Here is a 144,179-nt window from a genome sequence, read left to right on the forward strand (position 1 = left end):
GAAGGTTTGTGAAAACAAGCTTACTTTTTAATTTCCAGTTGAAACATGAGTTGCCATTACCTTTGAACATTTAAAGATGAAGCTATTCTGAGAGAGCTCATTGAAAATTCTAAAGAAAATGTGTGGTAACATAAAACAGACACTGTTGGGGTGCCTGGGTGGTGTAGTCAGTTAAACATCCAACTCTTGGTTTTTTATTTTTTAGCCATCCTGACAGGTGTGAGATGATATCTCATTATGGTTTTGATTTGCATTTTCCTGATTATTAGTGATTTTGAGTATCTTTTTGTGTGTCTGTAAGTTATCTGTAGGTCTTCTTTGGAGAAATGTCTGTTCATATCTTCTGCCCATTCCTTAATTGGGTTATTTGGGTTTTGGTGCTAATCTGTATAAGCTCTTTATGTACTTTGGATACTAACCCTTTATCTGACATGTCATTTACAAATATCTTCTCCCATTCAGTATTTTTTTTTTAGTTGATTGTTTCCTTCACTATGCAGAGGCTTTTTATTTTGATGTAGTCCCAATAGTTTATTTTTTATTATTTCCCTTGCCTCAGGAGACTTATCTAGAAAAATGTTGCTGTGGCTGATGTCAGAGAAATTACTGCCTGTACTCTCTTCTAGGATTTTTTTTTGGGAAGATTTTATTAATCTATTTTATTTGAGAGAGAGAGAGAATGGGGGAGGGGGCAGAAGGGAAGAGAGAGGATCTCAAGCAGATTCCACACTGAGTGCAGAGCCTGATGCAGGGCTTGCTCCCACAACCCTGAGATCATGACCCGAGCCAAAACCAAGAGTCGGACACTTAATCGACTGAGCCACCCAGAAGCCCCTCTTCTAGGATTTTTAGGGCTTCAGGTCTCATATTTAAGTAATCCATTTTGACTTTATTTTTGTGTATGGTGTAAAAATATGGTCCACTTTTTGACATATAGCTATCCAGTTTTCCCAGCACTATTTGTTGAAGAGACTTTTTCCCATTGCATAATCTTGCTCCCTTGCTGTAGATTAATAGACCATATACATGTGGGTTTATTTCTAGTCTCTCTATTCTGTTCTGTTGATCTGCATGTCTATTTACTATAGTTTTGCAGTATATCTTGAAATCTGGAATTGTGATATCTCCAGTTTTGTTTTTCTTTTTTAAGATTGCTTAGGCTATTCAGGGTTTTTTTATGGCTCCATACACATTTTAGGATTATTTGTTTCAGTTCTGTAAAAAATGCTGTTGGCATTTTGATAAGGGTTTCACTAAATCTGTAGTTGCTTTGAGTAGTGTGGACATTTTAACAATATTATTCTCCCAATCCATGAGCATGGAATAGCTTTCTATTTGTGTCATCTTCAGTTTCTTTCATCAGTATTTTATAGGTCAGAGTACAGATCTTTCACCTCCTTGGTTAAGTTTATTCCTAGGTATTTTATTATCTTTTTTAAGATTTTATTTATTCAGTTGAGAGAGAGAGAGAAAGGGCACAAGCAGGAGAGGCAGAGGCAGAGGCAGAGGGAAATGCAGACTCCCTGCTAAGCTGGGAGCCTGACATGGGGCTCCATCCCAGGACCCTGGGGATCATGACTAGAGCTGAAGGCATATGCTTAACCACCCGAGTCACTAGGCATCCCATATTTTATTATTTTTTAGGACATTGTAAATGAAACTGTTTTCTTAATTCCTCTTCCTCCTGCTTCATTATTAGTGTATAGAAATGCAACAGACTTCTGCATATTGATTTTATATCCTGCAACCTTACTGAATTCATTTATCAATTCTAGTAGTTTTTGGTGGAGTCTTTCAGGTTTTCTATGTATAGTATAATATCAACTGCAAACAGTGAAAGTTTTACTTCCTCCTTACCAGTTTGGATGCCTTTTATTTCTTCTTTTTAATCTGATTGCCATAGCTAGGATTTCCAGTATTATGTCAAATAGAAGTGGTGAGAGTGGACATCCTTGCATTTTTCCTGACCTTAGGGAAAAGATCTGTTTTCACCATTGAGTATGATGTTAGCTGTGGTTTTTTCATATGTGGCCTTTGTTATGTTGAGGTATATTCCATCTAAACCTACTTTTTTGGGGGTGTTTTATCAAGAGTGGATGTAGTACTTTGTCAAATATTTTTTTTGCATCTATTGAAATGATCATTTGGTTGTTATCTTTTCCTTGTTGGTGTGATGTACTGTGTTGATTGATTTGGAAATGTTGAATACTTTTGGATTCCAGGAATGAATCCCACTTGTTTGTCGTGAATGATTTTCTTAGTGTATTATTGGATTCAGTTTGTTCAAGATTTTTGCATTTATGTTCATTAGAGATATCGGCTCATAGTTTTCCTTTTTTGTAGTGTCTTTATCCGGTTTTGGTATCAGGGTAATGCTGGTCTCATAGAATGAATTTAGAAAATTTTCTTCTATTTTTTTCGATGGTTTGAGAAGAACAGGTAGTAACTCTTCTTTAAATGTTTGGTAGAATTCACTTATGAAGTCATCTGGTCCTGGACCTTTTTTGTTGGGAGTTTTTAAATTACTGAGTCAAATTCATTGCTGGTATTTAGTCTGTTTAAAATTTCCATTTCTTCCTGATTCAGTTTTGGGAAGTTATGTGTTTCTAGGAATTTATCTATTTCTTCTAGAATGTCCATTTTGTTTGCATATAATTTTTCATAACATTCTCTTTTCATGGTTTATATTCCTGTGGTATCAGTTGTTATTTCTCCTCTTTTATTTCTGATTTTGAGTCCTCTCTCTCTTTCTCTCTCAACCTCTATCTCTTTCTCTTTTTAATGTATTTGGCTAAAGATTTATAAATTTTGTTGATCCTGTCAATGAACCAGTTCCTGGTTTCATTGATCTGTTCTATAGTTTTTATAGTTTCTATTTCATTAATTTCTGCTCTATTCTTTATTATCTCCTTCCTTCTACTGGCTTTGAGTTTTGTTTGTTCTTATTCTGCTCCTTTAGGTATAAATTTAAGTTGTTTGAGATTTTTCTTGCTTCTTGAGGTAGGCCTGTATTGCTATAAACTTTGTTCTTAGGACAGCTTTTGCTGCATCCCAAAGATTTTGGACTGTTGTATTTTCATTTATCTCCATATAATTTTTAATTTCCTCTTTGATTTCTTGGTTGACCCATTCACTGTTTAGTCGCATGTTATTTAACTCTATACATTTGCGTTTTTTCCAGATTTTTTTCTTTTGATTGATTTCTAGTCTCATAGCATTGTGGTCAGGAAAGATACATGGTATAACCTCGGTCTTTTTTAACTTGTTGAGACTTGTTCTGTGGCCTAACCTGTGATCTATTCTGTAGAATGTTCCATGTGCATTTGGGAAGAGTGTGTATTCTGCTGTTTTAGGATGGAATGTTCTGACTATATCTGTTAGATCCATCTGGCCCAATGTGTAATTCAAAACCATTGTTTCCTTGTTGATTTTGTTTGATCTACCTATTGTAGTAACTTGAGTGTTAACATTCCCTACTATTACTGTATTCCTACTAGTGACTTCTTTATGTTGGTTTTAAAATTTATGTATTTGAGTGTTCCTGTGTTGGATGCATAAGTATTTATAATTGTTATATCTTCTTGCTGGATTGTTCCTTTTATGATTATGTAGTGTTCTTCTTTGTCTCTTGTTACAGCCTTTGTTTTAAAGTCTACTTTGTCTCATACAAGTATTGCTACCCCAGCTTTCTTTTCACTTTCATTTGTATGATAAATGCTTTTCCATCCCTTCACTTTCAATCTGCCTGTGTTTTTAGGTCTGAAGTGAGTCTCTGTAGGCAGCATATAGATGAGTCTTGCTTTTTTATTCATTCTGTCTCCCTATATATTTTGAATGGAGTATTTAGCCAATTTCATTCAAAGTAATTATTGATATGTATGTATTTGTCGTCATTTTGTTACTTGTCTTATGGTTGCTTTTCTAGTTATTCTTTGTTTCTATCTTCTCTTGTTTTCTTATCTCACAGTTTGCTGGCTTTCTGTAGTGATATACTTGGACTCTTTTCTCTTTATTTTTTGCATACCTATTACCAGTTTTTTTTTTTAAAGATTTTTATTTATTTATTTGACAGAGATCACAAGTAGGCAGAGAGGCAGGCAGAGAGAGAGAGGAGGAAGCAGGCTCCCTGCTTGAGCAGAGAGCCCGATGTGGGGCTCGATCCCAGGACTCTGAGATCATGACCTGAGCTGAAGGCAGAGGCTTTAACCCACTGAGCCACCCAGGCGCCCCTACCTATTACCAGTTTTTGATATGTGGCTACCATTGCTTATATATAACATCTGAAGATATAGCAGTCTATATTAAGTTGATGATTGCTTAAGTTTGAACCCATTCTAAAGGCACTAAATTTTTAGTCCTCTCCCCTTCCATGTTTTAGGTATATGGTATCATAATTTACATCCTTTTATTTTGTGAATCTCTTGACATATTTTTATAGTTATACTTAATTTTACTACTTTTGTGCTTCCTAGTTTTCTTACTCCTGTTTATGGTCTATCCTTTCCACTCAGAGTCCCCTTTAACATTTCTTGTAAGGATGGTTTAGTGGTGAAGAATTCCTTTAACTTTTGTCTGTTTGGGAAATGATTTCATTTTATATTTGAATGATTGCCTTGCTGGACAGAGTATTCTTGGTTTCAGGTTCTTCTCTTTTTCAACACTGTGAAACACTCTGTCCTGCAGTTTGGGGATCCATTCTTCTGCTTCCTCTAGTCTACTCTTGATTCCCTCTAGTGTATTTTTTTTCCTTCTAGTGGTTTTTTTTTTTTTTTAATGTCAGTTTTTGAGTTCTTCATCTGTGACTGGTTTTTATGTTTTCTATCTCTTTGCTAAGGATATCACCTTGTCCTCCATTCATTTCTCCAAGATGGTGTGTATCTTTATGATCATTACTTTACATTCTCTACCAGTCATATTACATATCTCTGCTTTGTTTAGCTCTCTTGCTGTGATTTTTGTCTTGTTCTTTCATTTGGGATTTATTCTCTGTGTCCTCATGTTGTATAACTCTGTCTGTTTTTTATGTATTAGGAACATCAGCTACATCTCCTGCTTTTGAAAGTAGTGGTCTTATGAAGAAGAGGCCCTGTAGTACCTTGAAGAGCAACATCCTCTGGTCAGCAGAAATTGGCATTTTAGAGGTATCTACTATGTGTGTTGTGTGTGCTCTACTGTTGTGGCTGAGCCATATTTGCCTTTAGTTGTCATCTGCAATGGCTTTCATTGCCTGCTGAGGGCACAGTTTGGTCCCTGTAGTGTTAGTGGTCCAGACAGGGGCCGCCTGAGTCTTGAGTTGAGTCAGTCCCTGCATTTACCAGAGCTGTGGTAGCACCAAATTGCAGAGTACTCTCTGTGTTGTCCCCGAGAAGCTTTTGTTGGAGGTTGGAGCTGCAATCAGACCAGATGTCTGCCCCCTGCCCACTGGTAGGGCCACAGTTGAGTTAGTGTGTGTGGTTTTCTTCTCATCTTCCTGTGACAGAGTCACTTTGGGGTGGCTGGCCCATCATGGCTGTTTGTGCACCGCCCTGTTTGTGCTGCTGCTTTGGATGGACACCTGCCTTGTGTATGAAAGGGGTGGGTCTGTAGGAGAACTTGGGGGTGGGGTTTGCTGGTCCAATGCAGGAGGGGACCTGCAGTAGTTCAGGAAAACTGCTGAGGCCAGACTGGAGGGGGCAGGCCTGCATAAGAGTATGGGTGCAGTGATGCCATTAGCAAGCTAGGTGGAGTGTGTTTGGGCTGCGCTATTTCCCCCAGGTATCAGTGTATCTAGGGTGGGGAGCAGGGGAGGGAAATGGTGCCCACCAGCTCTTTTGTTGTTGGTGAAGTCTCCCAAAGACCCCTGCCCCTCTAGTACAGGCTCTGAGATTAGTAAACATATCTTCCTCCCATATATCCCAGGCATTTTTCAAACTGTAGATTCTATGCTGTATTTCCATGGGGCTGTTTTGTGTGTGTGTGTGTGTGTGTGTGTTAAGATTATTTATTTATTTGACACAGAGACACAGCAAGGGAGGGAACATAAGCAGGGGGAGTGAGAGGGAGAAGCAGGGTTCCTGCTGAGCGGGGAGCCTGATTCCAGGGAGTGGGGTTGGGGAGGAGGGGAGTGGTCCCAGGACCCTGGGATCCTGACTTGAGCTGAAGGCTGAGGCTTAACGATTGAGCAACCCAGGCGCCCCTATTGTGTTGTCTTTTTAAGGGCAGGGAATCAATTTTCAATCACCCTCTCAGTTCTCTCATGTGTTAAAGTTCCGGGTGTTAAGCCCCACTGATCTGCAAGAACTTGCAAAGCGAGGTCCCTCGGGTTTTTAAAGCCAAATATTATGGGAATTCATCTTTCCAGTGCAGGTCCCCCATGGCTGGGGTGGGGTCTTCTCCTCACCCCTCTCCATACCTATAGCATCCCTCCCTCCCTCCTTTGGACAGTCCTGTGAGTCTGCATGGCTCCTGATTGTGCCTCTGCCCTTCCTATCCTATTTGACGTGGTCTCTTCTCTCCATTTAGCTTGGAGAGTCTGTTCTGCCAGTCTTCAGGTCATTTTCTGGGTTATTTATAGTGATATGGGTATTATCTACCTGTATTCATGGGATGAGGTGAGCTATCTTCCACGGAAGTCACTTAAATTTTTCTGTACCAAAGTATTACTCTTCTTTTGATATTTTACAACTATTTAAGAATGTAAAAACCGTAGTCCATGGCCTGTACAAAAACGGGCCATGAGGCAGATTTGCTCATAAGCCATAGCTTGTCAACTCTTTAAGTTAAATCAGGATGGTCTAATTTCCTTTGCTGAAGATTGGCCTTAGCATGGACAGGTAGTTGCATCTTGACCAATGCAACTTGAGGACTGGTTTGCTGCAAGCTTTCCTTGATTTAAAAAAGAGACACATGAGGGGGTGCCTGGGTGGCTCGGTGGGTTAAAGCCTCTGCCTTCGGCTTGGGTCATGGTCCCAGGGTCCTGGGATCGAGCCCCACATCGGGCTCTCTGCTCAGCAGGGAGCCTGCTTCCTCCTCTCTCTCTCTCTGTCTGCCTCTCTGCCTACTTGTGATCTCTATTTGTAAAATAAATAAATAAAATCTTAAAAAAAAAAAAGAGACACATGAGAAAGAACAGTCCTTTTATTGCCTGTAGATACTGCTGATGATGAATATGTCTATAGCTGCTCTAAGCATACTGTGACCATGAGGCTTCTTGCCTTTTTACTGAGAATAGCAGAGTAGAAAGAAAGAATCTGAATCTTCCTAATATTAATGAGCTGTGGCATTAACCTGGAAAATACTTGAATCTTCATAAAATGACTCAAGTGTTGAATTAGCTTGACTATAGACTTCTTGTTGTAAGAAACAATAAAGGTCCTTAACATATAAGCCACTTTTAGTTGTTTTCTGTTACTTGAAGCCAAAAATATTGATACTAAAGGATCCAGAAGAATACTACTTAAGCCACTAAATAGAACTATAAATGCTGCAATGGAAGGATATCCAAGTCAAATTCTTTTTTTTTTTTTTAAAGATTTTATTTTATTTATTTGACAGACAGAGATTACAAGTAGGCAGAGAGGCAGGCAGAGAGAGAGGAGGAAGCAGGCTCCCCGCTGAGCAGAGAGACCGATGTGGGGCTCGATCCCAGGACTCTGAGATCATGACCTGAGCCGAAGGCAGAGGCTTTAACCCACTGAGCCACCCAGGTGCCCCTCTTAAGTCAAATTCTTAAGTGGAAAAAAATCAAGTATGGAACAGTTTGTACAGTTAGAATGTCATCTTAAGGATATATAGGTATATACATTAAAATTTGGGGGAAGACTAATTATGATTAACTCTGGAAAGTGTTATTGGAATGAATGGGGAGGAAAATGACTTAATCTCAATTCTAGGTGTTAACTTATTATTTTAATGTTTTAAAGTATGTGCAATTATTACTTTTCAAATTGAAAAGCTGATTTAAAAATAGAAAATTGTTGATGTTTAGATAAGCAAGTACTGTGAATAAGATTCTGCAGGATTCTGGAGATGCTGCAACTCAAAGCTGATGCCTAAAATGTGGTAAGGCTCTAGATTCAGATAAATGGTTTGACTTCTATTTTATTCTCTTAATGTGGTATCTTTATCTATGCCACCTTCTATCTGAGTGAAGCTTAGTAAAGTATAATCTAGAAGAACAGAGAATAACAGATACTGCAACTATAATAGTTTAGCTCCTCTTACCTTTCTGAGAGACAGAATATTTAATGCATTGCCTTTCGCCATTATGACTGTGTCTTGTCTCAATTACATGTGTTAATGATTTAAAAGTGGGAAAAAGGGTAATTAGTAATGGAAGTCCTTCCTTAAGTTTCACTTGTGAGACTTAACTGTCTGGGAATGATTTGGGTAAGGAAAATAAAAGAGAATATTAAGAATACTGAGAAGAAGATAAAATAAAAAGAAGACCTACAGCATGAGGGATTTAGGATAGCAATCAGGAAGAAATTTCTAATAGTAAAAACAATTACAAACAGAACAGAACAGAGGTTAATTACACACACTGGGGACTTTTCATTATGACAGCTTATTGTATTTTATTATAAAGATTTTTATTTCTTCATTTGTCGAGAGAGAGTGTGTGCACACAAGCAGGGGGAGCAGCAGGCTCCCTGCAAGGAGCCTGGGATCATGACCCTGGGATCATGACCTGAGCCAAAGGCAGATGCTTAACTGACTGAGCCACCCAGGCATCCCCACTGTGACAGTTTAAAGATTTTATTTATTTATTTGACAGACAGAGATCACAAGTAGGCAGAGAGGCAGGCAGAGAGAGAAGGGGGAAGCAGGCTCCCCGTGGAGCAGAGAGCCTGATGCGGGGCTCGATCCCAGGACTCTGGGATCATGACCTGAGCCGAAGGCAGAGGCTTTAACCCACTGAGCCACCCAGGCGCCCCCCCACTGTGACAGTTTAAAAGGAAATAATCATCTGTGTAGGATGGTATTATCGTTAGAATCATAAAGATGAAAGAGAGTGTAGAGAGCTCCTATTCCAAGTCCCTTCATTTTACAGATGACAAAACTGAGGCTGAGAAATTAAAGTGACAAAGATCATTCAGTTAATTAGCTGTAAAGCCAGAATCAGTGTTCGGTTTCTTATAATAGACTCTATACCACATTTACTGAGAATGATTTTGTCTGAAGGCAGTAAACTAGATGACTTCTCAAAGTCCTTTATAGCTTAAAGACATTACTCAAGAACTAAAGCTGATTTATCACAACCAGGGTTTTGTTTTTTTTTTTTTTTTTTCCCAACCTGAGGTTCTTGCTCAGGGAATCTTGAACCTTTTGATATTTATGCAAAATTATGTGTATGTATGCTTGGAAACCTATAGTTTCCAGTGCCTTCTTATGATAGAAGAATTTAACAGCAAGTATCCCAAAAGTTGAATCTGAGCTTAATCTCAGAGAATGAAAGTAGGTAAAATCATGCCATTAGAGAGGTAACTAGTTAGAACCCAACCTCAGCAATGAGGGGTGGAGGAGTCAGGGGGACTCTCCAGGTTCAGTGATAGAGGAATATTCTCTAAAGCATCTGATTATGTCCACATTATCAAAAGTTACCTGGGTATGGAGGGAAACTCATGTGTTGGGGATTTTTGAAAGTCTAGGTGGCCAGCTAAAAGTGCCCAACAAACTTTTTCTCCTTAATACCTGCCCCCCCACCCCCTCAAAGAAAGGTCTAGAAAATTCACCAGTTCAGCAACCAAAAAATGAAAGGGGCATACTCTAAAGTTAAAAAAAGAAAAATCAAAAAGCTTGCAGACACACAAACACAACATTCTGAAACAAGTACCAAATTATGAGGTTAGCACGAATATTTCCAAATTTGTAGAGAAATAAACCTAATACATCTCCTTACATTTTTCATTTTCTCACTGTACATTACAGAAATAGATGAAAGAAAGCCTGGTGATATGGGGAAAGTGAACTAGGGGTCTGACTCAAAAAAGGGTTATTCACTAAAATGAGGTGACTATTTGATGTCTGAGGATATTTTTTTAAAAGGGAGTAAGATATAATCCTCAGCTAGGACAAACACACTCAGCAAAGAGAGTATGGCACAGGTTTTCTAATGCAAGTTTTATCTTTCAGAGCTTATCTCTCCTTCCTACCATTTCCTTGCGGCACAGAGAAGTAAACAGAAGTTGAAATACTCTACTAAAAGAAATCGAGTGGAAGCCAAACTGGACTCAGAGATGAAGGAAAGAAGTAAAAACATCATCCACACCATATTACAGCAAATAGAATGTCTGTCAGACTATTCAACCCTGAGCAAGATGAAAAGAAATGACATGGCTACCACGTACACGTTATACCCAGAGACTATATGTAACGTTTCTCAAGTCACAGAATTAAGATGGTAGAATTGGGATTCAAATCCAGGTAGTCTGACTAGCCTGGAAGATCTGGATAGAAGATGTTTGATTTACCTGTTTCCTAAATGAGATAAAGCTGTTGAGCCAACTGTAGTTAGATTTCTAACTGTTTGATTCTTAGGTGTAAATAAGATGAGAGAAAAGCCTCTGGTACCTTTTCTCATGGCCTTAGGAGACAAGAATCATTCAGGATCTCTCTCACCAGTGATGGGCCAGAAGCCTGGGGAAGAGGTCAGGGACAGCAATGCTGGGGAACGTTATGGGTGTGGCCTAGTCAGAGTCTAGATCTACAATAGCTACCATACTTGCATACTGTCCTAATGAAGTCCTGCTATAAAAGTTTACGTCTTTTAATATTCTCTTAAACAGGAGCCTCGGCAGAAGTCCAGAACAGTGAGTCAAGGCCCCATTAGCCCAACGGTTGCCCTTTCCATTACTAAGTTAAATATGTTTGAAACATGAGTATCCTGTTCTAGAATCTGGGTGACAAAAGAATGGATGTCATAGTTGGGGCCATTTCCTTCATGCATGACAACAACCAAAGCCTTATTCTTTTTTTAAGACAAGGCGTGAAGAACACCCTATCTGTTCCTGGCATGGGTTTGATCTGTACTCCTGTAGTCTAACAGCCATTCTGAAAAACATAAATGACACTAACCATATGGCAGCATACATGGGGCAAGCAGAGGATGGGCAGAGATGTGGAAAAGATGTGGAAGACCGAAAACACGTTTTGACTTTTCCATATTTCCCGATTCAAACAGAGGGCTATGGCACAAAGCTTCTCTCAACTGTTTTCATTGCCTAATGGTAGTAACAAAAAAAGATGTATTTTTAATAGTAATTAGCTTCATTTCCTCAAAGTTGTGACTAATTTTAAGTACTATTTAGTCAATGACAAAAAGTTTTCTGCAATTGTTGAACTGTCATAGAAAAGTTAATAGTGTATTTGACATTGGATCAAAGAGGTAATTTTATGGCAACAGAAGTGTATCTTTCTATCCAGTCATATAACATAACCAACTAGCATATAGCAACCTAACAGCTTATTAGTTGTTGTCTACATATTTGATTTCAGGGCCTGCTGACGCATCATTAGTTGTTTGCAAACTACCTAATATGTAGATGTCCCACAGAATCCCATGTAGCCATCATATTAATTCAGTCTAAAGGGTCAACTTACCTGTAAAATGGAGATATTTACAGTATTTACTTCTTAGGCTTCATATAAGGATTAAGTGGGATCACGTACATGAAGGGCTTAGAACTACTGGTACGTAGAATGTGTATCATCAGTCAGGGCCCTTCCAGGAAATAGAATTCCCTCTACATGACTCAAAGAAAGAAGTGTTAGTGAAAGTACTACATACAGTGATGTGGGTAGGGTGAAGGGAATAAGGAAGGCTGGTCGACACCCACAGACTAGCAATACTCCTCAGGTTGAGGGGATATGGGAAAGAGCCAGCTGCCAGCTGGAACTGTAGAAGGACCACCAGGTAGGCACTACAGTCTAAGAGGGATGAGACTGCTGACAGAGATGGTTTGTTAAAGCGGGTCAGTTGGGGGGGAAGAGGTGGGCAGAAAGACTCCAACCTATATCTTATGCCAGTGCCTCCCATCAGCCAAACCCAAACAGCAGCCAACTTGGCCAGAGAGCACAGGACACGCAGTCCTTGGTGATCAGTTTGCTAGAGCATAAGGCAAAAAAGAGCAAATAATGGACTGGGGGGTGGGTAGTAGGAAGAAGAGGTAATGCTAATTAACAAGCACACCCCAGTTCATTTTCTATTTTAAACCAAAACATACTATCTGAATCCTAACAAAGTTGGTATAAATGCATATTTTCCCTACTATGAGAAATAAATTATGTGGAATTTTATCATATAAAGGCTCATATATGCTTCCTTTTTTTCTTCATGTATTATCCAATCATGTAACATAATTATGGAATAACTACTTTGAGAAAGCAATATGCTAAGTATTATGCATAGGATTGGTATTCTTGTCTTCATGTAGATTGTCATTTGCAAATCACTCATGTAAGTTAATATCATGTAAATAACATAGTAATATAGTAAAAATGCCCAATATAAATTTTCATTTATGTAAAAGGGAGCAGTACTTCTAAAAAAAAATGGAGGTTTTACATTTTAAATGTTTCTAGATTTGAGCAACTGTTTTTGGATCATATACCCACTTGAAAATCTGATGAAAGCTATAGAGATTCTCTCTCCAGTAAAAAAAAGTGCATATGCATATAAGGGCTTTCACTGATCACTGTTTTAGTCTCAAGTTTGTTCACTTGAGCCTTTCTTAGGCAGGTGCTTATGTGATCTTTTTGGGCTCAGAGGTGCCCAGGAACACTGCAGAGGGTAGAGGGCCAAAAGACAAAGAGTAAAATAAAACTTAGTGGCATTGCCTGGCATGGCCATACCTTGTATTCCCAAAGAGTAGTAAAATGATGGAGCCCTGGTGCTTATCAAGAAAAATTTGCTTCCATGTACAGAATGGGTGTTGCAAAGGGCTCTGATCCACGAGGATCTTGCACACTCAACATGCCTTCAAAGGGGACTCTTTTCTTCTATGAGTGCACTCACTTCCCCCAACTCCCCATTTCCTGGAGGCAGGATATTTTCTTAGACAAGTTCAGATCCAGCATGCCATACTCTTGTTACCTGGACAATCTTTTCTCCTTGTTCCCCCTTCAGTATGTACACTGTCATTTCAAATCCACATTACTTTTCAACACAAAGTTTCATTATCCTTCACACTGATGGTCCTTGAAGGCTGACCCCAAGTTACTAGTACTGATTCCATTCTCTTTAGGAATGTGACCAGCTCAGTTTTAAAACATTCCTTGGAAAGGAATAATTTGCATGCCACACTTCCTTGTCCCCCACCAAAAGTAACAACAAGGGCATCTAGGTGGGTTCGAAGGTTAAGAGTCTGACTCTTGATCTAAGCTCAGGTCTTTACCTCAGGGTCAAGAGTTCAAGCCCCATATTTGGCTCCATGCTTGATGTGAGGCCTACTTAAAAAACAAAAACAAATAAACAAACAAAAAACCCAAATTCAGTTATACATTCCTTTTAAGGGAGTAGAACTTAGGAAAAAATCAAACAGTTCTTTTAAATCAAGATAGATGTTTCCATCCTGCTGTATTCTTGTAAACATGTAACTCTGTAAATGATTTCAGGGGTTTCAGGCTTTACATACATATTATCTACTGCGTATAATATATATATATAATAAAAATAAACAATATTTTACACAATTTTAGATCATGGTGCAGTTTAGGTGTGTGGTTCTGGATCAGGGTCTCTCATGAGCTTACAGCAGAGATGTCAGCTGGTGTTGCAATCATTGAAGGTCTGACAAGGGCTAGAAGATCTGTTATTAAGGTGGCTCATTCACAAGTCTGCCAAGTCAATGCTGGCTGTTGGCAGGAGGCTTCACTTGCTTGCCATGTGGACCTCTCCGTAGGGGCTGCATGAGTGTCTTCATGACGTGGCAGCTAGCTCCCCCAGGATAAAATCCAAGAGAAAATAAGACAGAATCCACAATGCCTTTTATGATCCAGCTTCCAAAGTCACACAATTTTTCTGTAATATCTTACTGGTTATGCTTATCAGCCCTATTCAGTGTGGATGGCACTACCCTAAAGTGTGAATACCAGGAGATGAGAACAGTTGGCTTAGCAGTTGACTATCACACGTCAAATTCCACATGTTTCCTTTAATTCTCCAGCTTAATTTTATTTATATCAGTGATTCCTACAGAAGATGAGTGCAAAAATAGTTTTCATTTCATTTAAAATAGAATTATAGAATATTGCTATATGTGCTTGCTTTTCTGTGTTAAAATAGCAATACTCTGCCTCATCCCAGTTTTAAGTATGTAGTATCTTATCTAATTCTAGAGTCCACAATTCTAATGAGATACAGACATTTATGAAATGGCTTATAGGAAAATCTTACACTCAATGGATCTCATTAGAATTCAAAGGACTGTAACTATGGAACTGCATTTATCTAAGTAAAATAATCTGGTATCTTAAAAATCATCTCTTTGTTGTGGTTACTAATTCTAGCATTTCACAGAATAAGTGTTTAATAAAGTATTCATTCACTGAGGATAATTACAACAGAAAACGTGTGGGGTAGAACTAAGAACAGTAGAGGGGGAAGAGTTAGGAGGCTTCTAGACATGATTCTGCTACTTTCTAGTTTTATCACTTCAAGTAGGTTTCTTAAATTCCCCAATTATCATTTCCCTATTTGTGAAATTAATGTTAGAGTTTGACTAGAATTGGATGACCTGTAATGATGTCTTTAGTTCTAGCAGTCTCTGACGTTCCATGAAGCTACATCTATATAATAATTCCCCATTCCTCTCTATCTGTGTGCTTCCAAATCCATTTCATAATGCTTCTCAACAAGGTCTACTTTCTCTTCGTATTTTATTCTTTCAGCAATTATTCTGCATACCTTCATAATTCTATGCTATTCTTCTGCCAACTTATTCACTGACATGTCTAATTTCTTGGCTGTCCTTCACAGTACCCTGAATATACTGTCTCAAATCTGCATGTAGATGAGAACTCTGCAATTACCAAGATGGACCGTGATTATATCTATAGGGTTCATTTCGCTACATACTGAACCTCACCCAAGCCTCACCTTCAACATACTTTCCCAAGAATAGCTGCTCTTACTCCTAATTTATTTCTTTCTTAATTTAATAACTATTGTTTTCAGTCATACAGCAGTACTCTCTGGGATGGCTAAACATTTCCATTTTGTGAAAACTCATATACCCCAATGTTCCTAATATAGGGGCACCCATGAAACATTCTTTGCTGTCATCTATACTTGCCTCTATGTCACTTCCCCACAATTCAGTATTTTCTTTATCCCACCTCCCAATTGTTTTTTTTTTTCTTTACTCTCATCTTCTATTTCCAGTAAATGCATGATATAGGGTAAGGAGGAACAAGATGAAAATTGATTATTGAGGTGAAAATTACTTCCGTCCATGATAAAATGCATCTAAAAGCAGTCTGGAGCTCCAAAGGTAGAACCCTCATTCTGTCTAGTTCTGCATGCTGGGTGAAAGAGTCAAACCATAATTCTCCCTCTGGGCTAGGACCAAAAGAATTAAAATCAGCTCAGACTGAAATGAGAAAAAGCAGCAGTGTCAGAGGACAGAGACAGATATGCCAGCTGCAAAGTTAACAGAGAACCTTGCTCTTCCCATGGCCATGCAGCAACTGTAAAAAGCTGTATCCACCTCTCTGAGGGATACTGCTCTCTTATAAATGACGCCAAGGCTATTTATTAGCTATGCAGCTATGTAATAGCTATTCTTTAGCTAATATCTGGCTCTTTAATAGCTAATATCTAGCTATTACTAGCTATTTAACTATTTTTATTTATTACTGGGTGCACCCAATTAGTGAACAGTCCTCTCCTCATGAGAGCATCCAATCCCCAATTAATCCCCGCTTTTCCTAGTTCCACCTCACAAACAGCGTCCAATCCGGAACTGGTATTCCTTCTCCCTAGACCGTCCTGACTCCCTTTGGCGGGAACCTAAACCTTACAAAAGACACTTCATCCTCCCGTTTCCCGTGGTCTCCATGCTTCCTCTGGGGTGCCCTTCCTCCTGATTTACACATAAATCTGACCTTATCAGATGGCAGGCTTCTTCCCAGTGGTCTTGGCTGCTTTTGCTTTAACAGGAAACAGGTTAGGATCACGATCTTTAACAGTCATGTTTCGTGATGTCTGCTAAATCTTCCTCTGAGCAGTTTAGATTTATAGTTTTTAATAGCTAAAACCAGAGATACATGTTTTCTATACTTTTTCCACCAGCACGTTCCTATGAAGGAATCCCCCCACCCCGGCCCATTATAAAACCCCAATATCCATTTAAAAATGGCTTTAGTCATTTTATCGGGGTCGAATTTCAGCGAATTCAGTTTAAATGACAGGTTCTGCATTTCTGAGTTACATTAAAATGTAGCAGACAGGGGTGTGTGGGCTTTGCGGGTGTACATTTTTTACGTAATTACTGTTAATTCAAGACCAACGAAGGCAGGTTGGGTCATTTAAAAAAGGCTTCTCTAGGAGGAAGCCCCAAGCTGCACCCGTTTTTCCCGGCACCTCCGGGAGGCATAAATTGCGGGATGACCTTTTTGAGTGTGGAGGAAGGGAGCGCGTCTATCGTCTTCAAGAGCGACGAACGTCTTGCTTCAAGTCTAACACCCCGAAGTCTTGTACCTGGAGCCGGGTAAAGATTCCGCCCCGGGTCTCTGGGAAGGAGTCCCGAGGGTCTCAGAGCCGGTCCAGGTGCTCGTGGGCGTGCGCCGCCTCGGGAACACTGGGCCTCCAGTCCTCTGCGGCGCGGCGCCTCAGTTCCATCTTGCTCCCACGGGGCCGCCAGGTTTCCCACTTACTGAGTCGCCCCTTGGCCACCTCCCTCGAGCGGACAGTGGCGCACATCTGCCTCGTGCCCGGTGCCCGCCCCCGAGGCCGCGCTGCCCACGCCTAGAGCCTTCCGCCCGTCTGGCCCGGCGCAGTGCACCAGAGCGCGCTCGGGAGCGGGGGCCGGCCCGGTTCGCGCGCAGGCGCGCACGCGCGCAAGGACCCCCCCCGCCCTCAGAGGCGGGGGTGGGGGCCAAGGGGGGCGGCACGGGGGGAGGAGAAGGAGGCGGAGGCGGCGGCCGCATCGCCTCCGGCGGGGCTGGAGCTCGCCCTCGCGCGTGCCCTCCGCCGCGCCCGAGCCCCGCGAGGGTGAAACGCTTTCTCCCGGCATGCAGCGGGAGGAGGGATTTAATACCAAGATGGCGGACGGCCCGGATGAGTACGATACCGAAGCCGGCTGCGTGCCCCTTCTCCATCCAGAGGTGAGGAACCGTACCGAGCGCATTCTTCGCCCTTCGGGCCCCGACCTTTCCGCCCCCCCGGACTTGCGGAGGGCTGGGGCCTAACCGTGTGGGGGTAGTGGAACGTGCCGAAGTTGGGGAGGGCGGGGAGGCAAATCCAGGCCCGAGCGCCGCTGCGAGCGGATAACGGGGTGGAGATAGCGGGGCGGGCCTGGTCGGGGCGGGCTTTGGGACGCAGTCCCTGGCTGTGCCTGGAGGACAGAGGTGGAGATGTTGTTGGTTCTGCTCCGTCGCCACGCTGCTCGTGAGTGCACCGGCGACGGGGGCCTGGTGCTCGATTGGATCCGCAACTTACGCCCCTAGTCGGGCTCCAGGCTTCTCGGGGGCGAGGAGGGAGCGCGTCTGGTTTTATTTCTTCTCTTTGGCTTGGTTAGGGTGAGTGACAGTATCTGTTCCTCCCATGTAGCTCATCACTGTGGGGGAGAACACAGTTTTTGGGTAAAAGTGGTGTCCTTCCAGGTTATGCCATAGGCAGCACCTCGGGCACCTTGTGTCGGGTGTCCTTATTTGAGCGTTTGTCCTTAAGCGATTAAAGAGAGAGGTCAGAACTTTTGGGAGTAGACCCACGCTTACACTAGCTTGTCAAAGTACCGTTTGTGTTTGTTTTGTTTGTTTTTTGGAGCCAGGGGAGGACAGTGCAACACGTTTCCCATCACAACATGAGTATCTTCCCATGTAAGTAAACAGTGCCCTGCTCCAGGATCAGTCACATTCTGTACTTGTTTACCTCTTAGTTTATAGCTGAGCTAGTGCTTGTTCAGTACTGGAGGTAATTTGTGATGCATTCCAGTTTCTAATGATCCACGGTTAGGTGCGGATCAGGCAGCGGCAAAGCTTCCTGAAAAACTCCTGTAGTTTTTTTGAGGTTAAGGGAAGAAGACAATCTTTGTGTTGTAGTGGGGGGGGGAACAAACATGGAAGTATCTACCTGGTTACTTTGCAGTAGAATGATTCTACTTATTTCTGAAATTTGGGTTAAAGCGTTGTTTTTATTGTTTAGTAAAATGTAAATAAGGACACACACTTAAACATGCTATGTATTAATAATCAACCACTCTCTTATTCATCACTTTGATTTACCAGAAACAGATGGAACGTTTCCTTAGGAATATGCTTGAGCCACTCTCAATAGTAAAAGCTCCTCTGGATTTCTGAGAAACAGAGCTGTACAGTAAAACTAAATATTTTTGTGACCAAGGTAGTACCATATTTAGAACTGTCATTGGACACATCCTTCTTTTAGTTCACACTTAGGCCTTAAAAAATATGCCAGGAAACAAAGTTTTCAGATGATTAAAAAATGTTTCTAGGGAATATTTCTATTCATCTATTTGTGTGACAGTTTCAAATACTTAAATGTTGATTTTATATATTTTAACATACTGTTCGTTTAATAAACGTTTGCTTTGTGAACTAGTACATTGTTTGGTACTTTAGGAATAATTTTAACTAACAAATCCAGAGAGATACTGCTTGCAGTAATGAAATGGCCTGTAGGCTTGAAATTTAGAGACCAGTCTTCAGGTTGCCATTTAAAAGAATATTATTAGAAAATCAGCTTATCATTGAAAAAGGAAGTTGATAAAGGTGATATCTGCCATTCTTTTTCACCTAGCAAACACAATGTCTGATTAGTTTAGATGTTTTGAATCTTAAGCTTAGAATTATAAGAGCTAAGGTCTTCTGCATTTTTTCTGTGGTTAATGTTGCATGCAGACCTAGTATAGATATGGTAAAGTTCTGCTTCCTTGCATTATGTTCTTAGGCAAGCTACTTCTCTACTTTTGGCTTCATCATTTATAATAATGGTATGAAATGATAATTGATAGGTTATTGTGAGGATTGTGATGATGTATTCTTTTTTTGTTGTTATAATAAGCAGTGTTTTCAGTCTCCCTTGGAAAGAAACCCATTCTCTGCCTTGGTGAGCAAATAAAATAATAATACTTTTAACTCTTTTTAGGAGAGAACATAGACTTTTGGTCAGACAGACTTAGGTTCCAATTCGGTAATTTGTTGTAATTAGCTAAGGGACCTGAGACAAGTACTTAATCTTTTAAAGCCCAAATTTGTTTATCAGAAATGGAGATGTGGCCTAGTTCAGTTAGCTGTAAGGGATTAGGTGAGACTATGTTAAGGATTAAGAACTGGCCCATTATAGATGCTCAGTTAATGTTATTTCTTTTTCCTCTACCAGAAGAAGGAGGGAGATACCCACATGTATTTTGGTTTTGGTAAATGATTTAGAGATTTGTGTGGGTTTTATTTTATGGAATGGAATCTTGTAGGAGCAAGTTTTATTTTATTTATCTTCATACTTAACACTGGGTCACAAAAATAGTTTCTCGGGGCACCTGGGTGGCTCAGTGGGTTAAGCCGCTGCCTTCGGCTCAGGTCATGATCCCAGGTCCTGGGTTCGAGCCCCACATCGGGCTTTCTGCTCAGCGGGGAGCCTGCTTCCTCCTCTCTCTCTGCCTGCCTCTCTGCCTACTTGTGATTTCTCTCTGTCAAATAAATAAATAAAATCTTAAAAAAAAAAAAAATAGTTTCTCACTTAATATTTTTTGAACAGATGAATTATTTGTAAGAAATTAGCCACTCCTTAAATCTTCTGTTAGTATGCAAACTGGTCACTGTTAAACCCTTTCTCGGGGGATTATGTAAGTAGATGAACAGTGAAACCTTCTTTTTAGAGGTATTTACAGTGAGAGACCCTTACTTTTTAATTAATTAAATGACCCATCCATTAAGTCAGTGTTTTAAACATTTCTTTATTTTGTTTAGGTTAGGTACTTTGCTGGACTCTTGAGACTTTGGGATTTTTGTGCTAAATACAACAAGAGGTAATAAAGGATAGTGGTTAAGAGCCACTGGTGACAAACAGAATCTAGGTTTTGCCACTTGTTGTTATCATGGTCGATTTACATTTGTGAAATTGGGTTAATACCTCTTAGAGTGTTTACTGGGAGATTAAGTAAAAAAATAATGTTTATAAATGTTTATATAATGTTTATAAAGCACTCATCCCAGACCAAGGCACATAGGCTGCCAAGCAAATCTGACTTTCTGAAAGCCCTCGCGTGTAGTGAATACTGGTGCTATTGTTTTCTGATGAAGTGGGTGATTATTCATTTTATCATAGTGGAAAAATTAGAGGCTCTTTGGAAAAAGATGAGTTGATTATCATGGGATTAGGGTGTTGATTCTAGCTCTGTGACTTTAGGCTATTGGACATTTAAGTAGTTTTAGTTTCTTTGCTTTTGATATAGGCTAGAGACACCTGAGTGGCTCAGTCATTAACGTCTGACTCTTATCTCTGCTCAGGTCCTGATCTCAGATAAAAAGATAAAGAGGCTCGACTAGATCTTGCTTAAGATTTCTTTAAACTCTAGTGTTGTGATTGTTGTGATTTTTCAGAATCCGTAGGTTTGAGTATCTATCTGCTACATGCATAGCACTGTGCTAGGTTATATGGGTGAAAATAAAATAGCTAGGATAGCTTCTGCTCTCCAGAAGTTAATGATGTAGTTGGGAATACATAGACATGTGAAATACTTAATAGAAGCCAAATAAGTGCTGAATTGGTTAGTGTAGCCTATAAGCGGTATCAGATTTCTGTCACCTCAGATGGTTAGAAGAATGACTTCGGCAAGGAGATAGAGACCATATGTTGGTGTACAATCCAGCTAACTTGCTATCACCAATCTTCCGTTTCATCTACTAGTATAGTCTCAGTAAGCTTTCCTAGCTCTTTCATAGAATGAGGCTGCAGTACCTCCTTTTGCCAGAGTATTATTATAGGGGCTCTCTGTTTCAGCAAGATCTGACACAAAGCTTTGAACTGGATTGCCTAGATTATCTAGGGTTTTCATCTCTTGTTTGCTTCCTTTTTTTTTCTCAATTTCAAAACTTCTGTTACTGCCTTTTCTCTAGTTTCTCTCTTTTTTAAAATGGCAACTTTTTTTTGCTTCACATTAATTTTGTTTATATTCATGTCTCATTTTTTTCTTTGTTTAAAACGGTAAGCCAATGTATTACTACTTCTCTTACCATCAGATTTTATAAAATCTCTTTTTTGAAGTTTTTCTTTAGTTAAAATGATTTTGCCTTTTCCCATTACTATTTTTTGTCCTATCATGTAGTTAGGGATATACATATGTACACAAAATAAATCATTTGCTTTTGCTTTCAGAAAGTAGATAGAAAATTCTTTTGAAAATTTTTTTCTTCTTCTGATAAGATTACTGGCATACTCTTTCCCTTTAAAGCATATCTTTCTGAAAGTCTTTAGAATCTGATGCCTTTTTTTTATTCAGGAAGAATGCTATAGGTCATGTAGTTGTAATTTAGGTTTAAAAATACTGTACCTTAAGCATAGTAACCACTGAATCAATAGATATAAAATGAAAGTGCAACTAATTAGTGACCTCATAGATTGTGGCAAAGCCAAAGTTGAAAACTATTGACCTGTAAACCAAAAAATTATATTTGGCTGTGAGAAATGCCATTTTACAGTTTTGACTTCTTTGTTTTATTTTGCCTATTATTTTGATTTAGTTTGAGAGAATCACCCCAAAAGTATTTATTAAGAATGGACTGTGGAGTAGATAGATGTAAGAAGATATAGATTAAAAGTGTGGCTGCTTGAGTTTAAATCCTAGTATTGCCACTTATGAGCTGTGTGACCCTGGGCAAGTTACTGAACTGTGTCCTAATTTTCTGGACTAAAATTGGAGTATAATAGCACCTACATCATGAAGTTGTTGTCAAGATTGAGATAATATATATAAAGTTGAGTCTGGCGCTTAATAACACAATACATGTTAATATTAGTGTTGTGGCAAGAAGTAAGTAACTCTCAAGCAGTAGTAGTATACACATACTGGATATGGACAACTAAATAGCTAAGATATTTAAAACTGGGGATTGAGGAGAGGTTGGGCAGATGACTTTATTATAAGCTTTTTAACAGACTATTTAATTTTCTTAAAAACGTGTGCTTTGATATGAGGAGAGTTTATGGAACATCTAAGTATGATCTTGATGCTTTGATAGGCCACAAAGTAATGGGGAATATAAAATAAGGCATTGCAAAATAAAAGATTAACTGTAGGCCTTCAGATCCCTCACAATACACAAAAGTGATCTTGTTAAAATTTTATTAAAAATTAAAAACTCGGGCGCCTGAGTGGCTCAGTGGGTTAAGCCTCTGCCTTCGGCTCGGGTCATGATCTCAGGGTCCTGGGATTGAGCCCCACGTCGGGCTCTCTGCTCAGCAGGGAGCCTGTTTCCTCCTTTCTCTCTCTCTGCCTGCCTCTCTGCCTACTTGTGATCTCTGTCAAATAAATAAATAAAATATTAAAAAAAAAATTAAAAACTCATGGCAAACCTCTTTTCCTTTAGAGAGTATCCTAAGGTTATGTTAGGGTAGTTAGGATTAGTTAGTTAAGGCAGCTTGATGCAATGTGCTCTTTAACAGAACCTCTTAAAAAGCATTTCAGTATCAGGGTTATGTGAAATGCTCTTTCATAGGGTCATCTAACTCTAGGATTATTATTTTTTTTTTTAAAGGATTTTTATTTTATTTATTTGACAGAGATCACAAGCAGGCAGAGAGGCAGGCAGAGAGAGAGGGGGAAGCAGGCTCCCCACCGAGTAGAGAGCCCGATGAGGGGCTCAATCCTAGGACCCTGGGATCATGACCTGAGCCAAAGGCAGAGGCTTTAACCCACTGAGCCACCCAGGCGCCCCTAAACTCTAGTATTATTTTATAAATTAGGTTCTAGTACAGGTAGGTAATTTAAAAATAAAATACCAAATACTCTAAACTTTGGAGTTTGAAAAATTGATTCAAGGTGATACTGTATTTATAAAATATGCAAATAAGGTTCTCATCCAGTATAATAATTTTCCAGTGGTAGAATAATATATTCTATTAAAATTGGAGCACTGGGTGTGGTGCATAAACAATGAATTCTGGAACACTGAAAAGAAATTAAAAAAATAAAATAAAATAGAAAAGAATACCCTTAAAATAGAACTACACAGGCAGCTAATTTGAAACTGTAATGAAACTTTAGCTTTCTGTAAAGGAGATGTTGCAAAGAACTTAATTTCCTGAGTTATAAAGGGATATTATTTTTTGCTTTTGTTTTAATCATTGGTGAAAATTTGTCATATGATTATTGCATTTTCTAGGATTAATAAACGCTAAATATGATAGAATCTTTGATAAGTCACAATATTATAATGTCTTAAGCTTGTCTTTCTGATTATCAGTGATGATTATTGAGGAGATGCAGATGAGGAGGCTAAAGGTATCTGAAGCGTAGGGTTTTTGGGGTTTTTTTTGGACATATATATTAAATTGCTTATATTTTAAAACAGTTATTTAATACAGGAAAAATCAAGTCAAAAAAAGTAACTGCTGATTGAGATGTTACCGTACTATATACCCTTGTCAAATTTTCTTTAAAGATTGTATTTGGTTGAGAGTGCGTTCATGAAGGGGGCAGGAGGAGAGGCAAAAAGGAAGACGGAAAAGCAGACTCCCTGCTGAGCAGGGAGCCCAGTGCAGGAGGCTCCATCCCAGGACCCTGAGATCATGACCTGAGCTGAAGGCAGATGCTTAACTGACTAAGCCACCCAGGTACCCCTCCCCTTGTCAGTTTTTTAAAAAATAAATTTCTGTATTACCAACATTTGTTAACTTATGAAGGATTTAATGAGGGATGAGCAAAACTACCCCTATTTTCACGAAAAAAAAAAAAAAAAAAAAACCACTTCCATAAGCTGAAGAGAGAGGTTGCTTTAGTGTTAGAATCCTTGAGTTGCAAACTCTTTTGAAATGTACTTGGGCAAAAAAGGGAAGTTACTGATTTACATAACCCTAACTTAGGATAGCAGGGATGCATTTGGATTCAAGGATACCTGGAACTTGGCCAAGAATGTCACCAAGACTCTGTTTTCTATCTGTTCTCATCTCTGGATTTTAGCTCTATTTTCTCCTAATGTAGAGCAGCTTCTTTCTTCTCTATAGTGGCAACATGGATGCTGAATTTTTAAAATTTTATTTATTTTATTTTTTTTTATTTCGAGCCATATCTCAAATTTTAACTAACCATTAGAGAAGGACTTCCTATCTTCCCTTATACCACAGTGGAAAGTGGCAGTAAGTTTTCCTGATTCTTATGACCATGAAATAGGGCCTGTAATTTGCTCAGATCTCTTGGTTGGATTTGAGGGGAAAACAGTTTCCTTAAAGAAGGAATGCTAGCAGGCAAAATAATTTCTGTCCTCTATCTTCTTAATTGAAAGAAGAGTTTATTTGCTTTGTTTCCAGTCATCTAGTTTTTTACATGCTTTAAGAGATGCTATAATTACATTGAACTTATTCTTTTTTTTTTTTTCAAATTTTATTTTTTATAAACATATATTTTTATCCCCAGGGGTACAGATCTGTGAATCGCCAGGTTTACATACTTCACAGCACTCACCATAGCACATACCCTCCCCAATGTCCATAATCCCACCCCCCCTCCCAACCCCCTCCCCCATCAATCCTCAGTTTGTTTTGTGAGATTAAGAGTCACTTATGGTTTGTCTCCCTCCCAATTCCATCTTGTTTCATTTACTCTTCTCCTACCCCCTTAACCCCCCATGTTGCATCTCCTCTCCCTCATATCAGGGAGATCATATGATAGTTGTCTTTCTCCGATTGACTTATTTCGCTAAGCATGATACCCTCTAGTTCCATCCATGTCGTCGCAAATGGCAAGATTTCATTTCTTTTGATGGCTGCATAGTATTCCATTGTGTATATATACCACATCTTCTTTATCCATTCGTCTGTAGATGGACATCTAGGTTCTTTCCATAGTTTGGCTATTGGAGACATTGCTGCTATAAATATTCGGGTGCACATGCCCCTTCGGATCACTACGTTTGTATCTTTAGGGTAAATACCCAGCAGTGCAATTGCTGGGTCATAGGGTAGTTTTATTTTCAACATTTTGAGGAACCTCCATGCTGTTTTCCAGAGTGGTTGCACCAGCTTGCATTCCCACCAACAGTGTAGGAGGGTTCCCCTTTCTCCGCATCCTCGCCAGCATCTGTCATTTCCCGACTTGTTAATTTTAGCCATTCTGACTGGTGTGAGGTGATATCTCATGGTCGTTTTGATTTGTATTTCCCTGATGCCGAGTGGTATGGAGCACTTTTTCATGTGTCTGTTGGCCATCTGGATGTCTTCTTTGCAGAAATGTCTGTTTATGTCCTCTGCCCATTTCTTGATTGGATTATTTGCATTGAACTTAGTCTTAATGCCAGATGTTCTAGTTGAGTTACTGAATAGCATTCTGTATGAACAATCTAGACCAGCAGTTGAGAAACTTTCTGTAAAGGCCAGGTAGTAAATATTTTCAAGTTCGTGGGCCATATAATCTCTGTAGCAATTACTTAGCCTTGTGGTAGTTGTATGAGAGCAGCCAAAGACAATATGGAAATGATTGGGTGTGCCATGTTTCTATAAAACTTGATATATAAAATCAGGGATGATTTTGTGAGCCAGATTTGACCTGTGGGATGTATTTGTCAGCCCCTTATTGGGACAATATGTAGAAACTCCAAGAAATTTATATTCAAATGTATGTTTCAGTACATTGAATCCCGCTAGTCGCTGATATTCAGTAACTTTATCAGATGTGGATTTGTGTGGGAGGTGGGTTGTATTTGTGTGTATTAGAATCTTATGGAGAACTTTGTTACAATACACCTATTTCCATGCAAACCTCTTAAAGGTTCTAATTTATATGTGGATTTTTGGTATGTATATTTTGAAAAAGTCCCAGAGGTGATTCTTATAAATTCTCTCATATTTTGTTCTCCATTCATTGATAAAAACTTGATATGTGGGAAAAGTTTTACTACAGGAGGAGGAAAGAAGCTGATTTGACATTTAATGTAGGAGACATTGTACTGTGTGCTTTTCATGTTATCTCTTTGGTTTGATAATAGTAGTAATTGCTAACATTTGTCAAATTATAACTCTAAGCTAGCCACTATCCTGAACTTTTTTGCATATATATTCATTCGTTTACTTCTCACTTTTTTAATACCTATTTTACAAATGAGGAAATGGAGGCATAGAGAGAGTAAGTTCCTTGTTGGTAAGTGCCAGAACTGAATTTGAATCCATGTTTAAACTACTTAAATTCAGTTGCTCCTTTTTTCTAGAGCAGGACAATGTGAAAGTGATAATACAGTCATAGGAGTTGAATGAATATTATTTGCCAGGTGCTGGTTAGCTATGATTGCAAATACCCTCATTTACTTTTTAAAAAATTCTTGAAGTTTTTTTAGTAGGCTCTATTTTTTAGACCAGTTTTGAGTTCACAGCAAAACTAAGCAGAAAGTATAAAGATTTCCTATGTACTTGCTGCCCCAACACCTGCACCACCCTCCCCTGCATTGTTATGAGCCTATATTGAATATCATTATCACCCAGAGTTCATGAGTTATGTTAGGGTTCACCTTGGTATATATTCTTTGAGTTTTGACAAATGTATAATGACATATATCCATTGCTACAGTAGTATATAGAATAGTTTCACTGACCTAAAAATCCTCTGTGCTCAATCTATATTCATCCTTCCTTCCTTTTTAACTCCGGCAACTACTGATCTTTTTACTGTTTCTGTAGTTTTTGCCTTTACCTTAATGTCATGTAATTGGAATCATATACTATATAGCCTTTTCAGATTGGCTTCTTTACTTAGTAGTATGCATTAAAGTTTCCTCCATGTTTTTTTTTAATGACTCAACAGCTCATCTTTTTAATGCTGAATAATGTTTCATTGTATGGGTGTACCATAGTTTAGTTATTCATTTATCCACTGAAAGACATTTTGGTTATTTCAGTGTTCTGCTCATTTTCTTTTTACAGGTCTGCATAGCAGGTATTATTGAACTGTTCATAGGTTAGGAAGCAGAATCAAAGGGGTGAAGCAATTTATTCAGGTTCACATCATTAGTAGTTGGCAGTTTATATTAGAACTTAAACTAACTCTCTGACTCCAAACCCATAATCCTCATATATATCCTGCCATATAATTTAATAGGTCAAAACATAAATTATTTTTGGCTAAACTGAAAAATTCTGTCAGAATTACTGTTCGCTTTTGTTAACGGTTTTGGAGGGGGGGCTCAATTTTGGCAGTTGCTCTTAAGTCTACTTCTCTGAGTAATCATTTGATTTGAAATCCTAAAACTGGATTTTCTTAACACTCTTCTTTTTTGCTTATTCCATTTATTGTTTTTTTCTTCCTCTGCTTATTCTGAATGCATAAGGTAAAATATGTCTTCATTAATAAAATTCCTTGAAAGGAAATGAAATAACCCTAGGTGTGATCAAGGGGAAGGGGTGTGAGGGGCTGGAGATAAGTATTCTTAGTATTAAATCTGTGAAATAGCTGATGAGAGGACAAGTGTTGCTGGCTTGAGGCTAGACACCTGGAGGTGCCTTTTTAAACCTTTTAAAGAGTCCCACTGTTGCTTGTGTTATCATCCTTTGTTGTATGTAAGTATTCACTACTCTCCATTTGTGATTCTGCAACTGTGATCATGAATAGCCTGTATACAATAGAATTTTGTGTTCTGATTGAACATCCATTATGAATATCCAAGATCTTTCAGCTATTTATATAAAAGTTAATTGAGTTGATTTTGTAAGTTTCCATTATTTAAACTTGTTTTTTCCTTATTTGTCTTTTTTTCCCCCTGTGGATAATTGAATATAACCAAATCCAAGAAAATCCACCCTTGGGGGAAAAAACTTAGACAGACTAGAATCTGGAACCATATAACATAGCAGAACAAATAAAAATTTTCTGAACTCTTATCCTAACATTTGATTTGTTCTATATTGTTGAATAGTATATATTAGTTTTTAAGGTACCAGAAATGTAAATTCCAGTATGGATTTTTTGGCTTTCAAAAAAGGTGACAAGGGGGTATAGCTCAGTGGTAGAGCATTTGACTGCAAAAAAGGTGACACGTCAAATATTTTAAGGAGTACAGAAGGCATATAGTAGAAGGTAAAAGTATATAACCGATGCATTTTTTTCTGAATACAGTTTGGATGTGGTGCCATTGTAGCATATAATTATCTTCCTCATTCTTTGTAGTGTCTAGACCTGTCTTGTTTAATGCGGTAGCCACTGCTAGTAACATGTGGCAATTTAAATATAAATTAGTTAAAATGAATATAATAGAAAATTCAGCTTTTCAGTCACACTAGTCAAGTTTCAAGTGTTTATTAGCTACGTGTGCCTAGTGACTACTGTTTTGAGACAGCATAGAAATGTGGAATATATCTGTGATTGCAGAAAGTTCTGTTGGACAACACTGATCTGGACGATTTTTTAAAAAATGTGTATGCCTTTTAAAAATATTTTCTACTGCATAACTCTTTTTGTTAAGACTTACTTGTGATAAGTTGTACAAATTTAACATTTTGAAGTTTATAATTTTTCTTTAAGTTAAACTTCTTGAGATAGTTTAGATTCACATGCAGTTGTAAGAAAAAGTACAAAGAGATCTTGTGTACCCTTTACCCAGGTTCCCCCAGTGGTAACACTTTGCAAAATTATAGTGTAATATCACAACCAGGAAATTGATATTGAATCAGTAAAGATATGGGCCATTTCATTATCACAAAGATCCTTCATATTGCCCTTCTATACCATGCTAATCTGTTATCCATTTCTATAATTTTGTAATTTTAAGAATGTTATTTAAATGGAATCATAGTGGTATGTAACCTTAGGGGATTGACTCTTTTCAGTCAGCATAATTCTCTGGAGATTCATCTGGTTGTGGCAGCCAGTCATTAGTTTTTTTCCTTTTTATTACTGGGTAATATATGGATTTACTACAGTTTGCTTAGCCATTTACCTGTTGAAGGATATCTGGATTGTTTCCAGGTTTTGGTTATTACAAATGAAGGTACTTTAGCCATTTGTGTGCATATTTTTCTGTCAAGTAAAGACAGGTTTTCATGGGGCACCTGGGTGGTGCAGTCAGTTAAGTGTCTGACTCTGGATTTCAGCTCAGGTCGTGATCTCAGGGTCTTGAGATTGAGTCCCAAGTTGGCTTCTGTCCTGGGCATGGAGCCTGCTTAAGATTCTCTCTCTCTACCCTTCTTCCCTGTGCACATGCTTTCTCTCTATATAAAATAATAAATAAATCTTTAAAAAAAAGTTTTATTTCTCTGAGATAAATGCCCACTAGCACAATTACTGGGTTATATGGTAGTTGTATGTCAGTGTTTTCAAGAAACTGTCAAGCTGTTTTCTGGAGTGGCTGTACATTTTACATTTCAGTCAGCAGTGTATGAGTAATCTGATCTCTGCATTTTCATTAGCATTTGGTACTGATACTTTATGATTTTAGTCCATTTGAATAGTAGATGATGAAAAGTCATTGTATTAATTTGAATTTCCTTAATGGCTAATGATTCTATGTTTTCGTGTATTTATTTGCCATCTTTATATCCTCTTGGGTGAAATGTCTCTTTGTATTAGTTTGCTAGAGCATAGAAATACCACACACAAGGTGGCTTAAATAATGGAAATTTATTTTTTCATTGTTCTGAAGGGTGGAGGTCCAAGATCAAAGTATTAGCAGGTTTGGTTTCTTTTGAGGTCCCACTCTTTGGCTTATAGATCGTTGCCCTATTGCTGTGTCCTCACATGTTCTTTTTTCCTGTGCTTACTCTTGGTATCTGTGTCCAGATACCCTTTTCCTTTAATTACACCAGTCAGATTGGTTTGGGGCCCACTCTCATGACATCATTTAAACTTAATTCCCAACTCTCCCTTTAAAGGGCTTAGCTCCAAGTACAGTAGCAATCTGAGGTACTGGCATCCTGACTTCAACAAATGGATTTGGGGGGGACACAGCCCGTAACACACAGCCTGTAACGATGCCTTTGCCACTTTTTTTTTCAATTGAGTCTTTATTTTACTGTTCAGTTCTTTTTTTTTTTTTTAAGATTTTATTTATTTGACAGAGAGCACAAGCATGGGGAGAAGCAGGCTCCCTACTGAGCAGGGAGCCCAATGTGGGGCTCAGTCCCAGGACTCTGGGATCACGACCTGAGCCTAAGGCAGATGCTTAATGACTGAGCCACCCAGGTGCTCCTACTGTTGAGTTTTTAATGTATCCTAAACACTAGTTCATTGTCTTGGCCTGCAGATATTTTCTCCCGGCCTATCAACTTGTTTTTTGGCCTCAATAGGGTCTTTCTCATGGCATAAGTTTAAATAAGTTTAAATGAGGTCCAGATTACACGTTTTTATTTTTCTGGGCTGTTTTTTCCTTTTAATTCTAAGATTGTCTTTCACTAGCCATAGATCTCAAAGATTGTCTTTTTCTTTTTTACAGTTAGAGTTCCATAGGTAACACTGAAGTTCAGGATCAGTTAGTTATTTTTTGCATTAAGTGTGAGAATTAGGTTGAGGTTTTTTGTGTTTGGGGCTTTTTGTGGTCTATAAATGTCTAGCTGCTTCAATACCTTTTGTTGAAGAGCTTATCTTTCCTTCATTGAATTGCTTTTACATCGTTGTCAGAGATCACTTGAGCATATTTGTGTGTGCCTATTTCTGGGTTCTGTGTTGTGCTTCATTGATCTATGTGTCCCTCAGCCAATACTATACCATCTTGATTACTATAGCTATATAATAGGTATTGAAATTGAGTAACTGCTTTCTTTATTCATTTTTTTTTCAAAATTATTTTAGCTACTTTATTTGCCTTCCCATAAATATTTTAAAATAATCTCGTCTATATCTACAAAAAATCTTGCTGGGATTTTGATAGGAATCACTTTCAAAGGAAGTTGCATTAAACTTACATATCAGGGGCGCCTGGGTGGCTCAGTGGGTTAAGCGGCTGCCTTCGGCTCAGGTCATGATCCCAGGTCCTGGGTTCAAGCCCCACATCAGGCTTTCTGCTCAGCAGGGAGCCTGCTTCCTCCTTTCTCTCTGCCTGCCTCTCTGCCTACTTGTGATTTCTCTCTGTCAAATAAATAAATAAAAAAATCTTAAAAAAAAAAACTTACATATCAGTATGGGGAGAAATGACATCTTTACCATATTAAGCTTTCCAATCTATGAATATGATATGTCTGTCTATTTGTTTAGATCTTCTTTGATTTCTTTCACCAATGTTTTATGGTTTTCAGCACAAAAGTACTGTATTTTTGGTTACACTAATTTTTATTCTCTCAGGCTGACTCATGGCATCTCTCCAGTGGTTCTCACACTCCTACATCATTTGTTTTTAGCTTTATCAGATTATACCTACTAATGATCATTTCTCCCATCCTAAAAAAAAAAATCCCAAAATCAAATCATATTTTCTTTGAGGCCACTTACATTCTGTTTTCTGCCCTATTTCTTTGCTTTTCTTTATGGCAAAATGCCCCAGAAGAGTTGCATATATTTGCTGTTCCTGGTTCCTTTTCTTCCCATCTATCCCATAAGGTGGCATATGCCCCACCTTATGAAGGTAAAGCAGCATTTATAGATTGTCAAGTCCAGTGATCAGCATGTGGTCCTTATCCATCAGCATTGATCTAGTTGATTTCTCCTGGATAACTTTTCTTTGCTTCAGGGAAATGGCAGATTAAAACAAGGTGTAATTTGGTACCCATAATATTTCCTCAAAATTAAGTCTGGTAAATCTAACTGTAGTGAAAGGAAAACACACACATTGCTAGTGAGAGTTTAAATTGGTACTACCACCTTAGAAAGCAATTTAATGATAGGAAAGTTGAAGATACTAAAATTTCTTTATCCAGAAGTTCTATTACTAGGTACTTACTCTAGAGAAACTTTTACAGGTGAGACCTGTTTAAGATTGTTCATTGTAGTATGGTTTATAGTAGCAAAAAGTCTCAGTAGGAAAAACGGAGTACCATCTATCAGTTGCATTGAACTACATGTATCAGCACAGAAAAATCTCAGAAACATAATGTTGACTGAAAAGTACTAGATATAAAAGAATAAATAATTTTTGATATATTTGTGTATAATAAAATATTAAGTGGGGCTTTTTGTATCATCTAAGCATTTTTCCTGGAGCTCAAAGTTGAGCACAGTAGCTGAGAAAGGATCCCTACAGGATAAACAGAGATGCTGAACTTGCTGGGAGGTGGCCATCATTTGTCCTGGAGCTCTGTTACCTCCAGCTTATACAGAGTAGAGACTTAAATGAGAGGAAGGGCTCTTTGAAGGGTTATTAATCCAAAAGGGAGTGCTATAGTGTTTATATGGTCCTCTATGGGGGCTGCAGACAATTTCTCTGAAAGACTGGGGGGCTTTTCAGGAGCTAAAATGTGTCTATGGCTGGATGCCTGCTGGGATGCTGTCTTAGTGGAGTGTTAGGGAATTCATGGAAAAATGTGATTTGGGTATTGAAGGCCCGGAGACTGAGAGCTGCTGCTGCTTTCCTGGGGAAGCATAAAGGTAAGGAACATATAAAATAGTCTTGTAGTGGAAGAGCCAGAAGAGAGGGCTTCCTCTGTGTGTGTGTAGTGATCTTAAGAGTGTTTCCTTTGGACCAGGCAGACACTCCAGAGGCTAGTTAGGCTGTAGCCGTTATGAAAGAAACTTGCCAAAAGATAGTTTCCTGCTTGGCAAAAGGTTGTGGTAACCTGTTACAACTGTAGTGGGAAACTAATACTCGATCATATGATACTGTAATTATTTGTTTGCAGAGCATTGGGAACACAGAAAACTGGATTGTTAACTCTGCCTGAGGGAAACAAGGAAGGTGATGGTGACATTTGAGTTGTGAATTGAAGGATTTATAGAAGTTTGCCAGATCTGAGATGAGGTGTGCCTTCTAAGTGGAATAGCTAACATGAGCAGAAGAACCCTGACATACATAATACACAAGACTTCTTGGGATGGCTGTTAGACATAAACATTTAGGATGCTTAGAAGGAAATGGTGGATATTAAAGCTGGAAAAAAATAAGTGGGACCAGTTCATGCAATTTTGCATGCTTACTGAAATGTTGCTGCTTTACCCTGTTTACATGATTACAAGGATTTTAAGCAGGGGAGTGATTGGAACAGCAAGGCAGATAGATCATTTGAGATGATATTGTAGAGAAAAAACAAAGAAGTGATGGATTTGTTTTGAGAAAAGAAGTAGTATAAGACTTGGTAGCTAATTAATTGCAACTGAAATTTTGAGGGCTTGAAAGAGATTTAGTGTGGACATTTTGCTGGTTGGAAATGCCTTTTAGTAAATTATACAGGAAGGTGGAAGAATATATTATGGAGGTGGTGAGGAAAAAGGAATCATTAGATGTTTTAAAATTATATATCTAATCTGTAATTTCCTTGCTCCCTGATTATCTATTGCCTACTGAACTGGATGCCTAATAAGTGCCTTTGTTTATTCTCAATTGAAGATAGGATTTGTGCATTTCTTCTTTTAGGATTTTCAGTGTTTCTTTGACATCCTAGTTGCAATTTGGTAATTAAATTTAAAACTTACTGTACATGTGCACTTTTAAAAAAAGACAAAACTTAGACTGCTTAAAAGGTACTTCCTAAGATTTGCCACAGATGGGACATTTTGTGTCTGCCCTAGCTTTCTGGGGCCAAGTTGGAAATGTGGCCAGAACCTGAGCTTGGCTGCTGGTTAAGAGTTGGCTGTGTGTGTGTGTGAAGGGCAGGAAGCAGAGAAGTGGAGAGAGACTTCCATAAGATTTTCAGGCCAACTAAGAGACATAGTGAAAAAACAGTAGTCAGAATCCTATAGTTGCAGGATAAAATTGAGAGTTAATCTCAAATGAAATATGAAATTGGACATATTTTATAGTGAAGGTTGTGGTGGTCTACTGGGTATTTATATTCAAGTACAATGTTATTCATTCTTTGGAATGAAATTTAAATACTATTTTACTTTATATATGATGTTATATATATTATATATATATATTATTTTAACTTTACATATAATGGAGAAACAATGAAAGCATTGCCTTTTTTTTTTTAAATTTTTTATAAACATATATTTTTATCCCCAGGGGTACAGGTCTGTGAATCGCCAGGTTTACACACTTCACAGCATTCACCATAGCACATACCCTCCCCGAAGGCATTGCCTTTTTAAAATGGAAAAAAAAAGTTAAGGAAATAAGGATTTACTGTCTTCATTTTTTCCCCCAATATTGCATTTGACGTTTTTGCCAATGCCATATGCTGCAGAAGTGAGAGACCACATTTACTTGCATAAGTAAATGTTTGGAGTATTTGTTTGTATTCTTAGACTACTCAAAGAAATAATCAAAAAACAAATTAATATTTTTAACCGGATACAGTATAAATTTGAACATTAGCAGAATACCTGTGTAGTAATTATTACATTAAAGGTCTTGAGATGTGGAGGTTATCCTGGATATTGAGCACCAAAATAGAATGAAAATGCTTTATGTAGTATGGCCTTTGCATACTCTTTACCAAAATGATTCTCAGAGTTGTATTAGTCAGATTAAACTAGGTTTAACTGCAGTAGCCACTCTAAAGTCTTAGTGTCTTAACATATTAGTATGCAGTACACATGCATTGTGGGTTGGATAGTGGCTGCTTTGGGACTTGGACTGATTATCTACTCTCTCGAATATTGCTATTTTCCAAGGGAGAGGGAAAGAGAATGAGGAATTGCATACTGGCTCTTCAAACCTATTCTCAGAAAGCAACATGTCTCTTTTATTCATATTCTATTAGTTTAAAAAAGTCACTTGGACTCACTTACTTACAAGGGGCCATGGTGTACAATCCTATGTGCTATGTGCTTGGGAAGAGAACTGGAAATATTTAAGGGGTAGCACTAATGATTGCAGTAGCATTTAAATGTAAATTCAAGACCAAAAAACCCAAGAAAAAGATAGTATGTGATTATAAAAAGTATAATTTTTGAAATATATTGAGAGGATAAGTAACAGCTCAAGAAATAGTGCTTTAGATCAGTATGAAAAAGGTTTAATATCTAATCTTCTCAATATGTGGAAAATCTGATTCAAATCTATTAAACAAATTTCAGGCCTCAAATAGAATAAAATGGCCAAAAGATAAGAACAGGCAATTCTTGAAAGATGACATAGAATAGGAAAATTTATGTATTTGAGAGAGTGAAAGAGTAGGTGCATGAGTTGGGGAGGGGGTGGCCTGGTGGGGGTGCCTGGAGAAAGTGGGGGGGGGGGACAGAGGCAGAAGGACAGGCAGACTCCCTTCTGAGCAGGAAGCCTTACATGGGGCTCAAGCCTAAGGCAGATGCTTAACCGACTGAGCCACCTAAGCACCCAATATTAAATAATACATCAAGTATTATTTACTTTATTTAAATTAGGTAAGAATTCAATAAAAATAAGAGTATTGCTAGTGAATTTATGAAGAAATGGTTAATCATAAGATGCTGGTGGGATGGTAAGTATAATCCTTTTGTAAAACAATTTACATATTGTATCAAGAACCATAACAATATTCATCCTCTTTAAGAATTCCTTTTAGGAAGTTTACTCCAGTTAAAAAGAAGAAATATTAAATGAGTTAAAGGTAGTATTTTTTTAGTAGTGGGGAAAATCCATCCATTTTTCTGTAATTTCCTTTAAGGACACTAAATACTGTGCCAGGCTCTGTTTGTGCTAGGTACTGGGAGTACACAAATGATTTAAGGTAGTCTTCTTAACTCGTCATAGTTTATGTTCAGTGGTGAGGAGAATGTTAGGTGAAGACAAAGAATGGAATGCCTAAGAAATAACATCTGAGTTTAGTTAGGAAATACAAGAATAACCTAAATTTTCAGTAATTTGGAAATGTTTCAGTATATCAATTTAATTAAATATTTTGCAGTGGTTCAAAGCATTGCTTATAAAAACTACCTATAATGGCATGAAGAATTATAAAATGGAAGAATATAAAATATGAGTATTATGCTTACAGACTACGTGAAGATATGTGAATGAATAAAGATTGTTATAGCAGTGTTGAAAGAAATTTTAAAAATTAGGTTAAATTAGAAAACAATACTTCTTCTAAAAACATGTAACTAGACTAATAGCGAAAAAAAAAATCAGACAAATCCCCAAACTGCAAATCCTAGTAGAGGGTCATTCTGCAAAATACCTGACTACCTCTCCTCAAAACTCTCAAGGTCATTAAAAACAAGGGGATGTCTGAGAAGTTGTTACAGCCAAGAGAAATTTAGGGAGCCATGACAACTTAAATGTAATGTAATGTCATAGATGGGATCCTGGAACAGAGAAGGGATATTATGGGATGCCTGGGTGGCTCAGTCAGTTAAGTGTCTGCCTTCAGCTCAGGTCATGATCTCAGGATCCTGGGATCGAGTCCCACATTGGGCTCCTTGCTCAGCTGGGAGTCTGCTTCTCCCTCAGCCTGCTGTTCCACCTGCTTGTACACTTTCTCCCTTTCTCTCTAGCAAATAAATAAATAAATAAAATCTTAAAAAAATAAAGGGGCACCTGGGTGGCTCAGTGGGTTAAGTCTCTGCCTTTGGCTCAGGTCATGATCCCAGGGTCCTGGGATCGAGTCCCACATTGGGCTCTCTGCTCAGCAGGGGGCCTGCTTTCCTCTCTCTCTCTCTCTCTCTACCTGCCTCTCTGCCTACTTGTGATCTCTCTGTCAAATAAATAAAATCTTAAAAAAAAAAAGAAAAGAAAAAGGATACTATATAAAAACTAAGAGATCAGAGTATAGACTTCAGTTAATAATAATGTATCAATATTAGTCCATTAATTGCAACAAATATGTGGTACTAATGTTGGATGTTAATGCCAGAGGAAGCTGGGTATGCACAATATGAGAACTCTGCATTGTTTTTGTAAATCTTACACTACCCTAAATAAAAATCCTAAAAATAAGGATAGGAGAGGGAGAAAAATATACATATAGGCATTTGTACATCAACTGCCTGTGGAAAGAAAGAAATATATGCCAAATTTATGTTTATTGTTACAAATATTTGTATATGTGTGGATTAATCCTAGAAGGAAATGAAGTGGAAACCAGTTTTTAAAGACGCTGGAAGGTGATGATGAACATTTTCTTAAGTGAAAATTTGTTGGAAGCAAGCAAAATTAATTTGATAGTTTGGATTGAGGCAGTGGTGGTATTACTACAGTATGAGAACCTGTGAGTCAAGTTGGACTCTATTAGAATCTACAATCATGTAGTGTTAGGCAGGGATCCGGAATGTAGCCAGATATGTAATATATGGGACCTGTTGCTTACTGAAAAAAAAAAAAAAAGATTCAAAATCTTTCTGTTTGATTATCAAATCATTTGTCTAATCTTCCTTTAACGTGAGAGCGCCAAAGAAAAGGAAAGCATTCTGGCTTGAATGTAGTGCCATCTGCTGGCAGTGTTAACTAAGTACACTTTTAAAATCATTCCGTAATTTTGTAATGGCTACTGCTTTTCTTTATTTATTGTTCCCTTGGTATTTGTTTTATGCTTATGCTGTTTTTTTTTTTTTTGTTATATGTAATTGATATTCATTAAAAAAATCCTTATGGTATACATAGAATGTAGTGCATCACTATCCCGGGTTTTTTTTTTTTTTTTAAAGATTGCATTTTTTTTAAAGATTTTATTTATTCATTTGACAGACAGAGATCACAAGTAGACAGAGAAGCAGGCAGAGAGAGATGAGGAAGCAGGCTCCCTGCTGAGCAGAGAGCCTGATGTGGGGCTCGATCCCAGGACCCTGGGATCATGACCTGAGCCAAAGGCCTTAACCCACTGAGCCACCCAGGTGCCCCACTATCCCGGGTTTTAAGAAGTTCCCATATTTGGCTTGACAGTTTTAGCTGGGAACTAAAAATAAGTCAAGTATGCATAGATCTTTTTTTTTTTTTAAAGATTTTATTTATTTATTTGACAGAGAGAAATCACAAGCAGGCAGAGAGGCAGGCAGAGAGAGAGGAGGAAGCAGGCTCCCCGCTGAGCAGAAAGCCCAATGCGGGGCTCGAACCCAGGACCTGGGATCATGACTTGAGCCGAAGGCAGCGGCTTAACCCACTGAGCCACCCAGGCGCCCCTGCATAGATCTTTTTTCCTTTCCTTTCTAATTCTTGTCAGTAACCCTTTATGGTGTTTTAATTTTATCTTATACATTTAGTGGAATTAAATTTGAGTGACTCTAAATTATATAAGTACATTTAGCTTCTTGATTCAGAGTCTGCCTTATAAGAGTGATACCTGACAGCAGACATTTACCCAGTGCAAATCATAAGCATATAGTTAATCCCTGCTGGCTTACTAATCCACTGTGTATGTGTTAGGTAACACGTGCCTTGTAGGTAACATGTTTGTACCCAAGAATGTTGTTAAATTGATCTATCTTTTTGGTGAGAGGGTTTGGGAATGCATTTATTTAATTAACTTCAAATTATGGTGTCTTTTTCATCCCTTTTGTGCGTGTGCTCTCTCCCTCTCTCTGGCAATTATATTTTGCCCCCTTTGAATTATCTTTATATCCTTTGCCCATTTTGTCGAATGTGATGTTATTCATGCTTTTCTCAGAGGTTTGTTTTGCTTACCTTAAGACTATTATTGCCGGTATTCTTATATTAAAGTCTTTGATCTGGCTGGAAGTTACCTGATTATGAGGAGTGAGGTGGGAATGGGTAGGCTGGAGTCTGGTCCTGCCAGGGGATAGTCACATCTCCAGGAAGCCTGGGAAATTGACCTGCAATTTACCTTGTTCTAAAGTAATCATTGAAGAAAATCCCAGAGACTTTTGAACAAGTTACTTAGACTTGGTATATGGCCAGTTTCCAGAACAGTCAGGAGAGTCCACGAGGGGCATACACTCCCCAAGAACAGGAAGAGGCACCCTTCCCTCATGGGGAGAACCCTATCCTTCTCTCATATAGGCATCTGTATGTTCTTACGGGAATGTGGCTGACCTGGGAAGCCTCCATTCATGCTGCTCTGAATTTTGTTTTGTGTGGCCCTGTTATTTTCAAACACATTTCAGTATCATCTGGCATTAAGGAAGCTGTATCTTTGGCTATATTTGTTAGCGTCTTTCCTTCAAGCATATCAGCCTTTATGTTGGACATTGTTAATTTTTTTTTTAATCCCAAATGGCTAACCAGTTGTCTATTTATACCATTTATTGAATAATACATCTTTCCTTCCTGATTCTAATTCTTATTCTTCAAGCCGTATTCCATTGCCCTGTTTTTGCATGTGTTTCCTTCCTAATATATTGTAGTCAGTGGTGGGGCAAATCTCTTACCTTTTTTTCTGACTATTCCTGAATTTACTCTTCTTGCACATTTATTCTTTCAGAAATACTCTACCATTGAATCAACTCTTAGAAAACCTTTTCTGCTAGAGCACTTATAAAACATCCGCATTAATAAACATAATAAGCACTGGGCCATAGAGGATTCTTTGGACAATGCTGCTTCCTTCTTTTTTTAAAATAAAAATAAATGTGAACTAAAGATTTAAATAGATCTAACATTCTAAAAAAAAGTTAACTAGATTGCACATGGACACTTGGTAACTAGTTGATTGGTTGTATTCCACTGGGGCGTGTGAAAAAACATGTATTATGGCATCTATCATCTTGATATACCTGTCAGCATTTGCCTGTACCTGATGTATAAGTTCTGTCTTGTTAATTTCTCTTTGCAGCAGTGTGCAGCTGCTCAGCTTAACCCATCTCTTCTCATTTGTGTCTACTACTTTAGCATTACATTTTGTAGATGCATTCTTCTTCTTTTAATTCTCTTCAACAACCACCTGCACTGTAAAAACCTGTGGCTGTTGGGGTGCCTTTGTGGCTCAGTCCATTGAGTATCTGACTCTTGATCTCAGCTAAGGTCTTGATCTCAGGGTGGTAATCGAGTGCTGTGTTGGGCTCCATGCTGGGTGTGGAGCCTACTTTAAAAACAAAACAAGGGGTGCCTGGGTGGCTCAGTCATTTAAGCACCTGTGTTTAGCTCAGGTTCTGATCTCTGAGATTGAGTCCTGCGTGAGTCTTGCATTGGGCTTCCTGCTCAGTGGGGAGCCTGCTTCTCCCTCTCCTTTTGCCTGCCATTTCCCTTGCTTGTTTGTGCGCTGTCAAATGAATAAATAAAATCTTTTTTAAAAAATCATGTTTCTTTTACCAAAAACTAAAAGTGAAAACCTTATAGATGGTTAAAACAGAGATTGAATTTTAAAATGTAACTGTAAGAAAATGATTTCTAGGGGCACCTGGGTGGCTCAGCAGGTTAAAGCCTCTGCCTTTGGCTCAGGTCATGATCCCAGGGTCCTGGGATCGAGCCCCGCATCGGGCTCTCTGCTCAGCAGGGAACCTGCTTCCCCCTCTCTCTCTGCCTGCCTCTCTGCCTACTTGTGATCTCTGTCTGTCAAATAAATAAATAAAATCTTAAAAAAAAAAAAAAAGAAAATGATTTCTAGAACAATGCCATTGAGACAGAATGGTTTGTGGAGAAACTGAGAGTACAATTTAACCATTTTGTACAATGAGTGAGGTTTCTGGGGATAAAAATGGAATTAAAGTTACATGGAAACAGGATAGTAAGCCTTAAAAAGAGATTTATTTTTTATTTTATGAATATTTGTTTTTTTGTCTGTAAAAGCAAAATGTCCTTAGTAAATAAGAATAGCGGTTTGCCCTAACAGATTTTCAAATTGAAATAGGTTTTTAAAGTTACTACTTTTTAGATCTTATGTTGTCTTTGTTTAGGTTTTATTTATTGGAAGGCTCTTGCTTCTAGTATGTGACTTAGGTTTCTCACCTGTTTTGTCCTTCCACTCTGGACTGTAAAGTCCTTGAAGGCAAGTGACTGTATTTGGTGTATGTTTGCAGTGCTGCTCTGAGCCACAGTGGAGCCTGTTGCAAAAGGAAAAGTCAGCAATACTGATACTGTCTATATTTAAAAGGTTGATGTTTGGTTTTTTTTTTTTTTTTTTTTTGCATTGGCTTTTTACTTTTTATTCTTTAAAAGATTTTATTTATTTGAAAGAGCGAGTGCATGAACAAAGGGGAGGGGCAGAGGAAGAGGGAGAAGCAAACTCCCTGCCCAGCAGGAAACCATGAGGCGGGGCTGGATCCCAGTAACCCAGGATCACAATCAGAGCCCAAGGCAATAGCTTAACCACGTGAGCCACCCAGGTATCCCTTGGCTTTGATTTTTAAAACAGAATCCATTAAAATACATTTTTCAAAAATTCCAGTATAGTGAACATACAGTGTTGTATTAGTTTCAGGTGTACAATATAGTGATTCAGCAATTCCATATATTACTCAGTGCTCTTCATGGTAAGTGTAACTCTTTAATCCTCTTGTCTATTTCACCTGTTCCCCCTCTGCCCTCTGTTAAGTTTTTCTCTATAGTTAAGAGTCTGTTTTTTGGTTTGTCTCTTTTTCTTTGTTTGTTTTGTTTCTTAAATTGTACATATGAGTGAAATCATACATATTTATCTTTCTCTGACTGACTTATTTCACTTAGCATTATACCCTCTATCTGTCCATGTTGCTGCTGATGGCAAGATTTCTTTCTTTTTTATGGCTGATATACCACATCTTTTTTATCCATTTATCTGTTGATAGACACTTGGGCAGTTTTTATCTTGATTACTGAATTTTTTGGCAATCTCTTATAAACTTTGTATTGGCTTTACCGTGTCCTGGCTTGAGGCTGCAGTACATCATATAATGCTTTATGTATAGCAGGCCAAGCACACTTAGTTTTCTGTTGTCATAGAAAAGAAAAATAATTGTATTTTAGTGCTGTGTTATATTGAGGGAGCTGACTATGCATAATAAATTTTGTATTTTAAATAGAAAATTACATACAGCATGTAAGCTTTGATTGGATGTAATATTCTGTAAAACTGTTTAAAATTAAGCATGTTAACCTTATTAGAACTGTTTAAGCAGATTTACATTTTATCAGAGCCACCCTGTTGTTCCTTACTCACCTAATGGTAGATGCTTAACTAGCCTTCAGCATAAAGGGGTATAAGAGATAATATCTGAAAATAATAGAAGGCGAATCTCCACTGTTTTTTTTTTTTTTCTTTACCACCTTAGAGTTTATTTGGCATGTGATGAAGGTTTTAAAGTAGAGTGTTAGGTGTTAGAGTTTAGAGTGCTGTTGAATCACTGTGTTGTATACCTGAAACTGTAATGTAATATTGCCTGTCAACCATGTTCAAATAAATTTAAAAATTAAAAAATAGAGTGTTAAAGGTAGGGGTTATGCTGTAATAAAAAAATGCTCTGAGAGAATGAGAGTTGATTTGATGAAGTAAGAGTTCTATGGAGCTCAAGATAAATTTCAGTTTCAAATTTGTCACTAATTTCTAGTCTCACAGATTTTCTATTTTGAGAGTGTGCACAAGGGGTAGATCTATTGAACATGCTTTTTCTCTGAAGAGTATGGACTTCAGAACAAGGTAAAACTTAATTTCAATAATGATCATTCTTCAGACAGTGCAAAAGTGGTAGTAAAATATTGAAATGTTCCCTGTACCTCTCTTCTGAACTTTTGCCTTTGTGTGATTTACTCTTTTACAGGAAATCAAACCCCAAGGCCATTATAACCATGGATATGGTGAACCTCTTGGACGGAAAACTCATATTGATGATTACAGCACATGGGACATAGTCAAGGCTACACAGTAAGTTTTTGTTGTAGTTGTTTTCTTTGACATCTGTATTTCAAGTGAAATATGAGCACATGCATTCATTTCTCTTTATTGATAATTCTCTATCTAGTGAGACATTGTGAGACATTGTTCTCATACTTGAGCTCTCTGTACAGATTTAACAAAGCTGATTAAAGTCTTTGTCTAGTCAGTCCAATGTCTGGGATTCCTCAGGGACTTTTTTGATTAATTGCTCTCCCCTACCATGGTTATACTTTTTTGTTCCTTTGCATGTCTTGTAATTTTTTTGATGAAACTGGACTATTCAAATTCTGTGAGGTGATAGTTTTTTCTTTCTTTCTTTCTTTTTTTTTTAAGATTTTATTTATTTGAGAGAGAGTGAGAGGGGGAGAGAGCGAGCACCGAGGGAGAATGAGAGGGGGAAGCAGACTCTCCACTGAGCAGGGAGCCCAATGCAGGGCTTGATCCGAGGACTCTGAGATCATAACCTGAGCCAAAGGCAGACGCTTAACTGACTGAGCCACCCAGATGCCCCTGAGGTGATAGTTTTTATGTCAGATTCTCCTAGGGTTTATTGTTGTTTGTACCATTTCTAAACTAATTCTGTAAAGTCTGTATTTTTCTCATGTGTGGCCACTGAAGCCTGTGCTCATTTAGTGGTCAGTAAATGATTGGACAGAAACTTCTTAAATCCCTAGAACCAGTTAAGTCTGATCTTTGTTGAGGAGCTCTGTGTGTGTGTATGTGTGTGTGGACACTCAGCACTCTGCCAGGCAGCTTACTAGAGCCTTAGCGTTCACTTTTTGATTGCCCAGAACCTCAAGGTCAATTAGATGTGAGAACTTAGGGCCTTCCTCGATCTTTGTTGAACATGTGCACACAACCTTAATACTTACGTATGCCCTTCTAGATTCCCAGGGACATGTCTGAGCTTTTCAAAGCCCCTATAGGTATCTTATTCCTCAGCTTGTGCTTTTAAGCTTTTTGATTTGTGTATTGTTGGACCCAACTGTCATCCATCCTCTAAAGCAGCTGTGATACTAAAACATTTGACAAACAGCCCCCAGGATGAAGCTTTTAAAAGAGTTTAACTAAGGTTCAATAATTGAGCCTTTCTGGTGGACTCTCCCCTATATGGGAAGCACCAGGCAGGTCAAATAATGACTTCTCTTTTGGAATGAGGCTTTGAGAGAACTCCATCCCTGTTCTACTCACTCTGGTTACTAGTTGTTAGTGTAACCGAACCATTGTGAGTTCATTCCTTGGTGAGTCACAGATATACCAGGTGGAGTTGTCGCACAGGTAACATTATTTGCAACAAGTGAGGAGATCAAAGGGAATAACTTGCAAAGCTGTGTTTCCCTGAGCAAGTGTGGTTGGGTTCCTTTTATTTAGGGTTATGATGGATATTTTTAAAAAGGATTCTTTTCATTGGATGTAGAGGTGGGCATAAAGTTGCACACTTGTCTTAAGAAAAAGGAAACATGCCTTTTTGTTGTATGTTATGTAAATGAGGCTTGTGTTCCTCCTTGGACAGAGATTATAATATTATAATGAATAAAGGTAATTATCAGTTATTCTAGAGGTTACTCCATAGTCCATCTGTACAGGTGCAATTCAGGGGTTAGAATCGAACTGGGCTAGGTGGTCTGGACAGCTGGAGGTCTTGTCAGGGCAGTTGCTGTCACTGCCCTGAGTTTCCATATGCCTGAGTTGAGATAGCTGGAAAGAGAGCTTAAGGAAGAATGTGGGACCAGGGTCAGTGAGTTCAAGCTAGGTGGACAGTAAAGGGTCGGGTGTTAAGCTCTAGCTGATGACACTAGTACCAGGAATACATTTTTTTTCAAGGCTGCTGGGGAGCAGAAAGGCTGGTACTATGATCTGGTAAAGTACCACAAAGTTCTTTGTTCTTACTGAAATTCAGCTGTTTTTTTGACTGAATGCTCCTTGGATTGCTGGCAGCCTTTTCTTAATTCCAAAAGTTCTGAAAAAGTTGATTTTGACACTTTCTGCCAGTTTTTTCATTACTTTTGTGGAAAGACAAACTTTTGCAGGTCCTTACTTCACTGGTGGCACTCTTCCTTTCTTGAATGTTATGTATAGTCAGAAATCAGAGCACATTGTCACCTGTATTAGGAAACAGATTACACTGCATTGCATTCATCTTTCCTTTTGAGACTGCTCCTTTTGATACCTCCTTTCTCTCGTTTGTGATTAATCTTCTCACCCAAATGCATCCTTTCCATCAACAAATAGACTCCAGTATCTTTTGTCTTAAGAAAAAAATAACCACCTTTCTTTATATTTCTCATACTCTTCTATTTCTTGAAAAGTATCTATGCTGTCTGTAATTTCTACATTTAAAAACACCTTTTTAAATGAAACATTTCAATTCTACAGTAAAATATAGAGAAGAATATAACTGTCAAATTAAGCAGATGCTTCTAACATTTTGCTGTATTTGCTACAGGTTGCTCAGTGTGGTCTCTTCCTTCTCCCCAAGGAAACCTCTCTTGAAACTGCTGTGAATCATTCTCATGAACATTCCTATACATTTATTTCTACAAACATCTACAAACAAAATATGCCATTGTAATATGTGCCTAAAATTTATATAAATTCTGCTCTGCATATCAGTTTTCAGCTTTTTTTTTAAAAAAATAAAACTATATAGCTTCGTGATTTATCAGTGTTGATAAATAAGGACCTAGTTTATTGTTCACTGCTTTGTATTATTCTGTCATGCCTTATTGAGGGACACTTAAAATTGTGTCTACAGTACTTTTTCATTACAAACATTGCATCAACGAGTATCCTTTTTCCTGTTTTCCTGTGTACATAAGCAAGAGTTCTTCTAAGGTAGACAACTCAGGTGGAATTTCTGGCTTCTTCAGTATGTTCTTTCAACTTTACCAACTGTTGCCAAATTGATTTCCAAAATGGCTGTACAGGAAGTGAGATCTTCTTTGACTACTTATTGTTTAACTCCTAGTTTTGTCACACTAATAATTGTTTTCAGTTTAATGGTTGTGAAATGGTTTTCTGTTTTTATTGGCCTTTCTCTGATTACAAATGGTGTTGAATATATTTCCTATGTTTATTGGTCATTTGGGTTTCTTCCTGAAAAAACATGTCTTCTTTCCTGAAAAATAAAAAGTCTTTTTGTAATTGATTGTTAAAGTTCTTTATGTATTTTGATGGAGTCCACAAGGAAATTAATGGGATCTGTATCCCTTTAGTGTTCTCCAGAATCCTATCTTGCTGCTCTCCTAGCCCTTTCTCATCCCCACCCCCCATCATGTAGCTCACCATCTAGTACTCCTCTCCAGTGTGTCAAAACTTGTATTTCTTTTCTGCAGTAACTTGTGGAACTTTTCCTCTGGAAACCTGGACTTCTATAACGGTTCTCTCATTTTTGAGCGGTTCTCTGAGAAGTGTTGTTCTGGGTTCCCAGACCACTGTCAAGAAGAGCTGGAGTCAGTTCATGGGCCCCTGCAGGGTCCATGGCTGGGCTGAAGTTTGTATTGAAGTCTGTATGCCTGTTACCCTATAATATGGGTGGGTGAGATTTCTCAGCTCCCATAGACTGCAGTACTGGATCCCAAAACTCCCACAGAGGCTCTTTTGTCCATTACTAGATGCCAAATTACTGTTGTTAGAAGGCGGACAAAACGATGGATGTCTTATTCAACCCTGATGGCTGATGTCACTCTGGTTCATTTCTAAATGCTCTTTTTTGTCTCATCTTGTATAGTACCACATTGTTTTATTTTTATTTATTTATTTTTTGAAAGGTTTGTTTTATTTATTTGACAGAGGGAGACACAGTGACAGAGGGAACATAAACAGGAGGGAGTGGGAGAGGGAGAAGTAGGTTTCCCGCTGAGCAGGGAGCCAGATGCAGGGTTGGATCCCAGGACCCTGACAACTGAGCCACCCACGCATCCCAGGACCACATTGTTTTAATCATTTCTTAATCTTCATGGTTGTCTTAGTGATTTTTGGCCTTTTACTCTCACAAATGAATTTTAGGTTCTACTTGAGAAGTTCGTGAGATATTTATTTGTGGTTTTAATTAGAATTTCATTGAATTTGTAGATCAGTCAGGCGGAAATTGGTATATATATTTCTTGAGGTCTTTAATGTCTTTTATAAATCTTACTTATAGTGAGAGTAGTATAATTAAATATGCTTTTCATTATTATTTTAGCTGGTTTAACAAATCATAATGATATAGAAATCTGATCCTAACTTTTTTTTTTACTTGGTTACTTTATTTTAATGATTTTTTTTTTTTGGCTGGAAAAAAGATAGCCTCACAAAGATACATAATTACCTAATGGAAGAATTACAGAATATGATGCATTTACTAAATCACAGTAATTACTTTTCCAGTATTACTCACTAGACAAATATTTTACTGAACTTTACCTTGTAAATATCCATTTTTTAATGCCAATTCTTGAAAACTCTTCAGGTTTTGGCATTTTTATAATAAATGGGTTTGCAGGTGTTAACAAGATTGTTTCACAATATTTTAGTGCAGTCACGTGAGGTCTTTATAGGTGATATATTTAGAGCTTTCAGAAACTGTATTATATAATGATGCAGACATTTCTGAACATACAGCTTTAAAAAATATTTTTTTAAAAGATTTTATTTATTTATTTATTTATTGAGAGAGAGAGACAGAGAGAGCATGAGAGGGGAGAAGGTCAGGGGGAGAAGCAGAATTCTCATGGAGCTGGGAGTCTGACGTGGGACTCGATCCCAGGACTCCGGGATCATCACCTGAGCTGAAGGCAGTTGCTTAACCAACTGAGCCACCTAGGTGCCCCCAAAATATTCTCTTTATAGCAAGTCTTTTTCTGAAGTAAAAGTAGTTACTTTCTCACTGTGTTTAAAATACCGCTTTGCCTTGAAGGGGAACAGACTGTACCCATTTTATGACTATATGGTCAAGGAGCACCTGGGTGGCTCAGTCGTTAAGCGCCTGTCTTCGGCTCAGGTCATGATCCAAGGGTCCTGGGACTGAGGCCTACATCAGGCTCCCTGCTCAGCGGGAAGCCTGCTTCTCCCTCTCCCACTCCCCCTGCTTGTGATCCCTCTCTTGCTAGGTCTCTGTCAAATAATAAAATCTTAAAAAAAACAAAGACTATATGGTCGATAGTATACTGTTTCGATAATAAAGAGCTTAAAAACTTGATGTTGCCACACAGTGATCTAAAGCTGAAAGGGAAGAAGGCACTCCATAAATGCCTTTCTTCTTTATCAAATAAAACTCTCCCAGTACCCTGTCTCTTCTGCCTCATTGGCTTGAACTCACAACACTCTTTACCTACCCACCCCACTTCCCATTCCCATACATCCTTTTTCATTTGCCCTTGGAAATATAAATAGAGAATCCTGAGACTTGGGAACACCCTTTTTTCTTTTTGTTTTTAAAATCATAAGCTCTTTGTTACTGTTTTTTTTGTGATTTAATATTTTTTAACATAATAGTATTTTTTTATTTTTTATTTTTTAAGATTTTATTTATTTATTTGACAGAGAGATAGAGAGAGAGGACATATAGGCAGAGAGAGAGAGGGAGAAGCAGGCTCTCTGCTGAGCAGGGAGTCTGATGTGGGGCTGGATCCCAGGACTCTGGGATCATGACCTGAGCTGAAGGCAGCCACTTAACTGACTGAGCCACCCAGGCGCCCCAGTTGTATTTATTTTTATAGGCAGCCTTAAGAGTTTTTTGGAATAAGTGGTGATATTAGTAAAAATAAGCAATTGCTAGATATATTATTTCTGGTATTCTTTTCCCTTCCAACTGATGAGATACAGCATTCTTATATGTAAAATTTTATATGTAAAATTTTTACTAACTGGATTAGTAAAAGCTGTTGGAATTTTTTTAAAGATTTTATTTATTTACTTCAGATAGAGTAAGTAAAAGGCATGTGTGGAAAGGCAAGGGAGAGGGAGAAGCAGGCTCCCCACTGAGCAGCGAACCCGATGTGGGACTTGTTTCCAGGACCCCGGGATCATGACCTAAGCAGAAGGCAGATGCTTAACTGACTGAGCCACCCAGGTACCTTGGAATATTGATATTTTTAAAGTAATATCTTACCTTGAGAAGTCCATTCTAATATCTAGGTATCAGGACGCCTGGGTGTCTCAGTCAGTTAAGCACTGCCTTTGGCTCAGGTAATGATCCTGGAGTCCTGGGATTGAGTCCAGCTTTGGGCTCCTTGCTCAGCAGGGAGCCTGCTGCTCCCTCTGCCTGCTGCTCTGGCTGCTTGTGCTCTCTCTCTCCAACAAATAAATAAAAATCTTAAAAAAAAAAAAAAAGAAATTCCAGGTATCAAAATGGAGCATTATTTTCTTCTGGAAATGTTACTTTCAGCTTAAATTTTTTGTCAAATAGTAGTAACAGTCTCATATTTTCTTTTTTCCCCAGATATGGAATATATGAACGCTGCCGAGAGTTGGTGGAAGCAGGTTATGATGTACGGCAACCAGACAAAGAAAATGTTACCCTCCTCCATTGGGCCGCCATCAATAACAGAATAGATTTAGTCAAGTATGTGTATTCTGTATTTTAAAATATTATTTATTATAAAATTATTAGAAATAATGATAAAAATTAATAATTTCTAAAATTCATTGCTTTAAAAATAGAGATTCTGTGTACCTTTTTTCCCCTGAAGATTGTTTTTTACATTGAATGCTTATTTGTACAAGGTACTGTGCTGAGTGCTTTTTCATGTATCTTTCCTTTAATTTTAATTCTTGAGATAACCGTGTGTGAACACTAACATTAATTGTTCTCCTGATGTGGAAACTGAAGCATAAATAGATTATATAACCAATGACATGCAGCTAATAAAATTTGGAATCAGGATTTCAGCAGTGTAATTTGCAGCTCAGATTCTAAATGGGAATCTGTGGGGCACCTGGGTGGCTCAGTGGGTTGGGCCGCTGCCTTCGGCTCAGGTCATGATCCCAGGTCCTGGGTTCGAGCCCCACATCGGGCTTTCTGCTCAGCGGGAAGCCTGCTTCCTCCTCTCTCTCTGCCTGCCTCTCTGCTTACTTGTGATTTCTCTCTGTCAGATAAATAAATAAAATCTTTAAAAAAAAAAATAAAAAAATAAATGGGAATCTGTGGGGAAAAGCTACAAAAGAAAACAGGGGTTACAAAGATAATAGGTCATAATCTGTTTTAATTATTCATGCCAGCATAAGTGATGAATACATACTAAGTGTAAATGATTTTTGTTACTTACTGCTAATCTGCTTGCTTATTAATAATAATATTATTAATATTGCGTATTAATAATAAGAGGTAGTTAGAAAGCAAAAGTTAGGGTGATAGGAACTGTTAGTAAATCTAGTTAGTAGTCTCTGACAATTTGGACATAAGTTCTTCAGATGAAGATATGAATCTGAAATAAACTAGTTGCAGATGTGCACTTAGGTACAGCATGCAGGGTCTAGAGACAACTGGGATATTAAGGCCAGTGAAAAGAATTTGCCCTTTTGAATACTAAAGGAAGGTTAAGCAAGTATTGAACTCTGAATCACTTTCTTCCAGAGAGCATAGTCCATTTTATTTGTTCCTTTTTTATTCTTGTATGTGTAACCTTCCCTCTGCCTTTGATAAGGGTTTCCTGATGTCTAATTCTGTTTTTATTTTTCAGAAAATGTTTTTATTTAATCTTCACTTGTGAAAGAAATTTTCACATGGTATAGAAATCTTGGTTGGCAGTTTTTGTTTTATTTTTGTGTTTTACTAATTGAAAATAACATTCCTCTGTTTTCTGGCTTCTGTTACTATTGAGAAATTAGTCTAAATATTGTGCTTTTGAAGGCTTTTTTTTTCCCCTGTCTGCTTTTAAGATTTTTCTCTTTGTTTCTGGTTTTCTGCAGTTTCTGTTGATGTAAGTAGATGTGGATTTCTTTTTATTTATCCTGAATGAGATTGCAGGGAATTCTTGATTCTTTGGATTGATGTTTTCATCAGTTCTGGAAAAATATCAACTATTATTTCTTCAGCTATTGCTTCTACCCCATTCTTTTTTTGCTCTCCTTCTGGAACTCCAGTTAAATGTCTGTTTGACCTTTTCATTACATACTCTTGTCTCTTCTCTTCTATATATACTATCCTTCATTGTGCTTCATTCTGGAAACTTCTGACTTACCTTCTAGTTCGTTTATTCTCTATGTATTATCTGCCATTAAATCTATTGAGTGTGTTCCTAATTTTATTTTCCAGTTCTAGAATTTTTTACCATTTACCTTTTTCAAACCTGTATTACTTAAATCATCTGATCATCTGTGGCTGAAATTTTTAATCTTGTCTTATATACTTGGAATATAGTAAATATAGTTATTTTATAATTGTATCTGAGAAGATAGTCTGTATCTGTTAATGTTGTTCCTTCCTGTGCCTGATTATCTTTAAATATTTACTGGACATTGTGTTTGAAAATTAATTGTCGAATAATTTGAGACCTAAGATGAGATTTCCTTTTGTTTCTGCGAGATCCACCTTTAATTTAATTTCAAGGCTTTAGATTTTCTGGATTCTTCAGGTGGCTGAAGACCAAGCTAGAGCCACGTTTACTTCTGGTTCATAATTACTGCTACAGTGTAACCTTTTGGGGTCCCAACCTTTGTTTGTTGCTTTTGCCTGTTTAACTTGCTTCTTGGCCAACTCTTTCATATCAGCAAATTATTTCTAGGGCAGATGGTACCCAAGCAGTTTTCTGACTTCTCCACATTTTAACCCTCTCCTGAATCTTGGCCTGGTTAATGCTCTTAATCTTCTTAGGTTTTACTTTTTAGAAAGTGTTTCTTAGATTTCATTGAATGTTTTTAATTTTCTTTAATGGGATGGTTGATTCAAATGATCTAACCTTTTAAACCTCTGTTTGTTTTTCAGTTAGTATTATTTTAATAAAAAAAATAGTATATAAACATTTTGAAAACTCAAATAGTACTTAAAAGCTTACAGTGGAAAATGGCAGTCTCCCCCACGTCCTGTAGCCCAGAAATAACCTTTTTTATTTTTTATTATTTTTTTAAAGATTTTATTTATTTATTTGACAGAGAGAGATCACAAGCAGGCAGAGAGGCAGGCAGAGAGAGAGGAGGAAGCAGGCTCCCTGCCGAGCAGAGAGCTGGATGTGGGGCTCGATCCCAGGATCCTGAGATCATGACCTGAGCTGAAAGCAGCGGCCCAACCCACTGAGCCATCCAGGCGCCCCACCTTTTTTTTTTTTTTTTTTTTTTTTTAGCGCTTGAGCTGTTTCTTTCAGTATTTACTCTTTATTTTATATATTTATGTTGCTACATTACTAGAAAAAATGACAGCAAGCATTTTTTCTGCTTTTGTTATATATATATATATATATATATACACACATATACCTTCAAGATTTCTCATTATCAGTACAAATAAGTACAAATAAGAGCTGCATCATTCTTTTTAAACAGTTATATAATGTTCAATTATATGAGTTTAATTTATTTAATGGTTTTCTTGTTGATGGAATTTAGATTGATTTTGGTGTTTTTACCATTAACAAACAGTGCTGTAGTTGATATCTAGGTCACATATCATTTTGCTGTGTTCATATATATCTGTAAAATTTATAGGAATAAGAAAGTTAGAAAGATGAGTTTTGAATTTTAATAAATATTACCAACTTTTATGCTGTTATTTCTTGATTTATCACTTATTATATTTTGACTTTCTGTTTTGGGATATCTAGATGTCCAGGATCTCCTCACCAGTAATAATTCTCCTATCTGCTACTATAGTTTTAGTTAAATCACCTTGCAAAGTTTAAGTTGTTGTATGTAAATTCTCAGTGTTAAGCCTGGAAGTGTTCTTTGATTATCCGTTCTTTCCTTTTGGAATTTTGATTTCTGCCTGAAGTAACAGTTACTTCATTTTTAAAACTTTCTTTATGTTATAACTAATTCTTCCCATATTCTTAGAAGTATAAAATCCTCTGTATACAAACAGTATCAGCTAATTTATCTGTTCCATTTCTGGATGTCGGAGGTAGAGGAAATCATTCCTGGAATTCTCCACTTTTCTGCTCCAACCCAGATTATTTGCTCTTCAGAGCTACTATGCAACCATTATTGTGAGACTTTCCTTTGCCATTACTCTGGGAAATCCCTTTGCTCCATTGTTGGTCTCAGTTTTCTGGATTTGAGGTTTTTGTCTCTGTTGTGTTGCTACCTGGTTTTAGTAGAGTACAATTTCTGATAGCTTTCTGAGAGAGAGAGAGCACTTAGGAGGTAGATGTTTGGAAGTTACTCTCTTTTCTGCCCTCGCACCTTATTGGTTGTTTGGCTGAGCATGGATTTACAGATTAAAAGTAGTTTTCTCAGAAGACAACTATCATATGATCTCCCTGATATGAGGGAGAAGAGATGCAACATGGGGGGTTAAGCGGGTAGGAGAAGAGTAAATGAAACAAGATGGAATTGGGAGGGAGACAAACCATAAGTGACTCTTAATCTCACAAAACAAACTGAGGGTTGATGGGGGGAGGGGGGGTTGGGAGGGGGGTGGGATTATGGACACTGGGGAGGGTGTGTGCTATGGTGAGTGCTGTGAAGTGTGTAAACCTGGTGATTCACAGACCTGTACTCCTGGGGATAAAAATATATGTTTATAAAAAATAAAATTAATAAAAAAAGAAGTAGTTTTCTCAGAAATTTGAAGCATTACCTTATTATTTTCTTTCTTTCTTTCTTTCTTTTTTTTTTTCTTTTTTAAAGATTTTATTTATTTATTTGGCAGACAGAGATCACAGGCAGAGAGGCAGGTAGAGAGAAAGGGGGAAGCAGGCTTCCTGCGGAGCAGAGAGCCTGATGCGGGGCTCAATCCCAGGAACCTGGGATCATGACCTGAGCCAAAGGCGGAGGCTTTAACCCACTGAGCCACCCAGGTGCCCCTATTTTCTTAATTCATGTATTACTATTGAGATTCTGTTGGTTAAAAAATTGACATTTGTCTTGTGGTTAAAAATAAACAAGAAAGTCTGAAGTGAGAAATACAAAAATACTTGATGCTGCCTGCCTTAACAAATGTCCCAAGCCACTTGTGGATTAATGAGGTTATAGAATAAAGTCAGTAATTGTAGAGTGGGTTAATAATTGGTGTCTGAGCATATTATATCTTTAGGTAGGTAAACTTAATTTTTCACAATGCATGATCTAGCAAGTTACTTTCCTAAAACAAACATGGTGAGTAAAGGCAATTTTTAATAACAACTGGTATTCATAGCCTCAAGATTACTTTTTACTGCTGAGTCTGGAATTATACCCCCACCTAAAAGTTATAGCATATCCATAACACAGCAAATAGTATGAACATCATATTTGCATAGGGCCCTCATACTCCTAGGTCCTATGAGAGTGGCTTGAGGTCATCCAGATGGATACAGCACACACAGTGGGTTTGTATTGATTCTTGGGGAATTCAGTGCTTTTATAATAAGAGCAGACTTGCTCTTTGGTCCAGAAGGAGACATTGCTTCATCTCTCAAGGTTGCTTGATACAAACACAACTCAAAAGAAATGACCTGTGTAAAAAATGGTCAGGGCCTTGCATTCTACTCATACACCTAGCAAGACATGGGAACGAGAGAGATCCAATGAAAAGTGTCTCTTCTAATAGTTATGTTCCATCTCTTTGTGAGAAGGAGTTGTTATCTGTCTGCCACCTGACCTGAACAAGGAGAGGAGCTGGGGGTTGTAGATGTTTAGAGTGTGAGCTTTCAATGAATTACTGTAATTTTAGTGTAGTGTCTCATACGGTTCTCTGATTTAATTCCATGAGTTTCAGATTTCTCTGGTAAAGGTGCACTGAATACACTTTTCAGCAAATGCCAAATGGTTGAGTGTTAAAATCAGTGTGAGCCTGAGGCCAGACATCATCATATAATGAAGCTTAGGGACATAAGAATGAATCTGAACTTGAAGAGTTTGAGTTATTATTATAATAATATTAAAATTTTGAGTAGTTACATTTTAAAATTGAATATTACAATGCATAAAGAAATACTGTCAAGCACCGTCAGCTTCTTGGTTGTTACAGTGCACTAAAATGCCTATTTGTGATGCTAAATATTGACCTTTCATTGAGAATATAAGTTACAAAACAACAGGTTTTTCAGCAATTTTTATAAACTTTCAATCAGTGTTTCTGTTTATACTCTAGTTTTTTCATTGCATTCTACAGAGGTAACAATTACCTTGAATCCCTTAGTCTTTCTGGGGTTTTATAACATATATTGGTTTTCTTCTCATTGGTACCCCCCTCTGGTAACATTTGAGTTTTAACTGTTAACTTTACATCTTTCAAATACTTGTTGATAACTCTTGTTCATTGATGATCTGGTCTCAAAACCTAGGGATCGTTAGTTAGTACCTACAGCAACATTCCTTGCTAACCTTGTAGTATGCCGGGAGACTTGAGTTTAAAAATAAGAATTACATGATCATTTCAGAGTTGTGTAGTTTTGAACTAGGGTCTACAGCTATAAAGAGTAACATATTATAAAAAGTTAGTAATTCTCTTCCAGTAGTTTACAATGAAAAGGTGATAGAAGTTCTTTAGTTTGCAGGGAAAAAAAATCTCCTATCTGTGTGTTTGTGTTGGGTGGGGGTTGTATTTTAGAATCAGTCTGGAAATCATTCATTATCGTAGCCCTTGCAAAGATTTGAAATATGAGTAAAAATAACTCAGGAACAAATATATTTACTATAGTGAAGGTAATAAAATTGCCTTAAAAAATTCCCAGCTCGGGGTGCCTGGGTGGCCCAGTAGGTTAAAGCCTCTGCCTTCAGCTCAGGTCATGGTCTCAGGGTCCTGGGATCAAGCCCCGCATCAGGCTCTCTGCTCAACAGGGAGCCTGCTTCCTCCTCTCTCTCTGCCTCCCTCTCTGCCTAGTTGTGATCTCTACCTGTCAAATAAATAAATAAAAATCTTAAAAAAAAAAAAATCCCAGCTCTTATCAAAACTATTCTTTGGCTGAGCTGTACCTCTCTTTGGGCTCAAAAAACCATTTTCAACTATTATATGATGCCTACCAAGTTCCTTAAGAAAGAATTTAGGAATAGTTAAATGTTTGTGTTCAGACTAATGTCTCTGATATTTTGGGCTGGAAATATTTTAGTCTGGAAATACTTTGTTACATTACTTTAAACTATTTTACATGATAGAGTGGAGTTTGGCCCTTCATTACATAATGCTTTAAAAACGCCAATGTAATAAATACATAAAGCAATAAATCTCTGAATCAAGCATGTAAGTATGAGTATATTAAATGTTTAAAATTGTACATTAAAAGTGAATGCATTATGATCTAAAGCAGTAATCACTTAGAACAGTTTAAGAATCTCAGTAATATTCACCATCAAGCATTTGACATCAAAGTCTTGAAATCATTTATATTCAAGATTCATTCATTGATCAATCCAAAGTAAACATTGTGATAACCAGCTAGGTCCTGTTTATTTCAGAGGAAATCAATATGTTATAACATTAATATATTAAGCAATGAGGTGGTTCTTTTTAAAGCAAGACAGCTTTAAAGGTATAACAAGGCATTGTAAATAACTTCTGAGTTATACTTAAAATTTATAAAATTATTGTACATATATTGCTTGATTCAATCTATAGTAATTTTGTGAGGAAAATAAAGCTCATAAAGCTGAGCTTCTCCCTGTGGTAGACTCAACTTTCTCTCTGCTGCTGCTCTCTGATCCAAGTCTTGGTGGTTCTCTGCCTGCCTTCTTTTTTATATGATTGTTACTTGGCAATGCTATTCTTTTTTGTAACTTTAAAAAAAATTACTTTCCTTCTAGAAGAGTGATGTGTTTGATATAAAATTCTACAAAATATATTTTTTAAATGTCACAAAAGATTGTCATCAAAGACATAAACTAGCATGAGGTCTACAATGGAAAACATTTTTTTCTTTATTTTTTATTTAATTTCTTAAAATTGAAAATGAAAGTTGTCTAAATTATTTAAAATTTTGTCTTATAGATACTATATTTCGAAAGGTGCTATTGTGGATCAACTTGGAGGAGACCTAAATTCCACTCCGTTGCACTGGGCCACAAGGTTTAAATTTGCTTCTGGATTTTTTTTTCTTTGGTTCCCTTATTAGTCTATAACTAAACAACTGTTCTTTTTTTAATGATATGCTAAAATGAATGAGAGAATTAACAGTTAATATCAGCAGTGTACTAATATATTGCTGTACAGTGTTACCTGCATTGGCAGCAAAGTTTATTGTCCCGAAGTGTCTTTAGGAATTCACCATGCTCATATTAATCCTGTTAGTTTATGATTGAGTTAAACTTTAGATTTGTAAATGTAAATCTTAAGCAGCCTCTATATATTTACAGTTAAAGAAGTTCCCCAGTTCACGGGACAACTAAGATTATATTTGAATAGGATTAATAGAATATAGTAACTATTTATTACATATTTAAAGAAGTTATAAGTATCTGCATAAAATTTAAAAGACTCTTTTTTGGTTGAGACTTAAGAACTGTAAAATACTAAGCATGTCTTGACATACACATATCTTAAGAAACTTTGAAAAAATTGTGTAATCTTTTCCACCATTGCCCTATTTAAGAAAGATCTTTCCAGGAGATCCTGTTTGAAATAATCTTATATATTTAAGTGTTTATTCTTTTATGTTTTAGACAAGGCCATCTATCTATGGTTGTGCAACTAATGAAATATGGTGCAGATCCTTCATTAATTGATGGAGAAGGATGTAGCTGTATTCATCTGGCTGCTCAGTTTGGACATACCTCAATTGTTGCTTATCTCATAGCAAAAGGACAGGTAAAAAAAATCACAATGGTGTGGATTTTAATCCGATGTTCTTCATGGTTTAAACGCCTAATATCATTGGTGTTACAAGTGTAACAGTCTGGTGATATTTAAATAGTTCTTTCTGGTGGATGAAGAGAATAAGTAATGTAGTTAGTTTGATATTGAGGTAATAAATATAGTTAAGTTAAAAATAAGAAAGATAATCAAGAAGCAGATAATGATCCATTAAGATCATTTGTTTCTGAGATTGATGAGAGTTGAATCCCAGAAAGTAAGAAAATTTAGGTATCTATTTTTTCCCTTACTTACTTACATCTTTTGAATATATACTCTGGATTCATTTATACTTTTTTGAACATTTTACTGGTTATTTTCTCTGTTATGTTACTTCGAGTGGGGGATAAATTCTTTAGGATCAGTTTCTATGTTTCTGCTCATAATATAATGCTACTTCTTACATGTCAGGAAACTTCTCATGATTTAAGTGGTTCTTCCTGATTTTTTGTGAATATGTACCGACTGTAGTCACATTAAACAGGTACCAGTCTATATATACCATGTTTTTGTAATAAATGTATTTTGTCGAAATTAATGTCATTCAGTTATTCTTTCATGTGTTTTCTCTGGTTATACTTAAACATTAGCTTTGTAGCTAAGGATCTCATCGTAAGAGTAAGACAAATGATTTTAATTCGTTGCTATTAACATTTATTTTAAATTTTATGCAGATTTAGAATTTGAATAGTATTGATTTTATGAATACTTAAAGTATTTATTGTTGGCAGTCACTCACAATGATAGTTGTGTATTGTGCATTATAGTGTAAGCGGCATAGGCTGGCTAATTGCTGGAAGAGGAGGTTATTATCTAATATGGTGTTTACAGACTACCCCCAAAATCTAATGGCTTTAGAACAATACCAGCCGTTTATTACCTTGGGTTGACTGGGCTTGGCTGGGTGGTTCTTTACTTTGTGATAATGGCTGGGGGGTACGGGCATTTGGGGTCTTGACTGGAATGGAGGATGGCTCACTGACATACTTTATGCCTTAATATGAATGGCTAAGGGGCTGGGTTCAGTTGGAGTGCTGAGATAGCAAGTCCTCTCTTTTTCTCCAGGTAGTCTCAGAGTTCCTTCTCCATGGTACTCCTGGACATAGTCTTTCTAACAGGAAACTAGACTCCTTACGTGCTGGGAGCTCCCCAAAGAACGAAAGCAGAAGCTGTCTGCCTTTTTTAAGTCTTACGTCTTGAACGGGCACGGCAACATTTCTGTTCCATTCTGTCAGTTAAAGCAAGTAACAGGCCAGTCACGTTCATTGTGGGAACATACGGGTATACTAGCAAGTAAGGTTTGTTGAGGGCCATGTTTGGATACCAGCTGCCACAGGAGATTACATTTGTTCTCCCACATTTCTTCTAGACTGGGGTTTGGAACAGTAGATGGTGCTGTAATACATGATTACAGCATGTATTTTCATTAGTGGCCTTTTATTTTGCGGGTATAAATTTACAATAACACGTTCACTTTTTCTTTTGGTTTTTGTCTTTTTGTTAGCTTTTTGATTCTGAGGTTTGGATGTTTCAGTAACCTTTTTAACTCTGGTAGAGGATGTTGGCTATAAAATTCTTATGGGACAGGGATTTCTATCTGTCACAGCACCTTTTCTATAATAAATGCATGATAATAAAAGTCTGGCAGTTTGTTTTCTTTTTCATGAGTAAGTTTGTTTTTGTTTTTGTTTGCTACAGAAATAACATGCTTATTGTAAAGTACTCAAACATAAGAGAATATGACTTAGAAAATGAAACTCCACCTCTTCTCTTACTGCTCCCCCCACTGAGATCACTCTAACAGTTTAGTATATATTTTTCCAGAATTTTTTCCATGTGTACACTAATTATAAAAGCAAACTCTAGTGTTCATCACATCATACTTTGATGGGAGTCCAAAGCCCTTCCCTAGAGCAGGACTACAGAACCACTTGTGGTCTAGTCTGAGATACCGCTCAGGCCTATCTTTTGTCATCTCCCCTGTACTCTGCTTTGACACATCAGTCTTCCTGTTGTTCCTTGAACAGCTCTAATATGCTGTTGTCTTTGGGCCTTTGTGCTTGATCTTATCTTCTGCTTGGTAAATCCTTTCCTTAGAAGGTTACACAGTTCTCTTTCTGTCTTATTTCAATCAGATATTTGCTCAAATTTTATTAGTTCTGATTAGTTCCCAATTATAAGTAGTAATAAAATTAGTATATTTTTATTTTTTCTTTCTCTTCCCTTCCACTGACTTTAGTTGTATATAATACTGTTTTTTTTAGTGTTAACTTTGTTCTGATAGCTATAACCACATTTCTATTACTTGATTTTTCAGCTTTAAATAATATCCTTTGACTCATAGCTATTACAGATTAGGTACTTACACTTTCTTTTCAACCTTTTTCCATTTTCTCCATTTTTTGTTATTTGTATCAGTTTTATATTCTTAGGGCATATAACATTTCCATTTAGTTTGTCATTCTGTTCTTCACATTTGTTTCATTTTAGTTATACTGTTAAAATATATTTAGTGCTCACTACCAATTCTTTTGGATGATTTTCAGGAGAAAAGGGAAAATGCTAAGTTATGGAGCCCTGTTGATCATGGAATCCCCATAAGCTTTTGATCTGGGCTTGTTAATTCTTCCTAATAGAGAATACCCATACGTCCAGGCTGAACTTGGAAAAGAAGTACCAAGTTTTAAACCCCGACCCAAAGAAAGAAAAGGTTGAATTTCATTTTTCTTTAAGTACTCTAGAGATATGGAATTATTTTACATTTTTAATTTTACTTACTGATATTTTTTAATGCTATCACTTTTTAAGAAGGATATGAAAAGACAACTAAGAAGGAGGAAGAAACTAAAACAAGAACTTAACGTGTTTGTTTTAATTGGACATCACATTTAGTTGCACTCTCTTGAAATTAGGACCCTAAAGGAAATAAAATAAGTTACAGTACTTGACTCATATAAAAAACGAGGAAGCTTGTCATTTTTCAGAAGATTTTCTTAAAGATTTTTATTTAATGTGTATATTGGAAATAGGTTACATAAGATGCTCCCAACCACAGTTAATGTAAATCTGTAAATGTATTTATAAGGGATAAGGTGTAACTTTTGATTATAGTATTCTTGAGGGACTAAGACTAATGATATCCAAGGATGTGTGTTCTAGTTTGTCTAATGTACTGGTTCTCAGCATTTTTTCTGCTTCAGTACCCTTGGTTAATGTTCACATTTGAGACATATTCCCATCAATAATTGTGGCTCACAGACAACTGCAGTTTAGAGGTATAGAGTGTTGTGCAGCATACTCACTATAACTCTGTCCTCTCTGCACTGGCTGGTGTATTAGATAACACAATTTGGATTAGAACTGCTGCCTTTATATAATCCAGGAATGGGCAATGGGGAAGGGAAGAAGAGGAAACTTACTGTCTATTGAATGTCTCTTATGTTCTAGGCTATAGACTAGGTGCTTTACACACATTATTCCATTTAATCATCACAGGGGTCTTATGAAGCCATTATTTATATTTGCATTTTTAGATGAGGAAGCTGAAGCACAGAGAATTAATTTTGCTACTCTTATAGCAATTAAGTGGTCCACCTAAGAATTCAAAACCATGTCTGCCTTATTCTAAACCCTATGTCCTTCCCAAACAAATAGGTAGATAAACATGTCTTTTCACTTAGCAAATGGTTTTTGATCATTTACTCTGCTGGGCACTGAGAATACAAAGATGAATTTAATATAAGTTAATATAATTTTAATTGTCAGAGAACCTGTTCTAGTTAATGAGACAGATGTCTCAGGCATATAGGATAATATATAGTCCAGGTTGGAGTTAGGAGAGAGAATTTTAGGGAAGTGAAACTGATAGAATCCCTGATGCATCAGGATGTCTTGAAAGGAGACTTAGATAACTAGGGAAGAATTTTGGTTGAATAGATGGTAGTTTTAATTGTAATTTGTTAAAAAACGAAGCAAAAGTGGGGTGGGGAGGAAGTACCATATGAAAGCAAAAAGTTGGATAGGAGAAGAAAAATAATCATAGTTTACTACACGATTTTGCTGGGAATAGTATTCATATACATTTATAATAACATAAGTACCAAACATTTTTAGAACCAAAAATATAATAGATCTCTTGAAAGAATAGAGAGGTGCATATTTGTGATGGGTCAGGAAGAGTAAAGAGCGGAATTCTCATTTCGCATACTGAAGTCTCAGAAGATAATGCCTAAAACTGAAAAATCAAAAAGTAGCAATTCAAGCATCTTATTTAAGATGTGAAGGGCTAAAAGAGGTGAAAATAGTGGGGAGTAAGGCAGAGAATTGCTTTATTACCACAAATTTTTCAGAATTATTTGACTCTAAAAATGTACGTGCATAACAATAAAAGGCAAACAGAATTTGAGTTTATTGAAAAGATAAGTCTTTTTATTTTTTGTTTTGAAATGCCTAGAAATAAACAGGGTTTCATTATTCCCTCTTATCATGAATTAGACTTAAATCACTTAACTTATACTCTGTGGATGAAAGGTGAAGAGTAGGTCAAGATCTTTAAATGTAAAACATTGAAAGGGTGATTAAACCATCTGAAAAAGGAAGTCTGTAAATATATGTTAATTAAATACATATTTATAGTCAATTAAATATATGCCCATTAATTAAAATATTTAGTGACAATAGTTTTATTTGAAAAAAAGTTAAAATTTTCATTAATCAGCCTTGATTAAGGAGTGTTATTGGCTTCTCCTGTGGTATGTAAGTTAGATTTTTCTGAGTAAATTTGGTAGGAACTTAGAAATTTTTACCATCTGACTTTTTTCTTTTTATTCTATCAGGATGTAGATATGATGGATCAGAATGGAATGACACCTTTAATGTGGGCAGCTTATAGAACACATAGGTATGTAATCATTATAAAATATTTATTCGTATCATTTTCAGCATATTAAAATGTAAAATGATGAGAAAAAGTAGTTAATGTTCTATTTGTTAATATTTAAAATTCTTGCTATGAAATATAATAAATTACCTTTTTGATGTTTGAGTCTCTGTGCTTACCTTGATCTTGGTAATTGTAGTATTCTTAATTTATTCCACTTTTAGCAGTTTTTAAGAATGAAAGATGTTACCTTATCTTTAAAATTATTTTTTTCATGTTATTTGTATACTGGCAGGTTTAATATTATTAATTAGTTGAATTGCCTGAAAACATTTTTGTAGCAATCCAGATTTAAATTTAAACATTTACTTGTTTAATTATATAAATATTAATGACCTTACTCCCTAATCAAAATTAGAAAATGTCAGGACCAAGTATGCCCTCTAATGGTGTTGCACATACTTAATACTTCATATTAGAATGTTCTCTCAATACCTATTATAAGGTTGAGTATAGGTTAGATTAGAAGTGTTCCAAGATGGAATGCAAATACAACCACGATCAGTTTAGTATCTGTAATGATTTCTATAATTGAAATTAGGGTTGTTGTTGTTGTTTTTTTTTTTTTTTTCCTTTTCAGTGTGGATCCAACTAGATTGCTTTTAACATTCAATGTTTCAGTTAACCTTGGTGACAAGTATCACAAAAACACTGCTTTGCATTGGGCAGTACTAGCAGGGAATACCACAGTCATTAGTCTTCTTCTGGAAGCTGGGGCTAATGTTGATGCCCAGAACATCAAGGTAAAAATATCCTGTATTGATTATGCTATGTGAGATGTTATTAAGATCTTAATTTCTCAGTAAAAAATAGATTTTTTCACAGACTGTCAAAGATGGAAGAAACCTCTTATTTAAGGTTAACCCTATGCTTCCATGCAAGAATTTCTTTGGAAAGACTGGTTTATTTACTTTTGTTTTTAGTATTGAAGTAATTTTCAGATTTTGATGGCCTTTTTCATTAGTGAATTCTTACTGACTTCTGAAAATTTAATTTTATAATCCATATCTTCATAGCTAAAGGGAATTGTTTTCTGGTTTCTTTAAGATCAGTATGGAGAATCACAAGTTTGTAGGTAAACCACATTATGCAATTCTTTGAGTTGTTTTCATCTTATTTTAAAGGTCAAGACCTTTAAATTTGATAGACACTTTTATGATGTTTAAAGGAGAGTCCCCACATACCCCATATTTTGGACTAATCCAGGAAAAGTATACAAAATTATCTAAGAACAAAACACAATTATCATTTATACTCTGAACATTTAGAAATTTGTAGACATTTTATGAGTACTTGGAAAAAAATTCTTTTCGGTAGTTTTAAATTTTGGTTAACCATTCTCATGTTTAAAGCTTCAGGATCCACCACGTCTTTCAGCAACTCTTTCTGTGAAATGACTTTAAAATTTCAAACATCATCTTTCAGTAATGTAAATTCATAAATAACTTTGTACCCTTTGACAAATGTTCTTTAATTTTGGCTTATAAACCATAGTATTTTCTGAGTCATGTTTCTTAAATTTCTAAGGGATATGTGCTAATTAAATTTGAAAGAGATTTGAGCCACGTAATAATCTGAAATGGCAATCAAAAAGTAGGTTATCTCCTGCTGGATCAGGGCATCTACTTATGTTCCAGTGAATAATTTTTCTGTATTTGATTACTCTAGTTTGAACTACTAAAATAATACAGCTTAGACTTAGCTATATGGAATCTAATGTACTTAAAATTTTAACTAATTTTTAAAAATGAGTTTAATTGAAAATATTTAGTTAAAAGTAAATACTAAATATCTTGTTGGAAACTATAAAAAATTGAGAAAGCCATGTATTTTCTTTCTTTTTAAAATTTCGAGTCCTTTTGTTTCCACCCAAAGTGATCAGAGTGGCCTAATATCTACCAGTAAAATACGAAAAGAGGAAAGTCTATTTCCATAGTACCTGACACATGAGGGGCACTCTAAATATTTGTTGACAGATTGAATGAAGATTTTTGTAGTCATGAATTTTATCTCTAAGCTAGTATTCATAACTCTGCTAGTAAACCTTTCTGCCACTTCTGAAATTATAGAGAAAAAATTTTACTTTCCAAATGTTTTTAAGCAGGAAGCTCAAAAAAGTTCATAACATTGTGTTTAGTAAATTAGGCCAATCGCAAGGGCTGAAGGATCAGAAAAATGAGTTTGATTAAGGCTAACCAATATCCCCATAAGAAAAAATTACCTTATGTTTTATATCTGAATTGCTTTAGAGCATTATTTTCCTTCTCTTCAGTACCGGACAGCCATTCTCAAAATGATCATGCCCCAGGAATGTATTTCAAAATATTTAGTATTAATATCATTGAAAAGATAGAACTATGGCAGTTTTACTATGGCAAATGTTGAGTCTCCATAGACTCTGCCAAGAGCCACAGCAATATACTGAAATTACAAGAATACTAAAAATTGTGACAATATGACTCTACAGTTCTGAAATTTGAAGCTAGTAGTATGTATTTTTAGATCACTTAAAAATACCTTTTCTATCCGTATAGAATTTAGGTAACTTCACTTGGATCATGATCTTTAAGTATTTGAAGTGTGGTTTATAAATTTAATGTCTTTTTAAAAAAATTTTATTTATTTGGTAGATCACAAGTAGGCAAAAAGGCAGGCAGAGAGGGGTGGGGGGGAAGCAGGCTCCTTGCTGAGCAGAGAGCCTGATGTGGGGCTCAATCCCAGGTCCCTGAGATCATGACCTGAAGGCAGAGGCTTAACCCACTGAGCCACCAGGTGCCCTGTAAATTTAATGTCTTTCAAATGAATAATGAACCCTTGCACTTCACATTAACTTTTGCATAAACTTTTATTAGACTTAGCAGAAGAAATCTGGAAGAATTTCAACAGAAAGGTAATGGTAAGAGAGAGATTTGAGATGATTTATATTGTTTGAGCCTTATATTTTTAATGTTTTGCAGGTTCAGGTACATGAATTATTTGATACCAAGATAGGATAAGCTCCTATATAGCTTTCTTTTTATTTATTTATTTGAGAAAGAGGGAGAGCACTTATGAGCAGGGGGAGGGACGGGGGAGAGGGAGAAGCAGACTCCCTGCTGAGCAGGGAGCCTAATGTGGGACACAGGTTCAGGTACATAAATTATTTGATACCAAGATAGGATAAGCTCCTATATAGCTTTCTATTTATTTATTTATTTGTTTGTTTGTTTATTTAAGAAAGAAGGAGAGCACTTATGAGCGGGGGGAGGGACGGGGGAGAGGGAGAAGCAGACTCCCTGCTGAGCAGGGAGCCTAATGTGGGACTCAATCCCAGGACCCTGGGATATGACCTGAGACGAAGGCAGATGCTTAACTGACTGAGCCTCCCAGGTGCTCCTCGAATGTAACTTTCTTAGTTAGTATGGTTCACATGAATACTTCCAGAGTTACAGTGTCATATTATTAATGTGCATGTGGAACTTTTCTTTTCTGAGAGAGAGCATGAGCAAGCATGGTTGGGGGGGGAGGTGAGCAGAGGAAGGGGGAGAGAGAGAGACTCTCAAGTGGACTCCTTATTGAGCGTGGAGCTGTACTTGGGTTTCGATCCCATGAACCTGAGATCATGACCTGAACCAAAACCAAGAGGCAGACACTTAACCAACTGAGCCATCCAAGCGCCCCCCAAAAGAAGTTATTTTAAATGTGATTCCCTTATAGCTTCTGGAGTGAAATCATCATCATTGTCATCATCATTTTATTTTTTTAATTGAGGTATAGTTGGCATACAACATTATGCTAGTTTTAGGTATACAACATAATGATTTGAACATGTGGGATGACCACCACAGCAGATCCAGTCAGCATTGTTACCCTTACATAGTCACAAAATGTCCTTTTCCTAGTGATAGGAACCCTTAAGATTTACTCTCTTAGGAACTTTCCAATATATAATAGAGTAGTAACTATAGTCACTGTGCTATAAATACATTCCAGGACTTGACTTATTTTAAAACTAGAAGTTTGTGTGTTTCAATTGCCTTCGCCCACCCCTGAACCCCGCTTCTGGCAACCATGAGTCCGTTCTGTGTATTAGTGAGCTTAGTTTTGTTTTGTTTGTTTTGTTTTTTAGATTCCACATAAAAGTGAGATCATATGGTATTTATCTTCCTCTAACTTGTTTGGAATGACATTATTTTTAAAGGAAATAAAGTCTAACGAGTTGCTTCAGTTGCTCAGGGAACATTTAATACTTTCAGAGTAAAAATAATCTTTCTATCCACACTATTGGAAAAGTAGATTTTTGTTTTAAAATGTACTTTTTGTGGAAGTTAACAGATGAAATAAGTATCAGCTGTTTTTTCTGGTGGACTCTGGCATTCCTGTTATGCTGCAGTCTAGTCACCACCTTTAGTGGTGGTGAGTCAAGGTGTATAAAATAGCTGAAGTCCGTATTCTTTCAGAATTTACATCGTATTAAGGAGCAATTAATTGTAATTGTAATTGAAACACATGTGCATGCATACACGCAAATGTGCAGTGATGAGGGCTGTGAGTGACTTGTGAATACCTCTGAGGAGATGACATTTGCTTTGAGATTTGTCTGATGAAGAAGGGATCAGTTATACAAAGATAAGTGGGAAAAAAGTTTCTATGTAGAGGAGCCTATAAATGCAAGTCCCAAGGCCAAGAGTAAGCTTGCTGTTAGAGGTACAGAAAATGACAGCCTGGGCTGAGTGCAGGGAGCAGAGGAGTGAAGACATTCAGGTAGGTGCCAGATCACGCAAGGCCATGATAAGGAACTTTAATTATGTTCTCAGTCATGAAAAGGAGTTGGAAGGATTTGTGAAGGATGGCTTTATAATCTTTGTGTTTTAAGTATTTTTAAAAGACTACTTTGGTTGCTGATGGAGAATGCATTAAAGAATTAAGAAAATGGAGGGGATGACTGAAGATCAGTTCAGCCATTTTAATAAATCAGGCAGCTGATGTTAGTTTGGCCTGCAATTTTAATAGATTTGTGGATTTGGAAATGATAGTTTAGAGTAGATTAGATATGAAGACGAAAGGCAATCTTGATGACTAAATAAATGTCTTGTGATAAATATTGAGATTGTGAAGACTGAAGGAAGACTTTCTTGGGGCAAGGGTGATAGGAATTGGCTCTATTTTAGTCATATGTAATATGAAGTGCTGTGCCTTTTAGCTATGTGGAATGGCAGGCTAATTAAATAAGCAAATTGCTGTGAATTTCAAAAGGGAAAAATTCATTAATTAAAAACAACCTAGATTCTTTGTCCAGGAATTTGACAAATAAAACTGATGTATACCTGTATATTTTTCCATTTTTCATTTTAAGTGTTAAGAGAGAGAGTCTAATTGATAATCATGAATTATAACCAAAAAGCTGTAGTCTGCAAATCTGGATATGGCTGTAATAGGAATAAAAGTTGAATTCTTTAAAGAATATGAAAAATTATACTTTGTATTATAGTGATACAACTATAGTTATAATTAAACAACTATAGTTAGTTGATCCTATTTCTTCTAAAGTAGCTATTTGCTAAATAAGACTGATTTAAGTTTCTTAGAAATCTGTCTTTATATTAGATATTTACCCTTGTAAATTAGTTATTTGATTAAGGAATTCCATTCTTCTAATATTTAAATAAATGTTTTTTTTTTTTTTTTCCAAAATAAGGTTACTTTAAAATGCTACTTTGATTCTTAGAAGGCACAGGAATGACCGTATACTTTAGATTAGAAATTCTTAATTTGGGACCTACTAGAGAATTTTGGTTAGAGGGTGGGCCCATAAATTGTTACAAAAAATTACTTTTATCAGTACTTTTTGGGGAGAAGGCCAATGGCTTTCATCAACTGTGACTCAGAAGAATTTAAGAACCATGGCCCCAGATAACAGTTACGTGGAATAAATCCAAATTTTGTGAAGGGATAACAGTAAGGGAAGGAAAAGTGACTTGGGATACTAAGAATATATATATTTTTTAATGAACTATGCAGTAACTCCTCTTTATAGTAGCATCTCATTTGTTAATTTTTAAAAAATAATGTATCCCCCCTCCACAAGTTTTGGTTATATGGATGAATTTAGATGAATTTTGGGAGAACAGCTAATCTCTGGAGGCTGCCCAAGCATTTCCAGTTTTTTCTTTCTAAAAATTATCAAACAACATAATTTTTACTTTGTGCAGGCTGTAAAAGCTTTGTTAATAGATTAAAAGACTCTTATATGGTTTCTTGAAATGAGGTAAGAAACTTTTTTTCTAAAAATGGTTTTCTTTACCTCTTAAGTACCTGACCTAGATGGTCTCCAAGAAAGAATTTTCTTTAGTTTTAATAATGAAATCCACTCTCAGGGAAAAAGTTATTTTCCACCCTACACCTTCCATTATGTTTATTTCACCAAAACCTTTGAAAAATTTCTTTTATTACCAGTTATATAGTCTATAAATACTCCATGATTCTTGTTGTTATTCCTCTTGTTATTATCATTTACTATTTTGGCTGATACATGGAGTAATCAAATATAGACTTACTTCAGAACCTGAACTTTAGTATCATTCTTTACATTAATCGCTTGTTTATTTTACCAGCCGAATAAAAGAACTACACAAAAGCAGTCAGAAGACTAGAGGAGTAGTAGTTGGAAGATTTCTTAAAGCTCCCTCCATCTTTTTATCTAGGCAATCCTTAGGTGTCACATGGCCCTCTAGTGGAAGGGATGCTCAGCTGGACCGAGGCAACAGCAGGATATTCTCTGGGAATTGTTACCCAAGGGATTGCTTTTATTCAGGTAATCTTTATAGTTTGGATTAATTAGCTGGTTCTTACAACTTAGGTGATAGAAGTTTTGAGTAGGCAAGGAGATATTTTACCATAAATATCCCTATTTGTGGAAGACTCATCTAGATTAGCCCATTCCTTATTAAATACTGTTGACCTTTTACTAAAGGATTGGTTGGGCTTTTTGTCATTATTGGTGTGTTGTTATAGTTGTTGCTGTTGGTGGCCGTGCTTATTTTGTTGTTTGCTTTTTGTTTTTTAGTGTTTTTCTTTTAAATAAAGTGTACTTTATACTTGATAATCATCCCTCATAAGTAAGGCACTGCAAGGCTTATTTTTTTTTGTTTTTATCCAGTTTTTCAAAATAAAATTTCAGTATTTTCCTTTTTTATTAACTAATTTTGAATATTCATCCATACATTCTCAAAATTTTGGCACACAAAATTTTTCATTTTGCTTTTCTATTTAAAGAAGTAGATAAATAGTGAAGAATATCAAATAGAATAGAAATGTAGCTGTCTGACAATAGACAATGAGAATGACAATGAGATAAGATTTTAAATTAATAAAGTCAAAAAGAAGCATGAATCTAGAATTGGGGGTGCTTATGTCTTATTTCTATCTATAAAGCACTTAGTTCTATTCACTTATATACTCTTTGGCATTCTTCTTGAGATTAAAGGGAGCTTTAGGTCCGTAACTTGAGTTTCATTATTTTTTGTTACTGTTATTCTCTTTGGAAATTCCTGGATGGGTGAATGAATTTAAGATGATCAGAATGCCAGTACAACAGTAGTAGAAATAGAAGTTGACTTTTCTTTTTCTTCCCTGTTGTCTTCAGACCTTTGTCATTACTGAAATTAAACCGAGAGGTTTCTGGCAATTTGGTATGATAGTTGGATGTTTTGTAGTAGTAAGTGTTACTAATAAAACCCTTAAAGAATACGAAATAACTAATAAACTGAATGATAGCCTCTGATCCAGCAGGTGGTAAAATACCTACTTTTTGATTTACTTTAATATAAGTGAAAATGCAACCAAAAATAGAATCTATAGAATAAGACGAGTAAATACATTTACTGATTGTACCTTGAATGGGAAAGCATAATAATAAGTAATGATTTAAAATCTTTTAGTATTTGACTTTGCCCAATGTTAAAACAATGTTAATGAACTAATTGTTCAATTTATTTTTATGGGAGTACTTTAAAAATAACTAAAATATTTTACTTTTTACTTTTAATGTGAATTTTTTCTGCTAATCAGGGTGAATCAGCACTTGATTTGGCAAAGCAGAGAAAAAACGTGTGGATGATCAACCATTTGCAAGAGGCGAGACAAGCAAAAGGATATGACAATCCATCCTTCCTTAGAAAGCTGAAAGCTGATAAGGTAAATTCATGTTTGAAGATTTGCAGCGTATAATCTTTTTAAGTAAAATTCATAGGCATACTTTCTTAGCTGAGCAGTTTTAGCTTTTAATTTTGCCATTGGCCAGTGTAATTTTTAAAATACTAAATTACTCAGGACAAAGTCAGATAGCAAAGTTTTTCAGGGCTCTACCTACTTGGTAATTTGATAATTAAGAAGAATGGTTATATGTAAAATTGTTTAAATCTCCATAAGCTAACATAAATTTTAGTTCATTGATTCAACTGTCCTTTGTTAAGCAATGGAGAGATAGTAAGTCCTTCTTGTTTAAATGCATTTATTAATTGGTAATAAACTATGAAAAATTATAGTCCAAATACATATCTTTTTAAACTGGTCACAACTCTAATTGATTCAAGCTGCCCATTCTTTTGTGATATGTTGTAACGTTTTTAGAATGAGAGAAACTTATATTCTTCAGTTCTCTGTGGAAAGCCTCTTTTAGATCTTCCATATACCTTCAAGGTTAAACTGTATGACTGTTGGTTCAATTGGCTAATTATAATAATATAATTTCAAAAATAAGAATATTTCCCCCAAAGAGGGGCCTATATTCCTTAAAAATTTCTTTCCTTTTAAAAATGTAAAAATCAGGGGCGCCTGGGTGGCTCAGTGGGTTAAGCCGCTGCCTTCGGCTCAGGTCATGATCTCAGGGTCCTGGGATCGAGCCCCGCATCAGGCTCTCTGCTCAGCAGGGAGCCTGTTTCCCTCCCTCTCTCTCTCTCTCTGCCTGCCTCTCTGTCTACTTGTGATCTCTCTCTGTCAAATAAACAAATAAAATCTTTAAAAAAAAAAAAAAAAAAAAAAAAAAGAAAAAAAATGTAAAAATCAGCTGACAGTTTCTTTAAAATACCAAATTAATTGACAAGATATTTGGCTAATTTGTCAGTAATCACAAGTTGAAGACATTAAGGCTTCAGTACCTTTTTATTTAGTCTGTTCTAGTGGTAATACTGTTTATTTAAAGTTAATGATCTGTGTGTTATCAGGACAAAATGACAAGATTTGGACAAAGGAAAACGTGAAAACATGTCTCATTTATTTATAGTTCAGACTTCCTTAGTGCATTAAAACCATTGGTCATTACTTTAGCATGAGAAAAGTCAGATTTATAGTGTATAAACTTGCCTTTCAAGATGCCTGGGTAGCTCTGTTAGTTAAGCGTCTGCCTTTTGCTCAGGTCATGATCCCAGGGTCCTCTGCTCAGCAGGGAGACTGCTTCTTCCTCTCCCTCTCCCCATTTGTGCTCTCTCTATCCTGCTTTCTTTTTGTCAAATAAATAAAATCTAAAAAAATACTTGCCTATTTTCAAACCCATAGTTGAGAATAATGAGCAGTTTTTGCATGTCGTGTTAACTCTTTCAATTTTACTATTAGATATAACACAGAAAATGGTTTATTTTTCAATTTTCATTAATTTTGCTCTATTCTCTAGGATTTAAAGCAGTTTTTCTCAACACAGTGAATAAATCCTGATATCTCATTGTAACTAAGCTTATAACAAAAGTGTCTTGTATTGCTTTGGAAAATCCCATAATATTTATGCCTTCATTTTGTTTAGTGTAAATATTCTAAAGGATTTTTTAAAAATACATTGTCAGATAAAAATGACTTTGTAAATTCTAGATGTTTAATAATATGTGGTTACTTATTATAGCAATAAGAACTGTCATGTTTATGTGTTTGGATATGATTTCTTTTTAAAAAGAGAGCTTCAGGGATGCCTGGGTTGTACAGTCAGTTGAACATCCAACTCTTGGTTTCAGCTTGGATCATGATCACAGGCTGTGTGGGACTCTGCGCTAAGTATGGAGTCTGCTTGGGAGTCTCTTTCCCTCTGCCCCCCAACTCGTCCTTTCGCTCTCTAAAATAAATCTTTTTTTTTTTTTTTAAGATTTTATTTATTTACTTGACAGACAGAGATCACAAGTAGGCAGAGAGGCAGGCAGAGAGGGAGAGGAGGAAGCAGGCTCCCCGCGGAGCAGAGAGCCTGATGCAGGGCTTGATCCCAGGACCCTGGTATCATGACCTGAGCCGAAGGCGCCACCCAGGCGCCCCTAAAATAAATCTTTAAAAAAATAAAAAATTAAGAGAGAACTTCATTAAAGATTTTAGCACAATTTCATTAACATGTGTTTATTATTGTGATCAGTTCAGAAGCCAAGTGTTCCTATTTTTGTTTTGGTGGTGTTTTTTACATTAGTATTTTAAAATATATTACATTTTTAGAAAAGATTATTAAATAAAAACATACAGTGGTTGCATGCTTTGTGTAATTAAGTATTTGTATTTATATAGACTGTTTCCTTTTCATCTCATTAGAAATACTTAAATCATAAACATGACTTGATTTGCTAATCCGTAAAGTATGTTCTGTATTTAAAACCAAACAAGGGGCGCCTGGGTGGCTCAGTGGGTTAAAGCCTCTGCTTTCGGCTCAGGTCATGATCCCAGGGTCCTGGGATTGAGCCCCATGTCAGGCTTTCTGCTCAGCAGGGAGCCTGCTTCCCCCCCCACCCCCCGCCTCTCTCTGCCTGCCTCTCTGCCTACTTGTGATCTCTCTCTGTCAAATAAATAAATAAAATCTTTAAAAAAATAAAAAATAAAAAATAAAACCAAACAAGAAATAGTTACACCTAGGATTCAGTAGCATTTTACTAAAAATAAGTCATCCCAATGGGGGAAAAATATTTTTGGACAGTGCTAGTAGATAGATGTGGAGAGAAACTTAATTTTAGAAAACTATTTTAAAAGCTCTTGGATTTTTAAGGTTAGAAAATTTTAGACACAGGGTAGGGCCAGAGGTAGAGAGAGCGAGTGCCTCCTAAATAAATGCTTAATAATAAGTTAGAAGGAAATCTCTAAATTGTATTTTTCAACACTTAAAAACCCCCAATCCCTTTGGTTAACAGTGGAAATCTCACATATTGTCTACTTTAATATTGTTTATTGATTATATGAAAATAAGCCTGGGAAGATGGAGAAGCTGTACTTACCCTACTCTTCCATACTAAGCACAACTAAAAAACCTGGACATACATACACAAGAAATGTAGGGAAACTCTGGGAGATGAAAAGAAAAAGCCTGAATGGATAGGGAGCTCAGGACCTGAAAAATGTGTTTTCTTTTTTGCCTCATATATCCCAAATACAGAGCTGACAAAGCCAACAACCTAGAATCACAAATGGATACAGACCAAAAGGGCTCCAACAAAATCCTGCTCTCTGGCTAAAGAACCTTCACAAAGGAGTCAGCTTAGCAAGATAGAGACTTAAGAAAGTAACTTTCTACCACAGCCAAATATTGCAGAAGAAACTCTGGCCCCACAGTTTTTCATACCAGAAATCATACAGTTAATCATACCAGCAAAGGCCTAAACTTCTAACCCTTAACAGGCTGTAATGAGGTGCCCCAACTTCTTTCCTGGGGTTGTTAACAGAGCAGGTTTAAATAAGGAGTTGGAAGTTTTTAATCCCATTGGCTGTTAATGAGGTCCCATCCCCTGCTCTATCAGGAAGACCACATAGGACACAATAATGAGGCACTCCTAACCTTCCCAGGCAGGGAGGTATTAGTAGAGGTATAACGGGGAGCTGGAAGTTCCGCCCTTGCCCAGCAGTAATGAGGAATCCCGTCCTCAGGCAGTAAAGTCAGTAAAGTTGATATCTGAACTTCCACCCCACCTGGCAGTAATGAGTGGGTGCTTCACTCCCCTTATTCTGCCAAGCTACATCAGAGGAATCCATCTAAAAGAAGAGGTTTAAATAAGATCCAGTGTTTCATTATATCCCAAATGTCCAGTTATCAAATGAAGATCACTCATCATACCAGGGACCAAGAAAAAGTGAAATTGATGAAAAGAGAATTGAATAGATGCCAACAAAATGATGACAGATACTAGAATTATCTGACAAAAGATTTTAAAGAGCCATTACAAAAAGGCTTCAATGAATAATTATGAACATGCTTAAAAGAAATGAAAAGTAATCTCAGCAATGAAGTAGAAATATAGAAATAGAATATATAGAAGAACCAGATGGAAATTTTTTTTTTTTAAAGATTTTGTTTATTTTTTTTGACAGAGAGATCACAAGTAGGCAGAGAGACAAGCAGAGAGAGAGGGGGGGAGCAGGTTCCCTGCTGAGCAGAGAGCCTGACGTGGGGCTCGATCCCAGGACCCTGAGATCATGACCTGAGCCGAAGGCAGCAGCTTAACCCACTGAGCCACCCAGGCGCCCCCCCAGATGGAAATTTTAACACTGAAAATTACAGTAAACAATATTTAACAAACTGAGTTAATGGGCTCAACAGCAGAATAGAGGACACAGAGGAAAGAATCAGTCACCCTGAAGATAGAAAAATAAAAATTAGACATTCTGAAGAACAAAAGGAAATAAATTGGAAAAAAAAAATGAACAGAGCCTAAGGGACCTATGGTTATAACAGATTATCTAACATTGATATGATTAGGGTCCCAGAAAAAGAAGGAGGGTGGAACTAAGAAAGTACCCAAAAGATAGGCCCACAAAATCCCCAAGTTTGACAAAAGACCAACCTACAGATTAGGAAGTGGAATATACCCTAAACAGAATAAACTCAAAGAAATCCTGCCTCCACACATCATAGTCAAACTTCTGGAAACCAAAACCAAACAATAAAATTCTTTAAGTCTCCTTACTAATAGGAGTGAAACAGTTCAAATGACAGTGGATTTCTTACCAGAAGCCATAGAAGCCAGAAGAAACTGGCACATTTTCCAAGTGCTGAATGGAAAGAACTGTCAACCCAGTATAAAAATATTTTTCAAGAATAAAGGAGAGGGACGCTTGGGTGGCTCAGTGGGTTAAACCTCGGCCTTCCGCTCAGGTCATGATCCCAGGGTCCTGGGATAGAGCCCTGCATCAGGCTCTCTGCTCAACAGGGAGCCTGCCTCCACGTCTCCCTACCCCACCCCTCGCCCTACCCCACCTACCTCTGATCTCTGTCAAATGAAAAAAAAAGAAAAAAGGAATAAAGGAGAAATCCATATATTCTCAGATAAAGGAAAATTAAGAGAATTTGTTGCCAGCAGACCTGCCCTAAAAGAATGTTTAAGAAATGTTCTCTAAACAGAAAGGAAATGATAAAAGGAAAAATCTTGATAAGATCATAGTAAACAAAATTATGCATAAATGTGGTAGACTTCTCATCTTATTCCTTCCAAATTATGCTTGGCAGTTGGGGCAAAATTATAATATTGTTTGATGTGTTTCTAAATGTAGGTATATATGTGAGGCAATTTGTAAAATTAGCAGGGGAGGGTGGAGGGACATAAAGGCAGGTAAGATTTCCACACTTCTTTTGAACTTGTAAAATGATGACACCAGTGTGATAAGTTATGTTTATATAATAGAGTAACCACTAAAAAAAGCTATACAGAAGGATAAACTGGAAAATATTATAAATTCTGAAAAGAATTCTGAAAAGCTTTCCAGTTACCTACAAGAAGGCAGGAAAAAGAGAAACAAAAACATAAGAAAACAAAAAGTAAAATTATAGACTTAAACCCCAACATGTCAATAATCACATTAAATTAAAATATTCTCTTTTTTTAAAAGATTTTATTTATTTGACAGAGAGAGATACAGCAAGAGAGGGAACACAGGCAGGGCAAGTGGGAGAGGGAGAAGCAGGCTCCCCGCTGAGCAGGGGTTCGATCCCAGGACCCCGAGATCATGACCTGAGCCGAAGGCAGACGCTTAATCGACTGAGCCACCAGGTCCCCCTAAATTAAAATATTCTAACGTACCGAGTAAAATACAGTTATTGGCTCTGTGTATTGTAATGCATGATCCAACTATATACTGTCTATAAGAAACTCCCTTCATGTGTAAGAATATTGGCAAATTGCTTACATAGGCAAGTAACAGAATGGAAACAGTCTGTGTTACCCTGATACCAAAACCATACAAAGACAGTTCAAAACAAAGAACCATAAACAAACATCCTCATGAATATACAGCTGACCCTTGAACAACACAGGTTTCAACTGTGTGGTCCACTTATGCAGTTTTTTTTTTTTTTTTGTAAATACAATATTGTAACATATTTTCTCTTCCTCATGATTTTATTAATAACATTTCCTTTTCTCTAGTTTTGCTGTAAGACTACAGTATATAATATAAATATGTTATATATTTATATATTATAAATATATTATAATATAAAATATGTTTAGTCAACTGTTTATGTTATTGATAAGGCTTCTAGTCAAAATAGTAGGCTATAAGTAGTTAAGTTTTGGGGGAGTCAAAAGTTAAATGCAGGTTTTGGATTACATGGGGGTTGGTACTCCAACCCCTGTGTTATTCAAGGGTCAATTGTACACTTAAAAATCTTTAACAAAATGTTAACAAATAGAAATAATCATTACATAAAAGGAATTACTCACTGTGACCAAACTCGGCTTATGAGAGGAATGTAAGGCTCATTTAATATTCAGAATTATTCAGTGAAATCTACCTTATTAACAAAGAAGAAAAATATCATGATTATATCCATGCATAAAAAGCATTTGATAAAGATCAGTGTTCGTTTATGATAAAACTCTCAGAAAAATAGGAATAGAGAATTTCATGAACTTGATAAAGAGCATTTCTAAAACCTTCAACTAACAATGGTGAAAGACTGAGTGATTTCTCCTTAAGGTCAAGAATAAGGCAAAGATCTCCCTTTTACTGTTCCTGTTCAACTTAGTGGGGGAAGTTCTAGCTATTGAAATAAAGCAAGAAAAGGAAATTAAAAGGTATATAGTTCAGAAAGGAAAAAATAATAAAATTGTCCCTCTTGGTGGTAACATAATTGTCTCTATCCCAAGGAATCTGTAAAATAAACTCCTGGAACTAATAAATGAGTTTAGCAAGTCACAGGACATTTTATTTTATTTCATATACTTGCAATAAACACGTGGACTCCAAAATTACTACAATATTACTTACAGTTGCTCAAAAAAACTGGAATACTTAGGTGTAAATCTAACCAGACATGTAAAATTACTTGTATACTGAAATGTTTTTAATGTCAATGAAAGAAATAAACGATGATCTAAATAAATGGAGAGACATGCTATGTTCATGAAGTGGTAGACTCAGCACAGTAACTATGTCAGTTGTGCCCAAAATGTTACACAAACTTAATGTAATTAAATAAAAATTCCAGTAAGATTTATCTTTATAGCCAAGATTAATCTAAAATTTATATGGAAAGGCAATAGATCAAGAATAGCTAAAACAGTTTTGAAAAAAAAATTATTATGTGGAATTTTAAGATACGCCCTGTAGCTACAGTAATCAAGACTGTGTGGTATTGTTGGAGGAGCAAATTCCTAGATCACTGCAACAGAATAGAGAGCCCAGCAACAGAACCACAGAGATAAATGCCTACTGACTTACAGAAGTGCAAAAGTAATTCAGTGGAGGAGAAACAGCCTTTTCAACAAATGGTGTTGGAACATTTGGACATGCATAAGCAAAATAATAATAAATAAACCTTTACTCAAACCTCACACTGTATAAAAAAGTTAAATGTAAAACTGTAAAACTTTTAGGAAAAAAACAAAATCATCAGAATCTAGGACTATACCAAGAGACTTGACATGAAAAGTATCATCCATGAAGGTAAAAACTGATCAATTAGACTTCATCAGAATGAAAAACTTTTGTCCAGTGAAAGACTGTTAATTAGGATGAAAAGATAAACTACAGACTGGAAGAAAATATTCGCTAGCCATATATCCCAATAAAAGACTAGTTTCCAGAATGTATAAAGAATTTTTTGCAACTTAACAGTGAAGAAATCAAACAACCCAGTTAGAAAAATGAGTTAAAGACAAGACATATTTCACCAAAAAAGATATAAAAATGGCACATAAGCACATGAAAAGCTGTTCAATATCATTAGTCATTAAGGAAATGAAAATTACTATACAATTCTTTCAAACTTACTATATATTTAAAATTTCCCATAATAAAATTCAAGAAAAAATAGATTTATCATATCTGTAATATGATACCTTTTTTTTTTTAAACGTGTTTATGGTATCAGAAATACAAATGTTAAATAACATTTTAAAGAAAAAAACCAAAACTCCAGAAGCCCACACATAGATATTTATCCAAGTGAAATGAGTTTATGTTCACACAAAAACATATATGCAAATGTTTATAATGGCTGTATTCACAGTCTTCAAATTTGTAAACAACCCTAGTCCTTTAGCTGGAGATGAGTAAACTGTGATACGTCCCATGATAGAATAGTAGGCAGCATTAAAAAGGAACAAACTGGGGCACCTGGGTGGCTCAGTGGGTTAAAGCCTCTGCCTTCGGCTCAGGTCATGATCCCAGGGTCCTGGGATCGAGCCCCGCATCGGGCTCTCTGCTCAGCAGGGAGCCCGCTTCCTCCTCTCTCTCTCTCTGCCTGCCTCTCTGCCTACTTGTGATCTGTCGAATAAATAAATAAAATCTTTAAAAAAAAAAAAAAAGGAACAAACTGCTGATACATACATGAGTGAATGTCAGATGCATTGTCTAAGTGAAAGAAGCTAGACTTCAAAGACTGCATCAGTATGATTCCATTTGTAAGACATTGCTGCAAAGCAAAAAATAAAGGGGTGGAGATTAGTGTCTGTTAGAGGCTGGGACTGGGAGCAACAGGATATTTCAGGGCTTGTTAGAACTGTTCTGTGTCTTGATTTTCATGCTGACATACAGTGTATGTTAATCAAAAGTCGGAGAACTATGCCCAAAAGATGGTGACTTTTACTATATGTAAATTGTATCCTTATTTTTAATAATGAAAAAAAATGTGGCTATTGCTGAGGGAGAGCAAGCATCTTAACTAAAAACAAGGCAAATTACAGATAATTTTAGAAAATACTTCTCCAGTGACGTATCTTCCTTTTCTCCCACCAGTACCCACCCTTTACCATAATTCTGTCCTCCAAGTTATAAATCTTCTCTAATGTCTTGATATAAAATCCATGCATACTAGAGTTGAAAAAAAAAGATTGGAAGGGGGGCGCCTGGGTGTCTCAGTGGGTTAAAGCCTCTGCCTTCGGCTCAGGTCATGATCCCAGGGTCCTGGGATCGAGCCCCACATAGGGCTCTCTGCTCAGCAGGGAGCCTGCTTCTCACCCCCCATCTCACCGCCCTCCCCGCCTCTGCCTGCCTCTCTGCCTAACTGTGATCTCTCTCTGTCAAGTAAATAAATAAAATCTTTAAAAAAAAATGATCGGAAGGGTTAATTATTTTACTACAGCATAAATTAAACTCAAGTTATGTTTAATTATTTTTCAAGCTAAAATTAAGCACCATTCAGAAAATTATTTACAGTAGCTAAGTTGGGGGAAAGACATTACCATTTGTCTGAAAAGTATTTATTTCACTGAAAGCCAGCAGTATAAATGGGGCACTAAAGAAGTATAATATTTTAGCCTTCAGAAAGGTAAATAGAGAGGATAGTAATGTTTATACTCTGAGCTTTGTTAGATCATAGCTGGGAGATCTTACATTGTTCTGTCACTTAAGGTACCTCCAGAGACTTGGTAGCTGCCTGTGAGGGGCTGCAGTGTGGAGGAGGCAATACACTTGACTTTGTGTTGCTCTGAAGATATAACTTTGATGGATGTTATAAGGAAGTAGATATAGATAGGTCTTGTACTTAGAAATATACTTAGTAACAACTAGTCAGTACAAAAATGCAGTGGAAGTACCTCCAGAGTATTAAGCACTATGCTTTAATATGTGTTTACAAGCACATAATCTTCATTCTCTGAACTCTGGAACCCTGTGTATTATTTGATTTTATTTTCTATCTCATTTTAATGTTTTAGCGTACTGTTTGTATGTATCATTCAAAGTATCTTCTTCAGGTGAGGATTCTTAGGTTTCTTAACCTGAGAATGTAGCTCTTAAAAGGTCAAGTCATTCTGGTTCTCTCTCTAGTGATCAATGGCCGTGTTAGTGGGGTATCATCATCATGAACTATTTTCTAGTTTATTCACGTGTTGACAGGTGGTACTGCTGTCTTCTGTATCTTAATATCTACACCCACTCCTATAACTAAAATTCTCATTTTCCACAATTTTACTTAAGTACTTTTAAATTGTCTGTTTAATGCCTGTCTATAGAAGACTGAGGCTAGCACCTTGAATAGTAGCTGTGCGTAGGAGGTATATTTGAATTAATAAATTGCACTTTTGGCATGTTTACACAAAGATAACAATGGTTCACATTCAGATTACTTGAAACATGCAAACTTTCTAGTTTTTGTTTTTTGTTTTTCGTTTTTTTGTACAGGAATTTCGGCAGAAAGTAATGCTAGGAACTCCATTCCTAGTTATTTGGCTGGTTGGGTTTATAGCAGACCTAAATATTGATTCTTGGCTCATTAAAGGGCTAATGTATGGTGGCGTTTGGGCTACAGTACAATTTCTTTCAAAGTAAGTATGTTGTTTTTAACTATATTTTTAACTCTGCATGAGAGGATATAATTTGGACCCTGCTATGTAAAATTAACATTTTGTATATTTAGAACACTGCCTTTATGTAACATGTTTCATTTTAATTTAATGTTAAAGAATTTTGGCAGACATACCTGAAATTTCCTCAGGTTTTTTAATGTTGAAATTATTTTTTTTCTTTTATCTTTTTAAATTTAAATTCATTTCACCAACATATAGTACATCATTATTTTCAGATGTAGAGTTCAGTAATTCATCAGTTCCATGTAACACCCAGTGCTCATCACATCACATGCCCTCCTTAATGCCCATCACCCAGTTACCTCACCACCCCCCCAACTCCCCTCCTGCAACCCCAGGTCAATCAGAGAAAGACTGTATCATATGGTTTCACTTATATGTGGAATGTAAGAAACAGCATAGAGGATTATAGGGGAAGGGAGGGAAAACTGAATAGGCAGAAATCAAGAGAGGGAGATAAACCATGAGAGACCCTTAACTATAGAAAACAAATGGAAATGTTGAAATTCTATAAGTACTTTCATTGATCAAAGTTTAACATAGAATTTTTAAGGCTAAAATACAATTTTAAAACATTTCAGTAGAAGTAGACTTAAGCTCGTTCAACTTTACCTGTAATGTACATATTGTATATTTCTAGGTAATTATAAATTCTTGAGCTTACCTTTCCATAGGAATTATATTTTCTTTGGTCTTAAGCAATATGCAAGAAGGAGGTTTGATTTTTAGTACTAAGGTAGAGAGAATCTAAGCATATGCAGTAAGACTCAGCCTTTGTGTCTTTTCCTCCTTCATTTTTCTTTAGAACATTGTGATCTTTTCCTTTCTTCTGTCCTTAGATCTCATTCCTTTAAGTTGCCCATTCAGCAAACCTAGGCAGTTGTCTATGATCTAGAACTTTCTGTGTACCTCTGTTTCTTGAGTACTTTGTTTTCACCTGAATTTCAAAAAAAAGGAGTTCTGAAAATATACACAGAGATGAGAATGGCTGGTAATATACTAACGTGTTAACTGTCAGCAAGAGGCTTAATTCTAGTTTAGTGTTTCTAGGAGCTCCAAGGGATCCCATAAGTAGGAAGACTTCCTACTTAGCTTACATGGATAGTTGATCCTGCTTATGTTTAATATAATTCATTAATACACATTCCCCCCCCAGTCTAAATTCTGTACATAATGACCTTCAATTCCATTACATTGACCAGTTCATTCTATTTGAAAAGCTGTACTAAAAGCTTAACCAAGAGTGTATAGGTAAGGAAAAATAATGAAACATAAAAACTGGAGGACTACTTTGTACTCGTTGGTCAAAATTATTTGTCTTTGGTGAAGAATATGCCAAATGATAGTTACTAAATATTACTAAAGTGAATTATTAATTTAAGAGAATAAGAATAGACTGAAATTCTGAGGTTGAAAAGTACACAGAATTATAATTCTATTTCTTGGCAAATTAGGAGCTTCAGAATCTTGCTGACTGATTCAGCTGTGTACTTATTATTGATTACCATGAAAAATGCTCTTGGTATTTAAGCATCCTGGATTTCTGGGTTTTAATTAAACCAGAGGAAACCATTAAACTATGTGGAATGTGTATAATTTTCATTTAAATTATTACTCATTTTTACAAGAAAATAGCTCAAATTTTTTAAAAACTTGTATTTTGCAGATCCTTTTTTGATCATTCAATGCATAGTGCATTGCCCCTTGGAATATATTTGGCAACCAAATTCTGGATGTATGTAACATGGTTCTTCTGGTTTTGGAATGATATCCTTTGGTTATAAAGGTCGTATCTAAAGCAATTTTTGTTATTTAAATGAATGTGTTATAACAATTTAACATTAGGACTAAGCAACTAATGATTTGCTGCAGTAAAACAGTATTTCTAGGAAAATAATAAGTGTGAACCAAAGTAAATATTGTTTTCAAATGTTTCATATTTTAGAGATCACTTTTGAAAGCTGCTTTCAATGACTACATCAGTAATAATAGTAGCTATTATTTATTGAGTGTTTAAAGGGCATAAATACTTTGTATTTAATACACATTCTATATGTTAATTTTTTTTAAAGATTTTATTTGTTTATTTGACAGACAGAGATCACAAGTAGGCAGAGAGGCAGGCAGAGAGAGAGGGGGAAGCAGGCTCCCTACCGAGCAGAGAGCCGGATGTGGGGCTCCATCCCAGAACCCTGGGATCATGACCTGAGCCAAAGGCAAAGTCTTTAACTCACTGAGCCACTCAGGTGCCCCTATATGTTAATATTTTTATCTTCATATTTTATAGATGAGAAAATTTGGGCTTAAATAGGTTAAGCTGTTATCCTTGCCCAGATCTATAGCTAGACTCTGATAAGGCTGGGATAGAAACACACACTTTAAAAAAAAAAAAAAAAAAAAAAGGAAGGCAAAAAGGAAACACAGGCTAGTCTGTTTCAATCTTATTCAACAACACCTTTTGAAACCTTTTTTTTTTTACTAAACTGTGATTTTCATGTTTCAGTATCAAACTGTTTTCTCTAAATATTAAACTTTTTAAATTTTGTGGTTGGTAGCAGTAAATTTTCTCTTTTGCATCATGAAAGGCACGCAGTACTGTATCTTCAAATGTTTGCTGATTATTTCAATGTAGTATGCTTTAAAAAAGTAATAAGTTGAAATTGTAATCATGTGATGTGCATGTGTGTATATCGAAGAAATAAGACCAAGGTCAACTTTTGACATTTTTATGTAGAAAAAGCTCAATCGGTAAGACAGTCTGTTTTATTAAAATAAAGGCACATGTTTCACAAATGTCTGTTAATAAATCACTTTTCAAAACATTACCATAAAAAACATAAAATAGGTTTTTAAATGGAATGCCTTTTTTGTTGGCTTATGACTGTTCTGAATAACTTTAATTAATACCTAGTTTTACTTCACAGTCTTGCATTTTAGACCATTGTGTTCTTTTTATTGTCTTGTTTTGTTTTAAGTGAAAACAAAGTATTGAAAAATAAAAATGCTTATTTTGAGACTGAGGCATAGAATTTTGCCTGTCATTCTTACATTTTTATAGTGTTAAATGATTAGTTTCAGAAAGTATAGTGCTTAAAAAATATTTCCTTAGCATAAGTATCTTTTGAAATATTTCCATGTGGCAGTTTTCACAAGCTAATTCTGCCTTGTAGTAAGCTTTGACATAAAAATTGTTCTTCAAGGATTTATTAAACATTAGAATTGTCTCATTGGAACATTTAGGTAAAACGGGTGTGCTTACTTTTGTTACCTCGTCTATTTTAAATTTACAAAAAGCACTGACCTCTGAAATGACATTAGTATTCCAGACATATTTTCTCATTTTGTTTCCTAAATTGGACAGTAAATTTTATATCATGAGAAAAGTCAGATTCACATCTCAAAATAATTTTAGACTGTTGCTCTTCTCTTAATCTGTTGTGCATATAAGTAGAGAGAAAAGCAGAAAAATTAGTAAATTACAAATAATGAAAACTTTATGCCAGAGCATTTTATGTAGTCTGACTTTTTTCCTTTTTTTCTTCCTTATTTGGAGATAGAATAAAATAGCTATGCAAGTTTCTAGGGAGTTGAGAATGTAACAGGTAGATTTTGAAAGGAAGGTCAGCCCAATCAAGTCAATTTAACTTGCCTTATTTGAATAATTCTACCTTTAGAATAGATTGTCATAAAGTTCATTTTTTAGATGCACTAAACAAATTGCATGTATTTAATTTTTCAAATAAAAATTATAGTATGAGAATATCAGGTTTTTATACTTGTCTGTAAAGGAGGGATTATCATAGTACGGTCTCATAGACTTCTTGAGTTGAATGTAATAAAACTTAGGACATACCTGACATGTAAAAAATGTTAAGTAAGTGTGACTGGATCATTGTGTCCATAAGTTTTAAGTGACATTTATGATTTCTCTTATTTGAATGTTTGTATATGTGTGTGTTGCTCATGGAATGTGGAATGAAATCACAAATAACTTTAAATTCTGATTATTAAAAAAAAAAAGTTCATGCTTCTCTATGTTATAAAAGAACCAGATCTCCATGCCCTATGTGATTTTAGAGCTGTATTTTTTTTTTTTTTTCCTGTTTTTCAGTATTAAACTTTGAGGGCAGAGATAAGTGCTCAGGAAACCTATATAAGAAGGGAACAGAAAGAGCCCAGAATAATTTATAATGGAAGCACAAAGGATGTTAGGAAAGAGTCATAAGGTTCATGATACAAGATAATGATTAAGATAATGGAGTTAAAAATGGCAGCTTTTGTCAGCGAGTATCTATTTTGTTGACCTTCAGCCTCTTTGCTGTTGATTCTGCCACTTTCCTCATATGTAATTTAAACTGATTAGACCAGTTGTGAAAAATAGAGTTACAGTCAATTTTCATTATATGCACTAATTATGTTCTCTGAAGTTGCTGCAAACACTGAATCAGCAAATACTAAACCTGTTGCTCCTAGGGTAAAAATAAATGGCAAATCTCTGGTCACACATTTTTGTCAGCCATCAGTACATAACCTTCGTTTTATATGTGTTTCTGTATAAATATCAAGTTTAATATTTATCACTAATTGATTAACACTGAACTTTACAGCCAGCTGCATTATAATCCATGCCTGAACAAAGCGTATCTAACACACCTGTTATCTCTGTAAGGCACATCACAGCCCTCTTGTGTTTAGGAAAACATTAGATAACACGTCAGCACTAGAGTAGGAGGCCATTTTAAATAGCAAAATAGCCAACAAAAAGCGCTAATAGGGAAAAAGTGTGGCACAAAATCGACCGTGAAAAGATAACTTGTTTACAGTATGAGAGCTGGAACAAGTAGGCGGACTACTGCCTCGTTCAGCTCAACCGGCATTGTGTACATAGGGTGACTCGTATTTTTTGCCACTTTGCATATAACTGTGTATGACTGTAAAAGCACCATGAGTACTGATTTTGGAGTTACAAATAAATTTTAGCAAGTAGGCACGAGGATCAACTGTATAAATTTTATTTTAGTTTCCCATAATAGGATACCCAGCTTAAGTGTTTTGTAGTGTAATGAATTTTTTATTGATCTAAATTATTTGTCCTAACAAGTTCTTAGTCTTTTCTACTGTTCATTAAATTATTGTCATCTCCTATATACCTTACATTTATTCAGTGTTTTTTGGTTTTATAGTTGTTTCAGATCTATTGATTGACTTAGTTCCCAGAGCAATTTTGCCATTAGGAAAACAAACCACATTAATCCTAATCCTGTTTTCTAACTGATGGAAACATTGAGGTTCAGAGAAGTTGTTAGGTCTTGCCCAAATTCACATAGATAGGTAATTATCAAGATTCTTGCCCAGCTTTTTGACCTGATAACAGTGTATCTTCAGTTGTCTTATTTTATACTCTGAACATAATTTTAAGTTTTTAAACCTTCCTGAAAAGCAACATGTAGAAAGAGCTTTAAAAAGACAATCAGATTTATAAAGGAAAACTAATTGGGGCATATTTATAATAGATGATATTTAAAAGTAAATTTGAAGGTTAAAGTGATTTAGAATACTTGCCAGTAATTTAAATAAAAACTGAGAATATCATTATGCTAACGCTGGGTTGCTACTTCCTATGTCAGTTCTTAGATATTTTTAAAATTGAGAGATTTGGAAAAAATGAAAAAAATATATCATAGGCATTGAGTAAAATAGGCTTTATCAGAAATGCTAAATTTAATAAAATGTGATGGATGCAATTTATTTGGACTTAAGTTTAATCACTGAAAGGCTAACCTTACACAAAAGACTAAAAATGGCAGTGATCCGAAATCTAAGGTTGCAGTGGCAAATCAAGACTGCAAATATGAATCAGATCAATGTTATGCAAAGCAGAATTGTGCAGCTTTGTACTAAGAAATACTGCAAAGTAGCCCAGGCCTGTGTATCTCAAAAATTTAAAGGAATAGGTTGTCAAAGAGTATGTACATATGATATCATTAAAATTAAGATTTGATGGATGTAGAAGTGTAAGTTGTGTTGGGCAACTCTTCTTATAGTTTTAAGGATTTTTGCTAAGTTTCTTTAGGGGAAAAAAATCTTTAGGAGATTATCTTTAGGAGAAAGAATAATATACAAATATAAAAAGATTATTACTTAAAATGCCCCAGATTTATCAAACTAGCAGATTTAAGATTTTTATTTTTTTTTTTTATTTTTTAAAGATTTTATTTATTTATTTGACAGAGATCACAAAGTAGGCAGAGAGGCAGACAGAGAGAGAGGAGGAAGCAGGCTCCCCGCTGGGCAGAGAGCCCGATGCGGGGCTCAATCCCAGGATCCCAGGATCATGACCCGAGCTGAAGGCAGAGGCTTTAACCCACTGAGCCACCCAGGTGCCCCAGATTTAAGATTTTAAAGGATTGAACTTTTCAATTAATGTAAAATAAGGTAAAATTAGAAAGTTTAAAAAAACACACTTATTCATAAGTAAATCATCAGAGATAAGATCTAAAATTTATTTACAAGGCTGTTTGCTGTAGTACTGTTTATAATAGGGGGAAAAATGGAAACAACGTAAGTATCCATTCTGAATGGGGAATAGTTATCAATTAGCTTTGTGTAGTATGGGATAAAATAGCCTTTAAAATGCTTATCTAAGACTCGATGTGGGCTTATACTTAGGATGTAGTAAGTGAAAAAATATTGATGATAGGATATTAGAAATTTTATGTCTAAAAACAAATTAGTTTTCAGTCAGGTTTTAAGTTAAATTAAGCTTAAACTGAAGATGGAAGCTGGGATGATTACATATAAAAATGAACACATTGCTAAATTAACATTTTCACCATCTTCTCTTAGACATTTTCCTCTTAAGTGTTTTTTTCCTGCAGTTTACTGTTAGGACTTCTTCAGTTTTTTGTGTTTATCTTCTCTAGTTTTCTTGTAATATTCTCTAAGCTTCTTAGTATCTATCTTCAGGTATCCAGTCACTACTTTCTGTGAATTCTGGCAGTTATTGCTGTAAATATTCTGTATATCATTTGTGTGAGTGTGTGTGCATCCGCAGGTGTTTCTGAAGTCATTAAAGATATCCAATTTATTTTTTAATTCATGTGTATTTGACTACTGTGTATACTGAATGATGTGAGGGTGTGTGTGTGTCTGTCTTTTTGCATATTAGGGAACTCATTGCTCCAATATACCCTTTCCTCACTCAGTTGTAATATCAACCTTGATATTTTATCAGTTTTACTGTACTCTATTCAGTATATTGATCTCTTTGCTTGTGTCAGTACTGTTCTTACTATAGCTTTCTCCTTCTTTCCTTCCTTCCTAACTTCTTAATTTCCTAACTTCCTTCCTCACAGTATAGATAACATACAATGTTATGTCAGTTGGAGGCGTACAATATGATTCAATAATTCTATATATTACACTGTGCTCATCATGATAAGTGTACTCTTGATCCCCTTCTATTTATTCCATCCTCCCCCTACCCCACCTTTCCACTAAAGCTTTAGTCTTAAATTATGATATCTGGTAGGCCAAGTTTTCCAGCTTTTTTGTTTCTCAGGAATATTTTAGCTTTTTTGCACTTTGTTTAGAGTTTTTTAGAATCAGTTTTTTTAAGTTCTGTGGAAAGCCTAATGCAATTTTGATAAAAATTCTATTTAAGTTGCAGAATAATTTGATGTTTAGATCTTTGCTGTTACAAAGTAACATAGACTGGTTAGCGCAAACAAAGAAATTGATTTTCTCACAGTTCTCGATAAGGATGCCAGCATGATTATGTTAGGTCAGGATTCTTTTTCTGGCCTACAAACAGCTACCTCCTCCCTGTGTCTCACACAGCCTGAAGAGAGAGTGAGATTTCTTTCTTCCTCTTAAATCTTATATAGCCACAGTCCTGTTGGATTAGGGTCCTACCCTTATGACCTCATTTAACCTTAATTACCTCCTAGAGACCCTATTTCCAGAAATAGTCACATTGGAGGTTAAAGCTTCATATTAATTTGGGTGGGGGGGTTTTGGGGGTGGGACAAGATTCAATCCACAGCAGAGGGCCAGGTGGGACTGATGAGAATTCTGACTTTATCTTCTCATCTGCATTTTTTATGCTGCTTATACAAGTGGAGGTGGGATTAAGAGCTACCCCAGGCAGCTTGCATTACCAGAGCTGTCTTTTGTTGATCTCCAGTTGAACTTTATAGTGTAGTGTGGCTAGTCCCCTTTCTGAAGTTGTTGCTGGTATTTTGCAGTTGATTCATTTGGTTTACTGTTTTTGTTTTATTTTGTTGGCTATTACAGTAAGTTAGAGCTGCAGTTCACAGCAGGCATCAAAATAACATCCAAGTAGATGAAAGAGTTAAGTGTGAAAAAAGATTCCATAAACATTTAAATGAAAACATTGATGACACATAACTTCTTTATTTAATCTGAGGACTGTTGAAACGTAAAACAAATACAAATTAAGACAATAAAATAAGGTTTATTTTGCTTCTAAAATTGACAGCTCTTTTCTTTGCTTGAAGCTGGTGGAAATGTAGTAATCAAGCAATATGTGATGTTAGTGGGATTTTAAATTGGTATATCTTTCTGGAAATCATCTGACCTTATAAAAATATACATCGACCCTTAAGTATGTTCATATCCAAAGATATTGTTCTGATATCTAAGGACCGAGTATCTTCTGCTGAGTGCATTTGGAGAGGCCAAATAGCACAGGTAAAAAAGAGCCTGGATTTTAATACCAGCTCCACCTTTAATTTATTCTGCAACTTTGGACTATTTAGTTAACCTCTGTCTCAGGTTTGTCATCTGTAACATGGGAAAAGAGTTTTTGCGCAGATTAAAAACCATTTAGTTGATTAATAGGTGTTACTTGCTTTACTAATGTTCATAAAAACACTATAATCTCAATTATTAAAAATGCAGACTACCAAGTATAAAAGGAATTGTCCCTGGGTTGTGGAGGTATTGATTTTGCCTTTGTACTTTTTAGTGTTTTCTGATTTTATAGGGGAAAAAGGGTTGTTTTAAACCTTTATAAAAACAACCATGCCATTTCTGGAGAGTTTGTAAATTTTTGTATGTAAATTTAAAAAACTAAATGGTGTGACTTATTACTAAAGCTAAGTTCAAACTATCATTTAAAGATCTAATCTCTTTACTTTTAAAGATCATGCAAAGAAATTCCGTAAGTTCATCTGATATTTAATTCTTGAATATCCTATCTCTTTTAAATCTGTAGTCCTCTCTTGAGCTGCTGTTTAGCCCCCTTGCAAATTTAATCCAGGCTTTAAGAACCTGAGCTATTTTCATGTTAGCACCTTTTAAAACTTACAGTGTATAAAGGTCCTGCTCCTGAAAAATTCCAGGGTTCCGTATTCTTTGCATGTACATTTACCCAGCTTTATTCTCAAGAGACTTTTAGCTGTTGATACTTGTACCTGCATAAAATCTTGAAAATAGTATTTGAGTATTTCAGATATTTTGTGCCTCAGAAGTGTGTTGCTCTAGCAACATTATTTTTCTTAGTGTTAAGTAATTTTTGATTCCTCATTTATATTTATAAAGCCTAGTACCTTTCTTATATTTTCATTAGGTGAAATTAGGAAAAATGTAAACATAGAAATCTTCCGTTTAAAGCAAGTTTATGAATACTTTTTTAAAATTAGGGTCAGTTTGGATGTGTTCAAAAAAGGCAATAAAGAGAATTTAAAAGCAATCTTTTAAATAACTGGGTTGATATCTTAAGTGGTAGATATATAAAGACTTTAATGCATATAAAGTAATATGTTAGAACTTTGAACATGAGAAATCCTTTCATTTTTGATCAGAAGAAATAATGATCATTTAAAAATAATGTATTTACTGGGACGCCTGGGTGGCTCAGTTGGTTAAGCTGCTGCCTTCGGCTCAGGTCATGATCCCAGAGTCCTGGGATCGAGTCCCACATCGGGCTCCTTGTTCTGTGGGGAGCCTGCTTCTCCCTCTGCCTCTGCCTGCCGCTCTGTCTGCCTGTGCTCGCTCTCTCTCTCTCTCTAACAAATAAATAAATAAAATCTTTAAAAAAAAAATAATGTATTTACTGAATTTTTAATGTGTTACTGACTTTTTATGTTTCAGAAAGCTTATCCTACATGGTTTAAAGTTTATAAAGAAATCACATTTTTATTTTTTATATTCAGTTATGAATATAAGTTAGAAATATATTTTGATATAATAGATAAATCAGCTTGTATTTTTTTCTTGGTAGGTGTTCTCTGTGTGTGTGTGTGTGTGTGTGTGTGTGTGTATGTGGTAAAATCTTACAGATTATAAGTTTACCTATGATAGTAACTCATTTATCATTGCTTCTTTAGATTCCTTAACTTCAGGCACATCTCAACTTTTTATTTATCCATCTTCCATTCCTTGCCAATAGTGTTGCACTTTTCTACAATTTTGGAAAATCTTGGAAATCAGACCCAGGGATTATTAAAGCTACAGAAGAACAAAAGAAAAAGGTAGCAAGATAGAATCTAACTAGTTACATGTATTTAATTGCCAAATTATCAGTATTTATACCAGATATTAGCATACAAAGAAAGAAACTATCTTTTAGAACATAAAGAAGTTTCAAACCAAATTGAGATTATGCGTGGTTGTTGCTCACCCTTGGTACTCCTGAATGTCTGTCCTTACACTTTCATGACATTTTTAAATTCCATGTTTCTCTCCTTTATAAGAGTTGTGATTGCTTTGAGGGATGACTACAGCATTTTAAACATCTCTGAAAACCCTCAGCAAATAATAAGAATTCAGGAAATGTTTATTAAATGACTGTGTAACTGGAGGATCAGTAAACTGGTGATATTTCAGATACTGTGTTTCAATAATATATATATTTATGTGTGTGTTCAACAACAAATATATGTGTGTGTGTATGTATATATATAAAATTCAAGGCACCCCCTCATCTAAAGCCCAGGTACTTTAGAAAACCAAATTTACAATCCAAAGATGTTGTGTAAGTAGAGAATTAAATTAGATTGGAGGCAGTTAAACTATGTTAAGAGCTATTTTATCCAGTCGCCAAAAACAAAACAAATACTGATGAATTATTACTGTCCACAGTAGACTAAAACAGTAACAGGTTCTTAGGGTCTAATCCCCCCTTTTCTAGCCTACATAGAGATTGCTACCCTTATATTTTACAGTATTCTTTAGACATTACTGCTGATGGGTTCGGTAAGGTTTTCTTAGTCATACATAATCCAGTTCTGAAGATTCAGTTCTTTACTGAATTTAAGTTTATTTTCATGTCTGTCTTCAAAATCTAAACAGAACATTTCTTAGGGTAGGTGACTTAGTTTTATTCTCAGAGGAGTATTCCCCTGAGTTCAGAGTTGCATTTTCATAGACCCAAGAAAGAAAATTTCTTTATTCATATCATAATGAAATAGCAGAAGTAAATTAATAAAAGATTTATTTTGAGCAGAAAACATTGGTTAAATAAAAATGAGGATATCATGTTTATTGATTCATATTGATGGCACTGTAGTTGGTGAACATTGTTCAGTTTTGAATAAAATATATATATTTTTAATTCACAGACAATAGTTGAACTTGCAGAGACAGGAAGTCTGGACCTCAGTATATTCTGCAGTACCTGTTTGGTAGTATTTTTTTCTTTACTCTTTCTCTCTTCTTCCCATAGCAGCAGCATAGCATAGAAGGGGTGGGGAACAAGGAGAATAGTTTGTTCTGTGGAGCACATTTCATGTCCCCTCTGCCCCCGCTGTGACATTCCTTTTAGACCATAGTGTAAGGAGAAAGATGGTAAAAAGATGTCTCCTCCCAATGTGCTTGTTCCCCCTGATGGTAAACCTTGACTATACTTCTGATTTGAGGTACCATTCATTTGTATTCCTCCTTAATTTCTTTTTCTTTCTTAACGTAACTCAGCAAAGAAAAAATTAATAAAATATTTTAAAAATCAGAGGTTTATTATGCTTCCCTAATACTGTTTTCCTAGATATTTTAAGAAAACATTTATTCTTATATTTAGAAGTCACAGTGGGAAAATCTGTTAGATAAGACAGTGTGGCTTCTAAAATGGTTCAGTTTGAGTAGTTATCTCTTTGTCTTGGGGGATTTATGGAACTTTGAGCACTATTTTGTCATTGATATTAAAAGTTGTCATCTTCAACCAGGTCATAAAGAAAGATATAAATGAAATTAAATAGCATTTACTTATGGAATCAGGTATAGTAATACATTGTTTGTATTATTATAGATCTCAAATTTCTAAAGAATAATAGTTTTGTGTCTTAATTATTTTGTTAATTTATATAATTAGTTCTTGAGAAAAATATCAATTTTGCCACAGCAGTTAAATCATGTTTTCCTAATCCCTAAATCATACCTGAAACTCAATCCTTTTATACCTTTAAGTTATATACTATCACTGAACTAACGTCTTGACATGTAAATAACAAGAGAATTGACTTAGTTTGGGATTATGGAATGAGCCTTTGAAATGGAGCTCTGACTCTACAGATTGTTTAAATTGTTCCACCTAACATTCCTTGACCAAACAGTTAGAATTTTGAACATTCAAAATATATACTGCTTTACTTTTGGAAGCAACTTTAAGGTGTTGACTGGATTCTTTTGTATTTTCAAGCATTCTTTAAAAAGGGTTTTGTTTCTGTGCTTTACAGTGGCTAGTTTACAGGATTAGCACCTTAATGTTCAGAACATTTTTTATTCTGGTGATCTTGGGACATACTATTCCATTCCACAAAGCCAAGTGTGCATTGCTGATGTTTGCCATGTGGCAAACTCTTTATAGAGTCACTCAGTATAGTTTCATTGTTAAATAAGTATCCGAGGGCATGAACAAGGTTATTTTTATCATTCTAGCATGAATGTTTTATTATATTATTATAAGCCAGGTACTTCTGGATAGGTGATTTGGTGTTGTAAAGAAAAGAACATGTCCTATTATAAAATAATTCAGATTGGCAGAGGTATTTGTCATTATATGGGTATCCTTCCTTTGATAAGTAGACAAGTCCCTAAGAAGCCACATGTAAATCAGAATTTCCTAAAAATGAATTACTCTGTAAGTGAACGAGGAGCCTGTCATGTTCAGGAGCCTCGTGTCCGTCTTTGTTTAGAATTCATTGACAAGTATTGCCCAAAGGGGAAATGTAGCTGAGAGTTGAAAACGGAGATAAAATTTGCTTAATACATCCTTCTTCTTTCTCCTAAATAGATGTAGTTTCATATCTATGGTGAAGAACAAGTGAATCTTTTCTTTAAGAGTCCACAGATCATTTTAGTACATGTAAGGACTGCATAGTCAACCGATGCTTTTTCTTAGTGCCTCAGAATGACAGATAATCTCATACAAACTGGTGGAGAAATGGCAGTGCTTTTATTGAAAGACCAGTGAAGGATATTATAAATTTTGTTTCTGGCGTGGTTTAATAACTAGCTCTTGTCATGTACTCAGCTTTAGGACTAGCAGCCCTTCAAAGATCACTAATGAGTTCTAATGAGCTCTTTATTCATTTGGCTGATTCCGAGTAATACAGAGTGAGACATTTCACCTAAAACAATAAGGCATCATAAGTATGAATTCTTTATTGCCTGTCAGGAGCTGAATAATGAATGTATTTTATGTTTTTGAAGTAATAGGGACTACCTAAGCTTGGTAAGCATGGTGTACTTTCTTAGATGAGTCATGGAGTTCAGCAGAGGAGATGTTGTACCTTTATCTGAGATCTCAGGAGCCACTGAAAGAGAAAGATGTGTGTATACTTACTGGTTTTAATTAGATTTGTTAACTTTGGGAAGACATGTTATTAATGATTTTGCATTTTAAAAGCTGCTTTTATTCGTTTCTAATTTGGCCTTCCTTTTACTAAGGAACAGTTTAATTTTGTTAAATAAGAACCAGTGTCATGACCATTAACACAATAGCTTTTATTTAGAAGCCTGGAGAGTGATGTTTTTATTATTCAGAAACTTGAGGGATGTGAATTAAATATAGTATCATTCATCGCAACAGCAAATTGGTCTTAGATCCTTAATTATTTTTATAAAGTGATGGTTCTACCCCATTCTTACATTCCATAGTGGCCTTATCCTTTTTACCTTTGTTGTTGCACTTGACATCTCGTTAAACAATACGGTAGTGGTTTTTGTTTTTTGCCTTTGGAAATACAGTTTTGTTTTCTTCATAATTGCATTTTGAGAAAATAAATGCTCAGCTTTCCTTTCTTCAGTGTAATGCCTTTCGTAATCTTTTAAAATGCTTATTAACAGATACGGAAACCAGTGAGGTCCAAGCATTGTGGTGTGTGCAACCGCTGCATAGCAAAATTTGATCATCATTGCCCATGGGTGGGTAACTGTGTAGGTAAGTTTTATTAATAATTCCTGAGTGCATTGTTCATTTAAGTTATTGTAGGTAACTTATGAAATACAGCATTAAAGTAGATGGTAGAAACTTCACTCCTACTCTTTTATTATAGCCCTGCTCCCCTGTGCCCCCCAGTTAATCTTCTGATTGACAAACAGCAACTCAGTTGTGAGAAAGAGGGGGGCAAAAGTTATAAAATCAGTCTCTGGAAAAGATTGATATTTATCAATTCTTTCTGGTGCCTATTCTTATTTTCTGTATTGGATAATAGTGAAATAGATAAGGATGCAGATAGTATTGCTTTTTAGTTAAACTGGAGAAAGTTACAGCAGTAAAAATATTTGGAAGGCTCTTGTGTACAGAAGCAGAGAGGAATGACAGATAAAAACTCTATATACCTTAGTGTTCAAGAATGGTGTGTGAGGAAGTGTGAACTAAGTGGTCTAAGAGATGGCCCTGGATTTGTATGAGGTGACAACAGGGAAACATTGCAAAGGTTGTGTGATTGTTGAGAAGAAGTCTTTTAAAAATTGGATTATAAAGTTTATAAAAATAAGATAAAATTGGTTATTTTAAACCTTACAAAGCAAACAGTAGGGTAAAACTCAAAATTGTAGTTCATTTGGTTCATTGGGACTCTTGACTTCAGAATCAACGTCATTATAGTCATCACATCTTTGTAGTTATGAACATTCTTATTTTAAGCTTTATTTTTAAAAATATTTTTAGATTTGAGAGAGAGCAAGAGTGAGAGAGTATACAAGTGGGGGGGAATAGGGAGAGGTAGCCCCCCCCCCACCCCCGCTGAGCAGGGAGGGAGCCTGATTGAGACTGGATTTCAGACTGGGTCATGACCTGAACCGAAGCCAGACGCTTAACCAACTGAGCCATCCGGGCACCTTTATTTTCCTGAAGAACATTTTGTAAGATAAATAATGTATGTAGTTATTGTCCAGATCCTATCATTCATGGCATTCCTTTACCCCCATCCCCAAAAGGTACATTTCTAGTTGTTTTCTTCTTAGCTGAAAAAATTGCTTCTCTGTTCTTTAGGTGCAGGCAACCATAGATACTTTATGGGCTACCTATTCTTCTTGCTTTTTATGATCTGCTGGATGATTTATGGTTGTATTTCTTGTGAGTACAGTTAGCTTTTTACTTTCTGAAAACAAATGTTTGTATACTTTTGCTTACCATATTAACAATATATAATAATGACAAGTCTTTTAACTAAAAATTATGGGGCACCTTACTACAATGAACCATAAAGAGAAGAACAGATGCGGAACTATAAATGTATTCAACATACAGTATAAGCAACAGAATAATCGGCTGTTTTAATATATGTGTCCTTTGAAAAACATGTTGGTTTGATAGTCTTTGAAATGCTTCTGGGTGAAAGACGCCAACATATTTTACATCACATGCTTGCTTTACTCTAGTAACTTAAAGATTTTGTGACTTTGCTAGGTGCTCTTTAGTACCAAACCACTGGGAAAATGCAGTTAACTTCATGCAGAACTAGAAATATTTCAAAAAGTAAGGTGTAACTGTTGCCTATTAGAGAATATTAAAAGGGGTTAGAAGATACTTTTTTTTTAAAGATTTTATTTATTTGACAGAGAGACAGGGAGAGAGGTAGCACAAGCAGGGGGAGCAGCAGGCAGAGGGAGAAGCAGGCTTCCCAATGAGCAGGGAGTCCGATGCAGGGCTTGATATCAGGACCCTGGGCTCGTGACCTGAGCTGAAGGCAGATACTTAACGACTAAGCCACCCAGGCACCCCTAGAAGATATTTTTTTTAGGAATAAGTTGTCATTCTCTTGATCATATGGGTGTAGGGGTAATGATGGGTTTTTATTGCATTGAGAATGTGATTTGAGAAGAGTTTAAACGAAGGTATTAGTTACTATGCTTCAGGACTTGGTGTACTTAGCATATAAATATGTATTAGATCCTGGCTTAAAAATAAGTTGTAGAAGGATGATTTCCTAGTCCTTCGATTTTCAGACATATTAAGAATAGTGTCTGTTATTCCCCTAATAACAGTCTACTTCCTCACATACACATTAATAGAGAGAAAGATTTGGTCAAAGGTCTTGACTTATAGTTTCTGGCCCAATAGACCTGAGGAGAACATGGTCCTGCTAACAACAGTAGTTTTTTTAATGGCAGCAGCTCTAAAAGAAGAGATTTCTGTTTTGGAAAAAGTCCTCCCTCATCAAGTTGGTCTTCTAGTGCTATATGTCCTGCCCCTCCCCGCCCCATTTCACTTATATACATATCATCTCTGAATAAAGGTAATGTTAACTACTGTATGTGTGTGCAGTACCAAACAACTAAAAACTGTGTATTGTTCAAGTACAGTAGTGTTTTTTTTTTAGATTGGATGGTGCTTTTTCCATTTCTCTCTTTGCTGTGTTTTTTTTTTTTTTACTAATTATATACTAATTTTTTTTACTAATTATTGGGTATTTAGGAGTATAAAAATTTGCATTCAAAGTCATCTGCTAAATGACTTTGGATTTGGATCATGGTTTCTAAGTGGTGCCAACTGCAGATGCCTTTGTGAAGTGGTTGGATGATTACTAAGTAAACGTGAAACTTCTGTTCTCATTTTAGACTGGGGACTCCACTGTGAGACCAGTTACACCAAGGATGGATTTTGGACATATATTACTCAAATTGCTACATGTTCACCTTGGATGTTTTGGATGTTTCTGAACAGTGTTTTTCATTTCATGTGGGTGGCTGTGTTACTCATGTGTCAGATGTACCAGGTATGTGCGTGTACATGGTTGGTTCTTCATTAACAATTAACACTTCATTCCCTGTTAAAAGAGATAATAATGCATTCTCTTTTTAACCACTTCTACTTTTCAAGGTTTAAAATTTTCAATTTACTTTCCTTACTCTTCCTTTATTCTTTCTTTACTTTTCCTTTTTTTTCCCCTTTCTACTGCCCTCTTTCCTTCCTTCTCTCCTTCTTCTTCTATTATGAACTTTGTTCTTACATTATGAATTTTCTTTTTTATTTTAAGGATTTTATTTATTTGACAGAGAGTACAAGCAGTAGGGAGCTGCAGAGGGAGAGGGATTAGCAAAGAAGCAGGCTTCCTGCTGAGCAGGAAGCCCGAAGCAGGGCTCCATCCCAGGATCCTGAGATCATGACCTGAGCTGAAGGCAGATGGTTAACAGATTGAGCCACCTGGGCGCCCCTGACTTTTCAGTGCTACTTTTTTTTTTTTAAGATAAGATTTTATTTATTTATTTGACAGACAGAGATCACAAGTAGGCAGAGAGGCAGGCAGAGAGAGGAAGGGAAGCAGGCTCCCTGCTGAGCAGAGAGCCCGATGCGGGGCTCGATCCCAGGACTCTGGGATCATGACCTGAGGCGAAGGCAGAGGCCCCAACCCTCTGAGCCACCCAGGCGCCCCTCAGTGCTACTTTTAACAGAACTTATTTCTATTGTTCTTGATTCAGATATATTCAGTTGAATATAGGTGTGAGATTAGATCGATGATGCCATTAGTTTTGTGTTTATTAAGGAACGTTTTATTACCTATAAATACCAGTATTTATTCAAGAACCTTTTCTTAATTAAGGATTTTTCTAAAAGCTCAATTTTTAAGGGGCTGATGGAGAGGTGATCTGTGTACATAGTGTCCATCTCTCCCCACACACAATACCAGATAACCTGTTTTTTAATATTTTTCTTGTTTAACTGGCTACTTCTCACAAGAGTCAAAGTGATATGTAAACTAGCTTGATGATCTCCCATTGGAAAACCAGAAACAAACTTCATTTTTCTCTCTATCCTAGTCTTCTTGAGAATTAACTTATTTTACATTAATACTTCATTTATATCAGAGAGAGTTAATAGTTTGCTTTCTCTTACCTCTTAGATATCATGTTTAGGTATTACTACAAATGAAAGGATGAATGCCAGAAGATACAAGCACTTTAAAGTCACAACAACATCTATTGAAAGCCCATTCAAGTACGTACATGTTTATAAATTTAATATTTTCTTTTGGCATATAACTTAGCAAATATCTAGTGAATACATCAAAGAGAAATACATCTTTAAGTCAATAGGATATGAAATGAAATATTTCTTGTGCTTAGCAGTGTGTAAAATAGCTTATAAATCCTACTGAATTCTAAGATTCCTGCCAGATATAGCATTGGTTAGTTTACTATTACTTTAAAATTCATGACATTAACTGTATATAGATTTGTGTCATTCTTTTTCTTAGTTGCACAATCCAAAACCTATTGAACTACTAACATTTAGTATAAACATACTATTATACATTAACATACAGCTTTAATATTGCTGTAAGTTTCTATAAATTTTCATTGATAAATGTATACACAGAATTGAAATATGATTTTAAAAATACAGTCAACTGAAATTCATGTTTAGGGGAATTTTCTAGACTCTGGGGCAGCAGCTTTTCAGTTTGAATTGTTTTATTTGCCCTCTTCATGACACAAAAATTTCTATACACCCAGTTTTATTTATTTTTCCTTTTTAAATTCAGGTATAATCAACATATGACATTATATTAATTTTAGATGTACAACATAGTGATTTGATGTGTGTGTATTGCAGAATGACCCGCACAATAAGTCTGATTAACATTTGTCACCAAACATAGTCACAGAATTTTTTTCGTTATGATGAGAACTTTTTAGATGTGTCTTGGCAACTTTCAAGTATGCAACAGAGTAGTATTAATAATAGTCAAGATGCACACTGAAAAAATAGAATTAAAAAAAATAGTCACAGTACTGTTCATTGTATCCCCAGGACTTATTAATTTTATGTTTGTACTTTTTGACTCCCTTCACCCATTTCGCCCACACCCCACCCTCAGCTTCTGGCAACCACCAATCTATTCTCTGTATCAATGAGTTTGGTTGTGTTTGTTTGTTTAGATTCCATATATAAATGAGATTACATGGTTTTTGTCTTTAGGTCATTTCCATGTCCTAGTTGTTGTAAATGGTGCTGCAGTGAACATGGCAGTGCATGTGTCTTTTCGAGTTAGAGTGGATTTTTCTGTTTGTTCCATTTTTTGTTTCTTGAGGGGTTTTTTTGTTGTTTTGTTTTTTTGATAAATATTCAGAATTGGAATTGCTGGATAATATGGTAGTACCATCTTTTTTTTTTTTTTTTTTTTTGAGTACTTCATAATGTTTTCCTAGTGGCTGCACCAATTTACCCTCCTACCAGTAGTGCACAAGGGTTCCCTTTTCTCCACATCCTCACCAACACCTGTTATTTTTTGTCTTCTTAGTAATAGTCATTCTAAGAGGTATGAGGTACTATCTCATTGTGAGTTTGATTTGCATTTCCTTGAAGATTAGTGATGTTGAGCATCTTTTCATGTATCCTTTGGCCATCTGTTTATCTTTGAAAAAATGTCTGTTCAGATCTTCTGCCCATTTTCTAATTGAATTTTTTTGAGTTGTATGAGTTCTTTATATATTTTGGATATTGATCCCCTTATTGGATATATGATCTGCACAAATTTTTTACCATTCAGTAGGTTGCCTTTTCATTTTGTTGATGGTTTCTTTTGCTGTACAGAGGCTATTTTAATACAGTCTCACTTGTTGTTTCTTTTGCATTTGTTGCCTTTGCTTTTGGTGACTTATTGAAAATTTCACTGCCAGCACCCATGTCAGGAAGCCTACGACATGTTTTCTTCTAGCAGCTTGGTTTCGAATGTTGCATCCAGGCCTTGAAACCAATTTCAATTTTTGTGTGTGGTGTAGAATAGTGGTTCAGTTTCATTTTTTTGCACTTGGCTGTCCAGTTTTCCCAAAACCATTTATCCAAGAGATTCATATATATTCATTCATATATATATATATGTATTTCTAAATATATATATATATATATATTTAATCTTACATTCAGTTTGATGCCGAGAAGTAGTAGTTTCCTAATTATATGAAATATTTAAAACTTGAGTTTTACTCAAGCTGCTACGTGCCTACTACCTTCAAGCTTTTGTAATGCTATTAATTATTGCATGCTTCTGGAAAGCATACAGACTTTTAAATAAAAGCAAAAATAAAGGAGTCAGTTGGGTAATTTTGAGAATTCTCCCATAGGCACAATTATTGTATAAAATGTAAAACAGTGACAGCTTTTCCAGAAGTGTTCTTGAAGTCCTAAAATTCCTTGAATTTATTCTTGACATATTTTTTCTTAAATTGTTACTTTTAGATACATTGCCAGCTACGTGCTATTTATAATTATTTTGTGTTTTACTTTTTCAATTTTGGATATAGTTTGTCTCCTTGCCAAAGAGCCACCCATCAAGGAAAGGTTTTATCAAAAATTACATATGACACAGTAATGAAAGAAATGCAGATTTGAATAACTTTAAAATATCATTGTGTCACCCAATTAAATTACCAAAAGAGAGAAGAAAAATTATTGTTGGCAGAGCTGTGAAGAAACATGAATGCATGTATATTTTATAGAGTTATAAACAGGTTCTTTCTGGCAAGTAACCTAAGTTTTTAAGTTCAGAAAAAAATACCTTAAAGACCAAAATTATATTAAACTCATATATTAAATTATTGTACTAATAGACTTTTCCTTTTTCCTTTTTTTGGGGGGTGTTTTAGCCATGGATGTGTAAGGAATATTATAGACTTCTTTGAATTTCGATGCTGTGGCCTCTTTCGTCCTGTTATCGTGGACTGGACCAGGCAGTATACAATAGAATATGACCAAATATCAGGATCTGGGTACCAGCTCGTGTAGCAACATCTTTATCCTATGAAGCATATTGCTGAGTGGTGCCTGAAAATTGTGTCTGTCCGTGTCTCTCTCACACTCGAATCCACATTTTTTGAACAATAGCATGCTATATGTAGGGCTAACGGTGAATTTTAGTCTTTTTCTCAACACTTTTATTAACAAAAGTAAACATGGACAGAGCACACTGCCACTTCTGGGAAGAATAAAGATCGTAAAAGGAATTTTAATGGTTCTTAATGTGGGAATTCACAACATACTCAACTTTTTGGTTTTGTTCTCATAACATTTTTCATGAATAAAGAATGAACTTATTCTGTTGACAGACATGGTATACTGATCAGAAATGTTTGATTCTAGCTAAAACTAAATTTATGGTATACAGCTAAATTTTATGATGCAATCTACTATGACTGTTGCATTTAATTCCAGGAGAGTTGTCTTAAATTGATTCAGGCTAGTATTATGTACATTTTAGAATGTACATGTAAATACTGTGATAAAAATCATGTGGTTTTATTAGGGATCTGCTGTAATATGTCTTCAAGGGCACAAGAAAATAATGTTCACAAAAATATGTGCTAATAATATTTTATTGCCATCAGCTGTTGCAATGCTGATATATTTCTAGTTCAGTGAAATAATTTGTAGTAACCTTGCTCTGAGGTTTTATGGTCTGATAATAAAGCACTTGCATGAGTATAGTAAGTCATGTTATTTTGTTCAAACTTAAAAGCCCTACTAAGTGCATGATACACCTCATAGAATGTATACTAGCACATACTATCCAGTAAAGCATAAATTAGAATTTAATTTACTGTGCAAACAGTCCCAATTTTTAAGAGTTGAGGTAATTTCAAGACAGAACAAAAAAGTTAATGCAAAATTCTCAGTAATAGAGATAAATGGGTATACTTCTAGAATTCTGAGCTGCAAAATAAATTGTAGACAAAATAATGGAGTTTAGCTAAAGATGGAGCATGATCTCTGTACATACAGCACATGTGAATAAAAGAAAAGCTAATGGTATATTATGGTTTTTAAAAAGTGACCTATCAGAAAGAATTTAATCCTCAAGATTATTTCAATTTTCCCAATACCGAATGTTTTAAAATTTGTTAAGCTGTCTGAAACAATTTCAGAAAGGTTTTCTTATTGTTAAATGTGATGCACTGATCAATTTTTGTTGCAGCATTTCCATACTCTCACGGTGAACTACTAGTCACTGCTTCCATAAATATTGTTTACAGAGTGAGACTTGGTTTAGTCCTCTTAAGTGTTGTAGCAAACTGTGGTTCGAGCAACCTGTGGCAAACCTGTGAGAGGGAATGGGCTTGGGGGAGGGTGGGAAAAGGGTGGTCAGACTGACAGATCCTAGACCAGTGTAAAGATTGTGTATCTGTATATAAATAATTTATCAAATAGTTTTCTCTTTGTGTCTCTATGTGTTAGTGTATTTAAAGCTGCTCATTTCATTTTATCCAACCAAAAAGAAAGGGGAGATAACTAATGAGCTTCTAGTGATGTTCAATATTGCTGTTAATAGGCATTATACCCTGCAAGTTCACTGCATGTCTGATGCTTGGTAAAATTAGTATTCTCTGTAAAATGCAGATTACAGGTATTTCAGCAATCTAGTGGTATACCCGCCCCTTGCCTTAGTAAGAGGAGCAGTGAAAATTGTATATAGTTGATGTTCAGTATTTCCAAGTACCATTTTTATATAGTAGTTTCTTTGACCATAAGTCACACATCAGAAAGATTACCTTTAGTGTATTTGAGTGTTTTAATATTAGAAAATTGGCATATGTACTTTATTTTTGAAAAGGGAAAAGATGGGTGTGGGGTGGCAATAGCATTGTGCCATTTTGTCATAGAATGTAAAAAATTGGTTAACTTTACAAATGTCTCCGCTAGTTTTGACTACTAATTGGGGGAAATTTTAGATAATTTTTAAATTTGAAGTTATTTATAAAAGGCTAGAATTTGTTTTAATTTTTTGTATTTTGAGCCACTTCACATAAAGACTCAGTTGTAATTTTTATTGAATACATTTTTATTAACAGTTGAATACAATGGTGGTATTCTCAGAGTTTGGATAAGAGTGTTGTTACCATGTTCTTTCTTTGTGGTACAATATTCTTTTCGGTGCAAAAGAGATGTCTTTCAGTTAAACAGAAAAAATACTATAGATCTGTAAGTACATGGAACATACTAGCAATGTTAATGCTTTAGTACTAACCATCTCACAGTACCGGTGAAATCTAAAACTTAGAGATGGTCAGATGGTGGAGAGCCAACTATGCAGCAGTGTACTGTACCGTCTGTTTACTTATTTTGTAAGTCTTATGTGTGGAACCAGCTTAACCCAGTTCTAAAGTTGTGTATGAAGGTGACCCTTTGGGGGATAGTTCGTATCAGCTTAATGGGATACTATTAGCAAATAAGAACTTATTTCTCAGCCCTGAACATAAATTACTTTTTTTTTCTTTGTTTTTTATTGTTCCCAGGGGTTTATTTGAAATATTAATAGGCATAAAACAGCATCATTATACTTAAGCTATGGGTATTTTTATTTCGTATTTTATTTATAACTGTGCCAAGTATTATTTTGCTACTTACCGTGTTACTCTGTGGAAAGAAAAACCTGTAAAGTGTTTAATAAATTAGCTCTCCTTACATAAATTAAATCTGTCAAAATTTTGTAAAATATTAATCAGAATAAATATTGACTCTTAAGTGTGTGCTTGTTATTTTGCTCAGTTCACTTCAAGAAATTGATGAAACACTGGTAGTAGTACCTGTGATATAAAAAGATTATTCTGTGTATTTATATTTGGGTCAACTAGGATGCAAGCGGCAGGACTAGAAATTAGCAAAAGTAAAATGTGGTGGTAGCATTCTTTCAAAATGTCCAATTCCGTGTGTATGTACATGTATGTGATGAATACTTTTTAAATAAAAGGAATAAATTTTTCTTTAAGAATTTTGCATTCCATAGAATGCATAGAATTGCCCAGGGGTTGTATGAATCTCCACGTTTTAAATGTAAGTATTGTCTAAAGACACCAGTAAAATTTTAGAAAAGGAAACCTGTCGAACATTGATCTCAGTTGCTTAAGCTGTGCATGACAGCTTCATTGGGGAATTTAAAAAGCAGAATTTTTGAAGGACCTCTTTCCTGCCTGTTCACAGGATTGTTTATGGTTTGAGAACCCAGTGATATTAAATATTTTCAGATTGGACTGATACTCATTTCATAATTATTTTATGATATTTAAAGTGAAGCATCCAGAGCTGTATAGAACTCAAGTAACAATATTTTGAACTAGTGTAAAAATGAAACAAATTCTACAGCAAGTCATCAGTTTTCATGGCAGGTGCTTTCCTCCTCCTCCTCATCATTTACTTGTCTGGTTCCCCCAGCCCTTTCCAGTTTGGTAGATTGTACCTATGATAAGGATATCTGGTTCTAAGAGTTTATAGAAATAACTGGAAACAAATGATACATATCAGGACAGTCAGTCTTAGCTTCTTGTCAAAAAGTAAATCTTCGGTTCCATAAAGTTGTTGGTTTAAGAGTTATTTATTAAATATCTTTATGTGGGTATAAAATAGAAAAGTCTGTAACTGCAAGTGGAATATTCAAAATGTTCCTTGATCTAGGTCAGCTAGGTCACAAACTCCAGGAACCAGATGTGCCTTTTAGAAAACTTTTTGTCTTTGAGTATGAATTTTTTGCTCAGAGAAATTTTACAAGAATATCATTTATTTGGATAAAAAATGACTGTTTCCTTACAAAGCGTCAGAAAGCCTCATTGCTGCTGGTGCTGCTTGGATCTGTAGGTTTATAGTTTTTCATCAAATTTGGAAATTTATCAGTCATTGTCTTCAAATATTTTTTCTCCGCCCCGCCCGCCCTTCAGGAAACTACAGTTACGCATATGTTAGGCCACTTGGGATTGCCCTACAGCCCACTGATGAGTTCATCTTTTAAATTCTTTTCCCCTGTGTTTACTTGGATCATTTTTATGTCTTGAAGTTCACTTAAATTTTTTCACGTATACAGTTTAGTCTGTTGTCAATACCATTCGGTGTATTTTTCATCTTGGACATAGTTTTCAACTACAGTGTTTGATTTAGACCATTTTTTATATCTTCTGTATCTCTACTTTTTTGAAGATACGGAGTATACTTACAGTGAACTTTTAACATCCTTACCTGCCAGTCTTCATGTCTAGGTCAGCTTGGTTTGCTTTTGATCTTTCATTACTATGGATTGTATTTTCCTGCTTCTCAGCATGACTAGTAATTTTTGATTGGCTGCCAGATACTGTGAAGTGGGTGTGGATTCTTTTGTATTCCTACAAAAAGTGCAGAACTTTTTCTGGGATGGAGTTCTTTAGAAGCTTCCATCCTTTCAGGTTTTATTGCTAAGCAAGATTTGTTAGGCAGGACCAGAGCAGTGTTCAGTTTGGGTTAATAATTCCCCATTGTTGGGGCAAGCAAGACCTGTGTGCTTCATCTAAAGCCCCATGAGTCGCGTTTCCCAGTCTCACCAGTGGGAGTAAACAGGCACTGTTCCCAGCTCCATTTGAGCACCAGACTTTGTTCTAAGTCTTTGTGTTGGTTTTTTGTCTGGTCTTGGATAGTTATATGCACGCACTATCAGCACTCAGCTAAAAAAAGACTTGCAAAGGAACGGGGTGGGGTGGGGGGGGGTTGGGTTGGGTTGTAGTTTGCATGTTTGTGGAGTTTTCTGTGCAGCTCTCTCCAGTCCCTTGAACTCTGTTGCCTTGGTCCCTCGGGACCCAGCTCAGTCAACTCAGAATGCCTTCCAGCCTCACCTGTGTTCTCCCTCTTTGCACTTAAGCTACAGCCTGGAAACTCCCAAAGCAGTTAGCTTTGCTAATCCCAAGACTGATCTCATTTTCCCTGTAACTATTCTTTGTTGCCTATTGTCCAGTACCTAAAAAACCTTTTTTTTTTTTAAATTATTTATTTATTTATTATTTTTTATTTTTTTTAAAAGGTTTTATTTATTAGTCAGAGAGAGAGAGGGAGAGAGAGCACAGGCAGACAGGGTGGCAGGCAGAGAGAGAGACAAGCAGGCTCCCCGCTGAGCAAGGAGCCCGATGCGGGACTCGATCCCAGGACGCTGGGATCATGACCTCAGGCGAAGGCAGCCGCTTAACCAACTGAGCCACCCAGGCGTCCCAAAACCTTTTTTTTTTAATGTAACTTGTGGTTTTTGTTGTTTCAAGTGAGAGGGTAAATTTGGCCCCTGTTGTTTTCACTTTGCTTTAAGTAGAAGTCTTAAGATGTTTTTTTAAGTTTTTGTTTTAATTTTGTTTTAATTTCTAATAGGGAAAATAATGGCAGATGTAATTTGTCATAACCAAAAGCTCCTTGGGGTCCTCAGTAATTTAAGCATGTAAAGGTGTCCTGAGATTAGTTAGTTTGAGTACCAGTAGTCCAGACCAACATTTCCCAGTCCTTAACTTAAGATAGTAGTGGTTCCTTGGATAACTAATTTGATATAAGGCTCTCAAGTTAAAGCCTCAGCCACAGGCTCCCAAAGCTTTCAATATTGCTAGGGTGTGACATATATATATGTGTGTGTGTGTGTGTGTGTGTGTGTGTGTGTGTGTATGAATGTATCGATATGGACTGATAGCAATACTTGCTAAATTTAATTGATCTTGAAGACTTTTTGGAACTAGAATTGCCAGCAGCCCTCAAATATGCCAAACCAGCACAAGGAGTTAAAAAACATCCCAAATTTTTCATTTAAAAAAAATTAAAGTATATAGTTCCATACAGCACTTTAATATCACATTTGGATTACTTTAGGGCTACCCTCTTGACTTACATCCAGATGTTGAAAGTGATTCCTCCCAGAACAGTCTACCCAGAGCCAATTCCCTTTTCTGCCCCTGGAACCACTGGTAACTAATTTTACAGTGTTGGAGGTGTTTTGTCATAGCTCCCAATTTAAGAATAATTTTGAGTGGATGTCTCAATTGCTTATTGGGTAGAAATCTCAAATTACTAAGCACTGGCATTTAGAGTGTTTTCCTCTTGGGTATCTATGCATATCTCCCAATTTCAGAAACTTGGTAGGAAAATGTTGGTTCTGTGTGGGGAAGTTTTATATGTTTTGGTTGTCTATAGCTACCCCATCAACCACTCAAAAATTTATTGGCTTAAAACTGTATTTTTGTTCACAAATCTCCAGTTTGGTCAGCCATAGGAATAGTGTACTTTGTTCCACTTGGTGTCAGCTGGGATGGTTCAAAAAGTGGAAACTGGAATAACCTGAAGGCTTGCTTATTCATGTCAGCTGATACTGGCTGATGAGAGAGATCTCCGCCAAAGCTTCGGCTGTAATATCTACATGTAGCCTCTTCATGTGGTTTGGGCTTCCTCAAAACATTGTGGCTCAGTTCCAAGAGTAAGCGTCTGAAGGGAAAGAGGCAGGCAAAAGCTGTACTGTCTTTTTTAACCTAGTGTCGTCCGTTATACTGTGCTAGTTAAAAATGAGTCACTAGGGTTGGCCTTTATTTGGGGGTGGGGGGAGATTAGTCTTATTTTGGTGGCGATGTCCAAGAGGTTTTAAAACTACCACACAGAGAATTAGAAGTTACTCCATAACTCTTCTTCAATTCAACCTATCTCCTTTTATTGCTGATTAACTTCCCCAGTCTGCTTAACAAAAAGGCCTTCCCCTCTGCCACAGTGGAACTTGCCTTATGAGACATAAATGAGGTGCTCAAGGCTATGCTGCATGAATTCTTGCACTTAGTGCATCCTCAAGATTGACTTCTTCCCACTAAGTTTCTGCTTATGTTTTTGATGTCCTACATAGCACGCCCCGTAGCTTTTCAAAATAAGCAATATAATGTGTTAAAATAGGCTTTGGGGGCGCCTGGGTGGCTCAGTGGGTTAAGCCTCTGCCTTCGGCTCAGGTCATGATCTCAGGGTCCTGGGATCGAGGCCCGCATCGGGCTCTCTGCTCAGCGGGGAGCCTGCTTTCTCCTCTCTCTCTCTATGCCTGCCTCTCAGCATCCTTGTGATCTCTCTCTCTCTGTTTCAAATAAATAAATAAAATCTTAAAATAGGCTTTGGGAAAGATTCAAATGTGCTCATTGATCATGTTGGTCCAGTTTTACCAATACACATTTACAGACCAATTTTCACACCATACCCCTGAAAAATAAAAGGTTGGTCAGAGTCTTTGATAAAGAACTAAAAGTTTCTGGGGAAATAATGAAAATATTCTGTGTATACTTAATGTTCCTTTTCTACCTGAGCCAGCTAAATGTGCAGGATAATGCAGTATTCTTTGCAACTTATGCAGGATTGAAATGTTTGAGAAAAGCACGTCAGTTTCCAGGATTTAGTAAGTCTGATCTATCCGATCAGAGTGGAGTCTAAAAAAAGTCATACCAAGCCTCCGAGTCTGAAGTCCACAGGTTGTTGTTTGTAACAATCTTTAGAGTTAGATGCATCAAAAGAATTCTCAGTCTTTTGTTTAACAGTGTGCTCACCACCCTGGGTCATTGTGCCTTTCTGAGGAGCTTGTTAGAAGGGCTTCTACAGCCCCCCACTTCTAGAGAGTCTTTTTCTTTAGGGTCTGGGAGTCTGCCTTTTAATACTCCCAGGTGATTCTAATGCAGGTTGTCTAGGAACCATGCTTGAAGAGAGGCGTAACCACCAGCCAAAGTGGGGAGGGCAGACAGGTAGGTGGGAAATGCTGCTGAATGCCATCTCTGCAGAGGTAGAACCCTCACTCTTGAGGCACACTTGCCAGGTTAAAAGAGATCTTTTCCAACAGCCGTGTTGTAGACATTAGCCTCATAAGTCAATTGTGTAATGGGGTGGACTCTCTTTAACCACTAATGTGCAGATAGGGGCCTAAAATGACTTTCTACTATCTGAAATCACAGCAGCTTCTACAAAAGGTTACCTGAGAGACACTGAACAACCAAATCAAGCTGAAGTTTTATTTAAAATGTAAAAGAAACAATTCTTGACAATGCTAATGAATAAAGCAGAAGGATACAGTGCTCTCTTCCTACTAGTCAGCCAGCCTGTCCATGTACGGGACAACAGACAGTACTTAGGCGCTGGCAGAATTTCACAGTAGTTTAGTGTTAGATGATCTGGGCATAAATGATGTCGGAATTCTCAGTGTGTGATCTCGGTTCCGGGTTTACACCTTCACTGAGCATGAACAAGGGCTCCTGCTCCTTGGCCATATCCAAATCCCTTGGGCCCGAAGTTCTTTGCATAGCATCCTATGAAGGAAAAGGGAGAATTAGTGGAAAACCATTATGCTTTGCCAGCATTGCTTTAAGATCCATGAAGGGACAAATCCTTAGAAGTTAAAAAAAAGTTTGGCATGTCCAAAAGAGTTCATTTAAGATCTAAAATGAGTGGGGCGCCTGGGTGGCTCAGTGGGTTAAGCCGCTGCCTTCGGCTCAGGTCATGATCCCAGGGTCCTGGGATCGAGCCCCGCATCGGGCTCTCTGCTCAGCGGGGAGCCTGCTTCCTCCTCTCTCTCTGCCTGCCTCTCTGCCTGCTTGTGATCTCTCTGTCAAAAAAAAAAAAAAAAAAAAATTAAAAAAAAAAAAAGATCTAAAATGAGTGATGTAGAGGCACCTGGGTAGCTTAGTCGGTTAAGCGGCTGCCTTTGGCTCAGGTTATGATCTTGGTCCTGATATCAAGCCCCACATCAGGCTCCCTGCCCAGTGGGGAGTCTTTTTCTCCCTCTCCCTCTGCTGTTCCCCTTGCTTGTGTTCTCTCGCTCATGCTCCCTCTCAAATAAATAAAATCTTTAAAATTAATGAGCGATGTAGTAAGTATTTTTTTTTTTTAAGATTTTTATTTATTTATTTGACAGAGATCACAAGTAGGCAGAGAGGCAGGCAGAGAGAGAGGAAGGGAAGCAGGCTCTCTGCTGAGCAGAGAGCCCGATGCGGGGCTCGATCCCAGGACCCTGGGATCATGACCTGAGCCGAAGGCAGATGCTTAATCCACTGAGCCACCCAGGCACCCCTGTAGTAAGTATCTTACCACTAGCTACAAAGGCAAGTCCAAACATTCTGATTCCACAGTACTCAGCTCACGGTCCCACTTGAGTTACAAGCATAAAAATCAGGCCGGGCAAGTGACATACTTATTTATTACCTTCATATATTCATATGCTTTGCTGAACATGTAAATTTGAAAGAAGACTCTTTATAGTGAGGTTTTTTTTCCGTCCTATTTGTTGGAGAATTGGAAATGACCAGAACTTTATTGTATCATCTCCAATTGTTCTGTGGTTCTCTGTTCCTTATAAGCATCTCTAAGAGCCTTTATTTTTAAAAAGCCAGTGGCAATCCCACCCTTCTGCACTGTCACAGGTTTTGTTTTTGTTTTTTATTGCTGGTGACCCTGAACCAATAACCGGTGTGGGATATTCAGATGGACAGTAGTAACAGAAATCAATTTTACCTTTACAATAGATTTCACCTTCTTTCTCAGTCAGAGTTGTGGATTCAAGACTCTTGCCACACTTGGCACACCGGAAACAGTTTTTGTGCCAGGGCTGGAAGAGACAACCGAGTAAGTGTAAGAGGTTGGTTTCTTACAGTAGTTTAGATGCTGCAGCAAACGGCTCGCAAAGATCAAGCCAGCTGAGCCCGATTGCTGTGGTTCAACTCCAACAAAAAGCCTGGAACGGGGCCTCCCCGGACCTCCATTCTTGGTCACCTACAAAAGGTCTGGGTTCAGTCTTCATTCACAGAAGACCTGGGCTGTGTCCCCAGGAGTGGTCTCAGACCTTGCCGCAAGCACAGGGGTCTCCTTCAGACACTCCCTCTTTGGTGGCTGAGAGCAGCTGCAGCTCCAAGGGGTGACGTGTTTGAGTAACGGTCTCAAATGCACACAACAAACGAGCACTGTTCCTGACACTGGTTTCCCACTACCTGGAATAACCTGCAGAGTCCAGGTTTGTTAGCTGTCTGCCTTTTTAGTTAACCTTCAGGAGCACCCCTTATGAAAACAAGTTTCTTTCCAACACAGATGTGATCTATCAAGTAAGGGCATCACTTCAAAAAGTTAACGACTCAGATGGAAATCTAAGAAAAATGAATCCAAGGCATACATTTATTTATATAAAAGACAGAGTACCTGAAGGGGATGGGAAGAGGAAAAGGGAGAAAGGGAGCAGAGAGGAGTCACTCACAGCTGGCAACTCAAGACAGAACTTTACCTTTCCAGCTCCAATGATCTTCTCAGCAGCATACACGGAATCCCCACATCTGGAACACTTCTCAGCACCTCCGTATTTCTGAGCAAATTTAGAAGTGTTTGGATTTGTTGTAGGCCTGTGAGGTTGAGCACTTGCAGAAAGGGGGAAAAAAATTAGGCAAGATTTAAAAAATTGGGCAAGATTTACCGAAGGCCCCTGCTAAGCCCACAAGGCAGGTGCAGCCAGAAGCTGGGACTTTACTGCTAAACTGTCCCACAGCCAGCAGCCTTCACTGAAATGACAGCAAAGAAAGGAGGACTGAATCTCAGGTGCCAGCCAGCTGGTACTTCAACCTACTTATGGACCCATTACAGCCCCCAAAAGACAGAGGAGTCCCCAAACTTAAACATCCGAGTCTAAACTAAGAATTTACTGAATCCCCAGTGGCTTGCCTGTTCACTAAACAATTATGCTTTGCTTTATAAAAACCTACAGTGGGCATATTTTTACCCCATATTCATATTACTCTTCACTGGAATCCACCACTGGAATCACAGCTAGTTTTTGTTTTTTGTTTGTTTGTTTGTTTGTTTTTTAATCAGAGTTTGCAAAATCACTGTGAACCTAACCAGTTAAAAGTTTCTGCAAACAGGTCAGTAGACTTAGGTAGTCATTAAAAAAGTTAAGCATGATTTACAGATTAATTTCCTGGTATATCTTAAGTAGGGGAAAGTGTGAACAAACTGCTTTCTTCATGGAATAATATTTCAGAAAGTTTGCTTATTACCGTATGTTTACTTTTTCTCTGGATAGTTATTTCTGTCACTTGTTTACAGTCACTGGGTAAACGTTTTTCCTCGCTTTCTGTAATTTCCCCCTTCAGTATGTTGGTGTAGCTACTCTGCAGAACACTGTTGTGGGCTCTGAGATTTAAAGACCCCCTCAAGTCTCACACGTCAGTTGAGCAGATAAGAGGACAACAGCAGCTCAGCAGATGATGCAAGTGTCCCATTTTTTCCTACTGGAAAAACAGGTGTTTCTTTTTTCTTCCTGACTATAGTTTAAGTTACATACATATTTAAAATAAAAAGTTAATTTAGAAATACTCCCTTTTCATCAAATGATGTATTCAAACTCTTCACCTGTTTATCTTCCATTTGTTCATCTCCACTGTATCCACATTTGGGCCATCTCATGGTTTGCTACCCTACCATGTGACGGTTTCACAAACAGAATTTTTTAAATCCTCTTGGCTATGGCCACTGGAAATTTTATTTTGAGCAGCAAATACCAGTGCATTACTGACTCACAGTATTGGTATTTCTAATTGTCACTAAGATATGCACATCTTTTTTAAAAAAAATCTCTACAACCTACTGTATATAGTTCCTTTTAAGAGTGATCTTTAGGGGGTGCCTGGGTAGCTTGGTGGGTTAAAGCCTCTTCCTTCAGCTCAGGTCATGATCCCAGGGTCCTGGGATCGAGCCCCGCATTGGGCTCTCTGCTTAGCAGGAAGCCTGCTTCCTCCTCCCTTTCTACCTGCTCGTGATCTCTGTCTATCAAATAAATAAATAAAATCTTTAAAAAAAAAAAAAAGAGTGATCTTTAGGGGCGCCTGGGTGGCTCAGTGGGTTAAGCCTCTGCTTAACCCTTAAGCTCAGGTCATGATCTCAGGGTCCTGGGATCGAGCCCCATGTTGGGCTCTCTGCTCAGCGGGGAGTCTGCTTTCCCCCTCTCTCTGTGCCTGCCTCTCTGCCTACCTGTGATCTCTCTCTGTCAAATAAATCTTAAAAAAAAAAAAAAAAAAGATCTTTAAAGGTGTATTCATAGTGATATCCAACATTTGGAGTTAGGAGTTTCCCTGGAAAAATTTCCAGCACATTCTGTTAATAAGAACTTAATGGAGATCTTCTCCTCTCTCCCTGCTAATGACATCACAGGGTGTGGATAACTTAACCTCATGATAAATGAAGAAGTAGGGGCTCAGAGAAACAGTAAATTGGTGAGTCTGAACTGAAAAAAGCAATTGTGCCTCAATGAAATGTTCCTGCCCACACAGCACCGTCTCCCCAGGAGATCCCTGTGAAGATATATGGTCCCCATACGTTATCATTACCATGTCCCACAGGCTGTTCCAGACCACAGTTGCTCCCAGAATTCAGTCACTGAGAGAGGCTTCTGGAAAAGGAATTCTCTACATCTGGTCCTAGTATGTGGCCAGCTAAGATGGGGAAGAGGCAAGGGCCCAGATCGACAGGCCAGCACAGAGGGCTTGTCAATTACCGGAGAATGTGGAGAAGCAGGAGGAGGTCAAGAGAAGGGTCCACTGGTCTTTGTGACTTTAAAACTATGGCCACAATCACTGATTGACTTTTGGGATTATGGATGAATTTGGTTTCGTTTGGGGAAAGGGATATAGATGTATGTGTTTCGAAAGATTTGAAATAAAATCTTAGAAAACGAGAACGGATTTTAACAAACTGGAGAAGAGCAGAACAAGAACAATGAACTTCAACAAAGACCAAGGTAAGCTGGGCTCCCACAAGTGATGGCACGCAGTGTTGAATGAGTCAGCCCTTGTACAGCTGGTGCACAACAAGACACCATGGCTCTGAAACTGAGTGTGGAAAAAACCCAAAGAACAGACAGGTAGGCCTCAGTGCAGTAGAAGGAGCACAGGTGTGGGAGCCAAATGGACGTGCAGTCAAATCCTGGCTGTGTCACTTACCTGTGGGACCTGAGCCTTCCTGTCCTGTCTATAATAAAATACAAAGTTTCTAAACTCAGAGTTACTGTAAGGATTATATAAAATGAACATAAATGTTCAGAGACAATAGACACAAATTATTTCAGGCACACCAAAATACACTGTGTTTAAGATTGTAAAATTGGGTGTTACACTGGGTTGATTTCCAACCAACTGATTTCCAGGCTCTATGATTAACCAGCAATGTGACCAAAGGCAAGTCACTTCATTTTCATTGTCTAAATTTGCTGAGTAAGATGGGAAACCCTATCTTGTTGGGTTGTGAGGATTATATGCGGTAACATGTTAATACTGCAGAGTGGCCGGCTCCCAGGGCATGATTAATGGTCTCGTCCAACAAAAGGCGATCTTACTGGAGTATCACCCAGTTTTGCCCTCTTCAGTATAAAATGGATGTGAAAAATACGAAGTTCAAATAATGGAATTACAGGGTTCAAATAGGAATTAAGAGGAAATTCCAAATGAAAAAACTATGCAGCCTGAACATGAAATACTAAGTGAAGTTGAGCAGAGTTACACCTTGCTATTTTGGTACTGGGAGCTTTTAAAATTTAATACTCATCTCTCAATCAAAAACAGGAAATAATTTCCATTTTTAAGTAAGAATTTGTAGGAGAAAAATAATTGCTTGGTGAACTATTCTTACATGGAAGGAGTGACTGAGGACTTTTCACTGACTGCTTAATTGCACCTGAGAAATGCATCTTATGATTCAGATACGACATTTCTGTATCCTTTGATTTCATGACATATGGTCTCCAGAAACAGTGTGAGATGGAAGTAAATACAAACCATGTGCTTTTGAGAACATGACTTCTTGATACATGGGAGGCAGCTACAAAATCAAGCCTAGAAATCACTGGAATAATGAGAATTTTGCTAGGTCCCAAACTGTCCATTTCATGCTTAAAGAACAGTCATTTGTTTATACTAGAAAACTGGAATAATTTTTTGTGCTTATTTTAAGCTAAACATCTGTTCTGTCCCAGGCTCCTGTTCACCAAGTAACATCAATTGTTATGACTCCTTTCTGAAGGTAAGAAACAGGGTCCTAACTTACCTCTCTGGCTTGATGCCCAGCCTCTCACCACGGTCCATGTTGAGCGTGCCAGCGCCCTGGCCATAACCATAGCCTTTGGGCCCATATTTCTTTCCGTAGCAGGATTTGCAGTAGATCTCCTCATCGTGAATTGCCACTGTTGTGCTATCTAAATTTTTCCTGCAAACCACTGAGGGGGAGTAAGACCTTTAGAACCATGCCAGAGATGCCTTTTTCCTTAGAACAGTGGTGGCCCTGACACGTGGTCTACAAGGTATAGGCTCTCTCACATTCCTTTTCTCCGGCAGTTTTCCAAACACCAGAGATGGCATCTGGACTGGGTCAGCTACAGCTGAGGATGATCTGCCTCTCTCCATGGATACAAAGAAACACACCAGAATTTTTTAACATCCTGAAGCCTCAAACTTTTCTACAGACTTGGCCTCTCTGGCAGGAGGGAGAGAAGTTTCAGAGATGGCTATAATTACATGAACAAAGGGAACACAACACTTTGCTCCCAACCCTCAACACACAGTCTTTTCCCACCTCTTCCTCCTAATATTGCAAAATCACAACCTAACAAAGAACAAAAGGGTGGCTGAGTGCCTTGTGGGAGTTGGCTCTGCAGCTCTCCTCCCCCAAAGAGCACCCCCCCCCCATAAAAACGAATTAAATCCAGAATGGTTGTTTTCATCACGAGTCTAGATGGAAAAAGTATTACTATTTCATCTCGCCACCAGCTTCTCCAGCAGTGATGAGTGTCTGAAAATCATAAAAGTGGTCTGAAGTCTGCATTTGTATTTCCCTTCTGTCCCCAAGGAGAATGCATTCTTTCTTGATGGTTTTCTTGCCACAAGACATTTCCACGTATCCCACTTCATAAAACTGCCAAATGTCATCATGTTTTACCCAGACATTATTTCACTTTCTAAAACTTCACTAAGGCTTGAGAAAAAAGGAAACTGTGAGGGAACTTGCTGGTAGCATAGCTGGGCAGCTGGAGATCCAAGATTAGTGGACAAGGGGATTGGTTCCCTCCTGTTTCAAAGGGTGTTGGGCGGGGGCGGGTAGGGAATGCAAGGAGGAAGGAAGGACAGAAAGACGGCAGGGAGAGGCGACTAGCTGGCTGGCATAAAGCAGTTAAAATTACAACGTTTCTGTTAAGACTGCCGTCTTTTCAGAATGACATCATCTACTCGGGAACCTTGCTTGTTGAGGTTCAGGCACTGAGATACATTTGCTGGAAGACACCATTCACCCAAAACCATACATTGCTGAAGAACAAACACCCTTAACAGAATACACAGAAATACAAAACGGTTTCAAAGACCACATATCTCTTAACCAAAGCAAGTTCACGGACACTACTGTCTTACTATCCTTCCTTCTTTCCTCCTCTCTCTTCTCTACAGTAAAATTCTTCTAGGTTTACACGCTCTTCTGAATTATATTCATAAGAGGCTTTAGTCAGCAGAGACCATACTCAGTAGTAGTAAAATCACCAGTAAAGACGCTTATATTAAGTAAACAGTGACTTTGTTACAGTAGAGACACTATCACGGCTTAAAGTAGATGAAACTAAGAACAGTTTCTAAAGTATCTGTATTTCTTCTTTGTTCACATACTCTTGGTTTCAAACCTGTTGAAAAATAGATTCCTTAAAAAAAGAAAAAGTAACCTCTAAGAGAAAAAATGCTTAAAGCAGACCTGAGATGTGGTATCTATTATGGGGGCGTACACAATAAATATAGGTTATATTTTTATTCTTTGTAACCATGACTTTCTGTTGTGTCTAGTTGCCCGCAGAACAGCTACACTATAAAAAGGTCCCAACGCACTGAATGCTGGTGCCTCGAGGGAAAAGGACAACTAACCCCACTTACTATGTGCAGTTTCTAGCAGTAATTCCCACTGAGCAGGACTACAGATGTGTCTGCACGTACGGGTGGGTTCGTCACGTTAACAAGTCCCCCATCAAAGAAAACTGTGTCCTTTGAGTCAGAAGATGACGACTAACAAAGCTCTCTGCGGCGGCTGCTGACAGCTTAGCAGTCACGGGAGGGGCGTGCAGGACGAGGGGCCTGTGTCTCATCCTGTCTCTCTCACTGTCCCCGAGGTACTGTCTTAGGAGGGAACAGGCGTGTGCTTCATGCCCTACTTCCTATTCTAGCAGACACTGACAGTTTTCCAGGCAGAAACAGTAATAATCCCCAGCTTACTTTGATGGGATTTTCAAACCCTACGTTCCTTTCCCTCAATTAGGGTGTCAATAACCAGAAATGACTCTGAATTTTCACTAGCAGAGAAGTTGGGAATTTCACTCCTAGTCACTGGATTTCAACGAATCGTGTGCCAAAAAGCCAGCCAAGGACTTTCAAAGAGAAGGGGCCCCGCTGGGAGGAGAAAGCTGGGGTGGAAGAGGAGCCACCCGCTCACTCCGAAATCAGAGCCCAGCCCTTACCATGTGCCAGAAACCGGGCCCAGTACCAGATGATGAACAACACTGAGCTCCTTGCTGAGCAGGGGAGACCACAGGGAGAACGAGGAAAATACAGTAAGGGCTCAGTGGAGGGTAAGAGCAGTGGGGGGACAGCCAGGCCACGTGTGGTGGGTCACCCCGGCCATCCTTGCCGCCATGCCGAGCCCTCATGCTGTCCAGGACAGAGCAAAACCCGCTGACACTTCTAAGATAATCTTTGTTAACACCACAATGTCTCTCCTTAAATAGTAAATGGAGGCTTTTTAGGACATGTGGGTCCCGTCAGAGGTCGAGCACCGGGAGCTACTTACTGCACAGAAAGCAGCAGCGGTGGAAGCTTCTCCCGTCGCACTGCACCTCTTCCGCGTGGTACACGGTCCTCCCACAGGCCCCGCACTTGTTGCCACCTCCCCAGACGGGCATCCTGAAGGAAAGAAGGATGCTTGAGAATGTCCCCATACCCTACGAGATGTCTGACAAGCTCCCGGGGGAAACCGCTCTGATCCCATCTTGAGAGGCCCACGTTCACCCCAAATCACCTCCTCTAATCGCAGCTCTTTCATTAGCAAACTCCGGCTTGTGGGGCACAAGCTGTTTTCCTGCAGGACAAAGGAGGGGCATTCAGAACCGTACAGGTCGCCGGGCACAACCCAGACAAGGCCACCAGCGTCCTGGGAGTTAAGAAGGACGGTGGGAGTGGAACAGCCCTCTTCTTAGTGATGGGTTCTGAAGACTCCGCTGAAGCACACACACTTGGGAGAGGTTCTTGTTACACGTCTAATTCCTTTTAACATCACCAGATTCTTAACATGCACCAAACACAAGCTGCGACACTTTGGAGAGAGAAGACAGTGCTGAGTTGCTGTGCAAGAACGAGTTCTGTATTTGTCCGCTGGAGGTAGGCAAAATTACAGCATCGGTAATTGGGTTTGTGACTTTACAACAGTATGCGTGGAGCCTTGCTGTAACCACAACAAACAGCCCTCCAGATGGCTAGGACTTAGGTTTCTCTGCTTCACCCCAGCCCAACCAGGGGTTGTTTGCCCCTCTTTGATAGGCCTGTCAGTCCATGCAGAACACGCTACCGAGTTCCCTCCCCGGCAAAAGGGAACCGTCTGCTGAGTGCATCTGAGCGCCATGGCCTGCCTTTATGGGAGAGCTCCAGGTCTGAATCCTGCCATCTTGCTAGGATGTGGGGCTAGTGTGCCCTAATTTCCCTCCTCAATAAACCAGCCCACCTGGCCGCTGTTTAAAATGCCCACTTGGACAAGACCAGCACAGTCGGCTGCCCCTGTGCTATAGAAAGTTGTCCTTCAAGGGTGGTGTCTAAACACACAGTGAAAGAATTCCTTTCTTCCGCACCATCATTTCCAGGCTTCCCTTCTGTCAGTGGTATTTGCAGCCCTTGGTGGTGAAGTGTCCTTGGAGGAGATGCACGCCTCTCTAGGAAACAGCTGGATGAGAGAGAGAGACCTCCTTCCTAACTCGGCTGTGGCTGGCTAAATAAGGGAAGAGGAGGGCTGCAACGTAATCCACAGAGGAATCTTCAGTTCTTAAAAAGGAAGGTGGTAAATTCCCATCCTCCAGCCTATCTTACAGTGTTTAAATGATCCAGAACCCAGTGACTCCCTGAACACGGAGATGAGGCCTTTCCACAAGCACGTTGTAAAGAATCAGTCATTGTGTTGGCCACATTTCTGAACATACGGTGTTCTCTTGACCCTCTTCTGGTCACACCTTCCCCCAGGTTTTCTCCAGGAAAGCAACCATCTCTTTCTTGGTCCGTGCGCTTTAGAGAACTATTTACTAAAACGTGGTCTCCTGGTGGTGGTCCACCATGCCTGGTGGCAAGTCAAGATGAAACTCAGGTGAGAATTTAGAACCTTTAAACAGTTTTATGCCCCAACAATAAAAGCATGATCAGTGCACTCATCTTGTTCAACAGCAGAGAATCAACCTGTACTTGGAAATTAAAAGAACGAAAGGTCCTCTGCCAGACAGTTTGAGAAACACTGGTTAAAGGGTACTGACTGCCCTCAACTCCAGGGCTGGGCATGTGACTCGGTCACAGCAATTAAGTCACTGCAGCCCCTACCCCCCATCACAGTGACTGATGTAGGAATGGGCACACAGGTCAGTGAGAATTAAATCCCAGGGCTTTGGTTTAGGACTGTGGGTGCAGGTGTGGAGCTGCAGTGGCTGTCTCACCATTGCAACCAAAGAACCTAAGAATGAAGGCAGCACAGAAGATAAGAGATGGAGAGACTAGGTTTAAACACTTTTTGGCTGTGTCTCATCTTATCCTGGGCACTCTGTGAGCCAATAAATTGCCTCTTCAAGTGGTTCAGAACGGAGCTCCTGTTCCTTGAAACCAGCACATACAAAGAGACCTGACAGATACGACTAGTTATCACTAAACTGCTGTTCTCAGCTTACAAAAGCCCACTTGCTTATTCAGACAGGACATAGGTAACTGCAAGGGTCCACCAACATCACCGGCTACTGTGAAGGCATCCATAGAGGATCAACAGCTAGCAACAATGGAACACATCTGCAAGCTTTCCTTTAGTAGTTGCATCAATCAGTTACTCCCTGGAGAGAGGTGCTCCACTGTTGAACTCCACAGTGAAATCTGAGCCTGACTGTCTCAGCCACAAAGCCCTGGCTCCCTCGGCCTTCCCCTGGCTTGAGTCCGGAGTGCAGTTAGAACACTGACTTTGCCCCCATGGCTCCACATTACCAGAGTCCTGGAATCCTCATAGAGGTCATAGACATCTGCTGGAAGCACCCTCGTGATTCCAGAGGAAACCTAAAACCAAATCCAGGCACCCAGATAATGACCTGACAATTCCTTAAAATTGGATCCCAGGCATCAACAGCCCAGCTGGTTTTTGAAATATTTTGTGACTGTCAAGGCATTTCTCGTATCAGAAAGTGTACTATTTAATATCAATGTGTATTTTACATTTTCACACCTATTTACTTTGGTGCTGTCACCAGGAAGGAACCAGATTTCCATCAAGACTAATGCTCTCTTGGGTTATCTTTGAATAGCATTTAAAAGCACATTTTTCAAAAACAAACTCATCACTTTGTTATTCTCTACCAAACAGCAGTTTGGATTTTTAAAAAGGGAAGATCTTTCCTTTATGTAATTCACAGTTACTTCAATTCACTTCTTATAAGTCAAGTCTGATTTCTACTGCCCATGCCACACCAGCCAAATGAGTCCCTTTTCAGGAAATATCCATCAAAGTGCTACAACATTCAGCTTCTATGTTAAAAGCCTTTTCCCCTCCTGGATGAGGACCACATCTCTGTCTTCCCCATACCATCTCCCAGAGCAGTTGGCACATGTCAAAATAACTTCTGTTGTTTTAAAGAATTCCTCCTTTTTCAGCTTGTCTGTACAATTCCCAGTCCAATCTTACACTGATCAAGACAAAGGTAGCACTGGTCGTCTTCTCTTTGTCACATTTTTGGATTCTAAGTAAAATTTCCAAGTCATTAACATTTTAAAAGTTCCATCCAATTTCAAGGCTTTCCTAAGGATTTCTGCATAAATAGAGCGTCCTCAAAAAGCTTCAGCTGGAGTTATGCTTTATTTTTTATGCTGGATACTGAGTAGCTGGGTGTCCCTTACAGTATTCTCTATTTTGTGTATCTGAAGTATTTCAGAATGGAAAAAAGGGAGGGAGGGAGGGAGATTGATTGGTTGGTTTGGGTAGATATGGGTTAATATCACTGTTAAAATGGCTGTGCAACCTTGGGCTTAGTTTTCTCATCTGTAAACAGGGAAAGGTAGTTCTTTCCACCCAGCAGAGATACTGTGAAGATAAAAGAAAGTGAGCAAATGTTTTGGCAGACATCAAGTGACTGTGAGCTTGAAAAGGGTGGTGGTGGGAGGGGTGTCTCATACTGTCCATCCTGCTATAAGCGCTCCAGTACAGAAACCCACTACAGAAGGGCATAGCTCAGAGCCACAAACAGGGTAAAGAAAAAACTTAGGTGATTAGTCACTCCTATACCTTCTTTGGGGACATAAAAACACACTGCAAATACAACACTAGTTCCATTTGTGGGGCCTAAGAAATGAAGTTCAAATTTACACTTTGAGGGTGAACCCCAATGGACTTTCCTGAATTTGGCAGGAAGAAGTGTGATCATCTTCCATTTCTGTCACTTGGCATGGCTATGCGTAGAAAAGAATTCTAAAGCTTTGTGGTTCCTACAAGCCTTTGGCTGCACTACTCCACAACAGCTGACATTAATCACTGCAAACTGGATTTGCACTGAGCAATCTGGGCTGCATGCCTTTCCCTGATCCTATGCCTTAATTTACAGAATGGTGAGAGGAGAAATGAAATCTCACTTTACACATAGTGCGCAAAAGAGGCCAAACACAGGCTTATTCTTGTTTCTCCGTCTGTTCTCTGATTTTCAATGTCTGAAAGAGTTCTAACACTAGGATTTATCCACTGTGTTAGATTAAAAAGCTTGGTTTACAGCTGAACACCTATATCCAATTTCTCTTTGCTGCTTCTCCCCAGGCAAAGACACCACCCAAAATTTCATAAGACTTACCCCGGGAGAAAATTACTATCGTTCAAATCTGAGTCACCTTGTGGTAAAGTTACTTCATCCTCTAGATAACCAACAAGAGCTGCACAATGGCCACATGCATCATTCTCACACCACCTGTTCTGCATTTAGCATCTTATTTTAGAATCTGTCTTGAATCCACCAGTCTAGAGTCTACATGTCGCCACTTGTAGTGTATTTCTGCTCTGATATTAGAGGTTTGGAGTGATTTCGTCTCTAAACCCAAATTCTAAATACTTCCAGAAGCTCTGACATTTTATTACTACATACAGGGTTTTGCTATTACCCTAGAATCTGGCTAGAATCCAATTTCTCGAAAGATTTACTATAAACCAGTTTCATCTTGAGACATACCCGGAGGGATCACTAGTGAAAGAATATGTACATTAAGGGGTGCCTGGGTGGCTCAGTGGGTTAAAGCCTCTGCCTTCAGCTCAGGTCATGGTCTCAGGGTCCTGGGATAGAGCCCCACCTCTGGCTCTCTGCTCGGCCGGGAGCCTGCTTCCCCTTCTCTCTCTGCCTCCCTCTCTGCCTACTTGTGATCTCTATCAAATAAATAAAAAAAATAAAAAATCTAAAAAAAAAAAGAATATGTACATTAATTGCATTGTCCCGAATTACAATGATTTTTAATAGAGTTTGAGAGTGGTAATTAATTGGAAATTAAGCATTACTCAATGCCCATTCTAAAAATGTTTCCTTCTACTTAACCAAACTATCAGGTTAGTCTGTTTCCCTTATCTAAGTGAGTACTACTGAAGTAAGGATAGACTTAATGTCTCAGTGATCAGCTTCATGTTCCATCCCGCTCCTACCAAAGCCACATCTTCAAGACAACTCAGCCTAAGGGTGAATTAAGAGCATGGATGTTGGAGTCAACAAAGTCTCATTTCCTTCATATGTAAGATGAGAATAATGTGCCTTTCCTACAGAATTGTTAAGATAATGAGATGAGAACATGCTTATAGGAGGCACTCAATGTATGATGATATACTCAGTATACTCAAGGTAGGATGTTTTGTTATCAATCCTGATCTCCCACTCATCTCCTATAGCCACTCCCTCATGATACCCCTGATCCCTCCCCATCAGGTGAACTGACTTTCTGTCCTCCCTCATCCAGCTAAATCCTAACTTCTTTTCTGTATCACAAGTAATTCTTCTAGGGTAGGGGCAGCTAATAAACAATGTACAATGCTTTCCCGTAAGAATATTTCACTGAGTGTATTAATCCAGCATTTCATCTCCTGGGTTAGAACTGAGGCTGAAATGGTTGGTTATAAGGAAGGGGGCCTGTTCCTCGGGGAATTCTGCTTGCGTGGTAGAACGATGGAAACCAATAATGATGCTACCATAGAACCTGTGACACAGAGGTACAGAGAAAGGGATTTGGAACATCTGCATGGTCTACTTGTATAGCGATGGCAGAAACCATTTCATTTTGTAGATTTACTTATAGTGGGCTCCTGGAACTGTGTTTGAAAAGACTCTGAAGTTCCGTCAAGATTCTGCATTGAAGATGGCTGTGATTACACATGTCTGCTATGGGAACTGCGGTGCACTTGCCAGCTTTAAGACTTTCCTGGTGTAAAAGAAAGAGTGTGGAACTTAGATAGAAGGTTGAAACTCAGTCAGCAGCTCTGCTATCTTGGCCAAATTCCTTAACCTCAACTTCCTCCACTATACCTTGGAAACGGATGACAACTCTCTCTCACCGTGTGGTTGGAGGATTTAATAAGATAACGTTTGTGAAGTACCTGGCAGAGAGCCCATACTCCACAAATGCCGGCTTCCTTTGCCTTTAGCAGCACTGTGGGGCCTGAATCTGGCTACAGAAGTTCAGGTGTTAGGTGACCTGCTGAGGTCACTGACCTCCAAACACACCAGTCTGGGCTCCAGAACCACAAGCTGTCCCCCAAACTCCCGAATCTGATAGAAGGGTTGAGACCATCTCAGATCACCTGAGAATGATCGATCCTTGAGTTACCGAATTACTTGTACACAGGAATGCTTTCTTCTCTGACCAGTCTTCATGGCTCCAGCTACCAGTGAGAAAGTGTCTTCTATGGGCCTGTCTCACACTCAAACTGCTACTCTCAGCAAAAAAGCTCTCTACCACTCTTCTCCGTTGCCCAAAGTCTATCCTCACTACAGAGGAATCCCTCTTTCTTGTCAGTAAGTTCTCCTATGTTCACCTCAGCCTCCCCATTAAGTACTAATTCTATATCCTGTTTCTACTTTTGTCTTCAACCTGAGGTACAGCAAAATCCTTGACACAGATTTGGATACTACCTGCCAAATCACATATTGCAATTAGAATGCAACTGGGCTATAAATTTGGTCACCATAACTCCCAGCATCTGCCACAGCAATCTACAATCTGTGCGAACTGCAAGATACTTAATTATTCAAATAATTTAATGTTTGTGCGATTTTTACAGGGAGTCAGACCAGGGTTTATATGCCAAGACTACTGCTTATTTGCCAAATGATGTGACATTGGTTATTTGATCTGCTAGTTTTCTCATTTTAAAAATGGAGAAAATGCTTACTTATTTCATAAACCAGTTCTGAGATTAAACAATGTATGGAAAGCATTCAGAATGATGCTTGCCACGTGGTAGGTAATAATAATTACAAGTACTTATATAAAGTTTATTATATATGTTACTTATATGAAATAGTTTACTTCTTGTAACTTATTTAACCTTCATAATGACGACGGGAGACATTATCATTATATCCATTTTATGGGTAGAGAAGCTGAGGTATAGAGACATCAAGTGGCTCATAACTGTGACACCAAAACAAAATTACCCATTCAGTTTAAAAATCAATACCAATAAAATTCAAATAAGCTATAGAGTTTGTTTCACTGATGTTTTGCTAAAAGTAAACCACTGTTGGCAACCAAATACACAGTTCTGACTTTTCTGGTTTTGGCGCGGGTTCTTTTAAACTGGGCATTTCTTGTACTATGTGAGGATTCGAGTCTCTCTACACTTTTCTTTCAGAAGTACTGTGAAGCCACCAACAAACCTTTCTTCTAGGGAGCTGGGAAGCTATGTAGCCGTAACGTATTTATTACATGGCATCTAGCCTCTTTTTATTAGTGAAGGACAATTAGTAATACCGTTGGCACAACGAGACAGTAAACAAAAAAGCAAGGACCCTGATATCCTCTGCAAATGATTCACAAGGTACTTCTATTGGTTCTTCCCCTTGACTTACACCAAAACTAAAAATTTTTAACAATCAGAACCTGTGCCAGCTTCCTCCACAATCTAGTCTGAGAAAACTCCAACTCAGGGTTCTTCAAGTGCGACCAGTTTCCTTGAAATACTGGGGACTGGTGAACTTGGTACCATGGACTTTATTTTAGGCACTTAAAAACATTTTGGAAGAGGGCTGCCTGGGTGGCTCAGTGGGTTAAAGCCTCTGCCTTTGGCTCCAGTCATGATCCCAGGGTCCTAGGATCAAGCCCCGCATCCAGGCTCTCTGCTCAGCGGGGAGCCTGCTTCCTCCTCTGTCTCTGCCTTCCTCTCTGCCTACTTGTGATCTCTCTCTGTCAAATAAATAAATAAAATCTTTAAAAAACAACACACACAACATTTTGGAAGAGGGTTCAGACGTTTCACCAAATGGCCAGAAGGGTTCACCACACAAAAACAGTTAAGAATCACCGTTCTGGGTAATCAAGGCCCCAGGGTGTCTAAAGATCCCCACCCAACAGAACTCCAGGGATGCCATGAAAATACCAGCCCAGGACAGGACACAGTGCCTGGAGGAAACCTGTGAGCTTCCCCTCCAGGCAAGGCCAGTAGATACTGTTCAGTTGGCTTTCACTGAGAACCACTTCCCCATATATTCAACAAAGTTCACAAGAGCGTCTAAGGACAAGGAATCCTTCCCTGGCTGAGCTGGGCTTTGTTCAAGGATCAAGATCAACGTGCCTTATGACAATCCTCATGTATATGCTATTACATCCATTTTATAAGATGGAAGTAACAGGTGAGAGAGTAAAGTTACTTGCCCAAGGTCATCAAACCAATGGGAGCGGAGCTGCAAGAGACTTGGGGGACAGGTCAGTTCTGCCCTTTACAGCAGGCCATGACCCCTCCCCCACTAGGAAGCTTGCTCTCCCAGCTCATTTCATTTAACTCATCCTTGGCGGAGAAGAAAACTTAAAGGCCCACATCTCCATGGCCACTCAGTGGCAATGTTGAGGCCGAAGCTAAGCTTTTACAGCTCATCCATTTATTTCCGTTCCCTCGATGCTATGCCAACATTATTGCTGTTTTAGTATAAAATACAATTTCCTACAAATCCAAGTTATTTGGCAATTTCATCAGACCTTTAATGAGTATTGCTTTCATCACAGTATTTAGTGTATCAGTATTTGTATCAATATTTGAATACATTTGGAGGAATTCATTAAAAATTTATGATCAAAAGCTTAGATCAAATCTGCTAATGTTATCTATTGCCTGAGTCCAATGAAATATTTGTCCCCCACAACTGCAGTCTTAACTCCTTCCTTTCAATTAACCAATACTGGCTCTGGCCCAGCTGTGTTTAAGGCACCCAGGCAAGTATACTGTGACTCTCAAAGACTGATGAGATGCAGATCCTGCCTCTCGTATTTTCACTCTAAAGGAGTGAAGAAAACTAGAATCCGGAGTAGAAAAAACACTGAGAAATATTGATCAAGTACCAGCAGCAGTCAACCTGAGAGAACAACGACAAGAGATAGTGAGGGAGGAACATGGTGGACTTCATAAAATCAGTTACAGTTTGGTATGAGGTTTTGAAATTACGTGATCCATTTCAGGAATCCATCACCCATCTCTTTCCTGAAAAATCTGAGTCAAATTATAGACAAATTTGTGGTTGTCCTATTTGAATTCTTGGCATTTCATAAGTAGAGCTTTAAAACAGGTTAATTAGGAAAGGACTAAAGAGACCAATTTTACTGCCTGAGTTAAAAAAAACTACTACCCCAAACTAAAAGATTTTCTATATTGAAAGCACATATAAAGTGAAAATGTGCTTGTCTGCTGCCTGCAAATAAACCAGATTAAACATTTTGGGTAACTACTTAAACAAATATCCTTCAACAAACGTCCGGGCTTGGTGAAGGGGGAGGAAGGTTGAGTGTCTCCGGGCTTAGATACCCCCTCCCCCAAGGGGCTGCCTACGTGGAGCTTTGGAACTCAGGATGTGACTTTCAGGACCTGTTGCTGAATTTCACAACCAAGCAATATGGCTTTCCTGTTTGTACCTGAATTGTAGAAAGTTCCGGAAAAAGCTAGGAGTGATCGACCTGATGTTTCACTGCTGTTCTTCAACATTTAAATTTCAGTGCTTGGTGGGCAGAGACCACCAAACAATGGAGATGCCAGCAGCTCAGTACCGCAGCAGAGGAAGGCTTCTGGACTCGCGGTCTGTGGAAGCCCCCACCTCACTCCCAGGACTCCCAACGAGCCCTTGGTAAGGTCGCCGTCTGCGCAGCACACTTCGGGCAGAGGGGACCCCGAGACTCGGATACCGCCCTCCCCTTCGTGGAAAGAGAACCAGCTGCTGGAGGAGGCTGCCCAAAGCTACTAAAGGCGGATTAGCAGCAACGCGAAACTCTCGGTCCCGCCTCTCTCCCAGAGAAACCGGTCTGGAACAACCCGCAGGAAGGTCACGCACTATTATTTATCTGCCCTAAGGGCCCGGGATCCGAAGACAGGGCGGGGGCAGCTGCGGGGAGTGGGGCAGGTGTGCGGAGGGGTTCTGTAGGAACCCGCACGCAGGGGTGAAGAGACTGGCGGAGGGGCGACAACGGGAGCCCCGGAGGGGGGATGTCAGAGGAGATGGGGGACGGACGGTAGGACGTCCTGAGGACCCCGGGAGACTGTGTAACCTCCCTCCCCCGGGTAAGTGGAGGCGCCCCTACCGCCACTACTCACTTGAGTCGGAGGCCGACCACGCACCGCCAGCGGAAACCGCAGACCCAGAAGGAGCGCAGCGCGCCGGCAGTCGGGAATAGCCGAGGAGAAAGAGCCCGCACCTTTTAAAGACTGCCTGGTGGGCGTGGCCTGTGGGTCCCGCCCCCGCCCCACCCCGGCCCACCCCGCCCCGCCCGGCGGATTCCTGGACCGGCTCAGGAGGGCTGGGGGCGTCTAGCGTGGGGGCTGCTCGCGGCTTAGCTGCTGGCGGGAGACCCGGAGACAAAGGGCAGAATCCCGCCTCTTCCTGCTGTTTCCCGCCCGCTTGGCACCTTCCCACGTCCCTGGACCCTCCCGCCGGCCCTATTCCCTCTCCCTCCCCACGGGACCGGGCAGTTTCCAGAAGTGATTAGCAGCTGGGAAAGGAGGCTGCCTTAACCTACAGAGACACCGTGAGACTGTCCTGTCGGGGAAGAGCCCCCGCCGCCCTGAAACGTACCCTTCTCACCGCGGGCGCCAGTTCTCCCTCAAGAGGTAACAGCCCAAGGTCGAGGAGGCTCCCACAAGTAGAGAAAAGGCCAGATCGGGGCTTTCCGCCACCCTCTCCCCTGCCTTATCCTTATATGTACACTCAACGTGATTAACTTCCCCAGTGAAGAAACATTCTCGCTCCCATTTCCAGCTTCTGGGAATCCACGACCTTCCTGTTCTTAAAGAGCAAAATATCTCATCTAGACTAAATAAATGACGTTACGAAAACGCCTCATTCCCCAAGTGTGTTGAGGGCATGGCTGCACAGGCTGCTGGGGGGAAGTAACTGAAACCCAGCCAGAAAACAGGGCACCTAAGGGTCCAAGGACGCCGGTGACAACGCAGGGGACCTCATATCTGAGCTGCAGGGTGACTTATGGTTTTAGATGGTAAAAAAATAAACAATACTGGCTCTATCCGGTTCACATTCTAGGCCTACTGATGACCTCTGTGCCAGAAGCCACGATCCCTAAGAATTGGTACATGGGAGAAAGGGGAACTGGAAAAAGGCTGTTACTAAAACTATTCCTCCATCCACAAATGCAATAGCTTGCTCCCTGGTCCAGAGCTTCTCAACCTGGGCACATGACCTTTGGGGCTGGGTAATTCTTTGTTGTGGGGGCCTGTTCTGTGGATCCTAGGATGCTTCCACCCACCAGATGCCAATATGGTCCCTCCCTCCACTTTGTAATCTTTGACGATTACAACCAAAATATGACTTTGCCAGATGCCCTCGACGGCAGAGGGCATTGGTTGAGAACCACTGCGCAGGTTCACATCTGCATGACCACTTGCAGAATTGGCTGCCGGTATTGTGCTGGGGCTAATCCAGCCTAAACTCACTCCAATAGCAGCTGTATAGTCTCTGTCCACCAAATACCGTGCAGAAACACATCGTGGTGATGACTTTTCCTGATATTGTGGCAGGAGTCTGGAAGTACTCCCACCTGCTGTGAGCTTTTCTAAATATGGGCAATCCATATTTTCATGATATCAGCTAACATAAAAGTGACATGACTCCTGAGGCTGGCAGGATGGTTCTGTCCTCAGATTCTAGGTTCACTCTAGTTCTGTTGCTTAGGATACTTATTTTTTCTTGCATAGGTTTCTGTAATGTTTCTATTGAATGAAACTCTGTGAACTTCACTGCTGTGCTGATTTTCAGCAAACCGTTGTCCTTTCTCCCCTACCCTTGGGTTCTTCTTGATGTCTCTGGGACCTGATCTGTTTGCTTTCTGAGGCTCATGTTGTCCCTAAATTTCACAGCCTTATTCTATTATTTGAAGTTAGGCTCACTTCTAACCGAAAAGTATTTCTGTTTTCTGTTCCTGTTTGTATTTCTCAGTGTATTTTACAGTGAGTCTGGGGATAATGTGCATGTGATTTTGAATAAATCCGTATTTGTATTTAATTATCAACATTTTAATAAGGATTTTACTTCCCTTTAAAAAGTGTTGACCCTTTTCCTTGTAAATATTAAGAAACTATTTCAGATGATTAGAGAGAATAGTGCAAAGAGTAAGAGTATGAGCTTTGGAAACAAACTGATGTGGTTTTAAGATACAACCCTGCTTCCTAGTAGCTCTGGGAGCTTGGCCTAATACTTGACTTCCTCACACCTTTCTCTTTATCCGTTAGATGATGATAATACTACAGAACTCATAGGATTGTTAGGAGGATTAAATCAGATTATGTATGTAAAATGCCAAGCAGAGCCCCTGGCTCATGGTAAATTCTCAGTAGATGATGGTTGTGATGTTAAACAAAGCTATCTTGATGTCCTTTTCTGCCTTGAGAAAGAAATAGAAACTGTGTTTTGCTGAGCATTCATCTTATGCTGTCTACTGAAAGGTTCTGTGGTAAGAAGATATTAAGTGTTTTTCTAAAATAATTAAGAGCCTTCCAGTAGAAAGTAAATTGTGTGCCTGGGGAAGAGCTAGTGGGAGAAGAATAAGCCCTTCTGATATTCCATATGGTCCTAGTCTGACCCCTTCCATCTTATAAGAGGCGAAATTGAAGGTTAAATGTGTCGAGCAGGAGGTTTCTTTTTCCCAAGAAATGCACATTATACTTGTAACAGCTCCTTCATTCTCTGGAACCTATTAAGCAATTTCATATGAAAGTTCTTCGTCAAGGTCACTGTCCTAAGGCAAGTTGAACCAAGGTTGCTTTTCTTCATGACCTTGTGCTCAAGTTCAGATTTTTCAAATATTTTTATTATTTTTATTTCATGTTACTTTTTCTTAACAAAACTTTGAACCAGATGAGTGTGAATATAAACATAGGGCCTCTTTGTTTTATTTTAGAGCAAGGATTCCTTCCCAGAAGCCAGCTAGGCTATGGTGAAGAGGAATTTTTTTTTTAATATATGTGAAATAAAGGAAAATATAAATTTTCACTTTGCGGGGCACCTGGGTGGCTCAGTTGTTAAGCGTCTGCCTTTGGCTAGGGTCATGATCCTGAGGTCCTGGGATGGAGCCCCACATTGGGCTCCCTGCTCAGCGGGGAGCCTGTTTCTCCCTTTCCCACTTTCCCTGCTTGTGTTCCCTCTCTTGCTGTGTCTCTCTCTGTCAAATGAATAAATAATCTTAAAAAAAAAATTCTCACTTTGCTAATCTATATGCTTAATGATAATGATAATGATAATAATAAGAAAAAGAAGCAGCTGTTCCATCTTATTTTTTAGCCAAGATTTAGCAGCAGTGGTAGGAATTAAAAATTACTCAACCCTAATACTCTATGATGCATTTTCTGGCAGAGAAAAGAATCATATAAGTTACATATGCTTAAATCCTATTCTTGATATTTGTCATAGTTTTTTTTTTTTTGAAACTTATTTGAAACTCCCACTTCATTATAACTTGCATTATTTCTTACCCTTCTTTCTCCAAAGAATACTGTTTCCGGGGTGCCTGTGTGGCTCAGTTGTTTAAGCGTCCAACTCTTGATTTCAGCTCAGGTCATGATCTTGGGAGTCTTGAGATCAAGCTCCATGTCAAGAGTCAAGCAACATTCTCTCTGCCTCTCCCTGGGCCCCTCCTCCCCACTCATGCTCTCTCTCAAACAAACAAACAAACAAATGAACAATAACAACAAAAAAAAAACCAGAATGATTTCCTTCAATGCTATCACTTCTGTTACAGGATTATTGATGTTTTCTTTTCTCTCAGAGCTCTCTAGCTTTTCTAGCTAAGCTTATGCTTTCTTATTACAGTGGCGTTTTCCTAGCTGGACAAGTGTGAGAAATATGGTTAACCTTAATCTCCGAGACAGTCTGTTCCATCCATCTTCTCTCAACCTCATGAATGCCCTATTTCACTTCTCTCCTTTATGTTCAGTTGGTGACCTCCCCTCCTTCATTTGCATTCCCAGCCACAGCCCACTTGCTCAGCCTACGTAACCAGCTGTGTTTTCTCTCATGTTTATGCTTGGCTGTCCCCGATGATGTCGAAGGAAGAGGTGGTTCTCCAACCCCTTACCAAGAATGTCCACTCCAAGGGTGCGTTTGATCCAATTGTTGGGCATTTTTAGTTACATTCTCTTGCTCTTCAATTCCCCAGTCTCTAGAGCCTCCTTCGTTTTCACATTACAAAACAGCTGCATAGCACGTATCCTAACTTCTTAAACTTCCATGACTTTTGTAGTAGGTATTGGAGGTGGCCTCTCCAGCATCTGTTCCTCTTTCCCAGAGACCTGGGTCTCTATTTGGCATCTGTGTGGTTTCAGGGATTTGCCTCCATAAGCCCTGGTTTGGGGATGGACTACTGGAGCCAGTCAAGGCCTTACAACCCAAACCAGGCTGGGAGTGGGCATCATGTGTGACCTGAACCCATCCTATCAGAGTAAATCTCTGAGCTCTGGGGGGTGCTGACACAGAACCATGCCTACTTGTTCTGGAAGGTTCTATGTGCTGACATGAGTCCCAGAGTTGCTGCAATCATTTTTGCTGGAAAGAAGCCCATGTGAGAATGATTCAACACAGAGAGGACAGAGAAATGGAGCTGAGCTCTGAACAAAGTGCTCATGAAATTTGCCTACCTGCAGGATCTTTTCATCTTGGGGGCAAATGAATTCCCATTGTTGTTTATTCCATTTTGAGATGGATTTTCTGTTACCTGCAATCAGGACTTCCAACTGATTATGGTAGTTTAAAACTATGTCCACAAATTCTTTGATATGTCTCTCTTCATCAGGTGGAATTTCATTCCCTTCCCCTGGAGCATGTGCTGGATTTAGTGTATTGCTTCTAGAAAATAGAATAAAGTGGATGATTCTAAGACTAAGTAAAAAAGGGCATCGTGACTTCCTTCTGTTTCATCCCTCTCACTCCCTTCTATCTCTGTCTTTGTCTCTCTCTGTCTCTGTCTCTCTCTCCCTCATCACTAACTCAGGGGAAGCCAGTTGCCATGTCAGGAGGACACTCAAGTGGCCTTGAAGGGCCCACATGGTGAAGAACAGAGGTCTCCAGGCAACAGCGCCAGAGAGTTGACGCCTTCTGCCAACAAAAACACGAGTAAGCTTGGGAGGAGATTCAGTAATCTTGGTAAGCCTTGAAATGCCTGGCTGACACTTTGCACTCTTGTGAGAGACCCCAAGCCTCTCCCTGTGGTCATAGAAAGTCCAACTGCCAAATTAATTACTGGTTTGCAGTTCTTACTCTACTTGACCTCTTGGTTATAGGACAACACTATACGTATATGTATAAGTATATGTATATGATTGTGTATACATGCACAGAATGGAATTTTCTAAGAAAGGTCACACTTCTGAAGTTTCCCACAAATGTTAACTTCTGTCTTAAAATATTTTTTCTAGTGATGATCACTACAAAACTTATTTTAAATACTCTACCTTTTAACAGGATTTTTTTTTTGCTACAGTTTACATAAAAATAAATGTATTTTATCCACTTACGTGTATTTATTTAAAATTTTTAAGGAAAAATTTTTAGAATTTGCAATAGGGCTTATCGAAGAATTTTGGGTTTTTCCCCCATTCAGAAAAAGTCTAAGTAAATTAGTCTAATTGGGATTTAAAAATTAGCATTTGGGTGTATAGCTTATTTCAAATGTGGTTAGATAAGATTTCCATATGCACTTTGATCACTGAACAAAACACCAAGGAAAATCTCATAGAAATTTCCACTTAAAACATCATTCATATATATATATCACACACACACACATATATGTAGATATATATGTGTATATACATATATAATCGTTTTTGGCGAAGTGATTTAAAGAAGGTTAACAGCATTTTGGAAACAGTGCACAATTGTTCTAATTGACAGGCACTTGATTACTTATGACATATGCTGCCAGGATTTTTCTGTAATGGTCACATATGGGATTGAAAGTCATTTGTAAAATGAAACTTCTCTTCTAAAAGAAAATAAAAACTGTCATGTTTCTGCATCTCGCACCTCATAAGGAAAGTGTTGAGCTACAGACAAAAGGCTAATACTTTTTAAAAAGCTCCTATAAATTCTGTATTTATATGTTCATGAGGAAAGCTGACTTAGATTTTACTTTAAAACATTATTGACCTACCCCGTTCCAGAAAGGATTGTGGGAATACCTAATTCCCATTCCTCATTCTTAAATAATGCCATGTGTTAGAAGACTGGAGTTTGGTTTTTTTTTTTTTTTAAGATTTTATTTATTTATTTGACAGACAGAGATCACAAGTAGGCAGAGAGGCAGGCAAGGGGTGGGGAAGCAGGCTCCCTGCTGAGCAGAGTACCTGATGCGGGGTTCGATTCCAGGACCCTGAGATCATGACTTGAGCCGAAGGCAGAGGCACTGAGACACCCAGGCGCCCAAAGACTCAAGTTTTTTATTTATTTGTCCCTGTGTTCCCTTCAACAGAAGACTTGACGTGCTGAAGAAGAACCAAACTCCACTGGCCTATTAAAGGCTGGGTATGAACTTGACTATATATGTTTACATAGACTTGCAAAACTGTCTGAGTCCTCTGTGAAAGGCACTGGGCTACCTTGGAGTGATCCTCATCTCCTGTCCAAATTCAGCTGTAAAACCATGAATGGGCAAGAGCCAAACTACACACCATAGGCTGTTCTTCAAGCCAACAGCATATACAGCAACCCCAATAACAATAGCCATTTGCTGAACAATAACCATTTGCTGAATGAAACCTTGCACGTCAAACATTATAGGAATATTTCTTCTGGTCCAAACAACAGCCTTTTAAGATCAGTATCTTTCTTCCCATTTTACAGATGAGTAAAGTGAGACTCATGGAAAGTGAATAACTTGTCCAACAGCCACATAGGAAGTGGCAGAGCTCAGACTCAAATCCAGTCTGGATCCTAACCTCCCACTCTATTCCATTATCAAACGGGTCTTTTCACCAACAATTCTTTCCTCTCATACCAGAAGAGCAACACAGTAATTTTGCCTGATAGCACTAAGGACTGTGAGCTCCTTGGGTGCAAGTCTTCATTCATGCAAACTGAACAGGAGCCTTTGCAGTGTGCGGACATACTGTACACCATAGCTGGCTGGTGAGGGCTCTGACAAGAAGTTGCACCACGAATAAGCCTTGTTGGTCTCAACCATGTGAGCAACTCTGGGGGTGGGACGTGGGCTGGGGCTGGGTGAGGTAGAAATGGAGGTGGGTGAAAAGAAGAAGGAAGCACATGAAAAAGGCATCACACTCTATCTTCTTTGAGCTAAGCCTGCCACATGTTGGATGAACATGTTAACGTGGAAACACCAAAGTTTAATTTGGGCACAGCCATTTTTGTCCCATTACCCTTTTGGGGCACAAGGATGGAATAAATTCTTTACATGGAGTGGGAACAACACATGTGGTCTTCTCCACCTCTAACCATCTGAGGAAATGGGTGAGTCATTTAACTTTTTTGAGCGTAAATTTCCTCTAAGTCTAGCTGATCACTACAGACTCTTAAGCTCTGGAATTCTGATTCTACTAGCAGCAATGATGTGATACTATAGTCATGTATTTTTTTTTTTTTTTTGACATGGAAGAGCATTCACATAGTCAGGTGACAGATAATTGTAGATGACAGAATTTACAAGAGAAACAGGAAAGCAAGCAACACAGTGCCTGAGCCCAGCCTGGTGCAGTTTTAACGAGACCCCTTTGCTGCCCAGTCCTGCCTGTCAATATCTATTCTGCCAGAGTCTGAGAGCAGTCTTTCTGCTTCAGCTACTGGAAGACATGCTGTCCCTGACCTCATGTTCCTTACTTGCCTTCCATATATGTCTCCTCAGGGTGTGTATCCACCATTAGGGCTTGGTGAAAATTTGGTTCCATGTGGAACCCAAGCTGCAAGTGAGTTTTGGAAATGCTCAGCTTTCTAGCCTCTGGAGTATAGGAAGCCATGTCAGAAGTGTAAGTGGGTGTAACGTGAGTCTGTGTGTGGCATCTGTGGCATTTTGCTGAGTGAAAAAAGAGGAGCCTCTTGGAGATGTATATAAAACACTTTGCAAAAAGTCTGAAAGAGTAGTCACTAGACTGTTAGTAGTGTTTTGCTTTGATCAGAAGTGTAACTATTCACTTCTTTGTATTGACTGATATCTCCACCATAAATGAGTATTCCTTGTATTATTTCTCAAAAAAATGATGCTTATTGTTTATGCTCCTATGATTCTACATTACACATAGATGCTGTCCCTGCCCCTCTGTGTCTTGTAGCTATTTGTCTTTGAGACACAAGCCACAGAATTAGACCTTGGAAATAATGTTGAAGGGCATGACAACATTATTTCAATTCAAATCGTTTTAACAAATCTCTAGATATTTGAATCAGTTTCTTTTTTTTTATTTTTGGGAGTAAATTTTATTGTTATGACTTTATCTTTTTAAATTATTTTTATTAACATATAATATATTATTAGCCCCATGGGTACAGGTCTGTGAATCGTCAGGCTTACACATTTCACAGCACTCACCATAGCAAATACCCTCCCCAATGTCCATAACCCAACCATCCTCTCCCTATACCCACTCTTGTCCTGAACTGCTTTCAGGATTTTCCCTTTGTCACTAAGACTTGTAAGTTTTACTAGTAGATGATGGGGTGTGGACCTATTTTTATTGATTTTGAGGGGATTCTCTGTGCCTCCTGGATTTTGATGTTTATTCCCTTTGCCAAATTAGGGAAATTCTCTACTATAATTTGCTCCAATATACCTTCTGCCCCTCTCTCTTTTTCTTCTTCTTCTAAGATCCCAATTATTCTAACATTGTTTCATCTTATGGTATCACTTATCTCTTGAATTCTCCCCTCGTGGTCCAGTAGCTGTTTGTCTCTCTTTTGCTCAGGTTCTTTCTTCTCCACCATTTGGTCTTCTGTATCACTAATTCTCTCTTCTACCTCATTTACCCTAGCAGTAAGAGCCTCCATTTTTTTTTATTGCACCTCATTAATAGCTTTTTTTATTTCAACTTGGTTAGATTTTAGTTCTTTTATTTCTCCAGGAAGGGATTCTCTGATATCTTCCATGCCTTTTTCGATACTAGCCAGCACCTTGATGATCTTCATTCTGAACTATAGTTATGACATATTACCAATGTCTATATTGATTAGGTCCCTATCCATCAGTACTGCCTCTTATTCTTTTTTTTGTGGTGAGTTTTTCTGCCTTGTCATTTTATCCAGATAAGAACAGATGAATGAGATATTAAAATACTAAAAGTGTGGCAAAGACCCCAGAAAAATATACACTAACCAAATTGGAAGAGACCTGAAACCTGGGGGAGAAGCACGGGGGAGGGGATTAAAAAACAAAAACATATATATATATATATATTAGACTGGTGGATAGAACAGAGCCACGCACTTGATTTTGGGTGTATTCTGATCTCATAGAAGAAATTACCTGCCAAAATTTTAAAGAAAAAAGAACTTACATATATACAAAAATAAGGATAAACATGATGAAGGGATGGAATATGACTGAAAAGATGAAAACTTAAAAAGATTCTAAAAAAGGAATTGATAAGTTGGTTGGAAAAATTAAAAAAAAGAGGAGAGAATGTGATGAGGTTGGAGCTAGGTTTAGGGTATATTTTGATGTATTAGAAGAAATCATATCCCAAAATTTAAAAAAAACCTACATGTATACAAAAAATAAGGTCAAATACAATGAAGGGATAAAGTATGACTATAACAATGAAAATTTAAAAATATTTTTTAAAAAGAAATTGTTGATAAGATAAAATAGTAAAAAAAAAAGTTAAAAGAGAAAAGAGGAAAAGTTAAAAAAAATGAGAAAAAAAATAAAATTTAAAAAATTTAACTTTGCAAGACTAAAGGACCATGGGAAAAAAAGCCATGAATTCTATGCCTTGTTTTGCCCTACTTCTGGAGTTCCCCGGTTCTGGTTGATCATGAACTTGGTCTTGGCTGGATGTTCTTGCTGATCATGATTCTCAAATGTCTTTGCAGGAGGTGGAATTGCACAGCCCTTGCCAGGGGCCAGGCTAAGTAATCTGCTCTGTTCGCTCTTGGGAGCTTTTGTTCCCTGAATGCTTTCCGTAGAGCTTTGGAGGACAGGAACAAAGATGGTGGCCTCCCAATCTCTGGCCCAGAGGAGCCGAGAGCTCAGGGCCCCTCTCTTCAGTGCGCCCTCAGAGAAAAGTGCTCAGTCACTCCCATCTCCCTGGTCTCTGGCCGCACTCTGAGCTCACCCAGCCTGTGACCAAGTGTTTCTATCTCTGGCCCACGGCCCCACCTGGAGTCTCCAAACGCAGCAGATTCCTGGTGCACGCTCCTGAATAGCTCCTCCTGGAGGAGGAAGGAGGGGGGGGGGTCTCTCCAGATCTGCCACTTGTGGTGTCCTGCTTGAAGGGCAGTGGTCCAACTGTGCCTTGGATCACGGTTTATGGTAACCCCAAGCTGAGAGCTCACCTTTTGGCTCCATCTCTCGTAGCCGGCTTCCCTGCTCTGATCCCTGGGAGCTCTGCCACCCTCAGACACCGATGGTCTTTTTGTGTCCCCGCAGGTCCTGAGACCACACTGTCCCCACGAGGGCTCCAGCCCCGCTTAGCCTCTGGAGCCACGTCCCTCAGTGGAGCAGACTTCTAAATGTTATGATTTTGTGCTCTGTTGCTCGACGTCTTGCCGGGTGCTGGCCCCTCCCCACCATGGTCTATCTTCCTGTCGCTTCGGATTCACTTCTCCGCACATCCTACCTTCCAGAAAGTGGTCAATTTTCTGTTTCTAGAGTTATTGCTCTTCTTCTCTTCTATCTCCTATTGAGTTTGTAGGTGTTCAGAATGGTTTGATAACTATCTAGCTGAACTCCTAGGACCTGATGCTATTTCAGTCTCTTACTCCTCCACCTTCTTGCTTCCTCCTCTCTCTTGAATTAGTTTCTTAATGAAGACTCATAGACAATACAGTCAATGAAAGGGAAGCAAAGTAGGGTCTGAGGAAGCATTATTATCTGGAGGAGTTGGTTTTTTTCTCCTCATAGCATATATCTTTTGTTTATTTTAAAACAAAGATAAATTTTCTTATGATGTGAGATCTGTGGCATTATGCAGTTTTGTGAACAAAGATAAACCCAACTGTAGGTTATTTGGATGAAGATCATACAACTGAGCCCACAGCAGCGTGAGACAGGAGAGACAAAGCTGGGAAGGGAGGTGAGGGGTGGATAGACCATGTGGGTCTTTGAATGTTGTGTTAAGAAATATGGACTCAATTCAAATCTTATCTCTGTGACTCCCTCAGCGAGCGCTGATTTTTTCAAACAGAAAATATTAAAATATATTTAATCTTTTGCTTACACTTGAGGATTCATTTTGAACATGGATTTGAACATGAGATTTCTAAATCAATAATTGTGATTCATAAAAATTCACTGAAATAATTTGATTTATATAGTGCCACAGAAAATGCTGTGAACTATTTAGGTGTTAGATGGCCTTTCTTATAAAAATCCTTAACTGTGATTAATGTAGTTACTTAATCTAGTATTTTTGAAGAACCTGCTATATGCAAGGTACTTTGTTAGGCTTTGGAGGAAATGGCATTTAAAGAAAATTTCTCTTCTCAAAAGAGTTTATGGTTTAGTTATGAGAGTCTAGACATTCATAAAACCCTGCATTAAAGAGCTTAATCTGAAACATATTACAGCACAGGAACAGCAGAGCTCAGATACCAGGGAGCAGGCCCCGATACAACGATGTTAGAACAGGGACTTTTCTTTGAAGGTACAGGAAGGAAGGTGAGTGGGGAAGTGAGACAGAGAAGAGGAGGTAGCCAACATAAGATGCATTCTCATGCTGGTCCCCGCTGTGGGCAACAGGAGCTTAACCCCCCAGGGAAACCAGGAGATGACATGGAGTCTTGGAATTATTCCACTCAATCACAAAGGAGATGAGGTGCTTATTCACCAGTATTGTGGACTGAGTGCTGTGTTCTCCAAAGTTTGTATGTTGAAATCTTAATCCCAGATGCCATGGTATTGGGACATAGGGCCTTTGGGAGGTAATTAGGCTTAGATGAGGTCATGATGGGATTAGTGCCTTTAAAGAAAGAGACACCAGAGAGCTTGCTCTCTCTCTGCCTCATGTAAGGACACAGCAAGAGACTATGGTCTCGTCTACTGCCATACCACCTTGACCGTGCCCAGTCTCCTCTGATCTTGGAAGTTAAGCAGGGTCGGGCCTGGTTAGTACTTAGATGGAAGAGACTATGGTCTCCAACCAAGAAGAGAGCCTCACTGGAAACCAAAGCAGCTGGTGTCTTGATTTTGGACTTCCCAGCCTCCAGAGCTATGAGAAATACATTTCTGTGCTCACTCCTCCTGGTCCATGATATTTGATTACGGCCAGCTGAGCACACTGAAACAAACAGCCTCCTCGGCCTGGGAGCAGGGGTTCTCTAGAAGGAGTTACCTCTTTAGCACTTCCGGCCAATGGCGGAGCACGAGCAGAGCAGCTTCTTCCGGTTTGGAAGAGGTTCTCAACCAGGGAGAGGCTGCTTCCAGCAGCTGGGAGTGCACCTGTGAACACTGAAGGCAAAGCTAGAAGTATCTGGGTGAGAATTAGCAGCGTCTTCTAGCAGGTTAACTCTGAGGAGGAATGGCCATGGCAGTCTTCATACTCCAGGGAAGTGTTGTGTTTCAAGGGAGCCTTAAAGGGATAGGATGTCAAAAGACAAAGGCAGGGAAAAGCCATGGAGGGGTAAGCTGGAGCCTTAACCTGGAGGAGGCAAAGTTTGGGATACCTTAGATAACTAATACAATCACTATAACTCTATTTTTCCCCCTTCGAATGATTTAATCCTTGGATTTTATGTCTAAAAAAATCGTTCATATCTTAATTTAAAAATAGTTTATGGCTAAAAAATGCTAACCCTCTTCTGAGCTTTCAGCGAGTGGTGATCACAGATCACCAAAACAAATGTAATAATAATAATAAAAAAAAAGTTTCAAATATAGTGGGAATCCCCAAAATGTGACACAGAGACTTGAAGTGAGCAAATGCTGTTGGTAACATGGCACTGATAGGCTTGCTGAAAGTAGGGTTGCCACAAAACTTCAGTTGGTAAAATCCACAATATAGATCTACAAAGCGCTATAGAGCGAAGTGCAGTAAAATGAGGTATGCCTGTATCTAGACTGTTTTCAAACTTGATTCTAAGGAATATTCATTTAATCAGTAAGTATGAAGTCTGTACAATATGGAGATGAGCAAGACAGATCAAACACCTGCCCTACGGAGTTGACTGTTTCGTAGGAGACGCTGGAATAACCCTTCACAAGGACTCCACCCTTGGGAGAACAAGCAGGAAAGTCAGGTGACTGTTCTGAGCTCCTGGAAGGCGGGGCACAGTTTTCTTTACGTTCAAAATCCCGGTAACTATCCTATCACCTGGCCCTTCTGGGTAACAGTGGTCAAATTATGGGAGAATATGCCTAAGCAGGTATGAATGGGTAATAGGAGAACTTGAGTTCAGGTTTTATAAAAGAATCACAGTAATTAGCAGCACCTTTTTCCCCTATGGGTTTCCGGGTGTCCTGAGCCGTAAGATTTATTTCCCAGGTATTTTCTTCTATGAGGTTTTTAGCTTAGGATGAACTCTATTTCATTTCCTTGGCATGTGGTCAGCTAAAGCCACACCTCCCTTCTTGCATCATAATATGCAAAGAGAAGTTTCTCTTTAAATTTTAGAAATAAATTTTATTTACTGTTTAAGTGTCTTCACCTCAGGCGGCCTTACTGAAACACAGCTCAGGCTTCTGGCTTTCTCTTGAATTACATTTCTGTCAGCATTTACATGTGTAATGTTTTATTTTGCTAAGTTTTGTGTCTCATTAAAACAGTTCATGCATCATTTTTTATGGTTTCCATGCAGGTTACAGAATGAGCGATTTGCATACAGATCCAAGTCCCTGCCAGATCTAGGATACCACCTTTAAAATGTATCTATTTTCTTGCTAAGACACCCTTTCTAATATCACCTCCATCTCCACCTCCTTTTTTCCCCTAATAATTTCCTTCCATCGTCAAAACCTAAAGCTGACATTTTCCTCAGGGCCACTTTCACAAGTCAAAGATTTTTATTACTCTAAAAGCTACTGCCTGAAAAGCAGCAAACTAGAAACCCACATGAGGGTATGAGTTGTGGACAGTGGGCTGAGCTTATTCATTAGCTGGGTAACTCACTCCCCAGGCTCCATCTTGCTCCAGTAGAATCCCAGATTACCATGACAATGGAA

General features: G+C 37.8%; 2 protein-coding genes across 2 annotated transcripts; one reads left to right on the forward strand and one right to left on the reverse strand.

Moving 5' to 3' along the window:
• Positions 1-17,086: 17,086 nt before the first annotated feature.
• On the forward strand, positions 17,087-105,603 carry ZDHHC17 (zinc finger DHHC-type palmitoyltransferase 17). The gene is made up of 17 exons (XM_047740492.1): positions 17,087-17,304; positions 42,987-43,090; positions 49,527-49,649; positions 57,144-57,221; positions 57,815-57,959; positions 62,840-62,904; positions 63,524-63,686; positions 70,993-71,118; positions 81,493-81,635; positions 83,344-83,444; positions 92,049-92,173; positions 93,263-93,325; positions 95,985-96,078; positions 97,135-97,218; positions 98,703-98,860; positions 99,986-100,080; positions 102,732-105,603. Exons 1-17 carry the CDS (start codon positions 17,212-17,214, stop codon positions 102,868-102,870), a joined length of 1,899 nt encoding a protein of 632 aa, XP_047596448.1. The 5' UTR covers positions 17,087-17,211; the 3' UTR covers positions 102,871-105,603.
• Positions 105,604-110,856: 5,253 nt separating this feature from the next.
• Positions 110,857-130,099, reverse strand: CSRP2 (cysteine and glycine rich protein 2). The gene is made up of 6 exons (XM_047742165.1): positions 129,946-130,099; positions 119,701-119,813; positions 116,932-117,100; positions 113,126-113,255; positions 112,366-112,459; positions 110,857-111,164 (listed from the first exon to the last, which is right to left on the reverse strand). The coding sequence occupies exons 2-6, from the start codon at positions 119,810-119,812 to the stop codon at positions 111,088-111,090; spliced, it is 582 nt and encodes a 193-aa protein (XP_047598121.1). The 5' UTR covers position 119,813; positions 129,946-130,099; the 3' UTR covers positions 110,857-111,087.
• Positions 130,100-144,179: the final 14,080 nt, after the last annotated feature.

Source organism: Lutra lutra, chromosome 8 (assembly GCF_902655055.1).
Source record: "Lutra lutra chromosome 8, mLutLut1.2, whole genome shotgun sequence".
Classification (NCBI taxonomy): Eukaryota; Metazoa; Chordata; class Mammalia; order Carnivora; family Mustelidae; genus Lutra; species Lutra lutra.

Coding starts and splice junctions, on each gene's coding strand:
- ZDHHC17 (XM_047740492.1), top strand. CDS start 17,212: ATGCAGCGGGAGGAGGGATTTAATACCAAGATGGCGGACGGCCCGGAT. Junction 62,905..63,523: donor GCAGCTTATAGAACACATAG/GTATGTAATCAT, acceptor TTTCCTTTTCAG/TGTGGATCCAACTAGATTGC. Junction 100,081..102,731: donor TCTATTGAAAGCCCATTCAA/GTACGTACATGT, acceptor GGGGTGTTTTAG/CCATGGATGTGTAAGGAATA.
- CSRP2 (XM_047742165.1), bottom strand. CDS start 119,812: ATGCCCGTCTGGGGAGGTGGCAACAAGTGCGGGGCCTGTGGGAGGACC. Junction 113,256..116,931: donor CTGGGCATCAAGCCAGAGAG/GTAAGTTAGGAC, acceptor CCTTTCTGCAAG/TGCTCAACCTCACAGGCCTA. Junction 111,165..112,365: donor AGGTGAAATCTATTGTAAAG/GTAAAATTGATT, acceptor TTTCCTTCATAG/GATGCTATGCAAAGAACTTC.